Below are 144,179 nucleotides of genomic sequence, written 5' to 3'. Positions count from 1 at the left end.
GTCACTTTTCCGCTCTCGTGTCCTGTAACAAGTAAGTAAATTAAATAGTTAAATGATATTTGAAGGGGTGGGTTTTCCGTCCACTCCTTTGTCACTGGCGGGGGGGGGGGGGGGCGGGGGTGGATTAGATCGTCTCTTATTATGGCTGTGTTGCCTTAGTCATGTTGTGTTCCTTCTCTCAATCCTCCCTCGCTTGTTTCCCTGTGGTGGCTAGATCTGCAACTTAGCATAATAATAGTATATGCAACTTAGCATAATAATAGTATATGCGACGTAGCATAATAATAGTATATGCGACTTAGCATAATAATAGTATATGCGACGTAGCATAATAATAGTATAGCCTGGAGAGGCGGAAACGTCTCTCAATTTATAGCGCTGTCTAACGTCACAGACGATTACGCCAGTGCACTGCAGTCCACCTCGTGGTCTCTCGAAACGACGGTGCTGGGCGGGCTGCGGAGCTTGCAGGCGGCGGAGGACATACACAACAATAACGCTAAGAGACATGCAATTTTAAAACAATCTTGTTACTGGATGTACTGTGTTTACTTCGATATTCGAATACAATGTAGAATACCGTAGCAAAGCACGGGTACATTTGCTAGTTTTTGATAAATACGAAGGCTTCCCTTTTCCTTCATTAGCGTGTTTTGAAATGTGCTCCTTCAGAAAAGGGTCAAACTGTGAAATTAGTTCAAGTATTCCTAAGTAATTCCCATTATTATACACTCCAAAAATCTCATTTTCTCCACGAAATGCTAGTCCTCACAGGCACAAAAATTTATGACTGCCACAATTCGTCTCAACACCTCGCCTCAGTACTGGGACTCTAAAGTTATCTGTTTAATAACCGACTATCAACTCGTGAGGAAATTTTCTTCCTATACAGCCAAGAATTAATTGCATTTCTCTGTTCTGTACTGTTTTCATGGCTACTGACAGCTACGTCTACTTTTTCCAGTTACAAAAACCATGTGAGGAAAATGTAGAGTTCATATTGTAATTTGAAAGTAATTTGCAATGGTAATAAAACACTTTTCCAGCAGATGGCGAATATAAAAGCCAAATCCTTTCAACAGAGTCTCCATTTCTGAGTTTACGCATAAACAAACTGTCTGACTGTACCGGGAGGTACACCTCTACGCCACACATTTAAATCTTGCGCCTAAAAGAACTCCTCTTCTGGAGAAATCGTGAACTTGAAACTAGACCTACTTCAACCTTTACTCAGAAGATGTTACTACAGAAATCTAATGAAATTTTGTTATTTTGAAGTTTCATGTACTATATGAAATTCTACGTGTTTTGTTTACCATTTATCAAGAAGTTTTGGACTTTCTTCAACATATGTCACTGCTAATAAACTATGATCATGCACCCTGGTGCGAAGTGGAAGAACCTTTTTTGAAGAAGTTTTGTATTCATAAGTTATATTTTTTACTAAATTATGTTCATTTTTGGGTTGGTAACATTGATCTTTTCTATTCGCCTGTTTTGAATTTAGCCAATCATGAATTTCTGTAATTAATTTTCCGCCTCTCACAGGCTTCTTCCTCGATTCTGAGTGTCACTTTTGATGTTAACCAATAAAGTGAGAGGTTGTGGCTGGTTTATTCATGAAAGGTCTCGAACGTTCCCCGAGGGTTTATAAACTGCGGATTTTCACGTCTCTTGGCCATTTAATAGTCATCTAACTTAGTGTCTGTGTGTCAGGCGGGAGGTGCCTCTTTCATCAAGCAGCAGTTCTTCAGCAAGGTAATGGCCAATTAACATCTTTATTTCTTGCTAGCTCCGCAGTTTAACCCGAGGGAGAGGTCCAAAACCTTAACTATGTAACCTACCTTTCTGTAAATATAACTTCTGCCGGCTTAGGTGATAACTTCATAAAACTTTAACTGTAAATCGGGGATAGAGAGTGATGTAGAGGAAGGGGGGGGGGCAAGATGGGGACGCTAAGGAAAAAGTAGTTCAGGTGCGTTATATATGTTGATAATATATTCATAAATAGTTGCATTTTGTTGCGTCACTATTTGTTTCTCATAGTGCACTAAAATAGTTTTTGAAAAGTTAAACACAAAAACTCCACACGCAAAAAATCGTGCATACTACCAATGCCCCGTCTTGCCCCAGGTTTCTTTGTCTCCATGGTGCCGCCACTGGCCTGGAAACTTGCATTTTTCAGTAAAAATTATACTAAAATTTGGATCTATTCCCATAACCTTGAATTGCTAATATCAACGTAAAGTATTACACCATAATAAACCATTATAAGGCTCGTAGATGGCATAATGAGCTAGAATATAATTTAAATTCATTTTTATGGTAAAAATGTATGGATTTTTAAATGACCGATTTTTTCGTGTGACCTCCTGAGAGGCCGTGTGCAGGTCTTTAAAGTCGACTCCCGAGGGTGACCTGCACGTCGGAATGAGAGATGGAATGGATGAAGATGAATGAAACTGGGCAAGGGTGTCGAAGGAAGTGGCTGTGGACTGTCAGAAGGTACCGTCCCAGCATTTGACTGGTGTTGAAAATGGGAAAACATGGAAAACCATTTCAAGGACGGCCGACGGTGAGAACCCACGCGTCTACCGAGTCAGCAGAGAGCTTGGCCCCATGACCTATCGCTGCGCTTTAGCCAGCGTAGCCACTGCTGTCGGTAATGACTGACTGAGAAATCCACTACCCTTTGCACTCAGTATTTGGCCCCTTGGCCTATAACAGGGGGCATAATTTATAAAAATGAAATATGACTAGAAATTATATAAGTACCTATAGGGGAAATACTATTTATCCTAAAGAGCAAAATTAGGACTGGGGCAAGACGGGGACGTCCCCATCTTGCCCCAAATGTTATACTGAGACTAACGGAATAAAAATATCTTCATTTATTTATGAATTACCTCCACAAGCTCAATATATATAGATTAAGGTACAGTCTAATGAATATTGTTCAAGAACAAATGTATTGCAATTCCAGCTTACCTCATCAAAGTCCAAAGGATACATACCGTATGTATAAGATCACAGGGGTGAGAAACAGTAAAAAGGCCACTACAAGCATCCAGACAGCTCACACTGACTAGAAGTCGTACAAACTGTGTAACCTTCATCTGCCCTTCAAGCTATTTCCATTTTCAGGCCAGTGGCAGCACCATGGAGACAAGGAAACCCCCACCCCGTCTTGCCCCGTGTCCCCATCTTGCCCCCCTTCCCCTACCCTCTCGAGCTCCCCTTCATCTTGGTTTGAGGTGACTACGTTTATTGCTGTTTCTCATCCTGTAGTGTGGTAAATTACTTTCTTATACGAGTCACCTGCATAGTTTGGGAATAGCCCTGTTTCATCGGCTTAGTGCCTTAGGTTTTATGAATTCATATTTAGGAGTGCAAGTACACGCCTCCATTTAATTTCTGTTTTGGGCCATTTACTTAACCTGTTCTTTTCCACTAAGGCCCAATAGGTTGGGTATTAGATACCCCTGTTTCAAATTTGTAAATTGTGCCTTGGTGGCAAGTGATTGTAATTTTCTGATCTCGCCTTTAATAGGTTTGGAAAACGGAGAGCACGTTAGCTCTTTTTCAAGTGTTGTAAAAGTGCCTCCAGGAGGCTTGATATCGTAAATTACGGAGCTAGTGCTCCATTGTATTAGGGGATTTCTGCTCTTGTAAAATTGTGCTCTTTCGTAAATTTGAATAGAGGGGCTGGAAGCCCTGATTACTAAACAGCCACTAAATTTTGGATTTCTTCTTTGTCTAAACTTTGTCATGGTACCTGATATGCCATTGTTATCTCACTAAGTGAGAAGTTGTTAACTTGTTGATTTTTTGAAAATATAACCTTCCATTTCAGTTTAAAATCTTTCTTGACATTGTAATTAGACCCATTCACCCCGGCACCTTCTTTCATCTCTGCGTTCCACGGGTAACACCGTAACACTGAGAAATAACGATTTTGTGATTTTCTGCACTTGTTTCGATTCAAGGTACTTTCCCGTAACTGAACGGTTTTGGGAGTATTGAGGCCCAAGCTGAATACATCGCTCTCTAAACTCGTCCATCATGCACTCAGACCAATAACCATGATCAGCAGAAGGAAGATTTGAAGCAGGGCTGCAATTAGCAGTGGCAGAGCTGCAACCAGTCTCTATGACACACACAGCCTCATTCTTGAGTACTAAATCTGAATCTAAAACATAAGAACACAAGTAAAATTTCACTTGTGTATTCGTGTATTTAGCCAGCCCCGTGGTGTACGGGTAACGTGTTTGCCTCTCACCTGGAGGCCCCGGGCTCCAGTCCCGTCCAGGTCAGCGATTTTCAGCTGTACCTGAGGGCCGGTAAGTGGCCCACTCAGGCTGCGAGACTACAATCGAGGAGTCATCTGACGGTGAGATGGCAACCCCGGGCAAGAAAACGAAGAATACGACCGAGATTATGAGTTGTGCTGACCACACAACACCTCGGAATCTGCAGGTCCTAGACGTTGGGCAGCGGTCACTTGGTAAGGCAAGGTCCTCCGCAGCTGTAGACCATTGGGGTTTTTAAATTCGTGCATTTGTTAAATAATTTATTACTAAGTAAGTAAACGCGTGACCACACCGTGTCGGGTCTCGGTTTAATTCTGAGTGTCCTGAACAAGTTAATGGGACCCCATACAAAGACCCCCCCCCATCAGGCAGCGCCGGGGAAGGTACGTGGGTCTTCGTGGGTGGCAGTCATTATTGCTACCACTACACCAACGAAATCGGCAATTTATTATTTACGACTCCGAGTATTCCATACAATGTGACTGAAGTTTAAAATACACATTAAGATTCCCTTTCAATGTTCCTAAAACCATCTTCCTAATGCTCATGCTTTCCAATTCCGTAAATACCTAATCTCTCTAAAACAGCAGACTTAGATTTTACACTATTCGCTTACCTGTAGAGGATTCCAATTCATCAGTAACAGTCTCTTCATTCATCGATGCACTTGTAGACTCTCTGTCAAAAAATGTTAAAATTTTCGGCAACTTTTCAATTTCTTTCAAATGTTGTTCTTTTAATTTACTTTTTTTGACACCACTAGGATATTTCTATTCATTTTACAAGAACATTACATTTATAACTTACGAATGGATGAATGGTTCAATCAATCAATCAATCAATCAATCAATCAATCAATCAATCAATCAATCAATCAATCAATCAATCAATCAATCAATCAATCAATCAATCAATCAATCAATCAATCAATCAATCAATCAATCAATCAATCAATCAATCAATCAATCAATCAATCAATCAAATCAAATCACTACTGATCTGCATTTAGGGCAGTCGCTCAGGTGGCAGATTCCCTATCTTTTGTTTCCCTAGCATTTTTTAAAATGATCACAAAGAAATTGGAAAATTATTGAACATCTCCCTTGGTAAGTTATTCCAATCCCTAACTCCCCTTCCTATAAACGAATATTTGACCCAATTTGTCCTCTTGAATTCCAACTTTATCCTCATATTGTGATCTTTCCTACTTCTAAGACACCATTCAAACTTATTCGTCTATTGATGTCCTCCCACGCCGTCTCTCCACTGACAGCTCGGAACATACCACTTAATCGAGCAGCTCGTCTCCTTTCTCCCAAGTCTTCCCAGCCCAAACCTTGCAACATTTTTGTAACGCTACGGTACTCTTTTGTCGGAAATCACCCAGAACAAATCGAGGTGCTCTTCTTTGGATTTTTCCAGTTCTCGAATCAAGTAATCCTGGAACCATACTCTAGTTGGGGTCTAACCAGTGACTTATACGCCCTCTCCTTTACATCCTTACTACAACCCCTAAATACCCTCATAACCATGTGCAGAGATCTGTACCCTTTATTAACAATCATATTTATGTGAGTATCCTAATGAAGGTGTTTTCTTACGTTAACACCTAGGTACTTACAATGATCCCCAAAAGGAACTTTCACCCCATCAATGCAGTGATTAAAACTGAGAGGACTTTTCCTATTTGTGAAACTCACAACCTGACTTTTAACCCCGTTAATCATCATACCATTGCCCACCATCCATCTCACAACACCATCGAGGTCACCCCGCAGCCTCTCACAATCTTGTAATTTATTACTCTGTACAGAATAACATCATCTGCAAACAGCCTTATCTCTGATTCTACTTCTTTACACGTATCATTGATATATAAGAAAACATAAAGGTCCAATAATACTGCCTTGAGGAATTTCCCTCTTAATTATTACAGGGTCAGGTAAAGCTTCACCTACTCTAATTCTCTGAGATCTATTTTCTAGAAATATAGCAATGCATTCAGCCACTCTTTTGTCTAGTCAAATTGCACTCATTTTTGCCAGTAGTCTTCCATGATCTACCCTATCAAATGCCTTAGATAGTTCAATTGCAATGCAGTCCACTTGGCCTCCTGAATCCAGGATATCTTGCTGAAATCCTACAAGCTGAGCTTCAGTGGAATAACCTTTCCTAAACCCAAACTACCTTCTGTCAAACCAGTCATTAATATCGCAAACATGTCTAATATAATGAGAAAGAATGCTTTCCCAAAACTTACATGCAATGCATGTCAAACTGACAGGCCTGTAATTTTCAGCTTTATGTCTATCACCCTTTCCTTTATACATGGGGGCTACTATAGCAACTCTCCATTCATTTGGTATAGCTCCTTCAACCAAACAATAATCAAACAAGTATTTCAGATATGGTTCTATATCCCAACCCATTACCTTTAGTATTTCCCCAGAAATCTTATCAATTCCAGCTGTTTTTCTAGTTTTCAACTTTTGTATCTTACTGTAAATGTCATTGTTATCATAGGTAAATTTTAATACTTCATTAGTATTACTCACCTCCTCTATCTGGACATTATCCTTGTAACCAACAATCTTTACATACTGCTGACTGAATACTTCTGCCTTTTGAAGATACTCGCATACACACTCCCCTTGTTTATTAATGATTCCTGGAATGTCCTTCTTTGAACCTGTTTCTGCATTAAAGTACCTAGGGTAACCTGCCCAGTAATGGACACCCAGCCAGTAATGGACACAAGCTGGCAAAAAAGGCCTACAAAATCAATATTATCACTACTTTTGGTTTGAAGTGTACAGTAGTATGTTGCCATTCATGTTACAAGTGAAATGTTGGTATTAGATAAAGTAAGTTGGTGCACCTGCAACAGGAAGGAGAATAAATATGGCTGACAGCTTATAGGAGCATGTGTTTCTTGTCTTCCAGGTTAAGGTGAGTAGTTACTCAAATCCAATCACATCCATTTAGATTTTTGTTTGATTATATTTTGGAACATGGCATCCACATGAAAATAGTATAAATGTTCATGTTTTCATTTAATAATTTCAAAGTGTTGACTTTGAATCACGTTCATGGGGGTGTCCATTATTGGTAGGTTAATTTAGCGAAAAATCCAGTAATGGACACAGGAGTGTCCATCTCTGGAAGACCAATCCCAGTAGTGGACATCCTTCTTAAACTCTTTCATTTCCTAATTACTGTTCGATTTCCATAGTTTTACTTCAGAGCAGAAATGGACAAGCGTCATCCTCGAAGGGTTTTCTTCAACTACACAGAGGATAACCTGAAAAGTGCCATTGAATCAGTGAGAAATGGCATGTCAAAAAGGAGGCCAGCCGGACATTCGAAATTCGAAGGTATGTGTTCGAAAATAAATATGTAAATATCAATACCTAACAACTGAACAGTTAAATTACATACTAAAGTAGTTATTTTTGTTCACTCCAGGTCCACTTTAATAAGAAAATTATCAGGAGAAAGCCAAGAGAAAAGGAAAATGGGTCCAGATCTAGATCTTGGTGTAGAGCAGGAGTCGAGGATAAAGAAATGGATGCTCGACCTAGCTAAACAAGGGTTTCCCTTAACGCGGCACATGGTGTTTATGACGGTGAAAAAATTTCTGGACGACAAGGAAAAAGAACTCTCTAATCGTCCTTCAAAACAATTGTTCAAGGATAACATTCCTGGTGAGTAGTGGTGGCAATTGTTCTTGTCCTGGCATACTGAGGTAAAGAAAAAAACTGCCGAAGCCTTAACATGCTCACGAGCTCAGGTCACTGAGGCAGGAATAAGAAGTTGGTTCAATGAACTTGCCATCTACTTAAAAGAAGAAGGATATTTCCATATTTTGGAAGATCCCACTCGTATTTTTAACGCGGATGAGACGGGCTTTCTTCTTTGCCCGAAGAATGGAAAGGTTATTGGACTAAAGGGGAAGAATGATTTTTACTGTGTGGAACAAAACAACAGCAAGGAACAGTTGACAGTAATGACTGCATTTTCAGCTGCCGGTTGGATTATACCGCCTATGGTATTATATCCATATGTGCGGATCCCCTGCGCCATCGCCCGAAATCATCCTCCGGCTTGGGGAATCGGTGCTACTTCATCGGATTGGATGACAGGAGAGATATTTTTTTAGTACATCAGGAATCACATCGTCCCCTCTCTAAAGAAGGAAGGTGTCGCTTTCCCCATTCTTCTGTTCATTGATGGACACCGCTCGCATCTAACTTTACACACTAGAGAACTGTGTCGAAGCCTGGGAGTAATTCTCGTGTGTCTCCACCCTTACAGCACTCACATTCTACAACCTGCTGATGTGAGTGTGTTCAAGCCTCTTAAGACAGGTTGATCGAATGTTGTGAACGTGTGGAAGTATGAACATTTCCCTCAAGAAGTCACCAGACAGACCTTTGCTCAAATTCTGTCCACTGTTTTCCAAAATACTACAAAAGAGAGCATTATTAATGGCTTTAGAAAATGTGGACTTTACCCATTCGACGCAAATGCAGTAGACTACACGAAATGCATTGAAATTAGATGTCGTGGACATAATGAGGAGAAGCAACTGGAGAAAGAACTATCAGGTGTTTCATTTTTGAGGGAATTCGAGAAGAACATTAACGATGAACTACTGAGTACCTTTAATGAGTGCTTTCCAAATGATTGGCAAGGAAAGGAAGAAGCATTGTTGCTGTATAACCTCTGGAGATCAAAAAAAGAGAACAACAACCAAATGATGGTGCATCTGAAGGCAAGGGGTTCTCTGAGCTTAATAAACACAGGGCAGCCTCCGCTTCTTCCAACAGTGACTGTAGTGTTGAAGCTAGTGATCAAACTGCAATGAGTGATCCAGAAGTGCTGGAAAAGTTCAAAGACTACAAAACTCCATCTCCTTTCAAAAAGTGCTTCTTCTACACCAAACGTGAGGAAAAAATAGTTAGAAGGAAGCTAAGCCTAAGCCTACCTTCTGTTGTTACATCAGATTCTTTCGTGAGTTACCTTGAGAAGAAAGAACGAGAGAAAGTAAAAAAAGAAAGAGAAAACTGAGGAGAAAGCAGGACAGAGAGAATAAGAAGGCAGAAAAAGCTAAGGTCAAGAAGAGGAAGATCATTGAAGAGAGTGATGAAAATACAAATTTTTCGGTGCATGACGAATCTGATGCTTCCGAGCTTACGATTAGTTAGGATGAGGTAGTATCTTCTCAACCTTTCGATGGAGTGGTAGAAAAAGGTAATTTCATTGTTGCAGAATTTGTGTATAATGAGAAGACTAAACGAGAAACGAAGAAAGTCTTCATCGGAGAGATGGAGGAAGTATGTGGAGGATTAGTAACTGCAAAATTTTTGAGAAAATCCACCAAGGTTGATAATGTTTACATATTTACTGATGTTGAAGATGTTCAATGTGTAAATATAAGCCAAATTTTGAAAACTGTGCAACCATAAAAAATTGTTAGGGGACGACATTACTTCAGAGGTAGTGAGTGCCAGTGAAACATTCTTTGTAGTGTTAAGGTGATATTTTTCTTGTGCTTGAGGGTCAATAAAAGTTTGTTTTTCTAATTTTTAACATCAGAGGTATTTATTGTTCATAATGTTGATTTTTCCTTCAGTTCCAACCAGTGTCCAAAACTGGGTGTCCACTACTGGTCTTCAAGGTGTCCACTATTAGCATTTCTGTATTTATTTTACAGATATGTAACCTCAGTAAAACATTAAATATAGAGGAGGAAAAGGATTAGCTGAACTGATGAGAGAAGCCAGTAGGTATCACAGTAAAGTATCAAATTATCTCTGATAATGATTGGGGAGTAGCAAAAAATTATTAAAGTTAAAATTTCCTTAAGGGTGTCCATTACTGGGCAGGTTACCCTATACATACCCTTCCATTTTTCACTAAAATTTTTAAGACCACCAATTATGCTTTGCCATCATGTTATCCTTAGCTGCCTTCTTTGCTAGATTCAATTTCCTAGTAAGTTCCTTCAATTTCTCCTTACTTCCATAACCATTTCTAACTCTTTCGTTCCAACCTGCACCTCCTTCTTAGTCTCTTTATTTCTCTATTATAATAAGGTGGGTCTTTACCATTCCTTACCACCCTTAAAAGTACAAACCTGCTTTTGCATTCCTCAACAATTTCTTTAAACCCATCCCAGAGTCTGTTTACATTTTTATTTACCGTTTTCCACCGATCATAGTTACTTCTCTGTTATAATATAGTGGATCTTTACCATTCCTTATCACCTTCAAAGGTACAAACCTATTTTCACAATCCTCAACAATTGCTTTAAACCCATCCCAGAGTCTGTTTACATTTTTGTACCGGTTGGTACACCTCTACGCCACACTTTTGAATTTTCCGCCTTAAAGTACTCCCCTACAGCAGAAACTCTGAACTTTAAAAACTGAATTATCTCAACAGGTTCTCCGAAGATGTCACTGTGTTAATTTCGAACTGCTTTTGTTTACTAATTATCAAGAAGTGTGGACATTCTCTAATAGATGTCTCTACTGTAAAACTGGGATCATGCACCCTGGTGCGAAGTGAATGAACTTTCTTGAAGAAATCTTGTATTCAGAAGTTTTGTCTTTACTAAATTTTGTTCTTTCATTTGTGGGTTGGCAATATTAATCTTTCTTTCCGCCAGTTTTGAACTTAGCCAATCAGTAATTTCTGCAATTAATTTCCAACCAATCCTAGGTTTCTTGTTCTATTTTGATGTGTAACTTTTAGCCAGCCAATAAAGCTGAGTGGGTGTGTCTTAATTATTCATGGAAGGTCTCGAATCTTCCCTGAGTGTTTAAAAACTGCTGATTTTCACGGCTCGTCGCCACTTCAACAACATCTAGCTTAGTGTATGGAAGTATAGCAGGGGGCAGGTAGCGCCTCTTCCTTCGGGCAGCAGTTATTCAACAAAGGTAATGGCCGTTTAACATCTTTATTTCTTGCTAGCTCAGCAGTTTAACCCTCGGGGAAGGTCCGAAACCTTTTCAATGTAACCTACCTGTCTAAAAATGTAACTTAGTGCCGGCGAATGTAAAATTTTCTTATTACTTTAACTGTAAATCGAGGATAGAGAGTGCTTTACCCTCTCAAGCTCCCCTCCATTTTTGATTTAGGGTGACTACGTTTTCATAACCGATTTTCTACTCTTAATGTATTAAAATTTTCTTATACGAGTAACCTCCCTAGTGTGGGAATAGCCCCTGTTTAATCGGCCTAGTGCCCCTTAGGTTTTAACAAGTGTTCATGTAGGAGTGCAAGTACACGCCTCCATTCTGCTTTGTATTTTGGGCCATTTACTTATCCTATTCTTTTTCAACGAAGGCCCAGTAGGTTGGGTACAAGATACCCCTGTTTCTTTGTAGATGTGCCTTGAGGGCAGTTGATAGTAATGTTGGTTGTTGCCTTTGATAGGCTCAGAATATTGAGAGCGGGTTAGCTCTTTTATTTGTAGTAAAAGTGCCTCAGAGAGGCTGGAGATGTGAAGGTGGGAGCAAGTGCTCCATGTTATTAGGGGTTTTCTGCCCTTTGGTAAATATGTGTTTAGGTGCTGGGAGCTCAGCAAGTGTAAAGTGAAGGCTTGAAGCCTAAGTTCTGTTATACCACCAAATTTTGTCGTTCCTAGACTTGAATTTTGTTACTGGTACCTTTTTACTTGTTGTTATTGGTTAAAGATGGAAATTCTATATCAAATCTGTTAAGTTTGGCTGTTTTGAAAATATAACCTTTAATGAAATTTTAATTCATTTCTCGGTTTTGTAGTTAGACCCATTCCAGCCCGCACCATCTTTCACCTCTGCTGTTCCACGGGTAACCCTGTAACAATTTTTATTTACCATTTTCCAGCGATCATAGTTACTTTTTAAAAACTCCCTCATGTCTGTTTTATCAGCCATATGGTACTGCCTAATAGTCCTAATTTTAATACCGTCCTTTCTTTCACATTTAATTTTAACTATGACAAAAACAGCTTCATGATCACTAATACCATCTATTACTTCAGTTTCACTATAGAGCTCACCTGGTTTTATCAGCACCACATCCAAAATATTCTTCCCTCTAGTTGGTTCATTCACTTTCTGAATCAGATGCCCTTCCCATATTAACTTATTTGCCATTTGTTGTTCATGCTTCCTGTCGTTCGCATTACCTTCCCAATTGACATTTGGTAAATTGAGATCACCTGCTACTATCACATTCCTTTCCATATAATTTCCAATATAGCTGATTATCTTATCGAATAATTCTGAATCAACGTCAGCGCTACCCTTTCCCGGTCTGTACACTCCAAAGACATCATGTTGCCTATTATCTTTAGAGATGAGCCTTATACCCAGAATTTCATGTTTTTCATCCTTAACTTCTTCGTAGCTTACAAATTCTTCTTTCACCAGATTGAATACTCCCACTTCTACCATTCCTATCCTACCTCTACGATATACACTCCAGTTCCATGAGAATATTTCTGCATCCATTATATCATTTCTCAGCCAACATTCAACTCCTATTACAATATCTGGTAAGTATATATCTATTAAAGTACTTAATTAGATCCCTTTGTTTACAATGCCTCTGCAGTTGAGCACTAACATTTTTATGTCCTACCTACTTGTTTTCCAGTTCCCTGTTCCCTTATAACTGCCCCCTAGGCCACCCCGTTTCCCTGAATGTACCTCCCTATTACCCTTCCAAACAAATTTCCTAGCTTATACGTACCACTGCGGTTTAAGTGAAGGCCATCTGAGCACAGATCCCTATCACCTACCCACCCATTAGGATCTAGAAATTTCACTCCCAGTTTCCCACATACCAACTCCATAGTCTCATTTAAATCCCCAATAACCCTGCAGTCAGTATCCCTCCTACACAGTATTCTGCTGATAACAATCTCTGCTTTCTTAAACTTCAACCTTGCTGCATTTACCAGATCCCACACATCGCCAACTATGTTGCTACTTATACCTGCTTGCCTTATATTGTTAGCACCAACGTGAAACACTACCACCTTCTCCTTTCCTTCTTCCTTCTCTTCTACTTTCCTCAACATCTGCCTCAACCTTATTCCTGGATAACACTTTACCCTGGTTCCATTTCCTCCATACACTTCCCCCACATGTCTAACGATGGAATCCCCCATGACCAGAGCCTCGACCCTACCCACCTCATTTGATCCCATCACCTCCTCGTCAGCCCTCTCTTTCCTGATAGCTGCAGAAGCTACTTCCTCCTCCCTTTGCTCCTTCCCACAACCCTGTTCCACCTGTCTTTTCCTATCCTCTACTCTACATTTCCCTTTCCTACCTTTTCCCTTCCTCCTACTTCCACACATCTCAGCAACAGTTCCCTGTTCCTCGTCTTTGCTCGGTTGTTCTACCTGCAGTGACTCGTACCGATTTCTCACAGACACCTGTCCTGAATTGTGGTCCTGAACAGAGCCCTTAACCTGCAATCTCCTTCCCCTTAAAACATTAGACCACCTGTCGTCTACAATTCCGCCATTTCCTTTCCATCCCTCCTTTACACCTACTGTATCCTGTACATTATTTGAGGGAGTCCTACTTTCCTTCCTGTCCTCTGAGAGAATCCTAATTATCTCCCTCAAACTCTCCAACTCCTCCCTCATTCTCCTTAATGCCTGGCCACACCCACAGTTGCTACACTTGCACTCCTTAGCCATTATTTATGGAATAATGGGAAGAAAAGGAAATATAAAATAACTTATTCTGTGCAAAATAAAAATGAAAGGAAATAAATATTGACTAGGATAGTTCACAAAGATCACACAACAACAAGGTAATTAATATAAGCTACTACGACACTACAGTACTACTTAGTTGCATGGATTTTTTTCTACAACACCCTAACAGAATGAAAATTGCTGTTAATTACTGAAAACCGAAAGTAATACACAAGAATTAGGTCTACACGATTATAAACTGCAGTTAAGTCTACCCTAATTACTACAACAGAATATTAGTAAAAGACTTAATACAGATACCACATATACTATAGATATTATACTACACAAATATTTCACAGTAATAGAATAAACACACTAATTTATAAGATACCTACTATAATACACTACAATGATTTTAAACTACGTTCAGATGTATCCTAATTATAATACAACAGGTTATTACTAAGCACAACTGAAATGGAAATTACAATTAAAGTTTGAAATTTGCAAGACTACTCAAAATAATAGAATAAGCACTCTAATTTCTAATATCACTACAACAGTTTTTAAACTACATTCAGACGTAACATATAATCCATACTCGAAGAGCTTGAATGTATTCAAGCAGACACTGATTTATTTTTTAAAACAACTAAGCACACCACTGAAAGAAATTTTTAATTCTACTTCATTGCTCCAGTCTACTACAAGTTTTGTTTATATGCAATCATATTTTAATAAAGAGGAGTATCAACAAGAATAGCATAAAGAAGAGAAGCGGGATGAGGAAGAGGAGAAGCAGGATAGGGATGAAGAAGAGGATGAGGAAGAAGAACATAACAATACTTCACCGTCTAAGCGTGTTAAGTTTTTAACTACAGATGTTATTGCTGAAACACCTACTACATCAACACAAGATCTACTTCCATTGTCTGAGGTTTTGATCACACCAGAGTATCGTAATCAATTTAAGAATTTTATTCGAAATACCCATTGTTCCCTCTTTGCTCCTTACATAGAAAAACTCTTTACAGGACAAACTGACACTAACTAGGGTACGGTATTCGCTATGAGGACGATTGTTTCTGGATAGGTAATGCAAATGTTAAGATTAATCGCAACAGACTCATCGTAAAAATGTGTTACCTATAAATCTACTAAAGGGCTCTTAGAACTTCTTTTCTCATGAATACATGATAAGGATATAATTCTACAAGATGATCTTAAAAAAGATAAAGAAATACTTTTTCCTACTGACGCAACATGACATAATTACAAGAGGACAGAAGTTGTAAATGCAAATAAGAGTCAGAAGTATCGAGAGCTTATTTCTAAGCTGTTTCTGTCACATCAACCGACTGCATGTGGTCTTAATATTATCTACAAGCCTTTGTTGCCGTATGTAGATGTAAGATACTGGAATGACCCTAACTTACTCGTTTAACGATTACAACTTCTGAGAGCTTCGCAAAATGCTGGTCACACAGGTCGCGAATCAGAAATTCTAGAAATAGAGAGAGAATTACAACTTGCGGGTATTATTTAGTAATGGTTCATCAAGATAAAACCTCACCTGTAAAGATAAGCATCACACACGAGTTACATAAACCAGCACATCGCATACGCGTTATTACACGCGGGAAAGATGGTCTCTGGCAAGCAGACTTAGTAGATACGATTTCATATGCCTCTAACAATAAGGGGTATAAGTATCTACTTACTGTCATCGATGTGTACTCTTAAGTTCGCTTTTGCACAACCTGTGCGTTCTAAGACAGTAGCTCAAGTCAAAGACGCATTTAAACATATTGTTGAACAATCAAAACGTTGCCCAAGGCTTCTTAAAACCGATCGAGGTGAAGAGTTTTACAACAAGGATTTTTCTTCTTACCTCTTGGCAGTAGTATAATAAGCGGGTTCGGCCGCCTCCTCCTCCTCCTGCCGCCTCCTCCGCCTCCTCCTCCGCCGCCGCCGCCGCCGCCCGCGGGAAATTTGAATTTTGGCGGGAAATTTGAATTTTGGCGCGAGATTTGAATTTGTAAACAAAGCCACGTGCTTTTTGACAGCTGTCATCGACAACAACGCAACGCTAACCTCACTGCTGCCATCTTGACGGGCCTAAACCTCACTAGTGCCAACTTAACCTAACTAGCATGAGGTAAACAAAGCCACGTGTTTTTTGACAGCCACGTGCTTTTTGACAGACAACAACGCATCGCTAACCTCAGTACTGCCATCTTGACGGGCCTAACCTTAGTGGTACCAACTTAACCTCACTAGCATGAGGTAAACAAAGCCACGTGCTTTTTGACAGCCACGTGCTTTTCGACAGATTTGTAAACAAAGCCACGTGCTTTTTGACAGACAACAACGCATCGCAAACCTCAGTACTGCCATCTTGACGGGCCTAAACCTCAGTAGTGCCAACTTAACCTAACTAGCGCGAGGTAAACAAAGCCACGTGCTTTTTGACAGCCACGTGCTTTTTGACAGATTTGTAAACAAAGCCACGTGCTTTTTGACAGCTATCATCGACAACAACGCATCGCTAACCTCAGTACTGCCATCTTGACGGGCCTAAACCTTAGTGGTACCAACTTAACCTCACTAGCATGAGGTAAACAAAGCCACGTGCTTTTTGACAGCCACGTGCTTTTTTGACAGCTGTCATCCGCCATCTTTAAACCACAAAGCACTGTGCTGCCCTCTATATCGCAGTAGCCGCAAAATTCGTCACCTGTCATCAGCAGTGCTGCCATCTTGACTGGTCTAAACCTTAGTGCTACCAACTTAACCTAACTAGCGCGAGGTAAACAAAGCCACGTGCAGATGTCATCTGCTATCTTTAATCCAGAGAGCATCGTGCAGCCCTCTTTAGCTACTTACCTTTGAAATGTGGTACGTCACAGCTGTCATCCGCCATCTTGCATCGCAAACCTCAGTGCTGCACTCTATGTAGTGGCGGCAAATTCTACATGCTCTTGTTTGGAAACAAAGCCACGTGCAGCTGTCATCCGCCATCTTTAATCCATAGAGCACCGTGCTGCCCTCTTTAGCTATTTACCTTTGAAATGTGGTACGTCACAGCTGTCATCCGCCATCTTGCATCGCAAACCTCAGTGCTGCACTCTATGTAGTGGCGGTAAATTCCACGTGCTCTTGTTTGGAAACAAAGCCACGTGCAGCTGTCATCCGCCATCTTTAATCCAGAGAGCACCGTGCTGCCCTCTTTAGCTACTTACCTTTGAAATGTGGTACGTCACAGCTGTCATCCGCCATCTTGCATCGCAAACCTCAGTGCTGCCCGGTGGCGGCAAATTCCACGTGCTCTTGTTTGGAAACAAACCTATGCGCTTTTTTGTCAGCTATCATCCGCCATCTTTAATCTAGAGAGCACCGTGCTGCCCTCTATGTGGTGGTGGTAAATTCTACACGCTTTACAAACCCATGTGCTTTTCTGACAGCTGTCAACCGCCAGAGAGCACCGTGCTGCCCTCTTTATGCCGGTGGCAAATTCTACATGCTTTTTGACAGCTGTCACCCGCAAGAGAGCACCGTGCTGCCATCTTTAGCTAGATACCTGTGGTAGCGGTAAATTCCACGTGCTCTTGTTTAGTAAACAAAGCTACATGCTTTTTTGACAGCTGTCGTCCGCTATCTTTAATCAATAGAGCACTGTGCTGCGGGTAATTTCATCAGCTGTCATCCGCCATCTTTAATCTACACAACACCATGCTGCTCTCTGTAGTAGCGGGCAATTTGAAAAGTTCTGTTAGCTATCATCCGCCATCTTTAATCAAGAGAGCACCGTGCTGCCATCTATGTGGTGGCGGCAAATTCCACGTGCTCTTGTTTAGTAAACAAAGCCACGTGCAGCTGTCATCCGCCATCTTTGAGCACCGTGCTGCGGGCAATTTCGTCAGCTGTCATCCGCCATCTTTAATCTACAGAACACCGTGCCGCCCTCTGTAGTAGCGGGCAATTTGAAAAGTTCTGTTAGCTATCATCCGCCATCTTCGAGCACCGTGCTGCCCTCTATGTGGTGGCGGCAAATTCCACGTGCTTTACAAACTCACGTGCTTTTTTGACAGCTACCATCCGCCCTGCTCTCTGTAGTAGCGGGTAATTTGAAATGTTCTGTTAGCTGTCATCCGCCATCTTTGAGCACCGTGCTGCCCGGTGGCGGTAAATTCCACGTGCTTTACAAACTCACGCGCAGCTGTCATCCGCCATCTTACATCGCAAACCTCAGTGCTACACTCTTTAGTTGAAAAATGGTGGCGGATAATTTAAAAAAGAAAAATTCTACAGCGGCCATCTCTCGACGCTAATTGCACAAGATGGTGGCTATACATGACTCCTTAAAGGTGCTTATGCGAGATGATCGCTATACATAGACGCCCTTGGGATGCTTGCGCAAGATGGCGGTTATACATGGCTCCTTATGAGGGATGCTTGCGCGAGATGGTGGTTGCTCTTATGAGGCGGCTTAAGGATCCTTGGCTAGAGCCTCCCTAAGGATGCTTGCGCAAGATGGCGCATGCAAGATGGTGGCTATACATAGCTCCTTATGAGACAGCCAGTACAACATGTGATCAGAACATTGATTGATGTGTTCAGAACACAAAATAAGTAGAATCGAACACTGTACTCGATACAACATGTGATTAAAACATTGTTTGGTGTGTTCAGAACACTAATCGAACGCTGTACAACATGTTAGGGGATACCTTTGTTTAGATTGAAACATAACAAGACTAGAATTGAACACTGCACATTGATTGATGTGTTCAGAACACAAAATAAGTAGAATCGAACACTGTACTCGATACAACATGTGATTAAAACATTGTTTGGTGTGTTCAGAACACTAATCGAACGCTGTACAACATGTTAGGGGATACCTTTGTTTAGATTGAAACATAACAAGACTAGAATTGAACACTACACTCGATGTCGTTACATGTGTTCAGAACAATGAGAGATGTGTTCAGATCACTAAACAAGTAGAATCGAACGCTGTACAACATGTTAGGGGATACCTTTGTTTAGATTGAAACATAACAAGACTAGAATCGAACACTGCACTCGATGTCGTTACATGTGATCCGATACAACATGTTAGGGGATACCTTTGTCCTAAGAACCGAACACTGTACAACATGTTAGGGGATACCTTTGTTTAGATTGAAACTAACAAGACTAGAATCGAACACTGCACTCGATGTCGTTACATGTGATCCGATACAACATGTTAGGGGATACCTTTGTTTAGATTGAAACATAGCAAGCCTAGAATCGAACATTGTTTGATGTTTTCAGTACAACTTCAATGATTAACACACACACTGTGCACATATCGCATAGCTATCTCGCCTAGTATGAAAATCAAAAAACACACTGTGCACATATCGCATAGCTAACACTTCAAATGATTTGCTTAGTACGAAAAAAAATCTATACCGCGTAGCTAACTCGTTCATCACACTGCTCAGACGCTTAGTAATTGTGAATACACTCATACGAAAATCAAGAAAGCACACTGCGTAGCCAACTCGCTCGGCTCACTCGCTTAGTAATTACAACACTGATACACACACGGATAAGAATGTTCCGAGATACTTACATGTTTTTTAAGGGGGGTGAAAGATCATAAATTATATGTACACATGTTGTCTCCTCCAAGTTGTAAGATGAAATAGACGCAGTACTGCGAGTTTCCGCTCTAGCTGGCGAACGGAAGTAGCATGATATCTCAGCAAAAAATAAAAATACGCGTGAGCTTGCAAGTCAGACACAATGATGGATACCGCGATTCAAATCCTGGTAACTTATGCCGTCGGGAAGGGCATCTAGCTAGATCATGTAATGACGATCGCGCAGGCCCCTCGCCTAGCATTTACAGCTTCTAGTTCGAACCCGCTATCTTCCGAAGTAGTGTGAATGATTGAAGAGTGTTGAGGGTGATTCATTCGTCGGATGGAGGCGTTAAGCTGGCTTCTTCGGTAGGAGTAGGCTATGTCGGGACATCTAGTTATCGATTTAAAAATCCTAGTCAGGAGGGGTAACCGGTCGTATAAAACTATGGTGTGAGGCGGGGTGTGCAAAAGCTAGCATTAAGTAAGGGCTGTTGATAGGAGGCGTTAAACCTTGTGCAGGCTCCTTCATCAGGAGAAGCCTACATGCCGGTACCGTGCAGGTTCTTTCAATAGGAGTAGGCACTGCGTGTGTTTTAACCTCTCCGTACAATCATGATATTTTACGTTAGGAACTTACATAGGCTAAATGCTACACATTCCGTGGCAGAGCCGGGAATCGAACTCGGACCTCCGAGGGTAGCAGCTAATCACACTAACTACTACACCACAGAGGAGGACTATTTCAGAATATTTTACAACCTTAATTGGTACTGTGTTTTAAGAGCTTACATGCTACTCAGCTAAGAAGACGTTCGCGAGTTACAAGTCGCTTATCAGTGTCCTCGCTCAAGGTTGAGCCGGAAGATACGTGTACAATTTCAGCTAACACATGCATTCCACACAACTCGCTCAGAATGACTGTGCCGATACTTCGAGGACTGTAGAACAAACCCATAGCCTACAGTTTAGTTTAGCGTGCATGCCTCTCACCCAGTAGTCTCGGGTTCGATTCTCTTGGGAATAAAAATGTGTTTAAATCGCATGAATGTGTTGAGTTGTCCTTCCTGATGCAAAACTAGCAGTATCTAACCTCTCACACTATAGTTTTCAACCGGTTGCCCTTCCTGACAACTCGGATTAAGAATCTGTTTTGTTTCAAGACTAGTTATCCTTCCTGACGCAAAACTGGTAGTATCTAAGCTCTTACATCATACGCTATTGTTTTCAACCGGTTACCCTTCCTGACGTCAAAGAACTCGGATTAAGAATCTGTCAAGAATCGGGGGTTTTACAGCTAGATGCTCTTCTTAGATTTTAAATCGCTGTATCACTACTGCCGGTTGCCCTTCCTGACTAAGATTTTAAAACACAAGAATTTGTTTTAAGACTCAAGTCTTGTTATGTTTCTTTCGTAATCTGCAAGTCTAAACAAGCATATCGCTGCACACTCTTGCCTTCGCGATGCGTGTTCGATAATTGTTTCCAACCGGTTGCCCTTCCTGACGTCAAAGAACTCGGATTAAGAATCTGTCGAGAATCGGGGGTTTTACAGCTAGATGCTCTTCTTAGATTTTAAATCACGAACTATTGTTTTACTGCCGGATGCCCTTCCTGACTAAGATTTTAAATCGCAAGAATTTTGTTTTAAGACTCAAGTCTTGTTATGTTTCTTTCGTAATCTGCAAGTCTAAACATGCATATCGCTGCACACTCCTGCCTTCGCGATGCGTGTTCGATAATTGTTTCCAACCGGTTGCCCTTCCTGACGTCAAAGAACTCGGATTAAGAATCTGTCGAGAATCGGGGGTTTTACAGCTAGATTTTAAATCACGAACTATTGTTTTACTGCCGGATGCCCTTCCTGACTAAGATTTTAAATCGCAAGAATTTTGTTTTAAGACTCAAGTCTTGTTATGTTTCTTTCGTAATCTGCAAGTCTAAACATGCATACCGCTGCACACTCCTGCCTTCGCGATGCGTGTTCGATAATTGTTTCCAACCGGTTGCCCTTCCTGACGTCAAAGAACTCGGATTAAGAATCTGTCGAGAATCGGGGGGTTTTACAACTAGATGCTCTTCTTAGATTTTAAATCACGAACTATTGTTTTACTGCTGGATGCCCTTCCTGACTAAGATTTTAAATCGCAAGAATTTGTTTTAAGACTCAAGTCTTGTTATGTTTCTTTCGTAATCTGCAAGTCTAAACAAGCATATCGCTGCACACTCTTGCCTTCACGATGCGTGTTCGATAATTGTTTTCAACTAGTTGCCCTTCCTGGCGTCAAAGAACTCGGATTAAGAATCTGTCGAGAATCGGGGGGGGATATACAGCTAGAAGCACTTCTTAGATTTTAAATCACGAACTATTGTTTTACTGCTGGATGCCCTTCCTGACTAAGATTTTAAATCGCAAGAATTTGTTTTAAGACTCAAGTCTTGTTATGTTTCTTTCGTAATCTGCAAGTCTAAACAAGCATATCGCTGCACACTCTTGCCTTCGCGATGCGTGTTCGATAATTGTTTTCAACCGGTTGCCCTTCCTGACGTCAAAGAACTCGGATTAAGAATCTGTCGAGAATCGGGGGTTTTACTGCTAGATTTTAAATCACGAACTATTGTTTTACTGCCGGATGCCCTTCCTGACTAAGATTTTAAATCGCAAGAATTTTGTTTTAATACTCAAGTCTTGTTATGTTTCTTTCGTAATCTGCAAGTCTAAACAAGCATATCGCTGCACACTCTTGCCTTCGCGATGCGTGTTCGATAATTGTTTTCAACCGGTTGCCCTTCCTGACGTCAAAGAACTCGGATTAAGAATCTGTCGAGAATCGGGGGTTTTACAGCTAGATTTTAAATCGCAGTATCACGAACTATTGTTTTACTGCTGGATGCCCTTCCTGACTAAGATTTTAAATCGCAAGAATTTTGTTTTAAGACTCAAGTCTTGTTATGTTTCTTTCGTAATCTGCAAGTCTAAACAAGCATATCGCTGCACACTCTTGCCTTCGCGATGCGTGTTCGATAATTGTTTTCAACCGGTTGCCCTTCCTGACGTCAAAGAACTCGGATTAAGAATCTGTCGAGAATCGGGGGTTTTACAGCTAGATTTTAAATCGCAGTATCACGAACTATTGTTTTACTACCGGATGCCCTTCCTGACTAAGATTTTAAATCGCAAGAATTTGTTTTAAGACTCAAGTCTTGTTATGTTTCTTTCGTAATCTGCAAGTCTAAACAAGCATATCGCTGCACACTCTTGCCTTCGCGATGCGTGTTCGATAATTGTTTTCAACTAGTTGCCCTTCCTGGCGTCAAAGAACTCGGATTAAGAATCTGTCGAGAATCGGGGGATATACAGCTAGATTTTAAATCGCAGTATCACGAACTATTGTTTTACTACCGGATGCCCTTCCTGACTAAGATTTTAAATCGCAAGAATTTGTTTTAAGACTCAAGTCTTGTTATGTTTCTTTCGTAATCTGCAGGTCTAAACAAGCATATCGCTGCACACTCTTGCCTTCGCGATGCGTGTTCGATAATTGTTTTCGACCGGTTGCCCTTCCTGACGTCAAAGAACTCGGATTAAGAATCTATCGAGAATCGGGGGATATACAGCTAGATTTTAAATCGCAGTATCACGAACTATTGTTTTACTGCTGGATGCCCTTCCTGACTAAGATTTTAAATCGCAAGAATTTGTTTTAAGACTCAAGTCTTGTTATGTTTCTTTCGTAATCTGCAAGTCTAAGCAAGCATATCGCTGTACACTCTTGCCTTCACGATGCGTATTCGATAATTGTTTTCAACCGGTTGCCCTTCCTGACGTCAAAGAACTCGGATTAAGAATCTGTTGAGAATCGGGGGTTTTACTGCTAGATTTTAAATCGCAGTATCACGAACTATTGTTTTACTACCGGATGCCCTTCCTGACTAAGATTTTAAATCGCAAGAATTTGTTTTAAGACTCAAGTCTTGTTATGTTTCTTTCATAATCTGCAGGTCTAAACAAGCATATCGCTGCACACTCTTGCCTTCGCGATGCGTGTTCGATAATTGTTTTCAACCGGTTGCCCTTCCTGACGTCAAAGAACTGGGATTAAGAATCTGTCGAGAATCGGGGATTTACAGCTAGATGCTCGCCGGATACCCTTCCCGACGGCATAAGTTACCAGGATTTGAATCGCGGTATCCATCATTGTGTCTGACTTGCAAGCTCACGCGTATTTTTATTTTTTGCTGAGATATCATGCTACTTCCGTTCGCCAGCTAGAGCGGAAACTCGCAGTACTGCGTCTATTTCATCTTACAACTTGGAGGAGACAACATGTGTACATATAATTTATGATCTTTCACCCCCCTTAAAAAACATGTAAGTATCTCGGAACATTCTTATCCGTGTGTGTATCAGTGTTGTAATTACTAAGCGAGTGAGCCGAGCGAGTTGGCTACGCAGTGTGCTTTCTTGATTTTCGTATGAGTGTATTCACAATTACTAAGCGTCTGAGCAGTGTGATGAACGAGTTAGCTACGCGGTATAGATTTTTTTTTCGTACCAAGCAAATCATTTGAAGTGTTAGCTATGCGATATGTGCACAGTGTGTTTTTTGATTTTCATACTAGGCGAGATAGCTATGCGATATGTGCACAGTGTGTGTGTTAATCATTGAAGTTGTACTGAAAACATCAAACAATGTTCGATTCTAGGCTTGCTATGTTTCAATCTAAACAAAGGTATCCCCTAACATGTTGTATCGGATCACATGTAACGACATCGAGTGCAGTGTTCGATTCTAGTCTTGTTAGTTTCAATCTAAACAAAGGTATCCCCTAACATGTTGTACAGTGTTCGGTTCTTAGGACAAAGGTATCCCCTAACATGTTGTATCGGATCACATGTAACGACATCGAGTGCAGTGTTCGATTCTAGTCTTGTTATGTTTCAATCTAAACAAAGGTATCCCCTAACATGTTGTACAGCGTTCGATTCTACTTGTTTAGTGATCTGAACACATCAATCATTGTTCTGAACACATGTAACGACATCGAGTGTAGTGTTCAATTCTAGTCTTGTTATGTTTCAATCTAAACAAAGGTATCCCCTAACATGTTGTACAGCGTTCGATTAGTGTTCTGAACACACCAAACAATGTTTTAATCACATGTTGTATCGAGTACAGTGTTCGATTCTACTTATTTTGTGTTCTGAACACATCAATCAATGTGCAGTGTTCAATTCTAGTCTTGTTATGTTTCAATCTAAACAAAGGTATCCCCTAACATGTTGTACAGCGTTCGATTAGTGTTCTGAACACACCAAACAATGTTTTAATCACATGTTGTATCGAGTACAGTGTTCGATTCTACTTATTTTGTGTTCTGAACACATCAATCAATGTTCTGATCACATGTTGTACTGGCTGTCTCATAAGGAGCTATGTATAGCCACCATCTTGCATGCGCCATCTTGCGCAAGCATCCTTAGGGAGGCTCTAGCCAAGGATCCTTAAGCCGCCTCATAAGAGCAACCACCATCTCGCGCAAGCATCCCTCATAAGGAGCCATGTATAACCGCCATCTTGCGCAAGCATCCCAAGGGCGTCTATGTATAGCGATCATCTCGCATAAGCACCTTTAAGGAGTCATGTATAGCCACCATCTTGTGCAATTAGCGTCGAGAGATGGCCGCTGTAGAATTTTTCTTTTTTAAATTATCCGCCACCATTTTTCAACTAAAGAGTGTAGCACTGAGGTTTGCGATGTAAGATGGCGGATGACAGCTGCGCGTGAGTTTGTAAAGCACGTGGAATTTACCGCCACCGGGCAGCACGGTGCTCAAAGATGGCGGATGACAGCTAACAGAACATTTCAAATTACCCGCTACTACAGAGAGCAGGGCGGATGGTAGCTGTCAAAAAAGCACGTGAGTTTGTAAAGCACGTGGAATTTGCCGCCACCACATAGAGGGCAGCACGGTGCTCGAAGATGGCGGATGATAGCTAACAGAACTTTTCAAATTGCCCGCTACTACAGAGGGCGGCACGGTGTTCTGTAGATTAAAGATGGCGGATGACAGCTGACGAAATTGCCCGCAGCACGGTGCTCAAAGATGGCGGATGACAGCTGCACGTGGCTTTGTTTACTAAACAAGAGCACGTGGAATTTGCCGCCACCACATAGATGGCAGCACGGTGCTCTCTTGATTAAAGATGGCGGATGATAGCTAACAGAACTTTTCAAATTGCCCGCTACTACAGAGAGCAGCATGGTGTTGTGTAGATTAAAGATGGCGGATGATAGCTGATGAAATTACCCGCAGCACAGTGCTCTATTGATTAAAGATAGCGGACGACAGCTGTCAAAAAAGCATGTAGCTTTGTTTACTAAACAAGAGCACGTGGAATTTACCGCTACCACAGGTATCTAGCTAAAGATGGCAGCACGGTGCTCTCTTGCGGGTGACAGCTGTCAAAAAGCATGTAGAATTTGCCACCGGCATAAAGAGGGCAGCACGGTGCTCTCTGGCGGTTGACAGCTGTCAGAAAAGCACATGGGTTTGTAAAGCGTGTAGAATTTACCACCACCACATAGAGGAGTAGTATAATATACGGGTTCGGCCGCCACCGCCACCTCCGGCTCTCGGGAGAGGCCTCCTCCTCAGCCAGTGGCCTCCTCCTCCTCAGCCAGTGGCCTCCCAGTGGCCACCTCCTCCTCCTCCTCAGCCAGTGGCCTCCCAGTGGCCTCCTCCACCTCAGCCAGAGGCCTCTTCCAGTGCTGCCAACTTAACCTAACTAGCGCGAGATAAACAAAGCCACGTGCTTTTTGACAGACAACAACGCACCGCTAACCTCAGTACTGCCATCTTGACGGGCCTAAACCTCAGTAGTGCCAACTTAACCTAACTAGCTCGAGATAAACAAAGCCACGTGCTTTTTGACAACCACGTGCTTTTTGACAGATTTGTAAACAAAGCCACGTGCTTTTTGACAGACAACAACGCATCGCAAACCTCAGTACTGCCATCATGACGGGCCTAAACCTCAGTAGTGCCAACTTAACCTAACTAGCATGAGGTAAACAAAGCCACGTGTTTTTTGACAGCCACATGCTTTTTGACAGATTTGTAAACAAAGCCACGTGCTTTTTGACAGACAACAACGCATCGCTAACCTCAGTACTGCCATCTTGACGGGAATAAACCTCGGTGGTACCAACTTAACCTAACTAGCGAGAGGTAAACAAAGCCACGTGCTTTTTGACAGCTACATGCTTTTTGACAGCTGCCATCCGCCATCTTTGAGCACCGTGCTGCCCTCTTTCGTCACCTGTCATCGGCAGTGCTGCCATCTTGACGGGTCTAAACCTTAGTGCTACCAACTTAACCTAACTAGCGCGAGGTAAACAAAGCCACGTGCAGCTGTCATCCGCCATCTTTAATCCATAGAGCACAGTGCTGCCCTCTTTAGCTACTTACCTTTGAGGCGGATAATTTGAAAAATGCTTTTTGACAGCAGCCATCTTGCATCGCAAACCTCAGTGCTGCCCTCTTTAGCTAGATACCTGTGGTAGCAGACAATTCCACGTGACAGCAGCCATCTTTAATCAAGAGAGCACCGTGCTGCCCTCTATGTGGTGGCGGCAATTTGAAAAATTCTATGTGCTCTCGTTGGGAAACAAAGCCACGTGCTTTTTTTGACAGCTGTCATCCGCTATCTTTAATCAATAGAGCACTGTGCTGCTATCATGCGGGCAATTTCGTTAGCTGTCATCCGCCATCTTTAATCCAGAGAGAACAGTGCTGCCCTCTATGTGGTGGCGGCAAATTGAAAAATTCCACGTGCTCTTGTTTGGAAACAAATTCACGTGCTATTTTCTGACAGCTGTCATCCGCCATCTTTGAGAACAGTGCTGCCCTCTATGTGGTGACGGCGAATTCCACGTAGAAACAAAGCCATGTGCAGCTGTCATCCACCATCTTTAATCACCGTGCTGCCCCGGTGACGGCAAATTCCACGTAGAAACAAAGCCATGTGCTTTTTTGACAGCTGTCATCCGCCATCTTTAATCACCGTGCTGCCCCGGTGACGGCAAATTCTAAATGCTTTACAAACCCATGTGCTTTTCTGACAGAGCTGTCATCCACCATCTTTAATCACCGTGCTGCCCCCGGTGACGGCAAATTCCACGTGCTCTTGTTTGGAAACAAAGCTTTTAATCCAGAGAGAACAGTGCTACCCCGGTGGCGGCAAATTCTATGTGCTTTACAAACCTATGTGCTTTTTTGACAAAAAAAAAATTCTGCTCTCGAGATACTTACCGAACTATACTTACGAAACTGCTCATCACCTTCTTTCTTCTTCTATGAGTAATAAACAAAAACTCTATCTTGCAAATAAGGAGCGGGAGGAAGGTGATACCTAACCTAAAATAAAAGAATATGCTAATTCTACATTATTTATTTACATCTTGTATGTACACGTTTTATCTCGAATCATTTTACCCTAGCGTACTTCTCGATGCAATTCTTGAATGTACAAGTTTAAACTTGCCGTACTACACTCTCAGCGTACCTCTTTGTGATGTAAGACAGCGTAACGTGAGTACACACACCTCTAGCATAATGTTTATGTAAAGTAGTACTTATCAATACTACTATGCCCCCAGGCTAGCGTGTTGGTAGAATTTGGGATGACAAACCGTTTACAATCATCGCTATTAAGGGCTACTTTACTAATTAAATGAGTGTACAACTGGTGCTTCTTGCTTCTAATGACAGACATTTGCTTATGCAAAACAGGTGGATTACTTTTAATGCAATTGTTATAGTTTTCAAAACTTAGCTGATTCTGAACGACATTCTTTTTAACCCCCTTCAATCTCTTTATTTGTAATTCATTTAAGAGTTTTATGCAATATGACTTAGATTTAGTACCTACAAATGAATCGATAATATTCCCAGCACATTCATCTTTCATTTTACCTAGAACCTTTTTGTTCACTAGCGGTAGATGATATTGATTATCTGCAGGATAGTTACTTGTATCAAACCTACCCAAGTCAGGCTTTATATCATTGTAATAGTCATCAGTTTTGATTTGATAAATAAACGAATCGGTATCTGTGTAGAGCAATTGCGCATTATGCGCGTACTTCTTCATCATATAATCGTAATGGAATTCATACATGAGTGTTTTAGCCAATTCAAGTACTGTGAAGCCGACGTAGGTAGGTTTGTCATACTTAACCTTGACACGATTCATCTGTATAATAACTAAATTCTCGTGTATGATGGTGCAGCTGTGGAAATTTGGTTTACTTATTAAATAGTTAGCACCATACCTTTTCTTAATATTATCCCAGTTTGTAATCAATTTTACATCAACGCGTTTGTCAACATTCTCCATAGTCTTACCAAACACACTGTTATTCATGAGCTTGTAGAAATCTTTTTCAAACTCGTTAACCGCATTCGTTCTTAAATTATTGTTCAGATCGATATATGGCTTTAGCCACGGTGACTGATTAAATTCTAGTACGCGATGAATTTTGGATAACTTCAAACCATGCTGCAAACACTGTTTTAAATTTCGGTAATGAATGATATACTTAGATTTATCGCATAAATTAGCAATGAGCATTTTCGTCGTTGATGCAGTGTACGGGGACTTCATATTTTCAGGGCAGAACGGTAGGTCATTATGAGAAGTGTGTAACTCTTTCGGATACTGTAAGTCAACTTCGAGGAAATAACCTTTATCAGCTTCATCACCTAGGGCGTGTAGCTGTAAAGCATCAATTTCGCACTGCGTCAGCCAGCGGAAACCACTCACCGGTAGATGCTGACTCATCGCCCACCCATACTGATTATTAGCATCCAGATAAACGATATACTGAGATTCCTGACTGGAATCGAAACTCGGCATGTACTTATTATTAGCACTCGAATACCGGCCGCTGCACTGACTCAGACCGCCTCGAATGGATGCTTTTATAAAGTGCACCATATCGATATCCGTTAGCAGCTCCAAATTCACACGCGTGTATTTTAACATCGCGTCCCAACTTAACCCAGGTGCAGTAAAATACTGACATGGGTCAAGGCTGTAGGTGTTCATGCAAACACAGCGAAAATTTTCAAAAACATCAGCTAACAAAAGTACATCTGTCTTTAAATATAAATCGGAGTATTCACCCAGCGTTTGAATGTGGAACTGCTCCCAGATATGTTGTGCATGTAAATAGTCATCATCACTAATATCTGCTGAATTCAGCGAGCTGTAAAAGGATTGTTTCGATGGTAAGGCACGTTCTTCGAGGCGGTCTAAGCAGTCGAGATATTCGTAACAAAAAACACCCTTACGCCGAAGTAAATTAAACTGCGCTTCTTCAGGGAAAACGCGTCGAATTTCTGTAAATTGTTCAGGCTGTAAATGACTAGAAAGTTTATCGAGGCTACTCGCCATAAAGCGAAACGAGTCAAGGAATCTCAGTTTTATAGAATGCTCAGCATCTACTTTTACAGACTTTGCAAACGCAATGTACCGCTCTTTATTCTGAGGGATTATATCTACTTTTTCATCTGAAGCTCCAAATTGTGAAATGATGAAATGAGAGTCGTAACCGGATAAGTTATGAAAAATTACAGGGATAAATTTAGGAACTCTATACTTAAGATTACAGCTATAATGAGCGGCACATCTGTAGAAACCAGTTAAATGATCATGATAAAAAACTTTAGGGTTATTTTCGGAAAATTCCCCATCACAAATGCTACACTTTGTAGCACGTTCATGATCATTTAACTGAATGTCGGTGAGTGGCTTCATAGGAATATTACTATTCAGAATACGACCGAGACGAACTGCATCACTTTCAAGTCTTTCTAAAAATACTTTAGCAGCATCATGTCCTCGATACAGCTCTAACTTGTTAAGCGTACTATCGTAACTACACTTGATGTAATACGCAAAGCTATACGGGACATGCATGTGCGTAGTATTAGTGAAAGAGTTGTCAGGATTAGGTGAGCATGTGTTGCATGGCGTGAGGATGGTTTCAAAGTCTGCATAAATCACGAACGGTACCCACATCTGCTTGTGAAAATTTGTAAATTTTAAAACATTATTGCCTGTAGTAGGTATCTCTGTACGTACATGATTGCAGTCATTCTTGGAATGCTTCGTTAACTGATCTTCATTTCTGAAATACTGCAAGCATCCATCACATAGCCACTTTTTACACTTATCTTTTGACAACTGACTGCTAACAAGTCTACTCAGATTTTTAATCCAGCAAAAGTGGCTATTCTCACTGTTTTCAATATAGAGTAAATTAACGTGAGTACTCTTCTTATGACATGTATAATACAGAGGACCTACTACAGACTTTTTCTCTACACCATACACATTGATACTAATGTTATTTAGTTCCTCAAAGCGCTTAATATCCTTTATCTGCACAGGAAATTCTATACTATCGAAATTTAGCTGCGTTGAATAGTGTGGATAGGATGATGTTCTATACGCTACATTCGATTTAGCAGGATTTAAAGCCGACATCACCGCCCATGCAAAACATGCTTCGTCATTGTTTTGGATGTTTACAACAGCTTCTTTTCGCTGAATCCATGTCGGCAGCTCGATGTGCGAAGATCCACGCATAGGATTGTACTTATTGATGTTAACTTCTAGATACATTATTTCAACTAAAGCCCACCCTGATTCCTTTTCCTGAAATTCCTCGCTCTTAGTTGAAATAATGTTAGAGACATCCCTAAGTACATCACCAAAATTAGTCGACTGACTTATGACAAAATTCTTCGTATTAAATGATTTAATGTCCGTTATTTCGGATTCATCCGTGCTTTTAATGTACAAGGCGAAAAGTTCAAAATTAACTTTAAATAAACTATGATTGGACAAAGATTTAGCAAGAAGCTGTTGTACATCCGGTTGAACGCAATTTAAAAAGTTTGAAGTGCTCTGAAACTTTTGACTGGTGCGAATTCGGTAACTAGCAATCCTACTTTTAAATGCTGTATTAATTTCCTCGATGTTTGCGTTACTACCACTTCTACACGCATTATTTTTATGCGCATTACTCCGTAAGTGCCCCTGAAAATGCGAAGATGGTACATCAGTGTTACAGTGCTCGCAGTGAATAGTTTGAAGTTCATTTTTCCTAGGTTTTTTACTACTAGTACTTTCTACAGCTACATCAGTAGCTGCACGCTTTTTCCCTACTACTACCTGAGGGCAAGTAGATATTTGATGTACCTCTGCTAAGTGAGCCTGGTATTGCTCTACATTAGCGAAGTACAGCCCGCAAACATCACATAAAGCAGATGTTATGCTAGGGTGTTTTGCTTTTATATGACGTGCGAGGTTATCCTGTCTTGCGAACGTTGCCTTACACTGTTCGCAGGGGAACATAGTAGGGTTATAGTCGCAAGCAGATAGCTGATGATGTTTTGTTTTTACATGGCGTGCAAGGCTGTCACGTCTTGTGAACATTGCCTTACACAGCTCGCATGGGAACATAGTGTCTTCTCTTTCTTCGAATAAAGTGTTTTGGTGAACAGCGTATGCAACAAGTTCTGAAAAGAGAACAACCAATAGAGATTAGCCTAAAGTTGTGATGTTCAACCTATAGAGGTTGGACATGGCTGTGAGTTAGGCCTATAGCATGAGGATTGAAGAGAACGACTAAAGTTACGATGTTCGGAAGAAACCAAGTTTAAGCCTGTTGAGGACGGACATAGCTATGTACGCACCTCGTCTATAGTACGTAGGTTGAAGAGTAGTATAATATACGGGTTCGGCCGCCACCGCCACCTCCGGCTCTCGGGAGAGGCCTCCTCCTCAGCCAGTGGCCTCCTCCTCCTCCTCAGCCAGTGGCCTCCCAGTGGCCACCTCCTCCTCCTCCTCAGCCAGTGGCCTCCCAGTGGCCACCTCCTCCTCCTCCTCAGCCAGTGGCCTCCCAGTGGCCTCCTCCACCTCAGCCAGAGGCCTCTTCCAGTGCTGCCAACTTAACCTAACTAGCGCGAGATAAACAAAGCCACGTGCTTTTTGACAGACAACAACGCACCGCAAACCTCAGTACTGCCATCTTGACGGGCCTAAACCTCAGTAGTGCCAACTTAACCTCACAAGCGCGAGGTAAACAAAGCCACGTGCTTTTTGACAGATTTGTAAACAAAGCCACGTGCTTTTTGACAGACAACAACGCATCGCAAACCTCAGTACTGCCATCTTGACGGGCCTAAACCTCAGTAGTGCCAACTTAACCTAACTAGCATGAGGTAAACAAAGCCACGTGTTTTTTGACAGCCACGTGCTTTTTGACAGATTTGTAAACAAAGCCACGTGCTTTTTGACAGACAACAACGCATCGCTAACCTCAGTACTGCCATCTTGACGGACCTAAACCTTAGTGGTACCAACTTAACCTAACTAGCGAGAGGTAAACAAAGCCACGTGCTTTTTGACAGCCACATGCTTTTTGACAGCTGCCATCCGCCATCTTTGAGCACCGTGCTGCCCTCTTTCGTCACCTGTCATCGGCAGTGCTGCCATCTTGACGGGTCTAAACCTTAGTGCTACCAACTTAACCTAACTAGCGCGAGGTAAACAAATCCACGTGCTTTTTGACAGCCACGTGCTTTTTTGACAGCTGTCATCCGCCATCTTTAATCCATAGAGCACAGTGCTGCCCTCTTTAGCTACTTACCTTTGAAATGTGGTGGCGGATAACAGCAGCCTATTGTCTTATTATTCATATGAGTGATGTTACTTACCATCCGCTAACGAATATTGTTACGAGACTATAAATAAGAATAGATCTTTATCATTTTCATTAGTGTGTGCTTCGACATCGTACGCTATGGAACAAAACTGTAAATGTGCATGCTGTTTGCATGCTCATACGCAACATCTTATTTATGTTTCACGAGTGAGTGAGGCTATTAAGATGTTCTATAAACGTAGATCATCGATGCCGAAACATCTTATTCAATACTTACCACCAGGATTTTTATATACGTACGCTGCCTCTTACGTACATAATTTTTGGGACATCCTTCCTCTACACAGTAAGATGTCAATCGAAGTAGCTTTATGCAGAACTTGTGAGCGACATTACAAGCATCGAGGAGAAAATGGTGATGATGATTGGGATGGACCAAATCCGAGGATTGAACACTGTACACAGTGTATGAATGAACTTTCTCTAGTACTTCATGATGATGATGATGATTCCGAAAAGGAATAACAGCAAGGTAAGAAGTACATGATCTTCTCTGTAAAGCATAACATACTTAGTATAATATATTTCTAAATGCTTTGTTTAATTTGAATGTTGCAGGAGGCATTTCGGAAGCATACGTTGTTAAGAAGCACACCAACCTTGTCAGCAGCAAAAACGAACACTGTTGTAGTACATTTGTAAATAAATATTTGATCGCATTCAAAAAATGTTGTACTTATTGCATTGCTTTACACCGACTTACTCTTAAGAAAAACGATCAGGTCTAAACATGCACAATGACGTCATCACAACAGCACTTGCTTACTCTAGCTTTCCCGATGCATGTTTAAACTCGTTCGAATTTACCGCTACCACATTCCTTTACATCGACTTACTCTTAAGAAAACGGACAAGTCTAAACATGTATGATGATGTCATCACAACAGCACGTGCTTACTCTAGCTTACCCGATTAAACTTGTTCGAATTAACCGCCATCACATAGAGTGCAGCAGCGAGGTAAGCGATGTAAGATGGTGGTAGCTAAAGATGGCAGCACGGTGCTCTGTTGATTAAAGATGGCTGCTTGTCAAAAAGATTTTTTCAAGTTATCCGCCACCACATAGAGTGCAGCACTGAGGTTTGCGATGCAATATGGCGGGTGACAGCTTGTCAAAGGTAAGTAGCTAAAGAGGGCAGCACTAAGGTTAGCAATGCAAGATGGTGGATGACAGCTGTGACGTAAAATATTACCCGCAAGATAGCACCACGATGCCCTTTTCATTAAAGATGGCAGCTAGAATTTTTCAAATTAACCGCCTCAAAGGTAAGTAGCTAAAGAGGGCAGCACTGTTCTCTCTGGATTAAAGATGGCAGCTTGTCGAAAAGAATTTTTCAAATTAACCACCTCAAAGGTAAGTAGCTAAAGAGGGCAGCACTGTTCTCTCTGGATTAAAGATGGCTGCTTGTCGAAAAGAATTTTTTCAAATTATCCGCCACCACAAAGAGGGCAGCACGGTGCTCTCTTGATTAAAGATGGTGGATGACAGCTGAAGAGCGAGTAGAATTTGTTTCCAAATAAGAGCACGTAGAATTTGCCGCCACCACATAGAGTGCAGCACTGTTCTCTCTAGATTAAAGATGGTGGATGACAGAAAAGCGCATAGGTTTGTAAAGCACGTAGAATTTGCCGCCACCGCATAGAGTGCAGCACTGTTCTCTCTAGATTAAAGATGGTGGATGACAGAAAAGCGCATAGGTTTGTAAAGCACGTGGAATTTGCCGCCACCACATAGAGTGCAGCACTGTTCTCTCTAGATTAAGGATGGCGGATGACAGCTGTCAGAAAAGCACATAGGTTTGTAAAGCACATGGAATTTACCGTCACCACATAGAGTGCAGCACTGTTCTCTCTGGATTAAAGATGGCGGATGACAGCTGTCAAAAAAGCAAGTGAGTATGTTTTCAAACAAGAGCACGTGGAATTTTTCAATTTGCCGCCACCACATAGAGGGCAGCACTGTTCTCTCTGGATTAAAGATGGCGGATGACAGCTGTCAAAAAAGCACGTGAGTATGTTTTCAAACAAGAGCACGTGGAATTTTTCAATTTGCCGCCACCACATAGAGGGCAGCACTGTTCTCTCTGGATTAAAGATGGCGGATGACAGCTAACGAAATTGCCCGCATGATAGCAGCACAGTGCTCTATTGATTAAAGATGGCGGATGACAGCTGTCAGAAAAAGCACGTAGCTTTGTTCCCCAACAAGAGCACATAGAATTTTTCAAATTGCCGCCACCACATTTCAAAGGTATCTAGCTAAAGAGTACAGCACTGTGCTCTGTTGATTAAAGATGGTGGATGGTAGCTGTCAAAAAAGCACGTGAGTTTGTTTCCAAACAAGAGCACGTGGAATTTGCCGCCACCACATAGAGGGCAGCACGGTGCTCAAAGATGGCTGCTGTCACGTGGAATTGTCTGCTACCACAGGTATCTAGCTAAAGAGGGCAGCACTGAGGTTTGCGATGCAATATGGCTGCTGTCAAAAAGCATTTTTCAAATTATCCGCCACCACATTTCAAAGGTAAGTAGCTAAAGAGGGCAGCACTGTGCTCAAAGATGGCGGATGACGGCTGCACGTGGCTTTGTTTACCTCGCGCTAGTTAGGTTAAGTTGGTAGCACTAAGGTTTAGACCCGTCAAGATGGCAGCACTGCCGATGACAGGTGACGAAAGAGGGCAGCACGGTGCTCAAAGATGGCGGATGGCAGCTGTCAAAAAGCATGTGGCTGTCAAAAAGCACGTGGCTTTGTTTACCTCTCGCTAGTTAGGTTAAGTTGGTACCACTAAGGTTTAGGTCCGTCAAGATGGCAGTACTGAGGTTAGCGATGCGTTGTTGTCTGTCAAAAAGCACGTGGCTTTGTTTACAAATCTGTCAAAAAGCACGTGGCTGTCAAAAAACACGTGGCTTTGTTTACCTCATGCTAGTTAGGTTAAGTTGGCACTACTGAGGTTTAGGCCCGTCAAGATGGCAGTACTGAGGTTTGCGATGCGTTGTTGTCTGTCAAAAAGCACGTGGCTTTGTTTACAAATCTGTCAAAAAGCACGTGGCTGTCAAAAAACACGTGGCTTTGTTTACCTCGCGCTTGTGAGGTTAAGTTGGCACTACTGAGGTTTAGGCCCGTCAAGATGGCAGTACTGAGGTTTGCGGTGCGTTGTTGTCTGTCAAAAAGCACGTGGCTTTGTTTATCTCGCGCTAGTTAGGTTAAGTTGGCAGCACTGGAAGAGGCCTCTGGCTGAGGTGGAGGAGGCCACTGGGAGGCCACTGGCTGAGGAGGAGGAGGAGGTGGCCACTGGGAGGCCACTGGCTGAGGAGGAGGAGGAGGTGGCCACTGGGAGGCCACTGGCTGAGGAGGAGGAGGAGGCCACTGGCTGAGGAGGAGGCCTCTCCCGAGAGCCGGAGGTGGCGGTGGCGGCCGAACCCGTATATTATACTACTTAGAGGGCAGCACGGTGCTCTCTAGATTAAAGATGGCGGATGATAGCTGACAAAAAAGCGCATAGGTTTGTTTCCAAACAAGAGCACGTGGAATTTGCCGCCACCGGGCAGCACTGAGGTTTGCGATGCAAGATGGCGGATGACAGCTGTGACGTACCACATTTCAAAGGTAAGTAGCTAAAGAGGGCAGCACGGTGCTCTCTGGATTAAAGATGGCGGATGACAGCTGCACGTGGCTTTGTTTCCAAACAAGAGCACGTGGAATTTACCGCCACTACATAGAGTGCAGCACTGAGGTTTGCGATGCAAGATGGCGGATGACAGCTGTGACGTACCACATTTCAAAGGTAAGTAGCTAAAGAGGGCAGCACGGTGCTCTATGGATTAAAGATGGCGGATGACAGCTGCACGTGGCTTTGTTTCCAAACAAGAGCATGTAGAATTTGCCGCCACTACATAGAGTGCAGCACTGAGGTTTGCGATGCAAGATGGCGGATGACAGCTGTGACGTACCACATTTCAAAGGTAAGTAGCTAAAGAGGGCTGCACGATGCTCTCTGGATTAAAGATAGCAGATGACATCTGCACGTGGCTTTGTTTACCTCGCGCTAGTTAGGTTAAGTTGGTAGCACTAAGGTTTAGACCAGTCAAGATGGCAGCACTGCTGATGACAGGTGACGAATTTTGCGGCTACTGCGATATAGAGGGCAGCACAGTGCTTTGTGGTTTAAAGATGGCGGATGAAGCTGTCAAAAAAGCACGTGGCTGTCAAAAAACACGTGGCTTTGTTTACCTCATGCTAGTGAGGTTAAGTTGGTACCACTAAGGTTTAGGCCCGTCAAGATGGCAGTACTGAGGTTAGCGATGCGTTGTTGTCGATGATAGCTGTCAAAAAGCACGTGGCTTTGTTTACAAATCTGTCAAAAAGCACGTGGCTGTCAAAAAGCACGTGGCTTTGTTTACCTCGCGCTAGTTAGGTTAAGTTGGCACTACTGAGGTTTAGGCCCGTCAAGATGGCAGTACTGAGGTTTGCGATGCGTTGTTGTCTGTCAAAAAGCACGTGGCTTTGTTTACAAATCTGTCGAAAAGCACGTGGCTGTCAAAAAGCACGTGGCTTTGTTTACCTCATGCTAGTGAGGTTAAGTTGGTACCACTAAGGTTAGGCCCGTCAAGATGGCAGTACTGAGGTTAGCGATGCGTTGTTGTCTGTCAAAAAGCACGTGGCTGTCAAAAAACACGTGGCTTTGTTTACCTCATGCTAGTTAGGTTAAGTTGGCACTAGTGAGGTTTAGGCCCGTCAAGATGGCAGCAGTGAGGTTAGCGTTGCGTTGTTGTCGATGACAGCTGTCAAAAAGCACGTGGCTTTGTTTACAAATTCAAATCTCGCGCCAAAATTCAAATTTCCCGCCAAAATTCAAATTTCCCGCGGGCGGCGGCGGCGGAGGAGGAGGCGGAGGAGGCGGCGGGAGGAGGGGGAGGCGGCCGAACCCGCTTATTATACTACTCTTGGCATTCATCACTACTCTACGTACAGCCATCTCAAGGCAAGTTTTGTAGAACTCTTTAATCGTACACTCAAAACAATGATGCAGCATCTTTTAACCTTAAGATCTGCAGCAAGAGTGCTCAAGAACATCACACTGCTTATGATCTCTACAAAAATTATCTTCATGGAAAAGTGCTGCATGAACTTCGACAGTTATTCTTTAATGTGTTTTTGTGTGTTGATAATTATATACTTCTTGCCATGTTTTTTCTAACGGCTGATGATGACATAGATATGTGTTGAAACCGGTCCCAAACCAAATTAAACATGTTTGACATTAATTTGTGCAACAGTTTATCACTGTATTGAACAGGTGGAACATCTCTCTTTTTAGCATCAGGATTACTATCCATCAGAAACCACATGTCCATTTCATGCATCCTTCCAGATGAAAATTCAGCACTGTTAAATTTCAGAATGAGGCTGTTGCCTCTCAATGCCAGAATTCAATTTTAAACCTCTTGCACACAACCTAGTCAACAATAACGACATTGATTGTGAATGGATCACACTACAAAGAATCATCAAGCAATCAGCAGAATGTGCTATTGGCTTTGAAAAAAAGGAAAAGACAAGACTGGTTTGATGATAATAATGAAGCCATAATCAACATTATCAATGCCAAGCGGGATACCGTTTTATCCTCCGTACAAGGTCCATCTTCTCAGTTGAAGAGATCACGTTTTCAAGAGTTGAAGCAGAAATATTAGACCAAAATTAGGGAAATAAAGAACAACTGGTGGCAACAAAAAGCCAAAGAACTACAAAACTTGTCAGATACCAGGGACCTGCAAAATTTCTATGCTGGACTAAACCAGGTTTATGGACCTGTCCGCGCTTCATCAGGAAATTTGAAAGCTGCCGACACCACCACCATTCTCACAGACAATCAAGACATTCTGAGACGCTGGAAAGAGCACTTCAATTTACTTTTAAACCACAGTTCCACTGCTGCTGAAAATTTTCTTCAGCATGTCCCACAACATCCTATGCAACCTTGGATGCCAATGCCGCCAACCATTCACGAATATAACAAAGCTCTTCTCAGCCTCAAACCTAGAAAGGCTCCTGGACCAAACAATATTCCTCTAGAACTCATTCCTATAGGAGGCCTACCTCTCAAAACGAGGCTCTTCTCTCTGATCCTAAGGATATGGGAAACCAAATACGTACCTGCCAACATGAAGAACTCTATCAGTCACCATCTTCAAAAAAGTATTTGTGGTAACTACCGTGGCATATCCCTGCTGCCTACAGTAGGTAAAATATTCGCCAGGATCCTGTTGAGCCGACTTCAAACTCTATCTCAAAAGTTACTCCCCGAATCGAAGTGCGGGTTTCGCACATCCAGAAGTACCACTGACATGATCATCTGCACAAGACAGTTGCAGGAAAAATGCACAGAACGACAGAAACCCTTGTTCTTGGTGTTTTATGACCAGGAAAAGGCCTTCGATACTGTGCCTAGAGATGCTATGTAGATGGTGTTAAGGCAGTTTTGGCTGCCCCGAACATTTTGTTGGACTCGTCCGGGCTCTTCATGATGATATGGCTGGTTAGGTTCTCTATCAAAACGTGTCAGAAGAATTTCTTATTACTAATGGACGAAAGCAAGATTGTATGCTTGCACCTACACTGTTTGCCTTGTAGCTGACAGCTATGCTTTATGAAACATTTGGCAACAATGCAGGTGTAGAAATTAGTTACAGACTGATGGAGTGATTTTTAATGTCAAGACTCCGCTCTAAAAGACTTACCCATCTCACCAGGTTACTGAACTGTAATATGCAGATGGCAATGCTACTCCAGCTCATTCTCCAGAGGACTTGCAATTGTCAGTCGGTTGCTATAAGGCTGCTTATGAGCATTTTGGCCTGTGTATCAACATTCAGAAAACTAAGGTCTTAGCACAATCTGCTCCAGGAACTAGTTTGCCAGACATCAACATTACTGTCTCAGATACATCTCTGGAAAAAGTAGATTTCTTTCCCTACCTTGGGAGTATTCTCTCGTCTTGTTGTACCTCGGAGATGGATGTAGAAAATAGAATACGAGCTGCTCATTGTGCTTTTGGACGTCTATCTTGCAAAGTCTTTTCTAATAAAGACCTAAATATATCCACAAACTGATGGTGTACCAAGCTTTCGCTGTCTCCACTTTATTGTATGGATGTGAAACATGGACTGTATACCACTGTGACATCAAGAAATTGTCCGTCTCCATGGCTAAATGGTTAGCGTGCTGTCCTTTGGTCAGGGGGTCCCGGGTTCGATTCCCGGCAGGGTCGGGAATTTTAACCTTAATTGGTTAATTTTGGCAGCACGGGGGCTGGGTTTATGTGTTGTCTTCATCATCATTTCATCCTCATCACGACATGCAAGTCGCCTACGGACGTCAAATCACAAGACCTGCATCTGGTGAGCCAAACTTGTCCTCGGACACTCCCGGCACTAAAATCCATATGCCATTTCATCAATAAATTGGAACGTTTTCACCAGCAGAAACTTAGAATCATTATGAATATCAAATGGGAGAATTATGTCCCCAATGTTGTACTTGAAAGGGCACAGATAAACAATATAGAAGCTTCCATCATAGGTCACCAGCTTAGATGGATTGGTCATGTCCCTGATAGATACTATACAGTGAACTCAGTTCTGGCAGGAGGCTACGTGGTGCATCTCTGAAACGCTACCAGGATCAGCTCTAAAATCCTTGAAGAGCACAAACATTGACCCCAGTAATTGGCACACACTTGCTGAAGATCGCCCTCGCTGGCGCGCGCAATCACATCCACTCCTGTATTGCAGTTTGAAACTGAGCGTCGAAGACTGCAAACAGAGGCGTGTCTAACAAGGGGGCATTCCCTACTCGTCACCACCGATTTAGCTCAAATTTATAGAACATTCAGGGCTTGGCTAGATATGAAAGTACCCGAAGTGGGTACTCCAGATGGCCAAGCGTATAGAAAATAAAAATGTTGACGCAGCTCTCGCACTGTATAAGCCACTTACGTTAGTGCGCACACCAAGCAGTAGTTGGCGTAGTGGTAAGAGCTCGGACTAGTAATTAGATGATGGTGGGTTCGATTCGCCGTGTGGAGTCAAGTAAATAATAAAGTTTAATTATTCCACCTATTCAATACATAAAAAGAGATGTTAATAAAGAATTAAATACATACATAGTGTTCCCTTTTAAAGGCACCCAATGCGGTGGTCTTCTTTCTTGATATGTGCGCCGGCTGCTCCTGCAAATAATGACATTTAAAAAATACCTACCGCCTCATGTAGACTCTTCTCCTCAGGAGTGGTGCGTTCTTGGATCCCTCGGGTTGATGGGCCACACGTCGATTGGGGGGTGAAGAAATGAAAGATGGGGTAAACTAAACTATTAAATGACGGTACCCAAAGACTGAATTAAAATTGAAATAAATAAAATGGTTTATTTAACAAAATTTGCAAAGTGTAAAAATGAAAGTAAAATGGTGCAAAATAAAATAATGTGAAATGAAATTAAAATTTAAAACAATTAAAAGATCTGCATTACAATAAGTTAATTATCTGCCTTAATAAATTTCGACTGAAGGTCGATTAAATTTAAATATTCTGGATTACATCGAACCACTGTCTCCATGACGATGACGTGACTACATTCAAACACTGGTCAGAAATACAGCCTCATTTGAATAAATGATTTACAATACCTTGGAAAATGTCCTCTCAAAATAAATTTGAGTAATGAATTAGTTAATTTGTTAATTCATCAAATTGACATTGACTTTCAGGTGTCTATCAAATATTTAACTCATATTCAAATTCAGTTGGGAAACACCCAACTCTAAAATAATAATAGAATACACTAACCATGTGTAACAATAAAAAAAGAAGAAAGAAAAAAACAATCATGAACATGGCACTTTATCCGTTATATAACCTTTGCCACATACTTAAACTACTCGTGGCTGAAAACAAGAAAATTTATAGAATCAACAACCTGAGTGCTACCATCACTCATTTAATTAGTTAAACCTTACTTACTTACTTAACTGTGATAGTCTGGACGCTTAGAATACTTAAATTAATTAGGCCAAGTGCCTCAAGTTCACATCTCAAATGAAAGCGATCCCTTTACATCGTTAACTTTACCTAGTTTGCCGCTGCCTGCATTTTCATTGCGAATGCATATTTGTGTGGTACCAACTCTAGATGGAGGCAGATCCCATCTTATTTATGTAACTCATCTGCGGCACTTGTGATACAACTGCTTATTAAAGATCGCTTCATTTGCCTAACTGAAATGTAGTGGGTTTCTAAGGCTTGGTGATTACTGACTGTCTTCTGGTATGAGCGTATCACTACTATGGTTTTGACTATGAACTAATCGATGATCTATTACCCTAACACATGAAATCTTATTTACATGAATGAACATGTTAATGGAGAAACACTGCTCCCAAGAAATAAAATAACCTGACTACACCTATTTTATTTACATAAATTAAATACAAACACTATTCACTTATCATCAGATTCTAACATAATACGGTGACAAAATATATACAAAGAAAGGATATTATAACAAAAATCCATATCCCAAAAATCGCTGCCTAATAAAATTTAAAAAATAAAAATGCGCAATATTGAAGTATAAAATATTACCCTGCTTCAGGTAGCAAAATTATGTGAATTTGGTGGCAATCTTCTAACGTCAGACGAAAAATGTCTGGACATGACCCTATTCAATCTTTACTGACAATAATTATTGATATTACATGTCATCAATGATTATACATGACTGTCGAAACACACATTGATCGGTCGCTCTGTTCACAATTCACCTCGGACTCTAACTTGTATATTTCCGAGCATCTATTTTCCCCTGGAAACTATTTGAAACAATACAGGCTTTTCGCCTACAACCACCACACATGTCGTCGCATATTTAACACTCTTCGTTAAATTATTCATCTCTCAATTCTATTAATTCATCAATATTCTCGACGTAGTAACTCATAATACGGCCTCGCTCGTATCAGGCGGGCGAAATAACTGTGTCGTTCACACATCCATTTTTACGACATTATTCATGACATGGTCCAAATATCACATTTTCCATTTTTCAACGCAGATCATCAGGGATATTACTATTACTTTGCTCGTTACTTTGATCATATACCGTTTCACATATTATGAAATATCAGAGCTATCTTATCAATGGCTTCCCGTCACTAATTATTTAACTAAAATAACGAGATTGCCTCTCAAAAACACGGCTATAGAAATGTGTAACCACGTTTACATAAAGAAATTACATTTTGCGTATCAACCAGATCGTCGCTAAGTACAAAGTATGAGAGCTAACGGAAACGGTCATCTGAATAATGATTACATAACATGAAATGATAAAGTAAATGCGCTAATAGCAAGAGTAAACATTTAAACTAACATGGCAGCATCTACAAAATCAAAGTGTCAACAAAATAACACTCATTACCACAGTTATAATTATTATTAATATCATCACTTTAAAATCTGCACTACACTGTATGTTAATTTCTTAGTAAAAATAGGATTCTCATATGTCAAAATGACATACTTCAAAATGATCCAGAAATAATATGAAAAACATTTACTTAAGGAAACTACGCAAATAACACTCGCTAACATTTATTATTATTATTATTATTATTATGATCCTAATTTTTATAATTATTATTATTGTGACACTGTGGCATTTATATTCCGAATCGTTAAATATAATTGTCGTAGTCTCACGTTTAACTCAAAATGAAAATGATATCAAACTATAATTAATACCATCCAACACGTGAATTATTTACAATCCTATCTAAAATTCTAAACTACATTTTTGATCATCGATTGTTCATAGCCCTACATATTTACATTCTGCTTATTTACCTTATTTGTGCTGGAGGCAGGTCAGATCACCCTCCGGACTCCGTCATGATGAATTTAGTACTCCATCTTCAAGCTGAGGTGCTTATCCAAGAGGTCACACGCACAAACTTGATGCATTTTTACGATAGCGTTGCACACGTCCATATTTATATTAGCACTCGCATTTTAACACTCCTATGAAGATTATTGTTATGTTCTGAACACTCTACTAAATATACGTATCCAGTACTTAACATTATTTTATTAGGAAATGCATTTGTCACAGCATTGCGTAACTATTCACTACAAAGAATGTTCCAATGAGAAGAACAGCTGTTCTCTCCAGAGAGTATACATCTCTGTGTTGTTAGGCTGTTGTTACTAGCGCACTCACTGTATTATTATTTTTAAATACACTATAGTCTCCCCCACTTAGAAATGTGTTATAGACTGAATTTTAAATAAACACTTTGAAGCTGTGAACTTATCAGGTAAGGAATATAGACTAATTAAAAAAAGGGAAAACCAGATAATCTATTGAATTTTGAAAAAGGTACTTCACTTCTCACAGAACAGTTGAGCTGTGTTGGTTCACAAAACAAAATCACGGAACCGCACAGGCAGTCGAGTATGTCTTGATGATCTACGGACACGTACATTTGTTGGAACATCGGGATTCTGTCGTGGTGTCACTGCCGTATCTGGGGTTGATGGATTTTCTACTGGAACAGCTGGATCTTGGCGTGGTGATACTGTTAAATCAGAATTAAGCGAGACATGGCATTCTGGAGCTCTAGGTACGTCGTATGACTGGGCTGGTTCAAATGTAACTGATTTAGGTTGAATCAGTGTCCCACGCATTTGGTCAATATGGCGTTTCAGTGTCCTTCCTGATTCGTCCAAAATAACTAGGTAGTGTCGCTGACCATACTTCTTTCCAACCTTACCAAATTTCCAAGTGTACTTGTTATTGCAAAAGAAGCGCACCTGGACTCTCAACATTATTTTATTAGGAAATGCATTTGTCACAGCATTGCGTAACTATTCACTACAAAGAATGTTCCAATGAGAAGAACAGCTGTTCTCTCCAGAGAGTATACATCTCTGTGTTGTTAGGCTGTTGTTACTAGCGCACTCACTGTATTATTATTTTTAAATACACTATAATTATTCAATGACACTGCATTGAGCACCTGACGTGAAGTTGAAAGTCTGGACTCCGCTACCTGCCTAGCCTCCTACTGTCGTCTCTCTCACCCCTCTCAGTTTGTTTGTGTAAAGGATTATTGGTTATTCACCTTCACTGACCATAACACTGGACTCAAGGTCTTAGTGCCGCAGCATTCCACTAGCGAAAACAAAGTTCTTCTCCCTGTAACTGGCTTGACTAATTCTGCTCCCAAATATCTCACTTGCAATAATAGTTCTATGAGAGTGTGGAAAAATTAAATGTAATGTTCCCAATGATATGTGGAGAATTTTTATAATAATCGTCCTCCAAAATATGACTTTTCCACGAAATATACAAGCTATATGTGAACTAGGGAAAATATTATGTAGCTACGTGTTACGAAGACCTTCATTGTTCATTCCGGTCCTAGCACGTTATAAGTTCATTCAAGGCAAGCGTTGAGAATGTAACTACCATTGTCATTTGTCAATGTAATTGCCTGATTATCTCTGCATAAACTAAAGTTGAATAAAAGTTTGTCAAAGTATTCATTTCGGCTAAGATATTACTCACACAAATAAATAAGTTACTCACTCTGATGCCAACAACTGTACAAGACTGAGAATTCTTACAAGACTGAAAATTCTTACGAGACTGAAGATTCTTACAAGACTGCGAATTCTCACAAGACTGAGATTTCTTACGAGACTGAGATTCACCAAACTGGTGTTGTCGGTTTTGTAAACTGTCCTCCCCCACTTCAAAAATAGTTCTGTGGAAGGGATGTGGCGTAATAATCCTGCACTTGGGACCGATTTATCATACGTCCGTAGGTTAGAATTTTAGGAAATGTGTTCTAAATATTCCTAATTTTGGTCCGATTTACATGTTACATTGCGTTATGAGAAACGATCACAGGTTAATTTATACGACGGTGCGCGTCACTGGCTCTATTTTCTGCAAGAGTATGGCGCCTTCCCGCCATGACTGTTCATTTCCTGGGCGATACCACTCTTCCATGTAAAATTGAAAATTTCTTATTTAACCACTGATTAACCACACATTTGCACTGATAAATCCTCAAATACTGTTTGGAAGTCAGGACACAATCTTTCACAGCTACTTCGGGCACCAAATCACGAAATACTAGCTGTAGATTCCCGCTATGACAAGACATTAAAATTTGCAAATTTGTGATTGGCTGAGACGTTCGCGCTCTTAGTAGCTTGGATTCTTCCATTTTCTGCCAAGGGATGACGGGCATTATTCGTTTCTCACTCGCACTTCTAGGCAGGGAAAATTCCGATGTGCGGATTCACGTGGGAACTGGATAGAAAGTTTCCACTTCTCGTCGGCATCATAAACATAATTGGACGTACCACTCAGGCTAGCTACTTCCTGTTCGTGCCTTAAGACGTATTCTGTGTATATATTTTCAGTCTGAACGGCGCCTGAATGTTGCTTTGTGAGACTGCAAGCTTATCCCAGCCTACTGCAGTATTCCCATATGCGAATTATTAAACATTTAATTTATGCATCTATTATGCACATTCGCTTATGGGTGCAATACATTACCATTATAGACTGTTATGCCTTTCAGCGTTCAGTCTCCAAGCCACTGTGAATTTACTAAACGTCACCACAATCCTCGATTTGCAACTAGTGTTGTGGCCTCATTTAGTTCTATACCTCTATACCTATAAATCTGTAAATAAAACTATAGGGACATGTTTCGCCCTTTAATTAAGGGCATCTTCAGCCTAATATCAATCTGAAAGTTAATTAATCAGGTACCTGATTGTAATTAAAATACATATGAATATGATGTTGGAAATGTGTTTCAAATGGTGAGCAAAATGGTTGACAATAGTTTTGATATTCTTAAAATGAAACCTTAATAAAGTCTAATATACAAATAGTCATAAATTTATGGATGTCCTTGTTTAAAAATTGGTAACAAATTGTATACTAGTAGTTTTTTAAGAATGTAAATTTTGTAAAGAGACGTTTCTGTTGCTCACTTCAAGTGAAGTTTGAAATAAATTGTTACGTTGAAACAAGTAAAGCGGGGCCTTTTGATGGTTGAGGGTGTTAGAGAATATTTATCGGGTATTAAACAGTTCAAACGTCAGCATAAAAATTGTTAGACTGTTGAAACTCTCATGTGAAGAGATGAAACTGCAGTCTTCTAGAAGCACGAGTGAAGAAGAGTGCTTGATGGTAAGTAGCTGTGTTAAATATGAAGTCTCTTTATTAATGCTGAAATTGGTTGACTTAAAGAAGAGTTGGAGAGAAAAACGTTGTGTGGAGTAACATGTTACGTTACGCGTGGTTGTTTCTAAACTTTGTGATGAGAGAGAATGCTTTATGAATGTCAATCAAGTATGTTTTGCTATGGAGACGTTGAAACAACGATGTGGTTGTAAAAATGCAGCGTTTATAACTTGTGCTAGATGCAGAAATAATGATTGTTTCCCCTGTTTCTACAATAAATATCATCCCTACACATGTAAATTATCGAGACTATCAAAGAAAGAATCAGAAAATTAGAATTGGCCTACAAACTAACCCAGAGTATGTACAACAAACGGGCAATATCCTATATGGCCAAAATCAGACACTATCATTCAGTAATCAAACCAGAAAGATTGTATGCCTCAGAGTGTCTTATTTTGAATAAAAAAGGGGAGCTACAAGAACTGGAAAAGAAAGAAAGGAAGATCCTAAGGAAGATTCTGGGACCCCAGAAAACTACTGATGGAACCTGGAAAAAAAAAAAAGGAAAAACAAGGATCTTTATAAACATACGGAAAAGATCTCAGACACAATGAGGAAGCGAAGGTTGAACTCCTACGGACATCTAGTAAGAATGGATGAAAGCAGACTGACCAAAAAGATCTTTAAGTACATTGTAGGATTGAAGGCCACCACTAAGTGGGTAGAAGGGGTCAAAAGAGATGCAGAAGAAGTTGGAATTACACTAGAGGTGATCAATAAAAGGAAAGAGTTTAGAAACATAATCAACAAAATAAAATTTTTTGAGGACAAACCACCTAAAAAGAAACCCAACCGGATAATCTCTGAGAAGGAGAGAAAAATACGAAGCGAGAGAATGAAAAGGTTCTGCGAAGAGAAGAAAGTACAACAAGCCTTAAGTTCTATGCGGTCCACAGTTGGACAAATTCGGAAGAAGAAGAAAGTTTTTGATTTTCATGTACAGAGTATTTTCGTACGTTTCTTTTTTGCTAGTGGCTTTACGTTGCACTGACACAAACAGGTCTTTTGGCGACGATGGGATAGGAAAGGCCTAGGGGTTTTTTGAAGGAAGCGGCCATGGCCTTAATTAAGGCACAGCCCTAGCATTTGCCTGGTGTGAAAATGGGAAACCACGGAAAACCATCTTCAGGGCTGCCGACAGTGGGATTCGAACCCACTATCTCTCCGATGCAAGCTCACAGCCGCGCGCCTCTCACTGCATTTTCGTACGTGCTTTAATTACAATCCCTTGTTGAAAAGTCTGACAATGAAATCCCATTTTTTTAAACCTTTTCTATGCCTTTTGTGTATAAATAAATAAAGTGAATTATTCACCTCTCTGCTTGGTTGGAAAATGAATAATTTAAAATTTGAGAAAAAAAAGAATAGTCTGCACACGGGGAGTCAAACCCATGACCATCGAATTACTAGTCCAAGCTCTTACCGCTACGCCAACTACTGCTCAGTGTGCAAACTAACGTAAGTGGCTTATACGGTGCTAGAGCCACGTCAACATTTTTATTTTCTATACGCTTGGCCATCTGGAGTTCCCACTTCGGGTACTTTCATTTCTAGCCAAGCCCTGCATGTTCTATAAATTTGAGAGAAATTGGTGGCGACATGTAGGGAACGCCCCCTTGTTAGAAGAAAACTCAGACAAACTCAACCATGTCCACCCCCTTTCTCTCAGGTGTGCCAAATGTGATCGCATGTTCTATGCAAGGAATTGGCCTGATGAGTCATCAACATCATTTACACAAAACGGACTGTACATGAATTGCAAGTGAAAAACATACACACTGATACGAGTAGTGGCCGACGACGATGATGGGCGACATCAGATATACAGTCATTGTCTTGGTGTACGACTATTCTTCCACCATTCCTTGCGGTTGTCTTATAGCTTTTCACTAAGAAGTTTATCCCTTAACTATTGACGTACATTTTCAGTGACATCAACATGGACGTGAGGTCACTGAGACCGCATGAAAATTAATTTGACTGCGGAAGGGACGGTTAATGAGACAAATTGCTAGCTGCTTTTATTTGAGTAATTACACTTTATTGAACCCAAAACCACAAAAATATTTTCCATTTGTTAATTTGTATAACCCTCATACCTTCAGATTGCAGTCGCAGCAATTTTCGTTATTCAGAATACACTGTTCCATTTAAACACACATATATCCTTTACACTATCAACAAAATTGACCCTAACTTGGGTAATAAAGATGTTTGATAACCACTGCACTGAAAATTAACGACACATTAGACTGATCTCTTGTTGGGGTGGAAATTGCAAGCACTGAACTTGGTCCTCAATGTTACTCTCACTCAACACTTTCGAAGCAGATCTTCCTTGTACACTCCAAGCATACTGGTTTTTCACATCTGTAGCACTTGTAATATGTTTTTCTCTTCTTTGCTGGTGGGCGCAGACGACAAGTTATCCGTTTTTCAAGCTTCTCCTCGGAAATGTTTATACGCTCCGCAGGGATGCTCAAAATTCAAGAGATAGCGCCTCGAATATCTCTTGGGATTCTGGGATTTGATAATCTTCTTATCATGTGTGGCCTAGTGAGTTGAGCAGCAAGTTCTTTCAGAAAATGTTGCCTGGTCATTTGGGGGCTCTCGCGATAGGACTGATGCAAGATATTCGCATTCACAGCTGCAATATCGACGATACGGAAGAAGACTGCCATCGGCCACCTTCTTGTTCTTCTACCTGTGCAGTAGTTGGCTGACATTTGATCCAAAGTATCTACTCCAGACTTCGTAGAATTATAAAAACCGGGCGAGTTGGCCGTGCGCGTAGAGGCGCGCGGCTGTGAGCTTGCATCCGGGAGATAGTAGGTTCGAATCCCACTATCGGCAGCCCTGAAGATGGTTTTCCGTGGTTTCCCATTTTCACACCAGGCAAATGCTGGGGCTGTACCTTAATTAAGGCCACGGCCGCTTCCTTCCAACTCCTAGGCCTTTCCTATCCCATCGTCGCCATAAGACCTATCTGTGTCGGTGCGACGTAAAGCCCTTAGCAAAAAAGAATTATAAAACTGAATCATCTCTTCCTTCACCGTGTCCGCATCAGTTGCTTTCCCATGGTGCATAGAGGATACTAACAAAACAGCTTTGTTTCTTTTCGGAACGTGTGAGAGAAGAGTTATGTCTTTCGTGAAGCCATACACAGAGGAACCGACCTTTCTCTGCTTGGAAGGCAAGAAGTTAGTTGGAATTTCCTTCTTGTTCTTTCTTACTGTCCCAACATGAGTCCCCTTTTCCTCAGCTCCTGAATAAGCTCCACTGAGGTGAACCAATTGTCAGCTGTTATATTTCTATTTGCACCCTGTATTGGTTCCGATAAACGAAGAACTGCCTGAGTTGGCTTTGAAAATTTTCTGTCTTCCCTTGAAAGACCTATTCCATCAGTGTCCTTCCCTGCATAAATATATGCATCGTACAAATAACTACTTTTCGAATCGGTTAGGCACATCAATTTCACTCCATATTTCTCAGGCTTGTTCGGAATATACATTCTGAACTTACACCGACCTCTGAAACCAATTAGCATCTCATCTACTGTTGCATTTGTGCCAATGGAGTAACACCTTTGAGAGTTCTGAATCAACATATTCAGAAGCTCAGATATGGGTGCAATAGGATCTGTCTCTCTCCGCTGCGTTCTGTCTTCAGGATTGTCAAAACGCAGGCTGCACAGGAGAATGGAAAACCTTGTACCTGACATCAAAACACGAAATATTTCACGCCCCGTACCGTCAGCTGCGAAGACTGAAGCGATGTCCTCTTTGTTAGATTTGAAAACCGCCGAATAAATAAGAAGGCCTAGAAAAGCTTTCATTTCAACTGCGTCAACATTTTGTAATTCTGGTCGGGTAGACTTTCGGTAATTACTTCTCATTGCACTGAGTTTCACATTTGTCCATCGCACTAGTAAGTTCACCATTCCTTCACTAAATATTAGTGTACATGCCGTAACAGGATCCACACTGTTTCCAACTCGAGCTGAAGGGCGCAAACCGGGAAGGTGAATCACGTTATTGTGACGAGGTGTACGCACATTCTGTGGAGGTTCCGCAGACGACCATTTGTACCTATTTCTACCATAAAAACACTTAGAACGTGAATCATCAGGCAATAGCGCGGAACTTTCATCTTCTTCTCCCTCTCTTTCAGTCACAGTACCGGTATTGTGATCACTCTCTATTTCACTATGACCATCGTCCACATCACTCATGTCTTCTTCAAACCACTCGGTAATTGTTCCTTCGTAATTTGCATCACATGTTCGGACACTCGCCGAAGTACCTGCACGCTGACCAATTGCTACACACAGCACTATCAACTGAAGACTGCTTCAAACCATGGACGTGCGGTCACCCAGGCCGCTACGAAACTCATCAGCTTCTTATCGCAGCTGCACGGTTATTTATGACAGATAAGATAAATACAGTGGAGAGGTCATCTTAAAATAGAAAGGTACTGCAAGCAAATATACTGGCAGGGCGATAAGCGAGGCGTGGTACGTGTTTATTTTTCCACCGCGGTCATGTTGACCGCACGTCCATAGTTAAGGGTTAAGGCTGTTATCCATGCTTTTGTGTTGCAACCCTTCCCTTCTGTTTCACTTAGGCCTAAGATCTTTACGTGCCTGTGGTCCATCATGTCAGCGATATCATTGAGCTTACTCATCAGGGTTAAAATATTCAATGTGTCAATTCTTAAATTGGTTTCCTTACGTAGTTTTAAAGGGTGTCTTCTAGTACACTTTGGAGGAACACCATGCCCTACAGAGCCATCATTAATTCAAAAGGTATCAGAAATATTGGTCACATTCTCTCTTTTACTATTCTTTCTGAGGCTCGATTTTGGGTGGAAAGCAATCAGTTTCATTTTCCTCTTCTGCTTACTTGCTAGGCTTATCACAGTCAAGGGATTCTGTTGGGGTGAACTCCCCTAGCCTTTAGTAGTCCCCTCCTTCATCTAAAAAGCAGCAGGTTAATTTATTGTACTCGTATCAATCCCCGAGTATTGGGCTGCCTCTTTTATCATCTCCACTGTACCAAAGTCCATCTTCTCCACAGCAGATGCCGTTGAAGTCTTCACTTGTTACACACCAGGTCAATGTGATCCAGGACTCATGTGGGCAGGGTTGCCACAGGCTGAAGTAAAAGCTGCCTCAAAGAGGGTCTCTACCTGCTACAAATACAGTTTCTGTATTGATTTATATTCTGTCAATTCCAGCAACAATTAACGCATAATGCATAGGATACATTTTTGAAGCTTCCTTGTAAGCTCTTACCTGCAAAGTCACTCAAGGTTTTACTCGGTTTCTCCACATTTTGTATTACGAATAATTTTCCAAAAGACAGAGGCTAGAAACAGGTTTTGATGTGAGGTATAGTATCAATGGGAGGAAATGTTCGATATATTGAGATAATGATGGAAGTCCTTGTGATTTTTTTAAATGTTGACATGCATTTTGTCAGTTCCACACAGGTCCAGGTTAATAGAGAACAATTATAGTAATAATACAATCATATTTTGATTTGACACCACATAGGCTTCATGATCTATGATGATTTCCCAATTTCAGTAGAAAAGGACTTTTATTTTATTGTTTAGTTTTTCACTTTATATATGTAGCTGAAAATGGTCACACAGTGACCGAAACTGCTACCGGTACTACTTCTTACGAGATAGGACAAGATTTTGGTACAGTGTTGATTAGGTGGATTAATAAAAAGTCCTTTTCTACCACTTAGGCTGCAAAGTATCAATTCTGACATTCTGATGGCAGGAAAATTGGGACTTTGCTGTATTATCTATGAATCTTTAATTTATTTCATTAGATAAGCTCTAAATGTGTCAACAGAGATCTTTTAGGCTGACATCGTATGACACAAAGAGCTGAAACAACTTTTCCCATTCAAGTCAATTCAAATTTGCTGCCATAAGAACCAGACAAATTTCTTTTACCAGAGGACTGAAGATTTTGGAAGTGCTGGAAGACTGATTGGGTAAGCATAAATTCCTATGATGGAGGATAAGAAAGTGTGATATCTCTTCCACAATCTTCCACCAAACATAATAGTTAAGGTTATATGGTATCACACAACTAACTACAGAGAAAAATTGAGGTACATTTTTTAATAAAGTTTCATGCATGATCCCCAGAGAGGAAATAAAAAGAAAAATGGAGAGAGTTAGAATATCATAATCAATTTAACAATAACATTACAACAATGTTGCCACATTGCTTTTTATTCATAATTACCATATCTTTCAACAATAATATACCTAGTTTACCAACCAATTCGGTAGGAGAATTTAAAACAGCTACTTTATTCAGTTAATAATGCTGTATTTGTACATACTTTTTACACTGAAAGAGATAAATGGACCTCTTTATTCTTTGATTTACAAACACTTTTCTTACCAACTGTCATATAACTAATAAACACGCTTGCTTGTCAGTCCTGCACAAATATTGTTAAAAATAGTCCTCATATTTCAAAAAAGTCAGCTACATCATTTTACTTTAAACTGAGAGGAATGTTGATTTGACTGTTAATCTCAATATCACCCTTAAAACCATTGTGTGGTATTTGTTCCAGATACTTGATATATGACGTTGGTAAACCTGACTCTTGAGCTCCTCGAAGGATCACTTCTAAATAAATCTGTGATGGGCGCCTTTCATCAGGCAAAACTTCATTATCCTTCAAAGCTGGAGGAGTTTTGTGCAGCTGATAGGAACGGCACTTCAAGCTTTCCCCATCAGGTGTCTGTACAACCACTTCTAGAGGAAAGTAAACTTCTTCGTGAACACCTTCTTGTCTAGAAGAGAAGAAAATCATTTATATAGTATTTTAACATGTGACATTATCATACTCAATCTCAACTTGCTGTAAGGGAACTTGCATGAGGAATTCGGAATTCAAAAAGGTTTCCTGTAAGTCAAACTCCTCATCTATGCTATGGGAGATGGGTAACGGCATGACGTAAGAGACTGCCTATAGTAGTGAAGTACATCTATGACTAAAATGACCAGAAACCACTACGGCAGTTGTAAAGGCCATGACAGCTAACAGGGCTCTGGTGAAATAGCAATGAAAATGGCTTTGAAGGCAGATGAAATTCATGTCCAATGGATCAGGGAATGGAAGCACCAATGCTGACTGCCTTGTGGTTAGGGTTACACCCAAAATCTAAGGGTGAGCACCCTGAAATAAAAGTTCCTGTAAGTCCAGACGCTGTATAAAAGCATGTCTCCACCCATGGAACTGGTTTACTGTACAACTAATAACCCACATGAGTAAGACTGAAATGAAAAACCACGGCCTGTTTCCAGTCATTCGACCGGGTCAGGAATGGAATGAATGAGCCCCCATCTAGCGGCGAGGATAGGAAATGTGCCGGCTGCCGAAGCCTGTCGCACTCCTCTGGAGCAATGATTAATGAATGACAGATGAAATGAAAGGATATTGGAGAGTGTTGCTGGAATTAAATATGACAGAAAACCGGAGTACCCGGAGAAAAACCTGTCCCGCCTCCGCTTTGTCCCGCACAAATCTCACAAGGAGTGACCAGGATTTGAACCACAGAACCCAGCGGTGAGAGGCTGATGCGCTGCTGCCTGAGCCACGGAGGCTCCAGTAGACTGAAATATTTAGAGAAAATACAGAAGACTGGCAGATTTCAAGATGGTCACCCAACCTGAACAGGACTATGAGAATTACAGGGAACAGACGAAAAAGATCAGGGTCCACCAGTTGCTAAAGTGTGGTAAGCTACACGCCTGGACAGCGATAAGGAAAGGATGGCATGTAGCAAGTGTTTCATTTATTGGCAACGTGACTTAGCGACAAAGCAAAAATTGACGAATTCCAGGGGAATTAAATGGAGCAAATTTTGTAATTGCGGAGCTACAAAAGAAGTTACAGGAAGGGTATATGACAAATGTAGGCATTCATTCATCTGTGGAGAATATTAAATTAGTAAACTCTGTGGTGATAGGCAACTCTATCATACGGCATATAGGACAGGAAAATAAGTCAGTGAAAGCGATGTGCCTGTCGGGAATTTGAGCGGAACAGTTGAACAGGAAAAATGCATTCATGGAAGAAGACCGGCAGGTTGAACGAAAGGGTTTCAGTGGGTGGCTGAAAGTTCTGGATCACTCTTTGCAGACGGCAAGAGTTGGATTAACGACAGGGGCTTCAGCAGTGATGGACTTCACCTGAACCAGTGAGGAGTGGTGAGACTAGGTGAATTCTTTTCAAGGGTTACCGAGTCCTTTTTCACCCAACTGGATGATGGCGCAGAACGGGCAGTTGAATGACGATCCACAGCGGGAGCAGATTCGATGCAGCTACAGCGACAACGGGAGTACCAACAGGATATTGTGAGAGGCAGTGATACCCAATCAGGTAAGTTTCTTAGATTGTTGCAGGTAAACTGCAGAAGTATTGGTAATAAAATAGCAAAATTCGAAAATTTAGTTGATGCGAGTGACCCTGATTATAATTGTGGGAGCGGAAATTTGGTTATCGGATAATATATATATAATTCAGAAATATTCAGGTCAAAATTTTTAATGTTTAAGCAGGATAGACGGTCGAAAGGAGGGGGAAATTTCATTTGTGTTAGGTCAGAGCTAAGCAGTACATTAAAATGGGTTCTCGATGACTGCAAAATAATTGGGGTGGAGGTAAATAACACTGTCCTGCAATGGTTTCATTACCGCCATCCTGTATTGCTTTTTAGGATGACTTCTGCATCCTGAATCAGGATCCGATGTTAATTTTTCCCCATCACATCACATTTTCTCAAAAATCCTATATTACGTTTATTTCATCACATCCACTAATGCACTTCTTATGTTGTTAGGAAGTGTGTTGCTTTAGTTTACATTTCCATATTATTTTATTAATTCGACATCCTCCAGCCATCTCGTAGTCCTGTATTATCATGCTCAGAGTGTAGAGCTGGCAACTATGTACAACATAGCGGCAGCGCGTGGTTTTGGCTGAGTGGAGTTATTCTCTCATTGTGCTTCGTCCGTGACAGTCTGAGCTGTGTTTCGCTTGCTAGTGAAAAGAGATTTTTGTCTTCATATGCGTTCTATATGTGAGTGACGTAATGTGTTAATATTTTTATTGAACTTACATCTATCAACATGCCACTACGTGGCTGCAAGAACAATCCAGATACATTCTGCTATGTATGTGGAAGTTTCGTGCCGATGAGACAGTGGCGCAATATAACCAAGTCGTGAGAAAGGCCTACTATGCCTACTTTGGCTTGAAACTTGGAGACCAAGACAAGCCATGGGCACCACATAAGGCTTGTAGAACCTGTATAGAGCAGTTACAGCAATGGATGAACGGTAAGCGAACTGCGTTGCCATTTGGTATTCCAATAGTGTGGCGAGAACCCCCAGACCACAGTACTCACTGCTACTTCTGTTCTGTGAATGTGAAGGGATTTAACAGCAGCAACAAAGGTAACATTGTGTATCCAAGCAATATTCGATCTGCAATTTTACCCGTTCCTCGTGGCTCTGATACACCAATACTACAGTGTCCAGAACATTTACAGGATTGCCCCTCTTCTGAAACTGACGCAGAAATGGCAGGCACTACCTCTCACTGTGATTTCTTCCCTGAATGTGTTGAAAAAGAACTAAGACGGTTCAAGCAAAGAGCATTAAATGACTTCGTTTGAGATCTTGGCCTTACAAAGGAATCTGCCGAGTTACTCGGGTCTAGACTTTGTGAAAGAAACATGTTGGCAACAGGGACGACGTACTATTGGTACATACATCGCGAACAAGAATTTACACCCTTCTTTTCTGAAGAGGGAGCCTTGGTTTACTGCAACAACATTTCAGAGGTTATCTTAAAACTAGGAGCACCACAGTATGACCCTACTGACTGGAGACTTTTCATCGATGCCTCCAAGTGTAGTTTGAAGTGCGTCCTTCTTCACAATGAAAACAAACTTGCATCCATTCCCTTTGCTCATTCAGTTATTATGCGAGAAACATATGGAAATACTGTTGTGTAAACTGAAGTACCAGGAACACAAGTGGCAAGTGTGTGGTGATTTCAAAGTAATAGGTATTCTATTAGGTTTACAAGGAGGTTACACAAAGCACCCCTGCTTTCTGTGTGAGTGGGACAGTTGAGCAAGGTTACATCAATGGACTAAAAAAGAATGGCCACGTAGACAATGAATCGTAGGGTCGAAAAACATAAAAGAAGAAACTCTTGTTCCCAAGAGCAAAATACTGTTACCTCGGCTTCATATCAAACTAGGGCTTATGAAGCAATTCGTTAAGGCCCTAAACAATGAAAGTGAATGCTTTCAGCACCTGTGTCATCGATTCCCAGGCATAAGTAATTCCAAAATCAAGGAGGGTATTTTCACAAGTCCAGATATCAGAAAACTTCTTTCTGATGCTAATTTTGAAGACGTTATGTGCGCTGCGGAGCGATCGGCATGGACAGCATTCCGGAATGTGGTCAAAAACTTTCTTGGAAACACAAAGGATTCACACTACAAACAAATGGTGAAAAGATTGCTTGTTTCTTTCCAAGATTTAGGCTGCAAAATGAGCTTGAAAGTGCACATGTTACATTCACATCTGGACTATTTCCCTGAAAACCTAGGATTGCTGAGTGAAGAGCAAGAAGAAAGATTCCATCAGGATCTACAGGAAATGGAATGCAGACATCAAGGGAAACAGAACTAAAACATGCTGGCAGATTATTGCTGGTTACTAAAGAGAGAAGGTCCAACTACAGTAAAACCTGGTTAATTAGAAGTCGTTGGGACTCAAAAATCGGACTTCGAATTACGTGATTTCGAATTAACCGCCAATTCGCAATTCAGAAGTACCAACCCACGCCGCGTTACAAAATATTCTAAGGCCCGTTACAGCAAGCATTTAACCTTGATTCACAGTTTATACCTTTCAAATGCCATAAAAAAACAACTATTTCCAAAATGTATCCAAGATTTACAGTATTCAAATAATACACTCGGATATCTCACTGGTAAACATAACCTCACGCAACGGAAAAAAAAAAAAAAAGCACGATTCAAAGACGAGGAGAAATCTATGCTCGCTCCCATGTGCAAGTGCTTTATTAATTGGATTACTATACTATATGCATTTTAGATGCCTTGTATTTACACAGAAAGTACCCGATGCCCTTAAAATCGAACTTTCCTATGACTCTATCCTTGTACGATTTCCCGCCATGGCACTTCTCTCGTACTTCAGAAATGTAAACACTTGCCGCGTCACGAAGTATTCTAAGAACCATTAATACATGCAATCACCTCGATTCACAGTTTAAACCTTTCAAATGCTATGGAAAAAACTATTTCCGAAATGTATCCAACAAGATGCATTTACAATGTTCAAATAATGCACTTGGATAAATCACTGACAAACATAACCTCACGCAACGAAAGAAAAAAAATCGCAAAATTCAAAGACGAGGATAAATTATGCCGGTTCCCCTGTGCAAATGCATTATTTTTTGGATTTCTTTACTGTTTGCATTTTTATTATAGATGCTTTGTACTGGCATGGAAAGTGCCGGACGCTCTTAAAACATCGTGTCTTATCGAAGTTTCCTATGACAAGGGAATAAAGTATCTCGCTTCCATGTGCATGGCAACGCACTACTATGACCCCCATCCCTCACACTGTATGATTTCCAGGCTGGCAATTTCTCCTTTAAAACCATAAGACCGTTTGGGCTCGCATTAAAATAAAGCAATGCAGTTTCACCGGCATGTCAATATTGTTCGGTGCCTACGAATTTATTATATTTGCCACGTTTTATCATCAACTGTCGGCATCGCCAGTGTTCGCGGATTCTGTTTTCCCGCACACTGCATGTTGCGTGATATTACGGCGTTCCTTAAAAGGTTGAACAAACAAGAATTCCGATTTCATTCAACTTAGCAATCATGAAGCGCACTGTAGACCCACCGAAGTGAGTGTAAGTGCGGAAAGCTACCCCTCCACGTTCCGGAACGCGTTCTATTATGACGCGGAGCGGATAAATTTCGAGTTGAAATTACTCTGTAACATACTATTGTTTTAAATGTAAAGGCAGTTTTGAATTAAAAGTCTGAATTTCGGTAATGGGGCCGACATTGTACTTCGAATTACGAATTATCCGTATTTCAAATTAAACAATTGAAATAACATGCAAAACTGTATCTCATGTTTCCGGGAACGAGAGCTTCTTCGAATTAGGCGGGATTTTGAATTAACCGATTTCGAATTATCGAGGTTCTACTGTACTTCTCACACACGAAAAGCAAGGCGAAGACATTTCTTTAAGGTAGGACATTATAAAATTGAAACCGTAGACTTACCATTCTCAGTACGTTATGAGGCCTAATGTGTGGTAAATTGGTCATTTGGCTGTGTTTTCTACAGATCTGTTAACACAATACACTACATATCTTTATATTATGTTCATAAGTATACCAGTGAAAGATAGGAGTGTTCAGATGGGTGAAAATAATAAGAAAGAAGTCTTCTTTCCATGTGATAATAGTAATCCTGCATGTACGTGTGCTGCATATTTATCAAATTTTCATTTTGAATTTGCACAAAAACCTGATGTGATAAGGGAAAACTGACTTCAGTTCCGGAATCAGCATACCTGAAATATAAAAGATCACTATGTAAACTTCATGCGATGATCGGAAAGTTTGAATTCACAGGTCAATAACTCAATAAACAAGCTATAGTCATTACTGGAGCTTATCCAATTCTTTACACATATCATTTATATATATACAGGGTGAAGCGTAATTCGCATACTCGGCCGTCGCAGCGCGACTCCTCACATGCCAGCAATAAAAAAATGTCTCTTACAAAATTTCGTCTTGCGAGTATATCTGGTAGAAAACGGACGTTAAAGAGTAGTAATCTGGCAACACTGTAACCATATGTCGGATAACTACCGCTGTCAGCACGCCCACATCGTGCTGTACAGTTGGTGCAGTGGGTAGCGTTTTTGGTTGGCATGCAGGAAGTCGATGGTTCGATCCTGGGTTGAGGCGCATTTTTTATTTGCTAATTTCCATCTGACATTACCTACTGTAATACAGTAAGACACCGTTTCTGAGGTCACATGTATCCTACATTTACAACATAACAATCATCATCATCTGTTTACCCTCCAGGTTCGGTTTTTCCCTCGGACTCAGCGAGGGATCCCACCTCTACCGCCTCAAGGGCAGTGTCCTGGAGCTTCAGACTCTTGGTCGAGGGATACAACTGGGGAGAATGACCAGTACCTCGCCCAGGCGGCCTCACCTGCTAAGCTGAACAGGGGCCTTGTGGAGGGATGGGAAGATTGGAAGGGATAGGCAAGGAGGAGGGAAGGAAGCGGCCGTGGCCTTAAGTTAGGTACCATCCCAGCATTCGCCTGGAGGAGAATTGGTAAACCACGGAAAACCACTTCGAGAATGGCTGAGGTGGGAATCGAACCCACCTCTACTCAGTTGACCTCACGAGGCTCAGTGGACCCCGTTCCAGCCCTCGTACCACTTTTCAAATTTCGTGGCAGAGCCGGGAATCGAACCCGGACCTCCGGGGGTGGCAGCTAATCACGCTAACCACTACACCACAGAGGCGGACACAACATAACAATAATAATAATAATACATTGAGATACGTACTAAACAGCATGCGGTTACCAGATGCAACACGCAATGTTGAAAGGCAGAATTATTGGGATCATGGTGATAACACATACAAATTGTAACCGAGTTTGGACATTATTCGCAGAGCACGTTGCTAGGCCTACTGGTAACGTAAGGCCCTAACGAATTGTAATGGACCTGATCGAGGCAAGAATAATAGTTGGTACTAATCTATGGGACCATTGGAGAATGGTACAAAGAAAACAGGTTTCACATCTAGTAGATGAAGTGGTGCGAATAAATTCACACCCACGACGTGGAAAGGGCGCCTTTCAAAGCTGACCAATGAAAACGATTGTTCGTCCATTTCTAGGATCGTAGTATGTAAGTGCGAATGGTTTCTAGAGGACCCGCTGCAATCGCTGTTAACGATTAAGATGCCAGATACCATACCACCTGGACTACATTTACGAAATAAAAAACATACGCCTCAACCCAGGATCGACCACTCGAACTCCTGCATGCTAACCCAAAACTCTATCCATTGCACCAACTGTACAATACGGCAATGACCTTCTGACAAGAGGTAGTTACCCTACATATGGTTACAGTGTTGCCAAATTGCTAATCTTCAACGTCGTTTTTCTGCCGGATATACTCGCAAGATGAAATTTTGAAAGAGACATATTTTTTATTGCTGGCATGTGAGGAGTCGCGCTGCGACGCCCGAGTGCGCGAATTACGCTTCACCCTGTGTATATATATATATATATATGAAAACATAAAGGTCCAATAATATTGCCTTGAGGAATTTCCCTCTTAATTATTAAAAGGACAGATAAAGCTTCGCCTACTCAGCCACCCATGCAGTCACTCTTTCTTCTAGTCCAATTGCACTCATTTTTGCCAGTAGTCTCCCATATCTACACTACCAAAGGCCTTAGATAGGTCAATCGTGATACAGTCCATTTGACCTCCTGAATCCAGGATATCTGCTATATCCTGCTGGAATCCTACAAGTTGAGCTTCAGTTGAATAACCTTTCCTAAAAACGAACTGCCTTCTATCAAACCAGTTATTAATTTCACAAACATGTCTAATATAATCAGAAAGAATGCTTTCCCAAAGTCTACATACAATGCATGTCAAACTGACTGGCCTGTCATTTTCAGCTTTATGTCTATCACCATTTCCTTTATACACAGGGGTCACTATAGCAACTCTCCATTCATTTGGTATATCTCCTTCATGCAAACAATAATCAAATAAGTAGTTCAGATATGGTACTATATTCCAACCCAAAGTCTTCAGTATATCCCCCAAAACCCTATCAATTCCAGCTGCTTTTCTAGTTTTCAACTTCTGTATCTTACTGTAAATGTCATTGTTATCATAAGTCAATTTTAATACTTCTTTAGTAATCACCTCCTCTACATGGACATTATCCTTGTAACCAACAATCTTTACATACTGCTGACTGAATACTTCTGCCTTTTGAAGATGCTCACAAACACACTCCCCGTGTTCATTAGTGATTCCTGGAATATCCTTGGAACCTGTTTCTGTCTTAAAGTACCTATACATACTCTTCCATTTTTTCACTAAAATTTGTACGACCACCGATTATGCTTGCCATCATGTTATCATGTGGATCAATGGTAAAGTGTCGGCCTCCGCATCCCAAGAGAGCGGGTTCAAACCTGGCAGAGGTAGATGGATTTTTGAAGGGCGGAAAAAAGTCCATTCGACACTCCATGTCGTACGATGTCGGCATGTAAAGATCTCTGGTGAGACATTTGGTGTTTACCTGACAAATTCATTAAATCTCAGCCACAGACGCCCAAGAGAGTTTCGGTTTACTCGGTCTGCCATCTAGAAGGCCTAGAGTGTAATGGAATGTCGAAATTGACGAGCAGATAGCCAGATGGCGTCAAATTGAAAAGTCTGCACACAGTAGCTGAGGCCAAACCATTATTATTATTTTCCAACCTGCACCTTCTTCTCAGTCTCTTTATTTCTCTGTTGTAATATAGTGGATCTTTACCATTCCTTACCACCTTTAAAGGTACAAACCTATTTTCACATTCCTCAACAACTGCTTTAAACCCATCCCAGAGTCCGTTAACATTTTTATTCACCATTTTCCACCTATCATAGTTACTGTTTTAAACTCCCTCATGCCAGTTTTATCAGCCATATGGTACTGCCTAATAGTCCTAATTTTATTACTTTCCTTTCTTTCACATTTATTTTTAACTACTACAAAAACAGCTTCTTGATTACTAATACCATCTATTACTTTGGTTTCTCTATAGAGCTCATCTGGTTTTACCAGCACCACATCCAGAATATTCTTCCCTCTAGTTGGTTCCATCACTTTCTGAATCAGCTGCTCTTTCCATATTAACTTATTTGCCATTTGTTGGTCATGCTTCCTGTCATTCGCATTACCTTCCCAATTGACATTTGGTAAATTGAGATCACCTGCTACTATCACGTTCCTTTCCATATCGTTTCCCACATAACTGATTATCTTATCAAATAATTCTGAATCAGCATCAGCGCTACCCTTTCCCAGTCTGTACACTCCAAAGACATCAAGATGAGAGCCTTACACCTAGAATTTCATGTCTGTCATCTTTAACTTTTTCGTAGCTTACAAATTCTTCTTTCACCAGAATAAATACTCCCACTCCTACCATTCCTATACTATCTCTACGATACATACTCCAGTTCCGTGAGAAAATACCTGCATCCATTATATCCAGCTGCTTTTCTAGTTTTCAACTTCTGTATCTTACTGTAAATGTCATTGTTATCATAGGTCAATTTTAATACTTCTTTAGTAATCACCTTAAATTACTTAATTCTATTCCTTTCTTTACAATACAGTAGAACCTCGATGTATCATTCCCGGAACTGTCGGCGACGATGGAATAGGAAAGGCCTAGGAATTGGAAGGAAGCGGCCGTGGCCTTAATTAAAGTACAGCTCCGGGATTTGCCTGGTGTGAAAATGAGAAACCACGGAAAACCATCTCGAACCCACTATCTCCCGATTACTGGATACTGGCCGCACTTAAGCCCGAGAAGAAAAAGGGCTTACGTCCAATGTATTAAAGTAGGACATAAGTCCTTTTGCTTCTCAGGTATGGAATTATCTTCCTTCCTATTCCTGATTATGCTATCAGACTGCATCTGCTATTCTGTTCTGCAGAAAGACTGCAAATATGCACTTGCCTGTCAAGATCCTCCAAGTTGGAGTCGTCAATCTCCCAGATTGCACCCCATGTATGTTTGCCCTCCTCTGGGACAATAGTTGCTGCACACCCCTTCCACCGATGAGACCAATGATTGAAGTCAAGGCGGTAACCCTATATGAGAAAATGTAGATGCAAAATTTGTTGTTAGAGCAATCCAGCAGCCTTACAATAACTGGCAAGAAGCATCGTGGAATGGACCTAGCAGAATATAATTAGCTTACATAGACTACAATATGATATGGGAAACATAACAAAACCCTGACAGTGTAGCAAGTTGTTTAATATTTTATTAAATTGTAGGTTTTCAGCAATTGTGAGATGGGAAATGGCTAGGTTGGGAAGCTAACACCCAATTTCTGGAGAGAAAAATGGCAAGCCAAGGAAAAATATTTTCAGGGCTGCTGACAGTTAAGGTTTGAGCCCACCATCACCCAAATTCAAGCTCACAGCCACATGATCCACAGCACATAGCCAACTTGTTACCAGGATTCAGCTAATAGGTTGTACGAAGATGAAATTCAAGTGAATTTAATCAAAGAAGTATGGCTTTTAGTGCCGGGAGTGTCCGAGGACATGTTCGGCTCACCAGGTGCAGGTCTTTTGATTTGACGCCCCTGGGAGATCTGCGCGTCGTGATGAGGATGAAATGATGATAAAGACAGCCCCTGTGCGAGCAAAATTAACCGATGATGGTTAAAATTCCTGACCCTGGTGGGAATCGAACCCGGGACCCCTGTGACCAAAGGCCAGCACACTAACCATTTAGCCATGGAGCTGGATGATGGTTGAATGTACTGTATGTTACACAATATTGAAGTTAATAATTATTCAGTAAAATTACTTTCAGTTGTTGTTAAACATGCCACTATTATCCACTTCACACATAATATACTTTTCTGTTAAGAACCATCCGTTGCATTAGTCTTTGATTGTGGAATGATGACTGACACTGCAAGGAGCTGAAGGTCACACAGAAGAAAAACTAGTCTTCTATACAAAGTAAAGTGGTAAGTTTGCTATAGACACGGTCTACTTTAACATAAAATAAGGTTAAATAAATACAAGTAACATTTACAGTTCCTTTCACTATGTCGCAGTCTACGAGTAGAGAACCTGTTTCTTACCCCGAGTCTTTACGTTTGATTCCTGACTAGGTCAGGAAGGTTACGAGGGCTGATTTACGATCTGCTCAACCTACGTGAGAACAATTGAGGAGTTATCTGACAGTGAAAGAAGGACCCAGTCAAAAGCCAAGAATTATGACCAAGAGAATTTGTCGCACTAACACTGCATCATTTCATAACCTGCAGGCATTTGGACTGAGCAGTGGTTGCTTAGTAAGGCCAAGGCCCATCAGGGTTCTAGCACAATGGGGTTTGGTCTAACACTATGTCAATAAGGAAGCTTTGTAGACTCAACGGAGGATTTAACTTATTCACAAATTGAACATTCAAGCGGCTGTCTCCTTAGCTGATAGATTAGCGTAGTTGCCTTCGGTTTAGATGAGGTGGTGGTGGTGGTGATTACTGTTTTAAGAGGAAGTACAACTAGGCAACCATTCTCTATATAACACTAAACAGAGAGAAAAATGAAAGGGATCCAACACTTCGAAAAATGAATGTATCAGTCAAAGAAAGACAAGGGCCACGAAGGGCATGAAAATGCAAGACTCTCTAGGTCCCGAATGCTCTAATACCACTGGGGTCGGAAAAGAACAAGAGTTGACATGGGTAGGTCAGAGAGGATAGATGAAAGTGAGGAGCCTAGCACAAGTAAGTGGAAGCAATGCCAGATCAGCAGAGAGCCCTGTGGACACTAACTCACGCTGCCAACTGAAGAGCCCCAGGGGCCCCTTTTAGTCATCTTTTGTGACAGGCAGGAGATACTGTGGATTTTATTCTACCGCCCTCCACCCACAGAGGGATTCGGTTCAGAGGGTCCTGGGTTTGATTCACCGCAGGGAGTGTGTGTTTGTGTGTATCTTAATACATATTACTTCATATACAGTATACACAAAACATCATACTACCAACCACCACAGACACGCAATAGTGAATACATCCCTCCGTATGGGGTCGGCATCGCGAAATCCAACCATAAAACTCAGCCAAACCCACTTGTACTACTGACCCCAAATAATTGGAAAAAGGGCAGAAAGAAGAAGAAATCTACAAGTGACTGCCCCAGTAGAATCTCTATATCTTATTAAAAGGGTACATCATTCTTCTTCTGCTTTTGAATAGGCCTTCTTAGGATCATGCTTGTTCAATCAAAGGGCTTTGCCCACAACTTTTTCAAGGATTAGTTGAATAGGAGTAGGAAAAGTCCGGCAACTTCTCTGATCCTTGTTTTGATCACGAAGGTTTCCAAGATCATTATTTATTAAATGATAAGAAGACATTTTTGCTACCATATGTATGTACGTTCTTAGTCCTGTTTCCTCATACGGCGTTGGAGATGAGGTGAAATGAAATTAATATGGCATGTCTTTACAGCAGGATGCCCTTCCTGTCACCAATCGCAGTCAAGGAGCTAATGATGAAATAAATGATGGTGAATGAAATTAGGTGAGGAGGGGGAGGAGGAGGAGTAAGGAACTGACTGTGACCTATGAACAGAAAGCCATTCTCAGGACAGCCGACCATGGGGTTTGAAGCCACTCTCTCCTGAATGCACAGCCTGGCTTCATAGCTGTAGCATGTTAACAAGTGCTGCCACTCTGCTCGATATTTTTGTTACCATATGAATAGCAGGTATATAAATATTTCTCAAACTACAAGTACCATAGTGAAGCCCTTCCTTAAAAAAAGTTTAATAATAGGCAAATGTTATTTGCTTTATGTCCAACCAGCTACTTTTATGGTTTTCGGAGACACCAAGGTGCCAGAATTTAATCCCACACGAGTTCTTTCACATGCCAGTAAATCTACCGACATGAGGCTGACGTATTTAAGCACCTTCAAATACAACCGGACTGAACCACGATCAAACCTGCCAAGTTGGGGTCAGAAGGCCAGTGCCTCGACCATCTGAGCCCCGCCTTTAACAAAATTAAAAAAGCCTAGGAACTGTATTTAATCAAGGTGACATAGTTCACTGCAGCATGGAGAATTACTAGCATTAACAGAAGTTTAGGTACTTAGTGAATATCCTGAACATGAGTTATGCTACAAAGATTAAAGGATTTAATTTAACTGCCTCCTAATTAATGTGTTGCTATTATGATAAAGCACACCATTCAAGTCTTTGTGTCTGCAGAACTCTACATTTTTAACTATTTAAAAATAAGTCTCATCAGGATTGATCCACAGCAATATGAAATAATGGGAATTGTCTAACAAGGCGGCATTCCCTACTCGTCACCACCGATTTTGCTCAAATATATAGAACATGCAGGGCTTGGCTAGATATGAAAGTACCCAAAGTGGGAACTACAGATGGCCAAGCGTATAGAAAATAAAAATGTTGACACGGTTCTCGCACAGTATAAGCCACTTACGTTGGTGCGCACGCGAACAGTAGTTGGCGTAGCGGTAAGAGCTCGGACTAGTAATTCGATGGTCGTGGGTTTGACCTACGTTATAAAAATTGTGCAAACAACAAATAATAGAAAGTACGGAACATTGTACCACTGATAATAATTGATAATCTTCTTTATAAATGTAAACTGTAGCTTAGAAGGTCAATATAAAGTTTAAATTTACCGCTATAAAGTTGTACTCGGTTTAACCGAGTAATTACGTCACAGTACTTGCTCCGAACCGAACCGCTCCGTCCCCACCACTAATCCTGAGTTCAATTCCTTGTTGAGTTGGGGATTTAACCTTAACTTGTTAATTCTGATGGCTCGGCAACTGGGTAGAATTCAACATAGGTAGGGCCCCCTCCTCACAGACGTGCATGTCGCCTATATGGTGACAACTTAAAAGATCTTCACCAGGCTTCTCTAAGGCCACACACCATTAATTATGATGCCAAGATCATTCGGAGTTTCCTGCAAGAGCACCACGTGCAACAGAAGTTCAGACTTGAATCTGATTGAACAAGCCTAAGACCAACTGGAGCAACACATCTGAGTGTGAAATCCACCACCCCCAACAATGCAAGATCTTCCAGGCTGTAAGGTAAAAGCTGAAGTGCCCACACGGTGGTGTGCAAAGGTATTCAATCTCTCACACTAACGCACACACCAGTGCACTCCGCGAGTCTTGATAAGGAGTATGAAAATATATGATAGCAACATGTGAATGTAGACCTATAGTTCAGAAGTAAATAATATCATAATGTTATTGTTTTTACATCCCACAAACTATCTTTTTTTAAATTCCACAAACTATTTTTATAGTTTTCCCAGATGATTAAATTCCAGAAATTTTGTACCATAGTTCTTTCATGTGTCAGTAAATCTATTGTCATGGGGTTGGAATATTTGAGCATCATCAAATACCACTGGACTAGCCAGGAGTGAATCCACCAACACTGACTCGGAAAGCCAGTACTCTTCTGTCAAGAGTCGCTAAGCCCTGCATGAAAGAAATAATTTTCAAGAAACAAGAGTTTGTTATTCTGTAGTGTATACAATGTAATGTGTGCACAAATTGTGTTTTTTTAAAAAACACGTTTATTCTTCTGTTGAATCTTGATATTTTCAGGGACTACCTCAACATTTTTATCTTCACAGTATGAAGAATCTCTAGGTATTTCTTTGTCACTGGCCAATACAACTATCCATATAATGCTGACGTCAAAGGTTAATTTGAAATTCTTCATCACTCTCTGATCCAAAGTTCAGAACAAGTGAGGAGCATTAGCTGTGTTGGCTACCAGCAGAAAAATCGTCAACTATGGGTCTAATAATAATGCTACTTGCTTTACGTCCCACTAACTACTTTTACGGTTTTCGGAGATGCCAAGGTGCTGGAATTTTGTCCCGCAGGAGTTCTTTTACGTGCTAATAAATCTACCAACACGAGGCTGACATATTTGAGCACCTTCAAATATCACCGGACTGAGCCAGGATCAAACCTGCCAAGTTGGGGTCAGAAGGCCAGTGCCTCAACCGTCTGAGCCACTCAGCCCGGCAACAACTATGGGTCTTGGACAGCAGTAAATAATGCAACTCCCAAAGGGCATCAACAGCTTTGAAGGTGACTTTTTTTTTTCCTTTTCTTTTTACAATTTGAAGTACAGTACACTCGCTGGCAAAAAAAACTAAACACTACGTATTTCAGACAAAATTTAATGTTAGTCCAATTGAAACATGGTAAAAATCAAGTATTATGACATTACAACAATACGGCAATATATCATAAGTTAATTAGCCCACCTGAGAAGTTTCAGCACAATAATTGATTAAAATTGTTGATCGTGACAATCACAACAGTCCACCAACACAAATTTGGAAGTGTTGAAACCTGGAGCTCTGCAGTTTCGTAAGCAGTCCAATTGTCCACGTTTTCAACATATTTCCATTGCCTCAGTAATGGGTATTACCACCTCTAGCCGCAGTTACAGCTGTGATTCGATCAGGCGTGCTCAGGATGCAATCTCAAATGTTCTCGAGGTATGAGCTCCCATTCCGGCTGGAGCGCAGTCCGAAGTTGAGCCAGTGTGTCAGGGGAACGACTCGTAGCACGTTTCCAAGCATATCCCAGACATGCTCTATCAGGTTTAGGTCGGGACTACAAGCAAGCCACACCATGCGCTCAAATCCGACTTCATCCAGGTACTCACGAACACAAACGGCAACGTGTGAACGAGCATTGTCATGCATCAGGATAAAGCTCTCACCGATGACAGGTGCAAAGGGCAGTAAAATCTCCTCAATGTATTGGTGGGCTGTCAAGACTTCCATTCTCAACTAACCCAAGCTCCTCATGTGCATCAGTGGTAATCCCAGCCCAGACTATCACAGAGCCTCCACTGAACGGTGTCCTTACGGAGAAAGTACAGGGTGAATGTTTCCCAGACCTACTCCATGCTCTCTCCCTCCCAACCGGTGCCCTCAAACAGAATCTGGATTCATCTGTCAACAGCACTGAACTCCACTGCTCCACAGTCCAGTTTTAACGCGCGTTGGCAAACTGCATCCGAGAGGTGCGGTGTTCATGTGCAAGCAGGGGTCCTGTGGCAGGCCTCTTAAACTCTTAAATCAATCCTCATTCTTACTGTTCTTTCGCTGATGTTTGTGCCCCGTACTTGCTGCAAACACTTTCTGGCCTCCATAACTGATGTGTGTCAATCACAAAGAACTTGCATTACAAGAAAGCGATCATCACACTCGGTAGTGCTTCTCCTATAACCAGAACCAGGCCTCCTGTGCAGATATTGTCCTCTCTGTACATGTGACAACAACACGTACCTCTAACATCCGCTACTAGCATTTTCAGGTGAAAGAGCCATTATGACCTGACTTGGAAGTGAGACTAACTTTTGTAGACAAGCAGTAATCTCCAACAAAATGAGCAGCATGAGAATTCATAGCAATAAACCTTAAGGCACCTGTTTGTGGTTATTCTTGTCAAAAGGCAGGAAACGGCAGTACCGGTACTGGTGTTGTGATCGTAACGATCAGTAATGTTTATCAATTATAGCACTAAAACTTCTCAAATGGGCTAATTACAGTAACTTACGATACATTGCCATATTGTTGTAATGTCATAACATTTAATTTATACAAGGTTTCAAATGGACTAACATTAAATTTTGTCTGAAATACATAGGTTTTTTTTTTTTTTTTTTGCTGGCGAGTGTATTTCAGATTGATCTTATAAGGTATATAAGTTATAAGGCTAAGTTTGATTAATATTGTTCAATGTGGCACTTAAGTAACCTATTATGTTGCAAGTGTAATTAACATCAGCAGTGGGTGGGTGGGTCGGGAAGGGGGATGAATCTGAAGATGCAGACCGAGTTTAGTTCCTGAATTTTATAGGTTTTTAAAATTTTGTTTTATGTCACACCGACACAGATAGGCTATGTCTTATGGCGACGATGGAAGGGGAAAGGCCTAGGAAGTGGAAGGAAGCGGTCGTGCCCTTACTTTTATAGGTTTATTGCTAGAGAAAAAAAGGGGGGAAAAATGAGGTTAACCTAACTTTTCAATGTTTTTCCTGTCCAGTTTTATAGGCCTACTTGGAGATATCAGAAAAATGCTGGCTTGTAAAGATAGAACTAAGTAATCTGATATCATTACCTCGAGCTTCCCTATTGTTCTTCGTACTGCAGAAGGATTATTTATATGGATTCGTTGAGCAAGTAAATTACTCCCATATGCAAAGTACAAGAATTTGCTGGCCATGACTGGAGGACGCCAGTTATTTCCACTTCCCTAGAACATAAAATACAACCATTAACACCTACGTACTGTACATGAAAAACAATGAATTCCGTAACAGCAAGGCAAACGTGTTTATAAGCGATCGATATGACGATACACAGTAATAAATGCACTAGTACGTAAAAACATCAACAGTGGATACCTGTGGTACCAAAGAGAATGACGATACGTAGATGGGAAATAATGCAAAGGACACTTGCAAACCACAAGCGATGAGTGATAACAGTAATTATATGTGTAATGACAACCTAAGCATAACCATTATTTTTAATGACAGCTTCACTTCACCCAACTCCGAACTGTAATACACGACACTGTTCAGTAGCAATGAGCTGATGAAGACGATCAGATGTTTTGTTGCTTGCTGTGGAACATTTCAGCCTCATTATCACTTCAAAAGGACACATTATGTAACTCTAATTCGAAATTTCCACTTGTAGAAAATTCAGTCGATAAGTTCAAAATACAGAAACACTCATGGGCGACACAGAACACCAATATACAGAGTACAAGTGAGAAGCCAGGAAAACGTGTTCTTTGTACTGTTGACTTCCTTGAACTTGGTTATGTGCTCATTGGAAATGGGGAAGTCTGGGAGTGTGTAAAGCAAAATGGTGTGATTGTTTGTGGTTTATAAATGTCTGGAGAATTGAACCTTTAACATTTAATTTGGTGACCCCGACGTGATAAGTATAACTGTACGTGCCACAATGGAGAATTTGTGTGAGAAACGGAAACCTGTGGGGATATCATTCACGAAAACCTCCCGACTTTTACTAGATGAGCTAAATGAAGACGTGTAATAACGGAGATTTTAGGTTAATGTCCGTAAAATTGGTACAGTTATTTCAAGAACTTTCGATGTTAGATGAGCAAATACTCGACTTGGTTTTGCAGGAGGAAGGGAGTGATAAAAAATATGAAGATGAGTATACCAATATACCAATACTGAAGAATATAGGGATAAAATGGACACTGAGATTCAGAATAGAAGCACACACCTAGAGGGGTATTAATCCAGCCCGGGGGCCACTACATTTGTAATGTTATAAGTGAGTGGAAATTAATGCAATCTTACTTGGAGAACGTCTGAGAGGCGAGATGAGTTGATTAAATTTAGCGGTGACATAAAGGACTGGCTTTCCTTTTGGAGTCAGTTCTGCAGAATTCATGAAGATGAAGACATAGCAGCAGAAGACAAATTCCAGTACCTGATCCAGACGACAGTTCCAGGAATAAGAGCACGAGAAAAAACGACAGCTATCCACCGACTGCAGAAAACTATCAGAAGGCAGTAGACGGACTGACTGAAAGATTTAGTAAGAAGGAGTTGCTGACAGAGTTCTATATCAGAGAGCTCCTAGGTTTGGTCATAAAAAATGCCACCAGTGTGAAAGATAAGGGACATACTTTACAACTGTACGATAAGCTTGAGTGTTACTTAAGAGCGCTGGAATCCATTGATGTGACTTTTGACAAGCATGCGGCAATTTTGTCTCCACTTGTAGAATCAAGCATTCCAGAGGAGCGTTTGAAAATCTGGGTGAGGAGTAGTTCAAGTGTGACTCAGGCAAGTGATTACAGTGAAAAGTTGAAGATGATGTTAGAATTTCTAAAGGCTGAGGTGGAAGAAGAGGAGAGGATAATGTTAGCTAAAACTGGGTTTAAATTGACTCATAGTTCAGTTAAAACCTCAAATGAAAGGAAAACAGAGGATGAAAATGTACCTACTGCATATAATCTGTTGACTGGTAAAAAACAGAATGCACGATCAAATGTTTGTGTATTTTGTGAAAAATTTCCTGAGAGTAAGGAGTGTTTTAAAGCGCAAAGGATGTCTCTTAGGGAAAAGACAGAAATGTTAAAATCTAAACGGGCTTGTTTCAGATGTTTAAAACCCGTACACAGGTCTGTAAGGTGTAAATTCTCACTAAAATGTTTGATCTGTGGGAAAAAACATTATCCGATAATGTGATCTGATCTGCCTAGAAATAACGAGAAACCAACATTGTCAGAAGAGAATAGGAGGGAAAATACGAGTGTCGTTGGAGCAAACCACTCTTGTTCTCCAGATGTCCTGCTGCAGACTCTACCGATAAGGGTAGTCAACGTGTAGTAAGGGCGGTAATGGATACTGGATCTCAGGGTTCCTATATTCTAAAGAAGACTGCTCTGGAAACGGCTTGTTCTTGTGTTGGATATGAGAATCTGATACAAGTTCTGTTTGGGGGAATCTCGTCGCAAAGACAAGTACAAAAGAGATATCGAGTATCACTTCAGAGTATGACAGGAAATTATTAATGTGAGATTGAAGCCTTAGATCAAGTTTCTATACGTGGTTCAATTTCTCGCATTAATCAAAGCGTTTGCCTGCAAGAATTAAAAGAGAAAGGCATTGTAGTCTCTGACACTGGAGCTGGTCATACTACTATTGAAATTTTAATTGGAGCTGATTATGCAGGAAGCTTGTTCACGGGAAATATGGTAGGACTACAATGTGGCTTAGTGGCACAAGAAACTCGTCTTGGCTGGATGATAATGGGATCAACAAGAAATACAGGGCATGGTAACACGGCTAACCTGGTAACATCCTTACTAACTCATAGTGAAGATCTGGCGAGACTCTGGAGGTTAGATGTGCTCGGGATTACAGATCCAGCAGACAGAAAAAACAGAGAGGAGGTGGAGTTAGCAGTTCTGAATCATTTCAAGAGAACAGTCGCAGTTAAGAAAGATGGTAGATATGAAGTCTGCCTATCCTGGTGTGAAAGAAGAGAGGATCTTGAAAATAAGAGAATGGTGGAAGAGAAAAGACTTGCATTGATGACTTCAAAACTTGTCTCCGAGAACAGATACGAAGAATATCATTCAGTACTACAAGACTGGCTACAAGAAAATATCATTGAAGAAGTTGATGATAATAATAATAATAATTTCGTGTGGCTATTTCTAGCCGAGTGCAGCCCTTGTAAGGCAGACCCTCTGATGAGGGTGGGCGGCGTCTGCCGTGTATAGGCCCCAACATGCTGGAACTTCTACCATCCATCCTGCTGCGATTTCGAGAAAGGGAAATAGGAGTAGTATCAGATATAAAGCAGGCCTTTCTGCAAATCTCTGTGAACGAAGTGGACCGTCATTGTCTGAATTTCCTTTGGTGGGATGATTACGCTACTAGGAAGATTGCGATTTTTCGCCACTGTCGCGTTGTATTTGGTGTAAATTGCAGCCTGTCCATTCTAGGAGCCGTTATAGAGCATCATCTTGATAACTGTCCTGCTGGGTACCATGAAACTGCAGAAAAACTCAAGCATTCATTTTATGTGGACAACTGTGTTGCTTCAGTCAGTTCTGAAGAATAATTAAACTGTTTTATTTAGGAGGCTTCTCTTTTGACGGCCATGGCGAAGTTTGAGTTAAGAGGTTGGGCGAGTACTGCACTAAATGAAAGCGATGCGATTCAAGAAACCATACTGGTACTCAGATTACTATGGAACAGAATAACTGATAGCCTGTCTTGTGTAGGGAAAGTACAAAATATAGAGTCACCTGTAACAAGAAAAAAGGTTCTCGGAAGATCTGCAAAGAAACTTCGAAATGTGGTTGGAAGAATTGCATTGTTTGGCTGATGTTGAAATTCCTAGACGATTTACTTCGAGCAGCGATCGAACATCGTACACTTTACATGTCTCCTGTGATACTAGTGCTTCAGCCTATGCTGCTGCTGTATTTTTAAGAAGTGAAAGTAATTGTGGGACGACAGTGCAGTTGTTACTAGCGAAGTCACGAGTTGTGCCGGTGAAGAAAGTAACTATGCCTAGACTAGAATTGTTATCTTGCTGCATTGGTGTGCGACTGCTAGTCACTATAAAGGACAGTTTAGGTCTCATGGAGATTCCTCAATATTGTTGGACTGATTCGACTATTGTATTGAGTTGGATTAGGAGGGATGGAAGATGGGGAACCTTCGTAGAGAACAGAATAAAGGAGATACTAAACTTCACACAAAGAGATGAGTGGAACCACGTTCCTGGAAAACAAAACGCTGCTGACTTGCCGTCACGAGGATGCTCGGCTAAAGAAATATTAGAATCTGCCTGGTGGGAGGGACCAGAATGTCTAAGGCTACATGAGGAGGAATGGCCCAGTAATATGGCTGTGGACAAAGAGTCGTCTTGTCAGGAAGAGGAGAAAGGGGTAGTGATGACAATTGGTAGTTCTACCTCATGGTTTCTGGAGTACTTTTCGAAGTATACCAAGATAGTGAGGATGGTGGCATGGATATTCAGATTTGTGAAGAATAGTGCAAAACAAACAAATGAAAGATATGAAGGAAAGCTGACAGTGCAAGAAATAGAAAGCGCTGAAAAGAAGCTTATACAACTGGTACAAGAGGAAACGTTCACGAAAGAAAGGGTTTCTAGTTTGAAATCTCTATGTGTCTTCAAGGATGCAGGAGGAATTCTGCGGGTGAAGACGAAAATTGTGGAAAGGAAGGACGATGATAACTTCAAATGCCCCGTTGTCTTGCCAAACAAGCATGAGCTTTTGATTCAGGAGGAACATGAAAGACTGCTTCATAGTGGAACTCATATACTACTAGCTCCCCTGCGACAGAGATACTGGATCCTGAAAGGTCGAAGAACTGTTAGAAATGTGATTACATCGTGCAAGAAATGCAGACGACATGAAGGCAAATGTATGGTTCCAGAGGTACATTGCCCTCTCCCAGGAGATAGAGTGAAGGACGCATCGGTGTTTGAAGTTGTGGGAACAGACGTTGCAAGTCCACTAATCTTCAAGGGAGGACAGAAGTCGTGGATTGTACTATTCACTTGTGCCGTGTATAGGGCAGTTCACCCAGAACTAATAACCACTCTGTCAACAAATTGGTTTATTATGAATCTTCGTAGGTTCATTGCCCGAAGAGGAAGGCCAAAGATAATTTACAACGACAACGGAAGCAACTTTGTTAGGAGTAATAACCTGCTCAGATCCATTGACTGGAGAAAGATAGAAGATAGAAGAAGATGCCTCGTTGCTACGAACTGAGGTTTCGCTGTTACGGAGTAGGCCTACATGTCTACACCATCGCAGGCTTAATTCACGTATTTTCTCTGTGATTGGGGCAACCTTAAACTTCTTTCGCACAGCAACGTTCCTGATATGGTCTACTCGAGTTAAGCCATTGGACCACCGCAGCATCTTCATTTTTATTGCGTGAAGTGCCTGTTCATGCTTCGATGGTGTAGGCCAGCATTCAGCTCAATCAAGGGCCACCGGTCTAATCACTGTGCGGTAGACTGTAGATTTTAGATGCAGTGGAATATTCTTATCGCACAGGACTCCAGTAACTTGACGCCATTTCATGCATGCGGCACTGACTCTTGTCTTGACTTCGGGAATCGTACTGCAGTCTGAGGTGATACATGACCCTAGGTATTTGAACTGGGTCACTTTATTAAGTTGAATCCCACACAAAGTGATCGTCCCATCAGTTTGGTCACCGCATTCGAGGTACTCCGTCTTCTTTAGATTTCATTTGATCCCAAATTCTTCAAGATGCATCTTTTAATCTTCTACTTGCTGTTCGAGGCTCTCCCGTGTCTCATTAGCTAGCATGACATCGTCCACGGATGCCTCGTCTAGAGGTAATTTATATGAAGAGTAATGGGGAGAATGCTGATCCTTGACGGACATCAACATTGATTTTGAAGGTACCGGACATTCCTAATCCACGGTAAAGTTAGGCTAGGTGACGCTGTTGGAAGTAAGAAAATTGAAACCTTTGCCACAGAAGCCTCTGGATTGTTGCTATTACAATTTTTAAGAATGAAACTGAACATGTGCGTTGACAGACTTGGAATTAGTAAATACTGTAATTAACGAGTAAGCCGATGTATGGAAAACATCCGCGAAAAATAATAATAATAATAATAATAATAATAATAATAATAATAATAATAATAATAATAATAATAATAATAATAATAATAATAATAATAATAATAATAATAATAATAATAATTTTTGGTCCACCTCTCTGATACATTGTTTAGTGTGATTTGCTCACAACCCCGGAGGCCCGAGTTCGATTCCAGGTTCTGCAACGAAATTTGAAAAGTGGTGCGAGGACTGGAACGGGGTTCACTCAGCCTCGGGAAATCAACTAATTAGAGGCGGGTTCGATTCGCACCTCAGCCATCCCCGAAATGGTTTTCTGTGGTTTCCTCCTCCTTCAGGCAAATGCCGGGATGGTACCTAATTTGAGGTCACGGCCGCTTTCTTCCCTCTTCCTTGCCTAACCTTTCCAATCTTCCCGTTCCTCAACCTGAAGGCCCCGCCCCTGTTCAGCGTAGCAGGTGAGGCCGCCTGGGCGAGGTACTGGTCCTACTTGTCAGTTGTATCCCCGATCCAATGTCTCACGCTCTAGGATACTGCCCTTGAGGCGGTAGAGCTGAGGTCCCTCGCTGAGTCCGGGAGAAAAAACAACCCTGGAGGATAAACAGAAAATGAAACGAATTATTATTACTTTAATGTATATTAGAACCTTGACCACTCTCTGATAGGCTGTGTGGAGATGTGTTACATGATGCAGAGGACGTGGTGATGAAATTGGAGACAAGCGCGTCGAATGTGTAATTGTGAAATTACTTCTACCTACAGTACCTAGCACTTCCCTGTGTAGGTTCTGCTTACATATTGCTTAACTCTCTCTGTCCTCAGCTGTTATATATACTATGAAGAATACAACGCCACAACAACAAAGGATTGCTCTTGTTGTATGGCCAACAGCCCCATTACTCTAACGGGCTCTCGACAATGTTGTAAGAGAGACAACATATTATGGTAGATGCTAAACGGGAGATGAAAAATCAGGTTGTAAGTTTCACCAAAATGAGAAGTCCTCACGCTTTAAATTACCGTGTTGTTGGGATGAAAAGTACCTCATGGGGATCACTGTAACCACTGCTTAATTTCGGCCGGAACGACGTTCTGGCATCTCCCGTGGATTTTTTTTTTTTTTTGCATAGTGTTTTTAAGGGATTTGCTTAATAAACATTTACTGGAGCATAGTCCACACGCTGTAGTATGAACTCTTTCTATAACTTGAGCTCAGCGTATATTTTAGAAATATACTCATTAATAATAAATATACAAAAATGTAGCTTTTTAGTGGTTAAATACTGTAGTAAAAGTTTTAAAAATACCATGGATATTATTTTATTCCATTAGTTACATTTAGTAGCTTATTTATTTATTGACAGTTTTCATAAAACTTGTGTCTTCTTTTTCACTCAATATTACAAAAGTTAGTCTACAACACAATATGACTGAAGAATATTACATATCACCCGTTGCTGATATTGCATTTTGTGGTTTTAGTGTTTTGATTATAAAATATTATGTTTTAAAACCTGAATTTCAGAAAAGTATTTAGTAACTTAAAAATGATTTCTCATTGTAAGTTTTTCCACAAGTTTTCAAATATCGACCCGGTCTAGAAAGCCAAGAATAACGGCCGAGAGGATTCGTCGTGCTGACCACACGACAACTCGTAATCTGCAGGCCTTCGGGCTGAGCAGCGCTCGCTCGCTATGCCAACGCCCTTCAAGGGCTGTAGTGCCATGGGGTTGGGTTTCAAATATCGAAAATTGTGACTTTTATAGGTTGGGGTATTATTATTATTATTATTATTATTATTATTATTATTATTATTATTATTATTATTATTATTATTATTATTATTATTATTATTATTTACCAGACCCTCTAGAAAATTATTGAGACGTAAAGACGTATAATTACTAACTGATAGAGCCAGTGGTAAATATGTCTCAATAATGAAACCAGTTACAACTTACAGAACTGTTTTAAATAGGTTATCACCCAGTGAGTTAAGCTAATAAAACACAATATATTCTAATGTTTTGCTATAGCTGTGCTGTGCAGTTTTCTTGCCCTTCTGATTTTACATCTTCTTCAAATAAACAGAAACATATTGAGACATATAAATATTTACAACTAATTTAATACAATTATCTTCCTGTTTTAATTGATACAAAGCCTTTCTAAGCAACCCGTTACACGGATGTTCATATTTAATTTTGTCATTTCACGAGTGAGTTTGAAACCTCACCTTTTAACTCCCTCTGGTTTAAGAGCTTGAGTTTTGTGAAACATAACACGTTAGCGTTTTATATACTGTATATAGATTTTTGTATTTAAACTCTGGACCGCAGTCTCCCAACATGTCGCCATGAGCACCTCAACACACAAAATATATACATAAATACACTCACAAACTACCGCTGGAAGACTCCATATTTACAAAAACAACAACAACAAAACAGTGGGAAACCAAAAGCGAGGACCAAGCTACCATTTGTAGTTCGTCCGTTGAAAGTTCATTATAAAGCATGTATATGGATGAATACACTTCACTGTCTCTGTGAATCAACACAACTTGCATATTCTCATAATTGGCACTTATTATATCACACACATACTGTACCTTTATAATACTATGTTCACTGACTCTAACTCTTGGTTTATTTAAAGATACATTCACTTGAGCAACACACGTTTGCTGTTCCAGAACATAAATTATGGAAAGTCTGAAATACAGCACTCCATAGCTCTAACCAGCGTATAATACCAAGCCGCCACAAGCGATACAATACCAAGTGCCTAGGCACTCCACAGTTTTAGGTTATTATCAGACTTCAAAAACATGTTAAGACCACGTTCCACAATAGTTACATCCCATCTCCTCTGCTGTTTGAAGTCAAGTCCAGTCCAGTACCAGAAGTTGTCCGTTCTCGCTGTTTGATCACATGCCTATATAGACCTGAGCTTTCTCCTTCCCTCACATGATACGTCGAGATTGATCCTGGCCATCCAATCACGAGTGGATCCTCTTGTCAAGACCACACCCTAAACCTCTTCCGTGTCACAAGACCATAACAAGGCCACCTCATCGGACTTTGGGATGTCCGCATGACCATAACAACATCAACGGACTCTGGGGTGTTCCATATGGCTCATACGAACTTTCCAAGTTGAAAATAACACTGCTTTCCCACCACAAAACAAATTGCTCATATCACATATGGAGGCATTCCAGTTTTAAATATTAAGAACAAAATATACAACCCAAATACGGACAATAATGACAATGATAATATTAGGAATAATGACAATAATGTCTCCTGCTTCTGAATACAGTGCAAAGGTGTGATATATGTATTATCACAACCTATTTATAACGAATGCTACGGAGAAGCACGCGTCCACTAGTAAGTCTATATTTCCATGTTGAAAATTTGTTCTCTGTATATGTTATGGACAGCTGTTACCTGTGGCGTCGCTCGCGTGGATTTGGTAATTTGATCAAAGTAATCGTTCCTCGGTATTGGACTAAGACATTATCTGAAAAACCTTATACAAAAACTCACCGAAAAGTTGAGCTTCATTTAAGCCAGAACCTCTTTGTAAATCACGTTTTTGGTATTGCCTTTTAGGGTTAAGATGACCAGGCTACCGGCAGAGCTAACTTTGGAATATGCAACATGGAACTCTACATGTGAGAAACAGTCCTCCCTCAAGTCGGAAAAAAGTACGTGCTTCTTTATTTTTAAAGGAGATTCCAAGTACCTTTTTCACATCTGTAACATCTTCAGTTTTTGAGATATAAGTATCCCCATAAAAATAATTCATCTCCTTTATCGGTCCTTTCCCCACCCTTCACCTAAGTGGATTGTCCGAAAACAAAAAATGCGTGTTCGTTTTAAAAAGAGATTCAAAATACCAATTCTTACGTCTGTGACGATTTTTTTAGAAGTAACTATTCTCATAAAAAGGACGCAACCACTTTTTCATTTATTTCTAACCCCTTAAGCGGATTTTCCAAAAACAAAAAATTACTTGTTTCTTTATATTGAAAGGAGATTCCAAATACCAATTTTCACGTCATTAAACTGTTATATTTTTTTAGATATAGATATAATTTTAAAAATTCATCCCCTTAGTGACGGAATATCCAAAAATCCTCCCTTAATGAGCGCCTGCACTTTTATATAAATGTTTATCCAAAATTTCATTTCTTTATGTCCAATAGTTTTGGGTCAGCGTTGATGAGTCAGTCAGTCAGGACATGTTATTATGTATATATTACCTACTGTACAGAGGCTATATGTTTTATATTTATGTACTTTTATTATCATTATTTAATTTTGTGGTAATTCACAAAATTGTCAAAATAGATACAACCGAAGCTGCAGATTCTCCCTAGATAAATTCTAAAGCTCTCGTTGCGCTGCTACGGATAAAGTGCTCGTGTCTTTAGGTCGTGCTTGTGTTCTCGGCTTTCGTGTAAGGATCATAAATCCATCACCACTAATCTGCATTTAGGGCAGTCAACCAGGTGGAATATTCCCTATCCGTTGTTTCACTGGTCTTTTCTTACATAACTGCAAAGAAATAGGAAATTTGTCGAACTCAGACTAACCTTTTAGTTGATGTTCAAACCTATGTCATTTACATCCACTTCATGAACACTGTCTAGTACAAATTGTCCTGAACTAGCATCAGCAGACTCTGACCGTCTTGCTTGTGCTGCAGAATCTTCTGAATCAGTGGAGACTTCTTTGTTCGCTGCTTCCCTGTTCACTATTTTTTAAAGGTATGACCTTATGGTTTCCACTTTATTGCGTGTCTTACTTTCATTCATCTTATGAAGAATTACCAGAAGCAACTACACAAAATAAGGCGGTCATCAGTGCTTCATGAGATTTCTTCTTCCCTCCATAAAATATTTGTAACATTTCTCTTTCCTGTAATGCTATTCTTACCTCCTGAATGGCAGTGTCAAGGGTACGCTAGCATGTCTAATTTTGTTACAGAGAGCGTGTCTCCATTTCCAGAATTCTTTATACATTGACTGACCGTCGTTAAAGATCACAGAAGGAAGTTCTTCACGGAGTCTCCTTTTCATATTTTTGTCTGCTTTCTTTTTTTATTTTTACAAATATTGAAATTTAGACGTCAATAATTAATTACTGAAACTATTTTGCCAAGCTCACAGAACCAGTCCCTTCTGTGGGTGGGGGTAGTAGAATAACACCCACGGTATCCCCTGCCTGTCGTAAGAGGCGACTAAAAGGGGCCCCAGGGGCTCTTTCATTTTCATGCCCTTCGTGGCCCTTGTCTTCCTTTGGCCGATATCTTCATTTTTCGAAGTGTCGGACCCCTTCCATTTTTCACTCTGATTAGTGTTATATAGAGGATGGTTGCCTAGTTGTACTTCCTCTTAAAACAATAATCACCACCACCATCTTAACTTGGGAACGTGGGTTGGCGACCACGGGTCCGCTAGCTGAGTCCTTGCATTGGTTCCACTTTCTTGTGCCAGGATCCTCACTTTCATCTCTCCTACCCGACCTCCCTTGGCGAACTCTTGTTCTTTTCCGACTCCGACGGTATTAGAGCACTCGAGGCCTAGGGAGTCTTTCACTTCCACGCCTTCGTGGTCCTTGTCTCTCTTTGGCCGATGTCTTTATTTTTCGAAGTGTTGGATCCCTTCCACTTTTTCCTTCTGATTAGTGTTAAAAAAGAGGATGGTTGCCTAGTTGTACTTACTCTTAAAACAATAATTACCACTCACAGAATCGGAGTTGAGAAGTCATTGAGTAAATGTTACCAAATTATTTGCAAGGAATGTCTTTTAAGTATTTCCTACTTGTAATCAGGCCTTTGCTGGCGAGACCTAGTGTTTAGACTGCACTATGCCTTCTGGTATGGGCTAGAACAAATTTGTTAGTTTACCTGGCGAGTTGGTCGTACGGTTAGAGGCGCGCGGCCATGAGCTTGCATCCGGGAGATAGTGGGTTCGAATCCCACTGTCGGCAGCCCTGAAGATGGTTTTCCGTGGTTTCCCATTTTAACACCAAGCAAATGATGGGGCTGTCCCGTAATTAAGGCCACGGCCGCTTCCTTCCAACTTGCCGTATGGCATCGTCGCCATAAGACCTATCTGTGTCGGTGTGACATAAAGCCACTAGCAAAAAAAAAAAAAAAATGTTAGTTTCATTTCTCTCAGTCTCATTTCGGTGTTTCTCCTGTTGACCTGGTTGATTGGGGCGCACAGTAAATAAAGTAGAACACTTTTTTTGGCTTTGACAGTATGAAAGTGATGCGATTCCTTATGCAAACAGTCCTTGTTATGAATGGTGTGACAATATTGCACACAGGGTCGGCTGGTACGAATATTTCAGTGGGCTTGGCGACTCCTGGCCCATTGAGGAAAGCAACGGGAAACCACCTCACTCTTAATTTACCTTGTACGCCTTTTCAGTGATGCCTAGGCCATCCTTCGGGCTGACTACACAATATACAAACTTGTAATCGTTACTTTGTACAAAATCTAACTTTTTCTCGTAATTAACTTGCAATAAAATTGTAATCGATATATTTTACAATAGTAATCGATGTTCTTCGAATTGAAGCAGAAACGGGAAAATATGCATTTTTCAGTTCTACTAAAACAGAACCAGTAGCTTTACCAGTCGTAGATGAGGTATTTTCTTAACTCTCCAGTAGGCTACTTCGTAAGTCATCAAACAATGTCCATCCGGGCTGAGGATGTTCTTAAAATTAAACACAGAAATTCCTTCAAGTGCCCCTTTTTAGCAAATGAAAAGATGTACTTTCTCCCAAAGGGTCAAGAGAATTTTAAGTACCAATTATTTTGTAAAGTAAGTGACAAATTATTGGAGATGCTAAAAGTCAGTAAGCAAAATAGAAATTATGGAAAAAATATACTCAGTGGCCAAAAGTCATGAGAAGACACTAAATGTGATAGTAATAATGAGTTGCTCCTCCGAGAGCCACAAAACGGCAGCTGTACGGCGAAGCATCGACTCTACAAGGTGTTGGAATCGTTCTGGAGGGATCTGGACCCACGTATCTTGCACTGCTACTCACAATTGGTCTTGTGTAGGTGGTGTGGGGTTCGTGTAGCGTACACCAGCATCGACAGCAGTGGCGTATACTGGTCTGAAGGTTTGGGCTACCACTCAGCCTAGTAATACACAAAATATTAAATTACATTTTTTTTAAATTTTATCTTCGTAGGTGGATCAAAAGGTTAGTTGCACTAACGCGCCGCAGCAGCGCGCTGTGTGTCGCAAACTGGGCAACGCGGAGAAAGGGACAGACACAGCCCACACGTCTGTTAGGCAGGTCGCTGTGGTGTCTCGTCTAGTAATGTGTGAATAGCGGCCTAATGCAATGGCGCGTCAACTGGACGTTCACTCCAAATATGAGATGCGTGCGACAATCCGATTCCTATGGGCCAAAAGGAAGAATTGCACGGACATTCATCGTGAAATTAGTGGTGTGTATGGGGAGCGGGCCATTTCCTGGCAAGGTATCGTAAAGTGGTGTCAGCAATTCGAAGCCGGACGCACGGATATCACGGACAACCATCGCGAAGGCAGGCCTGCAACGTCCAGGACCCGTGCAAAGGTGAACAGTGTGAATGCGATCATTAGACAGAACCGGCGCATTAAACTGAGAGAAATCGCGACGCAGCTGAACATGTCGTATGGCAGTGTGTTCGCCATTGTTCACGAGGACCTTGGATATCGTAAGCTGTGTCAAAGATGGGTCCCACACGTCTTCTCACCGATGAGCACAAGGGACAACGTTTCCAATCCTCCCTGGCATTTTTGCAACGCTATGCCGCACACGGCAACGGGTTTCTGCGGCGAATCGTCACAGGCGATGAAACGTGGGTCCACCACTTCACCCCCGAAACGAAGCGAACATCAATGGAATGGGTGCACCCCTCATCACCACCACGAAAGAAGGCCAAGGTTCAACCTTCAGCCGGTAAGGTTATGGCGACAGTGTTCTTTGACATGGAGGGTTTGCTGCACGTGGAATCCATGCCGAAAGGAACGATGATCAACGCGGCGTCGTATTGTCAAACGCTGCACCGGTTGCGTAAAGGGATTAAAGAGAAGCGCCGGGGAAAATTGAGCGGCGGTGTGATTTTGTTGCACGATAACGCAACACCTCACAAGGCCCGCCAAACGAGAGAACTGCTGCAGCGTTTCAAGTGGGAGGTCTGTCAACATCCACCCTACAGTCCCGACCTAGCGTCATGTGACTTTCATCTGTTCGGTAAGCTCAAAACGGAGCTCGGTGGTCGACGTTTCCAGACCGATGAGGAGGTGAAGGCCGCTGTCTCTGAGTGGTTGCAGAACGCTGGAGGAAATTTCTATGCATCCGGCATCGACAAGTTGGTTGTGCGTTCGCAGAAATGTTTGGAGTCTTTTGGAAACTATGTTGAAAAGTGACGTTACAGTGTATGTCGTTATAGTCGTGTTGCTGTTGTATAGGTGGTGTAATAAATGGCCATAACTGCGAAGTGCAAGTTATTTTCTGATCTGCCCTTGTATTTATATGTAGAGTCGAGGTTTTGGATGAAAATTCCTTGATGATGTCGTCATTGAAGTTGTAGTCGGGCCACTTGCGAAGTTTATGAAGAGAGGACTTTTCAGCTGACATTAATACCAAACCGCACGAATGTTCTTGTTTCCTGCGTTGAACGGCAGTATGGCTTTATTCTCTTCAACGCAGAAAACGTTCTTTCACAGATGCTGAAGTTGCTGGTATTGCCACTGTTACGGGGTACCGTGGTTTACAGCGGTGAAAGAAGGTGCGAGCATGAATGGGTGGATATACGAAAATTGAAAGATTGATTTAAAACTTTAAAATTGGCAGTGTTATTTCTTTCCCTTTTTTCTTTTCTCTCCTCAGATGTTACCTTTTAACAAAACAATTCGCTAAGCGAATAACAAAATCTCAGGTACAACAATGATCTCGAGACGTAATATTATGAATTCATACAACAATTAAACAACATTAACAATACGATATTGAAGCTCCTACCCTGCCAATGTGACAAGAGCGACCACTGCTCCATTCAATAATATCTCTTACAAGAGCAACTTTGCTCCACAACGTTATCTAGGAGACAACTCTCCGAACATTATCACATTACAGCCTTCTAAAGGCACCATTCAAGCTTTACATTAATAGAAAGAGCGTCTTTGCTCTATAAATTTACACTTAGGAACCTATTTCCAGAAATGTCCAGGCCTATCAAAGACACAACCTACATTTAACAAAATCAAACAGTATTCATTGTCTTAAAAATGCTCAACAATCTGATTCCTATAACATGGAGTTAAACAGGGGTAACAAGTACCCATTCTACAGGGCTTTTGGAAAAAGCGAATGGTTAAATAACTGGTCCAAAAACCAAAATGGTAAGGAGGCGAACTCCTGCTGTCCTAGAAATTTACAATCGAATGCATAAAACCCTACTTGGGCTTACGGCCTGACGTTACAGAGGCTAAGCCTATACTACTGAGGTGACTAGATGGGAAAACATATTTAGATTGCTAAAATTACAAGATAGAAAAAGTTACAAAGTCATAGCCACCTCAAAATCAAGTTGAGAAGGAATACAAGAGGGTACCTCACTCTCTATTCCCTGATTTCGGATAAGTTCTTTTGGCTAGTTTGAAATTACATTATTTTAGAGTTTGAAATGTACGTTTTTAGAAAATGAAGTTACATTACTTAAGATTTGAAACCTTCCCCTCGAGCTAGTTTTCAAAGTCTATCACATGGTAATACTGAATCTGCCATTACCTTAAGCTGGTAGACCTCACGAAGATGGACGAGGCGCCCCCGCCTCGTTTATAAACACACTCTAGACTGGACCGATCACTGAGACAACCTGGTCCAAAATAGTGCCAGCATTTATACCCGAAGGGAAAATTCCAGAAAACTCTGGGCTAAGGCCAGACACACCCCCAGTTCCTTTTTAAAAATTATATTTGTTCGTGTCGTCGACCTCTGCAAATCTTTTGCCACTACTTTCACCATATGATAGGAACCTGCGTGTAAGTGTAATTGCGGAAGTGTAGAGTGTTGAATGTGAGGAAACGAACGTTAAGGATGACACAAACACCCAGTCCCCAGGTCAGGGATATTAATCATTATAATTAAAAGCCCCTGGCTTGGCCGGGAATCGAACCCGGGGCCGCCGGGTGACAGGCGGACGTGTTGCCCCCCACACTGCGGGGCCGGACCCCCCAATTCTTATTGGATAATCAAATAAATACCACAACATTTTGATTGGTAGAAAAATAAATGTACAACATTTTTCATTGGCCAACATATTAAGTTGGCGGGAAGAGACAGAAGTGTTGATAACAATACATTCCAGTTTAGACAAACTTTACATACAAAATTACTTTAGAATTTGAATAGTTCATCTTCACACCAGAGGGCACAACATAAGTTTCTAGTAGCGACATCTGTTGAGAAATGTTCAAACTTCGTGTATTAGTTGTTGCAAACTTCATATATCAGATGGCATTCTCCACGGCGCTTAATTTAAATGTACGGGGCGGGTTACTTCCGGTACAGTCAAAATAAATGTTGCCAATTTTAGTACTTCAGGAATCACTTGGTTTAGTCTGTTTTCTTATAGTGCGGGAAGAATTTGATGGACTGCTTTTGCGAGAAATCGAATACGCAGTAAAATTTTATGATTCTTTTTACAAAAGCATTATGTTGGTCAGTCTGCAGAGCATGTTATTTATCTAGTTGTAAATCTATTCTTGTATTACCAAAGTTTGCAAAGTTCATGCTATTGGTATTGTGAGCCTTCGATTTATCGTATTTTTGAACTGCCATGCGAAAAGAGTTCATATTTTCACGACTATCTTCACAACATGGCTTGCAATACAGTTTAGAGAGCTTAGAACTACCAGACAGTAAATTCCATCTATTATAATGTACTCTGATGATATGAAATGGCGTGTATACTCACGCTGTTTTCTTTTACATCGGCATACTATTGTAGTTCAGGCGTAGGCCTTGTCATATAATTTGAGCTTTGTCGCTGTATGGATGACGGCTGAAAGGAACTTTTAACAATCTCTCTATTATACAGTCATTGACATTTAAAGCCCCTATCATCTTCTCACAAAACCAAAGATGGCTCAGTTAGAACAAGACATTAAATTATACAACTCATCAACATACAGACACTTAAACAAATCTCAAATCGAAATCACTACAACTTCTAAAACATATTCAGATCTGTGTGCGCGATAATGCATAGGTTATTTATTGTAGGCTGTTTGTTGTTAACTAGGTAAGGAACCGGCTCGCTTTCAGTGCCAAACCTGCACCAAATGAGTGTAGGTGAGGAGTGAGGAGGAGAGGGGCGTAAGGCTGCCGCTCTCCGGTCGCGGTTTCTACAGCGTTGTCGCGTTCACTATCCACTAACCATAATTTCTTTCGATAAAGAAGAATGCGCATGAATGTCACGATTGTTTAAATGCTCTGTTGAAACCGTAATAAAAGTGTTATTTATTTTGAATGTAACTTCCTTGGGCTACCGCTGGTAGCCCCGGTAGCCCATAGAATACGCCGCTGATCAGCAGCATCCCATAAATTATAGACTGGATTAAGATCAGGGGATTTGCAGAGCCAAGCCATGGTCTGACTTCATTGGAGTGCTCCTCCAACCATCTGCGTGCCATCACAGAACGGTGCTATGGCGCATTGTCCTGTTGAAACATGACATCTCCATGAGGGTTCTCTAGGGCCAGAAAAGGATGCAGATGGTCTGAAAGAATGTCCACATACCGCGCACCTGTCAGCGCTCCCTGCAGACGGAAAATGAGGCCTAATTGCGTCCATGAGAACGCTGTCCAGACCAGAACTGAGCCGTCTCCCGCCTGGAAACAACCATGTTGACAGGCAGGATCCATAGCTTCATGGGGCATGCGCCCCATTCTCACGCGCCCATCAGCTCGATACAGCTGGAACCGCGATTCATCGGACCATACCACATGCCGCCACTGTTCCATGGTCCTCTGCCGACGTTCGCGGGCCCATGCACGTCGTTGAACTCTGTGTCGAGGGGGAGGAGTTGGTCTTCGGCTGGTGAAGCATATGCGGTGCAGTTGCCTCCTTATAGTCCTGGCTGAAATGGGTTCCTGACTCCCAACATTCAACTGGGCGGTGATTTGATTCACAGTTGCCCGTCGAGCGCCCAGTATGGTTCTGCGGAGGCGACGTGATGTCCGTTGGTTAAACACCTGTGGTCTTCCCATGCGGCGGTTTACGCGGGTGGTAACATTCTCTCTCCGATATTGAAGATCCATCCTCGACACTGTTGACCTCGGAAACCCGCAATGCTATGACCCACGTGGCGTGCGCTGATGACCGTCCCACGTTGAAAGTCGGTTAACCCGCGACGTGTTGCCAATCTTCAAGACACTGGCAGACTGCTCAGCTAAGCCGCAGCTAGCCGCAATGTCGGACTGTAGTAAAATCACGCTGTAATAATACACACAAGCAAATCTATTACATGTACATATGCCGTACGTCAATAAGAATAAACAAAGGCTATGTCTGCAGTCCGTACCAAAGTCGTGACAAGGTTAGGTTAGGTTAGGTTAGGTTAGGTTAGGTTGATAACGAAATTTCATTCCATTTCAACTGAACTGATCTTTATGGAGGAGGTAACGTGGCTTTCCTTTTCGGCGGAGTTCTTGCAGATTTTTCTTGCTTCTTCTACATCCTAGTTGAATTCTATACGTTCGAAATGGACAAAATAAGACCATATTAATAAAATTAGGCATATGCGTTCGTAGTTTAACACCAACTACGTTATTAAATGCATTTTCGAACATGGCATAATTCTACTTACCTAGTATTATCCAAACATATTTACAGTCCTACAGAGAAAGAAAATATGCTTTATTTATTCCCGCACATGGTAACACTAGTGATTTTCACAATACGGCAGTGGCAGTACGTATAATCTCGCAAGTCACGAGAAAGTCATGACTACATACAGCAGTGCCAACCTGCAAGAATAAGAGTGACTGTAAGACGTCGTATCTGCAAGTAGGGTCCCTAAACTGTTTGGTTAGTGACACTGAATCAAACCCATCAGTTAGAGAATAACTATAAATCACAGTAGCTTCAGTATTAAAAGGGGAGAAAGAGTAAAGTTGTACCCTTAGCGTATGTGCTTACATGCCAGGAAATTACAATTGTTGTCTTAATGAAAAGCTGGTGACGATATCAGTGAGTATTAAGCCTGTCTTCCTTATTCGACCTCCTTCTGTCAGCTCCATCTCTTTTCAGACCCCGACGGTATTAGGTTTGCGAGGCCTAGACTGTTCTCTTTCCATTCTTTTACCGATACCTTCATTCTTCGGAAACCCAGACTTCTTCTATTATTCCTCTAATTGGTATTAAAAGAGGATGGCTGCCCAGTTATACTTCGTACCACCACCTCTTAACACAACAATCACCACAATTTTCTTCCTGAACGTCCTCCCGTGTTAACTCCTATTCTCCGCTGCTTCCTCTGGATTGCCCATGCTCTCTTTTCTTTCGCTTTTGAGTCAGGGACTACGTTTCCCTATAAGATTAATAATAACAGCTTTGATTCCGGCGTCTTTCTTATGTACCATATTTCTGATCTTGTCCTTCCTGATTCTTTGACTCATTATTCTGATGAATCTCATTAGTGTTACTTTCGTTCTGCTATAATCATTGTTTAATATATTCATGTCTTCAAACTATACGAAAATCGGTGCCTGTGATTTGTACTTAAATACTGGGGTATTTCAGAGTGTTTCGAATTTTATTGTAAATGTTGGATGCTCTCTGTGATCTATTGTTTCTTGCTTGACAGTATCATCCCCCATGGGTACCGCCAGAAGGGGGCGAAGGCATGGCCTCCTAAATATATATAGGCTACACTAGGCGGTTTGCGAGCGTCGTAGTTTCTACTTATACATGTCCCGCATGCACACATGATGAATGGGATGTCTACTAACTGATTTTCACTGGGGCACTACTACCAGCAGGCAGGTTACGTCAGGCAGAGATAACAGCCGGACGGTCGCTCGTTCTATGTTCCTCAGCGCCACCCGTCTAATACAACCCCTTCGATTAGTAAACCTCGTTTACGACCGCATAGTACTAGGCTGGTGTATGTACTAGTATACAGCAGCATTACATTTGCTGTCTGCATTTCGGCAATGGCTAGTGTGTTTAGCAACGACGAATACACAGTCATAATTTTAATCTGTGGATAATCTGTTGAGAATACAGCCAAAGCTCCAAACAGATGTCTGCCTTCTACACACGTATTTCGCCGAACGGTATTAGTTTTAGTTTCATACAAACAACTCTTTTATAGAGTGGAATGTCCACACGTGTATACATCAATAAGTTATCACATTTTCTTTTCTGCACCGTTGGCGTATTTACAAATGCACCCTGTAATAGAACGTGTGCAGTAAAATGACTGCTATTTGCTTCACAACATCCACAATACAGCACGTTGTAGCGCTTCTTCGAAAACAAGTGATTAGGCATCCCATGCATCACTAGTGCATGCGGGACAGTTGTAAGTAGAAAGTACGGCACTCGCGAGCCGCCTGATATATTGCAATTTGCTTTCCGGCGCACCGATACAGATAGGTTTTACGGCGACGATAGGATGAGAAAGGGCTATGAGTGGAAAGAGAGCGCCTTGGCCTTAATCACGGTGTGAAAATGGGAAACCACGGAAAACCACTTTCAGAGTTACGACAGTGGGGTTCGAACCCACTATCTGCCGAATGCAAGCTCACAGCTGCGTGCCTCTAACCTCACGGCCAACTCGCTCGGTAAAATAATTTCCTTATTGGGGCCTTATTGTATAATTAAGGATTTTCTTCTTCTATAGTTTTTACCACACCTGAAAGGTTTCTGGTCCGAACTGTGTAGCACATGTGTATTTGGTCCTGTTTTACGACCGAATGCCCTTCCTGACACCTGCCTGTCGTAAGAGGCGACTGAAAGAGGACACAGGTGCTTTCATCTTGGAAGCGTGGGTTGGCTTCCACTTACTAGTGCCAGGCTCCTAACTCCCATCTCTCTTACGTGACCTCTCTTGGTAAATACTTGTTCTCTTCCGACCCAGACGGTATTAGGTTTATGAGGTCTAGGGAGTCTTTCATTTTCGCGCCCTTCTTGACCACTCCTTTCTTTTGCCGAAGACTTCATCGTTGGAAGATACGATCCTTTTCTATTTTCCCACCAAAACAATAATCACCACCACCACCATCTATGTGGAGAAATGTAATTACTATTGCGTTTTTCTTTGGTGGTTGGTAGTGTGGTTTGTTTGAATATGAAGAGAAGAGTGTTGCTATAAATGCCTAGTCCCTGAGGCGGTGACCAGGGGTGGTGCGTGGTTGTTGCAGTGTTGCACAACTCCCAATAATTTTACACTTCAATAGTAATCTTTTCTTCTAATTTTTTAGTTTAATAAACCTAAAATACATTCTAAAATATGTTAAAAACAACCATCTTTGGTCGTTCGATGTACTAATGTTTTGGAAAAATGCTGCTGGCTTCGAATCATACTCAGAGGGTTTACTTTCCTACGGCAACTCCCAAGCGGACAGCGCGGCGCAATGTGGTTTCATCAGGGATGAGCTTGAGCCTGTACGTAACATCATGAAGCACGCTCGCCAGTATCGGTCCTTGGGTATTGCACGAGGCCAGCAAGCCCCCTATCGAGAAACGAATCCGTATGCTCTCGTTAGATTGCACAAATAAGTAGTATGACTTCATTCCTGCTTTCTCTCCTCTCGCAACGGTAATTTCTTGTCCACGCTTCTAGGGTACGCCATACCGGATCACCCACAACATAACATTTTGCATCAATGAAAAACAGGAGGTCAAATGTTCAATTCAAGTGAGGTAAGAATAGCTGTAGTTATACTGTTTTCTGTTTTGATTGCGGGATATATTTCAGTTTTAATAGGAATGTAATTCATTACTTAACGGTAATAGAGCTTCTTGTTATTTCTGTAAGCTTCTCATATAAACAAACTAGCAGTTGTACCCGTGCTTCGCTACGGTATTCCAGATTGTATACGGATATCAAAGTAAATTACTGTACATGAAGTTAATAATAATTTTTAAATTGCAGGTAAATTGGCGTTATCCGAGAAAAAGCATAGGGAGGTACGCAGACGATGTTTCCAATGTAAAGTGCGAGTTGTGGGGTTGTGATGATAACGACAGGTGCACGTCTCTACCACAATTCATTATGTTTTAGAAACGTTGAATGAGGTGAAATTTGTGTAAGATTTTCACTCAGTGCATTACTTTTCAGATACTTATGCGACAGCTTCAAACACAGAATTTGGCTCACATATGGCTACTGGGTGGGCCAATATTCGTGTAGAAATTGATGATCCCATCTTTCCTATAAGTGAATCAAACCATCAATTGTACGTGTACAAAGTGAAACAATTAGGTAAAACCATAAATAGAGAAAAATTTAATGTATAAGGGATAGAGATACGACAAAAGGTCATAGGACCGAAGTTGTAGATCACCCCAAATTGAACGGAGATTGTGCCATCAGTTTTGTGATACGACTTACCGTTTAGCCACGAAATACATCGAAAGGAAGGACTGCACCGTCATTAAAAGTGCCTCCATATTTCGATATTTTTCGGGGGTAAAAAGTAAAATTTTTAAACATCTCTTAAATTACATGCTAAAAGCTATAAATTTGCATAATTTCAATTTTCTAACTTGTCTGGGAGATTGTGCTGCGATCTTGATATGGGGGAGTGGGTTAAAAATCAGGACTTTAAGGAAACGTTTAAGCCCATAAAATCTGTAGGTTCTGGATAAATATTACCGACTGTGTTCTTATGCAGGTTTGAAACTCCCAGCATGTACCCCTCAGAGAATTATGAAAATTTGAGATTTTTCTAGGGATCCTGAAGTCATCGCGTTGTCTGGTAGCAAGTTTTAAATTTCTAAGATGCCTAGAATGGTCTCACTAATTTACGTCTGTTTTCATTTTTATGCCTTAATTTATATATATATATATATAGTACAGTATATATAGATCCCGCCAAACAGACTTCCATTTTTTAGTGTGGATAATATTTTACCTGCTTCCCTAGTGGTTCTAGGGGCGTCTTACTCCCACAGTACGTTTTCCAGGTAGTAAGTCATACTTGAGCCGGCCCCGTGGTGTAGGGGTAGCGTGCCTGCCTCTTGCCCGGAGGCCCCGGGTTCGATTCCCGGCCAGGTCAGGGATTTTTCCCTAGACCTGAGGGCTGGTTCGAGGTCCACTCAGCCTACGTGATTAGAATTGAGGAGCTATCTGACGGTGAGATGGCGGCCCCGGTCTAGAAAGCCAAGAATAACGGCCGAGAGGATTCGTCGTGCTGACCACACGACACCTCTTAATCTGCAGGCCTTCGGCTGAGTAGCGGTCGCTTGGTAAGCCAAGGCACTTCAAGGGCTGTAGTGCGATGGGGTTTGGTTTTTTAAGTCATACTTGAAAGTCATACTGGAACATACACACGTCCATTATCTCGGTCATTTGTGACCATTTATTTTTTCACCCTTGCTCACCCCCTATGCCAAAGGGGGCTGAAGTTAGACTTTAAACATCCAGAATGTTACTATTCATCTCAGCGACCCGGAAAACTATGGATTCGGCAGTATATTAGATTACTATTATATCTCACTCCCCCTTCCCCCACCCTTAAGGGGGCTAAACTTTGAGTTTTAAAAGATCGGAATGTTACTATTCATCTCAGCGACCCCGAAAAGTATGGATTCGACACTACTTTCGATGATTTGTATATCTCAGTCCCCTTACCCCCCCCTCCCGCCCCTAAGGGTTCCTGGGGTGTTTTACCGCCATGTGGTTTGTCTCCTGATACTAAAAATTCGGAGTACCGGGCGAGTTGGCCGTGCGCGTAGAGGCGCGCGGCTGTGAGCTTGCATCCGGGAGATAGTAGGTTCGAATCCCACTATCGGCAGCCCTGAAGATGGTTTTCCGTGGTTTCCCATTTTCATACCAGGCAAATGCTGGGGCTGTACCTTAATTAAGGCCACGGCCGCTTCCTTCCAACTCCTAGGCCTTTCCTATCCCATCGTCGCCATAAGACCTATCTGTGTCGGTGCGACGTAAAGCCCATAACAAAAAAAAAATCGGAGTATCACTATTCACCTCAGCGACTATGTATTCGACACTATTATTTCTATATATCACTCTCCTATCGCCCCCCACAACGAAGGGGGCTGAACTTGGACTTTAAAAAATTCCGGAGTGTCACTGTTCATCTCAGCGACCCCGAAAAGTATGGATTCGACACTATTTTTGATTATTTTTATATCTCAGCCCCCTCGCCCCTCCTGCCCCTAAAGGTTCCTGGGCTGTCTTACCCCCACGGGGTTTGTCTCCTGATACTAAAAATCCGGAGTGTACAATTCACCTCGGCGACCCCGAAAACTATGTATTCGACACTATTTTCGTTTAATTTTATATATCACTCCCCCTCCATCCCATCCCAAAGGGGGTTCAACTTCAACTTTAAAAAATATCCGGAGTGTCACTATTCATCTCAGCGATCCCAAAAAGTATGGATTCGACAGTATTTTCGTTAATTTGTTTATCTGACCCCTCTCGCCCCCCGCCCCTAAGGGTTTCTGGGCTTTCTTACCCCCACGTTGTTTGTCTCCTGATACTAAAAATCCAGAGTATACAATTCACTTCGGCGACTCCCGAAAACTATGTATTCGACATTATTTTCGTTTAATTTTATATATCACTCCTCCCTCGCCCCCCATGCGAAAGGGAGCTGAACTTTGACATTTGAAAAATGGGGAGTGTCACTGTTCATCTCAGCGTCCCCGAAAACTGTGGATTCGGCACTTTTTCGATTATTTTTATACCTTGCCCCCCTGACCCACCACTCCTAAGGGAGCTACGGATGGCTTACCCCCACAGTGCTCGTCTCCAGATAGTAAGTCATAAGTGTACCAAGTTTGGATGAAATTGCTCCAGTGGTTTAGGAGGAGATGTGTCATTTACACACACACATACATGCATACATCCATTTTTATACATAGTAAGAAGAAGATTATGCTTACCTTATTATTACATAGAGAAATTTTATTTTCAACACTGCAGAGATCTAGAATTAAACTGTATATCCGAATAAATTATTCGAATCCGAGGAATGAATATTACTTCGCTCGCGGCATGCCCAATCATGAGAATGGCTTCAATTATATTAGTCATCAGTTTCAGAGTAGTGTTCATTGCAGAGGGCAGGATTCTTATTCTTAAGAAGGATAATTGGTGCCACAATCGTCCACTCTAAGATGTTCGAGGGTTCTCCAGGTGACTCCAAGTCTTTCGAAGCTCTGCTGTGTGCTCGATAGATTTGTAACTGTGTAGAACATCGGGTAATTCTTGTAAAAGTTGCTTGTTGAAAGAAATGAATGACATGATATATGATAGCAAGAATGAAGAGGATGAAACCCGGCGCCGGCACATATGCCACTCCTCTCGACTAGCTCAAGACTTAACGTCCCCATCCGACGGACGAATCATCAACACCGTCATATGCCCTCATACCATATAAGACCAAAAACAGCTTCCTACGTCCTGGACGTAAAATGGCTCCTTGAATATTGTGTTCTCTACCTATCTTATGTACGTTGCCTAGCGACAGCGACTCTTATGCATTTAATCTTGGTGACAGCACGTTGGATTGTCATATCCCAATGCACGTTTTCCGATGGTTTTTCGTTCATAACTCACCAACGAAAGCGAAAATGAAAATTCCGGCTTCGAGGTGCATTCGGACCCCTTTCCATCTACCTATGTTCAAAATTTCAGATCTCTACGTGCTGTAGATTTTGCTGGGCATTGCGCACACACAGACAAACACTTCCTTTTATATATATAGATAGATTACATTGAAAATTTTGGTGCAACACCCAGCTTCAAACAACACCGGCCTCCACTGATGGTGATTATTGGTTTAAGAGGAAGTACAACTGAACAACCATCCTCTACATAATACTAATTAGAGAGATAAAAGGAAGGGATCCAATATTTGGAAAAATTAAGGTATTGGCCAAAGAAAGAAAAGGGAAGCAATGCCAAGACTCAGCTAAAGGACCCCGTGGTTGCCAACCCCCGCTCCCAAGTTGAGAGCCCCTGGGGCCACTTTTAGTCTCCTCTTACGACAGGCAGGGGATACCTCCCTCACCCACAGGAGGCACCCTATCCCTGAGCCAAATGAATTAATTAGACGCGATTAAAATCCCCAACACGACCGGAAATCGAAGACGCGACCCTCTGAACGGAAGGCCTCAACACTGACCATTCAGCCAAGCAGTGGGACGATTATATAATTAAATATATAAATCATTTTTCGTTAGCAATTTATACTTATGTTAAAATCTGTGTGTGGCTGAATAAATGTATTAAGAATAAAACAGCGAAACATTATATAGCCTATTTTTAATGTTTATTTTCGGTTCCTAGTGTGTGTGTGTGCCCCCCTCCCCTCCCCAACACACACTCAAATGTTATCCCTAGAGATTGTACTGCCCGGGTACCGGAGGTGAGAAATGGATTCTATTTCGTTGACAAATACCGGAAATATTTCTTGTAAGAAGTACAGTCATGATCTTGTCAGCACCTTAAATAGAGTTGACTAAGTAGCTGAAGTATTTTGTTCTATAGAATATTCTAAATGAGGCCTGGGAGGTTGGCAGATGAAAACATCTCCTTTCATATTTTGCATTCACCGACATACTTCGAAGTAGTATGACATCAGAGAGAGCTAGAAGCTAACCACTCCTTAAGCAGGCATCGCGCCAATACTGTATGTAGTCATATAGAGCATATCTCGGTACTGTTGTAGTTGCTGATACCAGCAACAGCATCATGTACAGGGGTTTACAGCATAAAAGATCTGTGTCTCGTTCGCGAAGACCTGACCAAGATGGAAACCCAGGAGTTCTAAAGGTGGGTCTTGACTCAATAGCGGCGATATGGGGGGGGGGGGGAGGGAGTCGACGTCACCCCCCCCCCCAATTTGTGGAGAAAACATTGCATTTTTTTTTTACATTTTAGCAGGTTGAAACTAGGAATTATAGGAATTATTTAAAAAAGCAATTTGGACAAGCCTTGTTGTTTTATCAGCTAATTATTTCCTTAAATTTCTGCAATTACTAACAGAATTATTAGCGGGAATACGCACAAAATGTCGTTCGTCGCGGCTAACCGATTTGTATATCGCGACAGCAAGTAGTGGAGACTTTGCTTGTGCTGTGAGGAAGGGTAGCATTCGTCAGTCTGGCAGTCACTTTAGTGTCTGTTACTATATATATATATATATATATATATATATATATATATATATATATATATATATATATATATATATACGTTTTTTGCCAACGTCACGGGCACTGAGATGTGATTCACCCGCTTACCGCGCGCATTCGTCAGTCTGGCAGTCACTTTAGTGTCTGTTACTATCTTTCGTGTTTTTACAAGCTGCTTTTCGTCGTATCTACACAAGTAGATATAGTCAGGGATTCGAGCGCCACCGCCACCTACGGCTCTCCGCAGAGGCTTCCACTGCCACCTCCTGCTCACGCTCTCGGGAGAGGCCTCCACCGCCACCGCAGGCTCTCGGGAGAGGCCTCTTCCTCACGCTGGCTAAGAGCGCGACCCGAAATCACATCCGCCATCTTGGAGGGGCTTAACCTAACTTTTTATGCGTAAGAGAGCTAGCCTAACCTCACGGAAGGGCCTAACCTAAGTTTTACGGCCGGATGCCCTTCCCGACGTCAATTGCAAGATGGCGGCTATACACGACTCCTTATGAGACTCCTTAAGGGTGCTTGAGCAAGAACGCTTGACACGCAAGACAGCAAGCCTAACCTCATAGAAGGACCTAACCTCAATTTTACGGCCGGATGCCCTTCTCAACGCAAATTGCACAAGATGGCGGCTATACATAGCTCCTTATGAGACGCCTTAAGGGTGTTTGCAAAAGATGGCGGCTATACATGGCTCCTTATGAGACGCCTTAAGGGTACTTGCGCAAGATGGCGGCTACAAAATGGCGGCTATACATAGCTTCTTATGGGACTGCTTAAGGGTGCTTGCACAATCGTGCTGCTATCTTTAGCTACATACCTTTGAAGTGTGGTGGTGGCAATTTGAAAAAATCACGTGCTCTTGTTTGGAAACAAATCCACGTGCTTTTTGACAGCTGCCATCCGCCATCTTGCATCGCAAACCTCAGTGCTGCATTCTTTAGCTACTACCTTTGAAATGTGGTGGCGGCAATTTAAAAAATTCCGCGTGCTTTTTGACAGCAGCCATCTTTAATCAACAGAGCATCGTACTGCCATCTTTAGCTACTACATTTGAAATGTGGTGGCGGCAATTTGAAAAATTGTATGTGCTTTTTTTTACAAGCTGCCATCTTTAATCAACAGAGCTCCGTGCTGCTATCTTTAGCTACTACCTTTGAAATGTGGTTGCGGGAAATTTCCGCGTGCTTTTTTTGACAGCTGTCATCCGCCATCTTGCATCGCCAACCTTAGTGCTGCCCTCTTTAGCTACTTACCTTTGATATGTAGTGGCGGCAATTGGAAAAATTCCACGTGCTTTTTGACAGCAACCATCTTTAATCAACAGAGCACCGTGCTGCTATCTTTAGCTACTACCTTTGAAATGCGGGTGGCGGATAATTTGAAAAATTCTACGTGTTTTTTGATAGCTGTCATCCGCCATCTTTAATCAAGAGAACACCGTGCTGCTATCTTTACGGTTACTACCTTAGGCACGTAGTAGCGGGTAATTTGAAAAATTCTAAACAGCTGTCACCCGCCATCTTTAATTAACAAAGCATCGTGCTGCTATCTTTAGCCACATTCATTTAACATGTGGTGACGGCAATTTGAAATTCTATATAAGAATCATTAATCAACTGTATCTGAACCAAAGCACAAAAATAATCGTCAATCAGGTAGAAGAAAAGGCCAGAATTAGGAAAGGAGTTAGACAGGTTTGTTCCCTATCACCGTATTTTTTTAATATGTTCATTGAGGAGGCTATTCAAATCATGAAGGAGAAGACAAAGGGAATAAAGGTCAATGGTGAAAGGATATATTGTATCAGATTTGCAGATAACATCGTATTAATTGCAGACTCAGAAAACGAAATGAATAGAATGCTGAAAGTCCTCTCAGGCGCTCTTAAACTATGGAAATTAAACAAACGGAAAACGAAAGTAATGGTAGTACGGAAAAATATGGAAGAAATTACAACAAATGTAAAAATTGATGACGTCAGAATTGATCAGGCGAAACAATTCTGTTATCTTGGTAGTATGATAGCAGAGGATAATAGATGCTTCCTGGAAGTAAAGAGAAGAATAGCATTGGCAAAACAGACATTTATGAGCAAGAAAAACATTTTAACCAGCACACACATGAATATAGATGTCAGAAAATCCTTTGCAAAATCATTTGTATGGAGTACACTTCAGTATGGAAGTGAGGGTTAGACTCTGGGTAAATTAGAAAGGAATTGACTTGAAGCTGCTGAAATGTGGATATGGCGGAAAATGACCAGAACGAGCTGGACGGAAAGGAAAACCAACCTGGAAGTCTTAAGGGAAGTTAAAGAAGAGAAAATATTTTTAAACGAAATAGAAAACAGCAAATTAAAATTTATTGGAAATGTCATCAGACACAATACTTCCGTCACTACCATACTTGAAGGGAAAAAGCTGGGAAAGAAAGGGAGAGGAAGACCTAGGATGAAGTATTTGGACGACATCAAGAAGAGGTTAGGTTGTGTCAACTACATGGAACTGAAAAGAACAGCCAATGAAAGAAAAGAGTGGTTGCATCGACAAGGCATTAGCCTTTAGAATATTGATTGATTGATTGATTGATTGATTGATTGATTGATTGATTGATTGATTGATTGATTGATTGATTGATTGATTGAATCAAAATCTCAAAAAAATATTATTGTCGCACTTAAGTTCGTCAACTGTCAACCTTTACCTCTCTGTCGAAATTCGCCCAGAGCGCATTAAAAAACCTTACCATTTTGTAGCTTTTCTGTTTCAGTTTTCGTGTACATACCCCCGCTCCCCGACCGCTATATCCCACAAATCCGGGTGATTTTTGTTTTCTGTACATTCCCCTCCCCCACTTCTAATTCCCAGTCGCTGCTACTGTCTAGACTTGTTGCGTATCCAGGGCCGTAAGGAATGCAATACGGGCCTGCCTATCAAAATAAAAATTCGGGTACCCTCAAGTAAAACATAAAAGACTAGCAAGATACCCGTGCTTCGCTACGGTATTATACTGAAATTTATAATTGAATGGATATCGATTATATATAATCCGTCAAAATTCGAGATCTGACTCGTTTTCTGAGAGATTACGGCAAGTTCCCTCCCATTTTTCAATCTTTCTTTCCAGCAATCGATTTCGTACTTCCCGGGCTAGGACCGCGTATTCCACCCGGTCAGTTCGGTCCCTAAATGTTTGCCATCTTTTCCTATAAGCATTTTTAGTATGGATCGAATTCTTGAGGAGATTCGGCGTGGTGTCTTCTTGGGTGCCTTGGCAGTACTGAACCCGCGGCCGGACTGCATTTGTAGTCATTACCCGTCCAGACCCGTTTCCAGCGCGGTCCGCACATTTGACGACGGTCCAGAATATTATTATTATTATTATTATTATTATTATTATTATTATTATTATTATTATTATTATTATTATTATTATTATTATTATTATTATTATTATTATAATAGACGTTCTGGACCCCACAGCAAGATGCAAGACCGCTAATTGGCGGTAAATTCCATCTACTGCCATTGTCATTTTTGACATTGTGACCAGCACCATTGTCGCGCGTAGGCAAGTACGCGGAATTTCTGGCGATACGAATGACATACTTCCGTGCATTATTGACCTTATTATAGAGGTGAACAATTGGACAGTCAATCTCATTCCTATCGTTGATTTATGTTTTTAATTTTAATTTATATGCCAGGAGAATCTACTGTAATCTAAGAACGTTCTCCCAAGGAAAAGATGGCTCTTGAAAACGAACCCAGGAAAGATTAAAAATGATCGGTTTATGATCAGAGTAAGTACATCGAAAATCCACAGCCTGTCATTCGACAGGGTCAGGAATGGAATGAATAAACAGTAAAATCAATTGTTCTAACCTCCTTTTACATCCCACCGTCGTTTGTTTCATTTCCCCCGACCCCCCTCCGCAAAAAAGAAAAGAAGGCGTGTTTCTTTATGTTTAAAAGAGATTCCAAACTCCAATGTTCACGTCTATAACCTTCAGTTTTGAGATATATCCCCATAAAAATAATTCACTTTTTTCACATCTTTCACACTCCCCCCCCCCCTAAGTGACTTTTCCTACAACAAACTCATTTCTTTAATAGTAAAGGATCTTCTAAATACCAATTATCACGACTCTAACTTCTTCAGTTTTTGATTTATGTGTCCTCATGAAAGGAATTCAACTCCTTTTACTCCCGCCCCCCCCCCCCAAGGTTATTCCCCCAAAACGCGTTTTTCTTTGATTTTAAAGGAGATCCAAATACTAATTTTCACGCCTGTAACAAATATAGTTTTTATTAGATGTAAGTATTCTCATACAATTAAGTCAATTCATTTTTCAATAATTTCACCCCCCCCCCCCATTGGATTTTCCGAGAATACGCGTTTCTTTACTTTTTAAAGCAGATTCCAAATATCAAATTTCACGTCTGTAACATCTTCATTTTTGAGATATCAGTAGCCTAATTAAAATAAATCAACACTATCTTCAGTCAATTTTACCCCCCCCCTCCACCCAAGTGGTATTTCCGAAAACTAAAAATACACGTTTCTTTATTTTTAATAAGATAAAAAATACATTTTTCACTTTTGTAACATGTTAACTTTTTTGAGATATACTGTAGAAATTCTCATTTTAAAATTTCACCACTTTTAGTTCCCCTTAAGTGGAGTTTAAAAAACAAATCACCTATGTTTCTTTACATTTACAGGAGATTCCAAATACACACTTTTTACGTCTGCAACATTTTACGTTTCTCAGATATTCTGTAGATATAGTCTCCCAAAAATTCACCCCAATTTGTCACTCCTGTTTAACCGCCATTAATTGGATTTTCCAAAAGCAAAAAAATACGTGTTTCTTTGTTTTTAAAGGAGATCCCATATACAAATTCTCAGTTCTGTAATATCTTCAGTTTCTGAGATATATGTATCCTCATTAAAGGCATTCAACCAATTATTCACCCTTTTAAACCCCTCCTATTGGGATGTACAGAAAACAAAAAAATACGTGTTCCTTCATTTTTAAGAGAGATTCTAAATACCAATTTTTACATCTGTAAACTTTTAAATTTTTAAGATGTAGACACACTTATTTTAAAAATTCACCCCCCTCTTTTCACCCCCATTATTTGGATTTTCCAAAAACGAAAAAATATCTGCTTCTTTAGTTTTAAAGTAGATCCCAAATACCAATTTTCAGGTCTGTAATCTCTCCAGGTTCTGAAATATAAGTAGCCTCATTAAAGGCATTCAACCTTTTTCTCACCCTTTTCCACCCTTCCTATTGGGATTTTCCGAAAACAAAAGAATACAAGTTTCTTTATTTTTAAAGGAGATTCTAAATACCAATTTTTGCATCTATAAACTTTAAAAAGTTTTGAGGTATAGATTCACTCATTTTAAAAATTCGCCCCCTCTTCACCCCCCATTAATTGGATTTTCCGAAACCAAAAAAATACGTGTTTCTTTATTTTTAAGGGAGATCCCAAACACCAGTTTTCAGGTCTGTAATATCTCCAGGTTCTGAAATATAAGTAGCTTCATTAAAGGCATTCAACCTTTTTATCACCCTTTTCCACCCTTCCTATTGGGATTTTCCGAAAACAAAAAAATACATGTTTCTTTATTTTTAAAGGAGATTCTAAATACCATTTTTTTCATCTATAAACTTTAAAAAGTTTTGAGGTATAGATTCACTCATTTTAAAAATTCGCCCCCTTTTCACCCCCCCCCCCATTAATTGGATTTTCCGAAACCAAAAAAATACGCGTTTCTTTATTTTTAAAGGAGATCCCAAGCACCAGTTTTCAGGTCTGTAATATCTCCAAGTTCTGAAATATAAGTAGCTTCATTAAAGGCATTCAACCTTTTTATCACCCTTTTCCACCCTTCCTATTGGGATTTTCCGAAAACAAAAAAATACATGTTTCTTTATTTTTAAAGGAGATTCTAAATACCATTTTTTGCATCTATAAACTTTAAAAAGTTTTGAGGTATAGATTCACTCATTTTAAAAATTCGCCCCCTTTTCACCCCCCCCCCATTAATTGGATTTTCCGAAACCAAAAAAATACGCGTTTCTTTATTTTTAAAGGAGATCCCAAACACCAGTTTTCAGGTCTGTAATATCTCCAAGTTCTGAAATATAAGTAGCTTCATTAAAGGCATTCAACCTTTTTATCACCCTTTTCCACCCTTCCTATTGGGATTTTCCGAAAACAAAAAAATACATGTTTCTTTATTTTTAAAGGAGATTCTAAATACCATTTTTTGCATCTATAAACTTTAAAAAGTTTTGAGGTATAGATTCACTCATTTTAAAAATTCGCCCCCTTTTCACCCCCCCCATTAATTGGATTTTCCGAAACCAAAAAAATACGTGTTTCTTTATTTTTAAAGGAGATCCCAAACACCAGTTTTCAGGTCTGTAATATCTTCAGGTTCTGAAGTATAAGTAGCTACATTAAAGGCATTCAACCTGTTTTTCACCCTTTTCCACCCTTCCTATTGGGATTTTCCGAAAACAAAAAAATATATGTTTCTTTATTTTTAAATGAGATTCTAAATACCAATTTTTACATCTATAAGCTTTAAAAGTTTTGAGATATAGATATACTCATTTTAAAATTTTACCCCCTTTTCAGCCCCACCATAAATTGTACTTTCCAAAAACAAAAAATACGTGTTTGTTTATTTTTCAAGGAGATCTCGAACACCAATTTTCAGGTCTGTAATATCTTCAGTTTCTGAGATATAAGTATTCTCTTTAAAGGCATTCAACCCCTTTTTCACCTCTTTTCACCCCTCCTATTGGGATTTTCCGAAAACAAAGAAATTCGTGCTTCTTTATTTTTAATGAACATTCTAAATACCAATTTTTACATCTGTAAACTTTAAGTTTTGATATATATTTGCACTCATTTCAAAAATTCACCCCCTTTTCACCCTCCCATTAATTGGATTTTCCAAAAACAAAAAAATACGTGCTTCTTTATTTTTAAAAGCGAACAAAAGTTCCAATTTTCAGGTCTGTAATATCTGCGGTTTCTGAGATATAAGTACCGGTATCCTGATTAAAAGGCATTCAACCCCTTTTTCACCCTCTTTCACCCATCCTATTGGGATTTTCTGAAAATAAAAAAAATATACGGGTTTCCTTATTTTTAAAGAAGATTCTAAATACCAATTTTCACATCTGTAAACTTTTGAAGTTTTGAGATATAGATACACTCATTTTAAAATTTCACACCCCCTTTTCATCCCCTTAGCGATGGAATATCCAAAAATCATCTCTTAGCGAGCACCTACATCTTAATATGAATATATCCTTAAAATTTCATTCCTTTATGTCCCGTAGTTTTGGCTCGGCGATGATGAATAAGTCAGTCAGTCAGTCAGTTAGGACAAGTTACTTTATATATATAGATATGAATAACTTAATATAAACTGCCTGACAAAAAAAGTTAAGTACCCAGAAGGAGTGGTTGAAAGTGAATGAAACTATACGTGCTGAAAGACCATGCGCCTTTATTGAACTCATTACAATATGGGATGAAAGCGACTAGGCCGTTGGCAGTTTCAGGTGGAATGTTGGCGCCAGATCAGTAGGGTGTCGCAACCCCTCTGGCCTCAATGCATGCCCTTATGCGGTTCGGAATGGTGTCAAACCTTTCCTCAGTTAAGTTCGTCCACAGTTGTTGCGGCTGTCCCTCCAGATCCTGCAGGTTGGTACTGGGACGGAGTCCCCTTCCAATATCATTCCACACGTGTTCAATGATGGAGAGGTCCGGGGATGTTGCTGGCCACGGGAGGACATCAACATGCTCTAGGCAGTGCATAGACACACGTGCTGTGTGTTGACGTATATTATCTTGTTGTAAATAAGGGGTAGAACATGCGGACGCAAAATGTCTGTGACGTATCGCAGTGCCGTCAAAGTCTGCCGAAGCACCATTGGAGGTGAGTTGAACGCATATCCCCACACCATGATGCCAGGGATTACGCCTTTGTGTATTTCCACAGTATGGACAGAATCTGCCCTCTGCCGTCGACTCCGCCAAAACCGCACACGATGGTCATCGGAGGTTATAGAGAAACGGGTCTCATTTTTGAACATAATGCGACGCCAGTCGTCCTCTGTCCATGCCTCCCGGGCAAGACACCACTCCAAACGCAGGCGTTGGTGTTCTGGTGTCAATGGCAACCGACACATGGGGCGGTAGGACCCCATTCTGGCGGATGTGAGTCATCGAGACACTGTGCGGGAACTCACACAGGATGTTGTTGTAGAGTCTCCTGTACATGTTCGCGGATGGCGAGCGCCGAAGTTATGGGATCCCGTAATGCTTGGCGCACCATACGACGGTCCTTCCTCGGGGTGGTGTTTCTTGGTCGACCCGAACCTGTACAACGTGATTCGGTACCCTTATGTACCGACTGAGTCCGACATCAGTCCGCTGTGACACCTGAATGTCCCACATGCCTGGCAATTGCACGCGTCTGTAGGCATCGTGGGTGCTTCGTACTGTACGTAGTTCTCTCTGCACGTCTTGCTTAACTGTCTGACTCACAGCCGTTGACTGGTAACAACTTATCAACAACAGAACGGTGCCATCACTAATGCACTCTGGTGGGCGTTCTACACATTACGGATCCTTGTCAATTTAATAATTTACTCCCACATCAATGCTATGCATATATACCGAAATGGGATAATATTGGACCACTCCTTCTGGGTGCTTAACTTTTTTTTTTTGTCCGACGGTGTAAATGTAATTACAACAGGTAGAGGTATGCAATATATTGTCAAGTCATATAAACGAAGGGATTGCTGTAAGATCATATAATGTTTAATGATATTTAATAAGTATTATTTCACTGCGTCCGTGGTTTAACGGCTAAGCTGCCGAACTGCCAACCATGCACCACTTAGATGTTCGTACTTAACTTTACTTGGTGTTACTTCTCAGTAACTACAGACTATACTCTGTAACAGATACCGAAGTCTCGATTATAATAATTTATTCGATTACAACACTGAAAAATATACGAACAAAATTAAATCCTGTTCAGATAAAGTCGCGGTATTGCCAGGGACAGCTGTGTTGTGTTTCACTCAACACAACAAACTGCTGCTATATGGAAACAGAAGGCAATTCCTAAACGTACAAATTGTAAAGAAAAGCTAACTATTTCTACTGATGCTACAAAACCGTCCAGATCCTTTCCGTGTAGAATGACATTAGGGTATATACTTGTCATTTTTATTCTTTTAGCGAGGAATCTGCGGGGCCCTTAAAAACCCGGGCCCGCCTGCATTGCAGGCCCTAAAGTTGCGCCCCTGTCCGTATCGTATCTCCTTTGCGTATCAGTGATACGATACGATGCAACGCGAGATTTTCATCCACAGTATCATCCAGGCGTATCCGTATTCGAGAACGCGTAGCAAATCCATGCAAGGAAAAATACGTGATTGTAACAATCCTAATAACTGAATTACATATTACGGTAATGACAATCCACAGCCTGTTTCCAGTCATTCGACCGGGTCTAGCGGCGAGGATTGGAAATGCGTCGGCTGCCGAAGCCTGTCGCACTCCTCTGGGGCAATGATAAATGACTGACAGATGAAATGAAAAGTTAATGGAGAGTGTTGCTGGAATGAAAGATGACAGGGAAAACTGGAGTACCCGGAGAAAAACCTGTCCTGCCTCCGCTTTGTCCAGCACAAATCTCACATGGATTGACTGGGATTTGAACCATAAAATTGTAACGACCTTGTGTCTTTACATTGTCTTTATTGGCAACATTTCCGTACAGTTATCCTTTCAGGTGTAATAATGACCATCTGCATATTTTTAGTTTTGGTTTCTGTCTGTTTGTTTGTTTGTTTGTTTGTTTGTTTGTCTATAACTTGTAAACTACTGGATATATTTCTACCAAACTTCATATTTAGAATCTACCTGTCCTTGGGTAGGTTTTAGAGCCAATATTATTTCTGAATAAATTTACTGGGGGGTTTATCCGAAACCGAAACCACGATTTTGCACTCCCGCAAAATATGCACATCCAAAATTAATGGAAATGTGCCATCCTTAATGGAAATCAATTTCTAAAACTTTTTTCTCATGTGCTTCATTTCGATAGGAGGATTAATAAGGGAGATATCATGATCGGTCGGTTTTGCAGGCTAAGTCCAGCGGACATAACCCAAAAGATGTACGTGGAGCAGATTCCTTATCTTCTATATAAATCAAATTGTAACGATCGTGTGACTGTGCATTGAGTTTTTTGGCGAAATTTCTGCACAGTTATCCGTTTCAGGTGTAATAATCACCATCTGCATATTTTTTAGCTTTGGTGTCTGTTTGTTTGTCTATAACTTGAAAACTACTTTATATATTTCTGCCAAACTTCATATTTAGAATCCACCTGTCCTTGGGTAGGTTTTAGGGCCAATATTGTTTCTAAATCCCTGAAATGACTGGGAGTTTTTACGAAACCGAAACCGTGATTTTGCTCTTCCACAAAATATACACAACCTAATTTAGTGGAAATCTACCTACCTTAATGGACATCAATTTTAAAACATTTTTTTCTGATATGCATCATTTCGATACGAGGATTAACAAGGGAGATATCACTAACGGACCGTTTTTCGGTACAAATCCCACCGGACTTAACTCAAGAGCGGGTGCGTGTAAAGCGTATTTCTTATAACTTGAAAACTACTGGAGACACTTCAACCAAACTTCATATTTAACATCCACCTGTCCAAAGGTACGTTTTTAGGTCCATACCATGTCAAATTCCCGGAATGGACTGGGGGTTTATAGGAAACCGAAATAGCGATTTTACTCTCTCATAATGTATACTAGCTGTAGTACCCGGCGTTGCCCGGATAGTTTCTGAATATTTACCTTTAAGATTTGCATTACCAGTTAGTTCTGTGTGATGTGAATTTTTATAGAATTCTTTTTTGACTTGCAGATTGATATGTTATGATCTATTATGTAGTTTTAAAATTATTTATATGTGTTTGATTTCAAGTTTTAGATTATTTAATTTTCGAGTAAAACTTCGTCCTTATGGAAGCTCGAATCGACTGGGAAGTATTTGATCCTGTCAAAAATTAATAAGTGATAACTATATGTATTTAGCCGTCGCACTATAGATACGATGTACAGGATTTCAACTGTCAATGAGACTGTCCCCCTCCCGCCCTCCACCACTAAGAGATATAAAATCTGGATTGTCACCATTAATCTCAGTGACCCAGAAAACTGTAGATTCGACACTGTTTTCGATTATTTTTATATCTCACTCCCCCTCACCCACACCCCAAAGGGGGCTGAACATGAATTTAAAAAAAATCGGAGTGTCACTAATTATTTCAGCTACCACGGAAACTATGGATTCGATAATATTCTAGATTATTTTTATACCGCCCCCCTCGCCCCCTGCCCATAAGGGTGCTAGGGGTGTCTTACCCTCACGCGGTTTGTCTCCTGATACTAATTGATAAGTGTACCAAGTTTGGTGAAATTGCTCCAGTGGTTTAGGAGATTTGTCATTTACACACCCACACCCACACATCCACGCACACACATACATCAGTTTTTATATATAGTAAGAAGAAGAAGATAATATTTTTATATGCAGTTTTTCGATTCATTTTATATCTCACGCCCTTCGCTCCCCACTTGGACTTGCAAAAAATCCGGAGTAATACTATTCATCTCAGAGACCCTGAAATCTATGGATTCGAAACTGTTTTTAATTATTTCTATATCTCACCCCCCCTTTGCTCCCCACCTAAAAGGGGGTTGGACTTTAAAAAAATGCTAGAGTATTACTTTACAACTCAGCGACCCCGAAAACTATGAATTCGACACTATTCTCGATTATTATTGTAACTACCCCCCCCCCCTGACCCTCTCCCTTAAGGGCGCTAGGGATGGCTTACCCCCAACAGTACTCGTCTCCCGATAGTAAGTAATACGTGTACCAAGTTTGGTTGAAATTGCTCCAGTGGTTTAGGAGGAGATGTGTCATTTACACACACACTTCCATTTCTATATATAGTAAGATTTGTATATTCGTACTTCACCCCCTTTCCATCCCCGCCCAAAGGAGTCCTATGAGTGCATTACATAACAGTATATTTTTTCCAGATATTAAGTCTTATTTGTACCAATTTTGGTTGGCAGCTATGCCCAAACGTACATACATAATCTCACTGCTCTAGAATCCTGGAGCTGACGTTGTCATGGTTACGGCAGTTCATTTCTTTATCCGATTCCTAGAGCAGGGGTGTCGACCCTTATCAACCAAAAACAACTCGGATATTTTGGTCATATTGCCAGAAGGCAGGAGGCAATGGAAATACTTATCATAGAGGGAAAAGTCGAAGGCCGAAGACCTAGAGGACGTGCGCCGTTACGATGGGTGGACCAGATCAAGAACTTAACCAGGATGAGCTTACAGCAAGCAAGTCACCATGCCCAAAGCAGAGACTCCTGGAGGAAGATCACCAAAAGGATTGTCGCGTGATGCCACTACACCCTTACGAAGGGTTGGACTAAGAGAGAGAGAGAGCAGGGGTAGTGTGGTGCCAATATCTCCGTAACGGTTGGTTTTAGGGCCTTAAAACATGGTTTTCGGGCCCGTAGGGCTTACCGAGTTTTGTTCTTTGCGTCAAGAGGATTAAATTGAGCTTTGTCTTGTCCTTATACGACAAAATCGATATTTTGCCTATAATAGTATAAGAGAAAAACGGTTTTCCTATAAAACCCCCGTCTTTTCAAAGATTTTAAAATGATATGCATATCGAAACCTTCCCCGGGGTGAGTACACTCTAAATATGAAGTTTGGTTGAGATCTATCCAGCCGTTTCGACGTGATGGTGGAACAAACAGACAAACAGACACGAACAACTTTATTTATAAGACAAGACCAGCGTTCGTGGATTAAAAAAGAGGTTGCCCGTGGCAAAATGCATCAGAATGTTATCGAGAATTACGTGAAACCTGTGGCGAGAATGCATTATCGTATAAGACGGTTGCACGATGGGTCAAGGCGTCAAGCTCTAATTGCAACTGTGGCATTGCTGTCTTGGAACACCCTCCGTACTCACCAGACATGAGTCCTCGTGACTTCGACCTGTTTCTGAAGTTGAAGGAACCCCTCCCAGGCCGCCGATTTCCTGTCGTGGCATCCGTTCTCCGCGCAGTAAGGCGCACCGTCGCTGTCATCAACAGAGAACGTCTTGCCCTTGCCAAGGGAATATATGTCATTCGCCCCCAGTGTCAATCGCTCCCAGCTTAAAATGTGTGACAATCGCCTCCAGTCCATTAGCTGTTTACAACTGAGTGGGACTATCCCTTTCACTCTAAAAATTGCACTTGCCTGCTAGCCTCACTTCCTCTCATTTTCGCTCCGAGTGTCATAGTGTTCTGGCCATGTTTATTTAGTGCATTCTAGTTGTGCTTGATGTGGAAGTTTCAATGAACAGTCACGGGAAGCCGTGCGCCCACTACCAAGGTTACTCGTACAATGTTAAAAGGACAAAAGAAGATGAAACTATAATTTGGTGCTGTACAAGGAAGAGGTCGACACGTTCCCGAGGATCAATCAAGAGCCAACGTGGTGAAATGCTGTGTTCAAGCGAGCATCAATGTGGACCTCCTGATGAAGCTCGCTTAGAAGTATTAAAAGCTCTCAATCAGGCGAAGGAGAGAGCACGCGAGGAGGACACGCCAGTTTCTAAATTATACTGTGAACAAATGGCTAATCTCTACAACAAGGGCTATGATTTCGTAACCGAAATACCAGCATAGCAAGTTACGAAGAGGACATTATATCGTCACAGAGCCAAACCGCATGGTAATCAACGAGAACCGGAATCGTCTGAAGAAGTCGTCCTGGAAATGGAATTGCTTACCATGACAGATGGGAGTAGTTTTCTTTTGAAAGACGACAACACTGGACAACACTGGAACTTTCAAGAGTTGCAGTAAATAATTTTCGCAAATTTATACCATTCATGTAGACATTGGAAGCTCAAAAAACGAAACAAATATATATCCAGTTGTATTTGCTCTCTACCGAGCTCGATAGCTGCAATCGCTTAAGTGCAGCCAGTATCCAGTATTCGGGAGATAGTGGGTTCGAACCGCACTCTCGGCAGCCCTGAAGATGGTTTTCCGTGGTTTCCCATTTTCACACCAGGAAAATGCTGGGGCTGTACCTTAATTAAGCTGACGGCCGCTTCCTTCCCACTTCTAACTCGTTCCTGTCCCATCGTCGCCATAAGACCTATCTGTGTCGGTGCGACTGAAAACAACTTGTAAAAAAAAATTTGCTCTCTTGCCAAACAAAAGAAAAGAAACATATATTCGGCTTTTTCGCCTTTTATAGAGCCCATACCAGAATGGACTCCAGCGAGAGTGACGGTCGGTTTTGAATCGGCAGCAATTTCGGCCATTAAAGTTGTATTTCCAGCAGTAGAGGCAAAAGGATGCTACTTCCACATGAAAAAGTGCATCTGGAGAAAAGTTCAAGATTTGGGACTCGCTTGTGAGTATATGAAGAACGAAGAAGTGAGAATGTTCATCCGCATGTGTGCTTCTTTAGCGTTTCTTCGACCTGATGATGTTTCCGATAGCTGGTTGGAAACACATTCCGGAGTACCTGACAATGAAAACCTTTCTGCATTTTTGGACAATTTCGTAGAAAGGTGGATGGAGAATGAAGAAGTTTCAGTCGAGATTTGGAGTTGTTACGCCAGGCGTCATCGAACTACCAACTCCGTCGAGGGATGGCAAAGCAAAGTTAACGCCGAACTTGGAAGACCAAATCCTCGAATCAAAGACCTCATCAAATGTTTAAGAAAGAAGCAGAGAGCGCTGGTAAGGGCCCATCTCAATATGGAGGGTAAACGAAGAAAGACCTCTTACATCGTTCTAGATGACGGACTGGAAAGAACAGTTAAAAATATGAAGGAAGTGCTGATATTGTCGCTTGTTTGAAAACGATTTCCCATCTCCAAAAACTTTGAAGAAATCCAGAAGGTTCATCGTTGATTGGCGAGAATAAATATGTAAATAGAGTAAATAGAATCAGGGAGAAATGTAAATACAGTAAATGTCCATGCTTAAAACTGACGGAGCTTAATTTTAGCACAAAGTAACTGACGAAGCCAATAGCTGATTTTAAACACGCCTACATACAAAAGATATTGTGTGTAGCCAGTCCAAATTCTGGATAAAGTGTGATGGGAGTCAGTTAGTCGTCCTAAACACAATTGATGGTCACGCACAGTCAGTGTAACACTTTGCCCGTACGTAGTTGGCCTGCAATCCACTGTTGGATTTAAACCCTCTGGAATACTCTTTAATGAGACCGACCCCTTCTGGGAGAGATTTCCAAGGTGAACAGCTGGACCAGACTGGGAGCGATTGTCACACATTGTACCCTGGGGGCGATTAACAGGACACCTGCCAAGGTCCCCATAAGCTTCCCGACATTTGGCTAAAGGTGGGTGACTGCATTGAAGGAACGTAATGTGATTGTACTTCTTAGTTCATCAAATATTGCATTCTATCAGTATTACCATTACTTTATTTACAACCCTCGCATGTCGATCTCCCATTGTGGTGCATAACATTTCTTACGCCCCTCCCCCTTCCTTCCCTCCTTTCTTTCTTTCCTCTCACTACTCATTATATGGAACAGAAATCCGGCTCCCGAGAACTTCTGTTATTATTATTATTATTATTATTATTATTATTATTATTAATAATAATAATAATAATAATAATAATAATAATAGCCAGTGACCTGTGAAAGCAGTCCGACTGCTTGGTTGAATAATCAGCGCTGGGGCCTTCGGTTCAGAGGGTCCCGGGTTCGATTCCCGGCCGAGTCGGGGATTTTAATCGCATCATTAATTCTTCTGGCTCGGGATCGGAGCATTTTTTCCTTGTCCCACCACTCTCCTCTTCATATTCAAACAAAGAACCACAGTACCAACCACCACAGAAACACGCAATGATGACTACATCCCTCCACGTAGGGCTGGTGTGAGGAAGGACATCCGGCCGTAAAATAGGGCCAAATCCACAGTTCACACCCGCGACCCCAGTGGCATGGAAAAAGCGGTAGAAAAAAGAAGTGACCTGTGACAGTAAATGATGGTAGTTAAAACCTTTAAGGCTAGTGGTTTCTTAGAAAATGTAGCATGCTTTCCTAGCAATTTGACTTTTACTTTCAATTATTGGCCGTAACGCTTGAAAAAGCCTATTGGTTTACTCACATACTCTGGATGTTTTGTCTGGAAGCATCTTTAAAGTTTTACAGGTTTTAAACTATCGTTGGTTTTCCATTTTCACGCCAGACAAATGCTGGGGCTGTATCTTAACTAAGGCCATGGTCACTTCCTTCCAACTCCTAGACCTTCCCTTTCCCATCGTCACTATAAGACCTATCTGCGTCGGTGCGACGTAAAGCCAATATTTAAAAAAATATCGTTGGCTAAAATATCCAGTCAAAACACACACTGTGGCCCTTCCTTATTATTCACAACAATGTTAGTGAAACCTAGTTTTACGAAGATAATAGTCTTAATACTTGGGCACTTTTGGTTCTTTTCGAATAATTAACCTTACTAGTGAGAGCTGAAACTTATGTGGAAGGTGAACATTCAACTAAATTCGTATTTTGTTCTTTATTAGGCATTTTCCTGGGAGACCAAACACTCGACGAATCGCTTTTTATCACTGCGAATCAGTCACTTGTCCATGATTATGGCGATGCATTTATCACTAAAAAATGTTGAGCTACCCCTACACAGAGCGCGCAGAAATCTATCTGTAACTTACAGCACAGTGTACTGTCCACTCATAGTATTTGGACTAACTGACATCGAGTTGCAAGTTGAGAAGAAAGGATATATTCTCGTAGCGTAACGAGTGTGATTCCGTGAAAATATATTAGTTTTGAATAGGAGTGGAATCTGAGAATCTAAGGATAGCAAAACTTGTTCAAAGATGAGACGAAGTTTATACCGTCATATGAATTTCCGATGTTAGACTCCTCCCAAGGGGGCACGTCCACCCAGTTTCCGGACCACTGCTTAGATAATAAGTTTTTAAGTCCAACTAACTGCTTTCACGGTTTTTGGAGACGCCGAGGTGGCGGAATTTTTTCTCGCAGGAGTTCTTTTACGAGTCAGCTACCCACACGATGCTGACGTATTTGAGCACTTTCAAATACTACTGAGCCAGGATCGAATCTGCCAGGTTGGGTTCAGAAGGCCAGGGCTCTACCGTCCGAGCTATTCAGCCCGGCCCATTGCTTAGAGAGAGGGCCTCTACCTGAATCTGGCAATGTTTCTACTTCATTGTGCCAGGCTCCTCACGTTCATCTTTCCTATCCGACCTACCATACTCCAGTTCTCTTTCGACTCTGTCAGTACTAGCTGTTCATTCATGTGTTTTTCACATCTCTAGTTCCTTTTATATGCTACAGTCGTTGCCCTCTCCCCTTCCACCCCACCTCAAATCACCGTAACACATATTCTGAACTGAGAGAGGGCGTCACCGTCTAGAACAGAGGTGCTCAGCTGGGCACCCGTTGAGGCTAGCCCAGTGCGGCCGGGCTGGCGTGACGTACATGAGGACAGCTTACGTCACAGTGAAGCGAGAGAGCGAACACACTTTGTAGGGAGCATTGACGTTAAATTCTGATTACGAAGTTCTCCTCCAGTACTCAGCGAAATACTGATTGGAGTACAGTATTTAAAATAAAGCGCTATAATGGCCTCATGACCTTTTCAAGATATTTCGGATTGATTTATACTGCGCTCGATATAAACAGTATGTTTTATTTTCTTATACTTATTCATTCAATGAAAACTGGCACATTTTTTGTTACAATCTATAAAGGTACAGGGTTTAAGCTTACAAGCTACGGTTTACAATTCCTTGTGCGAGCCTGACAGTATTTCCTTTAAAAAAAACTAAAATTCCTGTTATTCATTACACAAAAAGTAATACAATTACACAATTCAATAAGTTTACTGCTTGATTTTGCACAGTGTTATAGTGTTCTGTGACTTTTCCTGTTCAAGGAATATCTGAAAATTGTTTTTAAAATTTAACGCGTCCAGTGATAATAGCTAGCTTCTAAATGGCGAGGGAATTTTTATATCGAGTGGGAACATAGAAATCTACTATCCAGGATGAAAGTACGACAATGTAAATGTATCCACCAAATAGATGTACGGTATATTTTTAAATAAATAACCTAACTGATGTTATTCTCGTAAGCATGATTGGATTGTTGCAGAGTTTATCAGATAATTTAAACTCAAGCAACCACAAGCCGCAGCTTATTCACCTTAACTCTGCATTATATTAGAAATGCTTCTAAAGCACCTCTCAAAAATTAATAGTGAAAATTGTAATTCCTTACGTGCATTACAAAAGTGTTTGAGATTGTAGGCGTAACTCTTTATTGTATCCAGTCAAAATACATAAATTGCAATGAACATGAATAACATTTCTTACAACGTAAATTGAAAATGACGTGGATTCCTGCCCCATTTCATTATTTTCTGCCTCCATTTCAAAGTCGTGTATCGCCGCAGTGATCGAGAGTCGAGACTGACTGGGAGTACTTCGCCCAACCTTCACGGCATGTGACGTAACCACAACTTGCATAAGCTCATCGCTGCCTGCCCGCACGTTTACAGTGGTGGGCGCCCGCGGGACGAAATGCCCAGCATGAGCACCTCTGGTCTATCAGGACCTCCGTACCTCATCAGCGTACGGAAGTAAAAACATTTTAGTAATTGCACTGACAATGAAATTCCACATCCTGTTTCCAGTCATTCGACCGGGTCAGGAATGGAGTGAATGAAGCCCCCTCTAGCGGCGAGGGTACGAATTGTGCCGGCTGCCGAAGCCTGTCACACTCTTCTGGGGCAAAGATTAATGACTTGATAGATGGACAACAAATATGTAGGTGGATGGTCCGCCTAGTCAATACTAAATATTAATTAAGTTATTTATATTTATTTATATAAGTCTAGTGCATGTTAATAAGAAAGAAAAGAAGAAATTAGCAACATTCACTTATATTAACAAACAATCATATGGCTTGGTTAAACTCTTTAAGAAACACAACATCCACGTATCTTTTAGGACCGATAATAGTAATAATAATAATAATAATAATAATAATAATAATAATAATAATAATAATAATAATAATAATAATAATAAAAAAATTGTGTTCAACTCGAATAGCGTAAACACCAGCAACATTTTCATTAAGTCGGGAGTATATAAATTGTCTTGTCAAGACTGCGAAAAAAGTATATAGGACAGTCGGGAAGGAGTGTGTCGGCACGGTATAAAGAGCATGTGAATGCACGAAGACATTCTAGATACTCTGCTATGTGCGAACACGAAAATAATCATCACTTACTAATATTGAACGGGGCATGGTTCTATTACACCCGCTAAACAAAGGTAAAAGAATGAATACCCTTGAAAAGTTAGAAATTTACATGTTACAAAAATTAACGAGCACATGGCAGAGGATAACCAGTTATTTAAATTGGTGACGCAATACGCGAGAGCAAAAGAGAAGGAAGAAAAGCGCGTAAGAAGGGAAGTATGACGTTAGCACACCGGGGCAGTACTCTCCCTTCCTCCGTCCATTCACCGCGCCTCCCACTGTAACTATGCAATCAGTCGCCGAACAACCTCAGCCTCTTTTATATATCCTTAATAGTTATATGACAGCCTCACGTACTTCTTGAATCATTACATTGGTAAGTTTTAATAATTTTATGCGTTGTATTCTCATTTTGTTTGTTATAATCTTCCGATTACAGTTTCTATTTTACTTCTCCCTCTTACAGATCATTTTAAGCTCACATCACCTGGCTGCATAACACGCCCATTATCGGATGGTTTCGGCATGATAATAAGTTTTTGCACTATTCTTTTATTCTCAACTCCAATTGAATTTTGCAAGAAATTATCGGATCTTCAAGTACACAGTGATCTAACGCCACAACAAGAACATAGTGCTCAATATTTTAATGCATACAGACTCTATTCTATTGTGTTTTATCCTATTCGACTAGATGGAATTTAATTCCATGCATCCACACTTTGATTTTAAAAATGTTAAATTGTTTAGGCAATAGTTTTAGATTTCTTAATGGGGGCCCCCCTTTTTATTAGGTCTTTTTGTGTACAGGAATTTTAATTTTAATTTGACTAGCTGATGAAGGGAATGCATATAGATTCCCGAAACATGTACTAGACTTATGTAAATAAATATAAATAACTGTGATAGTACATATATCACACCCCCGAATTATATGTAGAAGTTAGAGATATTATTGTCAGTATTTGATTTATTATTATTATTATTATTATTATTATTATTATTATTATTATTATTATTATTATTATTATTATTATTATTATTATTATTATTATCATTATCAGTATTTCATTTGTATATTTTGCCGTTTATATTGGTAAGCTGGAAGATACCCACATATGTAGGTATGAGTAACATGTTTTGCATGAGTGGGAAAACATTGCTTTAATAACTCTGGTAATTTGAATGAGTCATATGGCTGCCCCAGTGTCTGTTGTGATGTACTTGTGTCAGGAAATTCCACTACTCATGTATATATCCCAGCCTGATGAGATAAGCTTGTTGTTGTACCAGGGAAAATTTGGTGATTCATGTAAAACTCCCGAGTGTTTGTTTCTCTCTTGGGAGAAAGGAGAAGTTCAGGGCTTGGTCTTGACTAGAGATCACTCATGATTGGCTGGCAAGCACCAATCCAGACGTATCATCTGAGAGGAGGGGGATGTTGATGTCTATAAAGGTTGATGATACGGCGGCAACCAGGAGATTGTAAGAAAACATGGTAAGGGTGATTGTAGAGGTGATTGAATAGGAACGAGAAGGAAGACAACTACAACTACAACTGACGCACTGTACGGGAAGGAAGTGGTGCTGATACACGGTACTGGAGTGACATGGCTGCAATGGACTGGACTTCAAACGTTCGTGGAGCGTAGTCGTGTTATGTTCGTGGAAAGTGGCTGATTGTGGAGAGTGCTTGCGCATTAAGTATTGTAGCACTTGTGGCGGCCTAGCATTATATGTTGGTGAAAGCTATCTCAGACTTTCCATAAATTTATATGTTGAGGATCGACAGACGTGTGTATATATCTTTACAACAAGTGTTAAAATATGTGAACACAGTAGTACAAGGTACGGTATCTGTGTGATGTGATAACTACCGATTATGAGAATCGGTAAATCGAATTGATATCGAGACAGTGAAGGGTGTTTATCTTCATACATGTACATTGTTCATCGGACCATCTACAAATGGTAGCTTAGTTCTCGCTTTCGTTTTCCCACGGTTTTCATTATTGTTGTTGTTGTAAATATGGAGTCTTCCAGCAATATTTTATGTGGGTATTATATGTATAATGTTGTATGTTGATGAGGTGCTCATGTACGGAATTTGTTCAGAATATAGTTAGCTATTTTAGAATCAGTGTTATTGATGAACCTAGGTGCAGTTCCTACCTAATTAGTCGTTTTCAGGAGGTTAGGTAAGGCCTGCAGCAGATGTACCAGTACGCAGCATTATGTACACGCCCTGGGATATACAGTTTATCATGCTCTTATCTAAATTCGAGGGATCCATTCTGGTGAACTCTGGCGCCCATACTACGGACATTTCGGTTAATTATGCTTATTAATTTTATTTATATATTTTTATTTATGATTTTATTTCTCAGTAGTCATCAAATTATTACATAACTTAATTAATATTTAGTATTGACTAGGCGGACCATCCACCTACATATTTGTTGTGATCGAGTCAATACGGATCAAATACCGGCCACTATGGTCAAGATTATTAATAGTTGATAGATGGAATTAAATGATATTGGAGCGTGTTGTTGAAATGAAGGGTGATAAGGGTACAGGGATATGGAAGCAGTGTTGCCAACTTAGCGTATTTTCCGCTAAATTTGGCGGAATTATAAGACTGTCGGCGGAGAAATATATCATTTAGCGGACAGCGGATATTTTGGCGGAATTCAAGATTTATTATAGCGGAATTTAGTGTTTTATCCATTTTACGGTAAAAAAATTGTACTCCAGTCTGTCTCCGAGCTATTCCGTGTTTCTAGCTAGCCACCACATGAGGAAAACATGTTATTTGGATTTGATGTTATGAGATCATGGTATCATAAAAATATAATTCGTGGGGAAAGGTTACTTTCCTCTTAGTTGACGAATGACGACAGATAATGAAACTGTGAGATAGTAGCATTTATATTTATGCTATGAAGGAAGACCGTTTAATGAACTGGCCTGTTCTGTATTTGGCCGTTGAGGTAGGGGATTCACCTAGTTTGCACCCGGCAGGAAAACGCCTTTGCCTACAAGTTTTAGCTCGCCGGCTCGCAGGCAGGGAGTTAATCCCAGTGAAACTTACCTCAGGTGAGTGCAGACACTTGCATTTATTACTATTATTGTTATTATTATTATTATTATTATTATTATTATTATTATTATTATTATTATTATTATTATTATTATTATTATTATTATTATTATTATTATTATTATTATTATTATTATTATTATTATTATTATTATTGCTCGTTTTTATTGTTCATTATTTGAGATCGGATTTCTTGGCGGAATTTTTTTAGTAGTATTTAGCGGATCTTGGAAATATAAGTTGGCAACACTGGAAGTCAAGTAGGGATGACATAAACATGTTACTGTTGAATTGTAGAAGTATTGTAAAGAAATGAATAGAATTAAGTAAGTTAATAGATAAATGTACTTACCAAGTTACCAAATATTGTAATAGGAGTTGAATCGTGGCCGAGAAATGATATAATGGATGCAGAAATTTTCTCACGGAACTAGAGTGTGTATCGTAGAGATAGGATAGGAATGACAGGAGGGGGAGTATTCATTCTGGTGAAAGAAGAATTTTTAAGCTACGAAAAAGTTAAGGATGACAAACATGAAATTCTAGGTGTAAGGTCATCTCTAAAGATAACAGGCAACTTGATGCCTTTGGAGGGTACAGACCGGGAAAGGGTGGCGCTGATTCGGAATTACTTGATAAGATAATCAGCTCTGTGGGAAACGGCATGGAAAGGAACATGATATTAGCGGGTGATCTCAATTTACCAAATGTCAATTGGGAAGGAAATGCGAACGACAGGAAGCATGAGCGACAAATCTATATACCGTATATAAAATACCGTAAGAGCTTTGTCTGTACATTGCTCAGAATTTAAAAAAGGATGGTATTTCTGTACAAGTCGTGTCCACAGTAACAAGGAAATGCACTTTCTAATTTTCCGTAATTTATGTCTGTCTGTATGTATGTATGTATGTAAGTAGTATAATGGGAGAGTTCGGGCGCCTCCTCCTCCTCCCGCCGCCTCCTCCGCCGCCGCCCGCGGGAAATTTGAATTTTGGCGGGAAATTTGAATTTTGGCGCGAGATTTGAATTTGTAAACAAAGCCACGTGCTTTTTGACAGCTGTCATCGACAACAACGCAACGCTAACCTCACTGCTGCCATCTTGACGGACCTAAACCTCACTAGTACCAACCTAACCTAACTAGCGTGAGGTAAACAAACCCACGTGTTTTTTGACAGCCACGTGCTTTTTGACAGACAACAACGCATCGCTAACCTCAGTACTGCCATCTTGACGGGTCTAACCTTAGTGGTACCAACTTAACCTAACTAGCATGAGGTAAACAAAGCCATGTGCTTTTTGACAGCCACGTGCTTTTTGACAGATTTGTAAACAAAGCCACGTGCTTTTTGACAGACAACACATCACTAACCTCAGTACTGCCATCTTGACGGGCCTAAACCTTAGTGGTACCAACTTAACCTAACTAGCATGAGGTAAACAAAGCCACGTGCTTTTTGACAGCTACCATCCGCCATCTTTAAACTACAGAGCGCTGTGCTGCCCTCTTGCGTCACCTGTCATCGGCAGTGCTGCCATCTTGGCGGGCCTAAACCTTAGTGCTACCAACTTAACCTCACTAGCTCGAGATAAACAAATCCACGTGCTTTTTGACAGCCACGTGCTTTTTTTTTGACAGCTGTCATCAGCCATCTTTGAGCACCGTGCCGCCCTCATGCGGGGCAATTTCGTCAGCTGTCATCCGCCATCTTTAATCCAGAGAGAACAGTGCTGCACTCTATGTGGTGGCGGCAATTTGAAAAATTCTATGTGCTCTTGTTGGGAAACAAAGCCACGTGCAGCTGTCATCGGCCATCTTTAATCAATAGAGCGCTGTGCTGCGGGCAATTTCGTCAGCTGTCATCCGCCATCTTTAATCCAGAGAGAACAGTGCTGCACTCTATGTGGTGGCGGCAATTTGAAAAATTCTATGTGCTCTTGTTGGGAAACAAAGCCACGTGCAGCTGTCATTCGCCATCTTTGAGCGCTGTGCTGCGGGCAATTTCGTCGGCTGTTATCCACCATCTTTGAGAACAGTGCTGCACTCTATGTGGTGGCGGTAAATTCCACGTGCTTTACAAACCTATGCGCTTTTCTGACAGCTGTCATCCGCCATCTTTGAGAACAGTGCTGCACTCTATGTGGCGGTAGCAAATTCCACGTGCTCTACAAAGCCACATGCTCTTTTGACAGCTGTCACCCGCCATCTTTGAGCACTATGCTGCGGGCAATTTCGTTAGCCGTCATCCACCATCTTTAATGAACAGAGCACCGTGCTGCCCTCATGCGGGGCAATTTCGTTAGCTGTCATCCGCCATCTTTTAATGAACAGAGCACCATGCTGCTCTCTGTAGTAGCGGGTAATTTGAAAAGTTCTGTTAGCTGTCATCCGCCATCTTTAATCACCGTGCTGCCCCGGTGACGGCAAATTCCACGTGCTCTTGTTTGGAAACAAAGCTTTTAATCCAGAGAGAACAGTGCTGCCCCGGTGGTAGCAAATTCTACGTGCTTTACAAAGCTATGTGCTTTTTTGACAAAAAAAAAAAATTCTGCTCTCGAGATACTTACCGAACTATACTTACGAAACTGCTCATCACCTTCTTTCTTCCATGAGTAATAAACAGAAACTCTATCCTGCAAATAAGGAGCGGGAGGAAGGTGATACCTAACCTAAAATAAAAGAATATGCCAATTCTACATTATTTATTTACATCTTGCATGTACAAGTTTTATCTCGAATCATTTTACCCTAGCGTACTTCTCGATGCAATTCTTGAATGTACAAGTTTAGACTTGCCGTACCAGCGTTCCTCTCCCGAATTGTGATGTAAGACAGCGTAACGTAAGTACACACACACACCTCTAGCATAATGTTTATGTAAAGTAGTACTTATCAATACTACTATGCCCCCAGGCTAGCGTGTTGGTAGAATTTGGGATGACAAACCGTTTACAATCATCGCTATTAAGGGCTACCTTACTAATTAAATGTGTGTACAACTGGTGCTTCTTGCTTCTAATGACAGACATTTGCTTATGCAAAACAGGTGGATTACTTTTAATGCAATTGTTATAGTTTTCAAAACTTAGCTGATTCTGAACGACATTCTTTTTAACCCCCTTCAATCTCTTTATTTGTAATTCATTTAAGAGTTTTAAGCAATATGACTTGGATTTAGTACCTACAAATGAATCGATAATATTCCCAGCACATTCATCTTTCATTTTACCTAGAACCTTTTTGTTCACTAGCGGCAGATGATATTGATTATCTGCAGGATAGTTACTCGTATCAAACCTACCCAAGTCAGGCTTTATATCATTGTAATAGTCATCAGTTTTGATTTGATAAATAAACGAATCGGTATCTGTGTAGAGCAATTGCGCATTATGCGTGTACTTCTTCATCATATAATCGTAATGGAATTCATACATGAGTGTTTCAGCCAATTCAAGTACTGTGAAGCCGACGTAGGTAGGTTTGTCATACTTAACCTTGACACGATTCATCTGTATAATAAATAAATTCTCATGTATGATGGTGCAGCTGTGGAAATTTGGTTTACTTATTAAATAGTTAGCACCATACCTTTTCTTAATATTATCCCAGTTTGTAATCAATTTTACATCAACGCGTTTGTCAACATTCTCCATAGTCTTACCAAACACACTGTTATTCATGAGCTTGTAGAAATCTTTTTCAAACTCGTTAACCGCATTCGTTCTTAAATTATTGTTCAGATCGATATATGGCTTTGGCCACGGTGACTGATTAAATTCTAGTACGCGATGAATTTTGGATAACTTCAAACCATGCTGCAAACACTGTTTTAAATTTCGGTAATGAATGATATACTTAGATTTATCGCATAAATTAGCAATGAGCATTTTCGTCGTTGATGCAATGTACGGGGACTTCATATTTTCAGGGCAGAACGGTAGGTCATTATGAGAAGTGTGTAACGCTTTAGGATACTGTAAGTCAACTTCGAGGAAATAACCTTTATCAGCTTCATCACCTAGGGCGTGTAGCTGTAAAGCATCAATTTCGCACTGCGTCAGCCAGCGGAAACCACTCACCGGTAGATGCTGACTCATCGCCCACCCATACTGATTATTAGCATCGAGGTAAACGATATACCGAGATTCCTGACTGGAATCGAAACTCGGCATGTACTTATTATTAGCACTCGAATACCGGCCGCTGCACTGACTCAGACCGCCTCGAATGGATGCTTTTATAAAGTGCACCATATCGATATCGGACAGCAGTTCCAAATTCACACGCGTGTATTTTAACATCGCGTCCCAACTTAACCCAGGTGCAGTAAAATACTGACATGGGTCAAGGCTGTAGGTGTTCATGCAAACACAGCGAAAATTTTCAAAAACATCAGCTAACAAAAGTACATCTGTCTTTAAATATAAATCAGAGTATTCACCCAGCGTTTGAATGTGGAACTGCTCCCAGATATGTTGCGCATGTAAATAGTCATCATCACTAATATCTGCTGAATTCAGCGAGCTGTAAAAGGATTGTTTCGATGGTAAGGCACGTTCTTCGAGGCGGTCTAAGCAGTCGAGATATTCATAACAAAAAACACCCTTACGCCGAAGTAAATTAAACTGCGCTTCTTCAGGGAAAACGCGTCGAATTTCTGTAAATTGTTCAGGCTGTAAATGACTAGAAAGTTTATCGAGGCTACTCGCCATAAAGCGAAACGAGTCAAGGAATCTCAGTTTTATAGAATGCTCAGCATCTACTTTTACAGACTTTGCAAACGCAATGTACCGCTCTTTATTCTGAGGGATTATATCTACTTTTTCATCCGAAGCTCCAAATTGTGAAATGATGAAATGAGAGTCGTAACCAGATAAGTTATGAAAAATTACAGGGATAAATTTAGGAACTCTATACTTAAGATTACAGCTATAATGAGCGGCACATCTGTAGAAACCAGTTAAATGATCATGATCAAATACTTTAGGGTCATTTTCGGAAAATTCCCCATCACAAATGCTACACTTTGTAGCACGTTCATGATCATTTAACTGAATTTCGGTGAGTGGCTTCATAGGAATATTACTATTCAGAATACGACCGAGACGAACTGCATCACTTTCAAGTCTTTCTAAAAATACTTTAGCAGCATCATGTCCTCGATACAGCTCTAACTTGTTAAGCGTACTATCGTAACTACACTTGATGTAATACGCGAAGCTATACGGGACATGCATGTGCGTAGTATTAGTGAAAGAGTTGTCAGGATTAGGTGAGCATGTGTTGCATGGCGTGAGGATGGCTTCAAAGTCTGCATAAATCACGAACGGTACCCACATCTGCTTGTGAAAATTTGTAAATTTTAAAACATTATTACCTGTAGTAGGTATCTCTGTACGTACATGATTGCAGTCATTCTTGGAGTGCTTCGTTAACTGATCTTCAGTTTTAAAATACTGCAAGCATCCATCACATAGCCACTTTTTACCATTACGTTTTGACAACTGACTGCCAACAAGTCTACTCAGATTTTTAATCCAGCAAAAGTGGCTATTCTCACTGTTTTCAATATAGAGTAAATTAACGTGAGTACTCTTCTTATGACATGTATAATACAGAGGACCTACTACAGACTTTTTCTCTACACCATATACATTAATACTAATGTTATTTAGTTCCTCAAAGTGCTTAATATCCTTTATCTGTACAGGAAATTCTATACTATCGAAATTTAGCTGCGTTGAATAGTGTGGATACGATGATGTTCTATTCGCTACATTCCGTTTCACAGGATTTAAAGCTGACATCACCGCCCATGCAAAACATGCTTCGTCATTGTTTTGGATGTTTACAACAGCTTCTTTTCGCTGAATCCATGTCGGCAGCTCAATGTACGATGAACCTCGCATGGGATTGTACTTATTGATGTTAACTTCTAGATACATTATTTCAACTAAAGCCCACCCTGATTCCTTTTCCTGAAATTCCTCGCTCTTAGTTGAAATAATGTTAGAGACATCCCTAAGTACATCACCAAAATTAGTCGACTGACTTATGATAAAATTCTTCGTATTAAATGATTTAATGTCCGTTATTTCGGATTCATCCGTGCTTTTAATGTACAAGGCGAAAAGTTCAAAATTAACTTTAAATAAACTATGATTGGACAAAGATTTAGCAAGAAGCTGTTGTACATCCGGTTGAACGCAATTTAAAAAGTTTGAAGTGCTCTGAAACTTTTGACTGGTGCGAATTCGGTAACTAGCAATCCTACTTTTAAATGCTGTATTAATTTCCTCGATGTTTGCGTTACTACCACTTTTACACGCATTATTTTTATGCGCATTACTCCGTAAGTGCCCCTGAAAATGCGAAGATGGTACATCAGTGTTACAGTGCTCGCAGTGAATAGTTTGAAGTTCATGATTTTTTCTAGGTTTTTTACTACTAGTACTTTCTACAGCTACATCAGTAGCTGCACGCTTTTTCCCTACTACTACCTGAGGGCAAGTAGATATTTGATGTACCTCTGCTAAGTGGTCCTCATATCGCTCTACGTTAGCGAAATACACACTACAAACTCTACATAAAGCAGATGTTATGCTAGGGTGTTTTGATTTCATATGGCGCATGAAGTTATCACGCCTTGAAAACGTTACATTACATTCCTCGCAGCAGGGGGACATCTGTTCATGATTTTTTCTAGGTTTTTTACTACTAGTACTTTCTACAGCTACATCAGTAGCTGCACGCTTTTTCCCTACTACTACCTGAGGGCGAGTAGATATTTGATGTACCTCTGCTAAGTGATCCTCATATCGCTCTACGTTAGCGAAATACACACTACAAACTTTACATAAAGCAGATGTTATGCTAGGGTGTTTTGATTTCATATGGCGCATGAAGTTATCACGCCTTGCAAACGTTACATTACATTCCTCGCAGCAGGGGAACATCTGAAAAGAGAACGACCGATAGAGATTAGGTGAAAGTTACGGAAGAAACCAAGTTTCAGCGTATAGAGGTTGGACATGGCTGTGAGTTAGGCCTATAGCATGAGGATTGAAGAGAACAACTAAAGTTACGATATTCGGAAGAAACCAAGTTTCAGCCCGTTGAGACTAGACATGGCTATGTATACGTGTTTGAAATTATACCACGTCTATAGTATGAGGATTGAAGAGAACAACTATTTATCAATACTCTAAAGTTACGGAAGAAACCAAGTTTCAGCCCGTTGAGGGTAGACATAGCTATGTACACGTGTTTGAAATTATACCACGTCTATAGCGTGAGGATTAAAGAGAACAACTATTTATCAATACTCTAAAGTTACGGAAGAAACCAAGTTTCAGCCCGTTGAGGGCAGACATAGCTATACCTCGTCTATAGTATGCAAGAACAACTATTTATCAATAGACTAAAGTTACGATGTTCGGAAGAAACCAAGTTTCAGCCCGTTGAGGGTAGACATAGCTATGTACACGTGTTTGAAATTATACCACGTCTATAGCGTGAGGATTAAAGAGAACAACTATTTATCAATACTCTAAAGTTACGATGTTTTAGAAGAAACCAAGTTTCAGCCTGTTGAGGGCAGACATAGCTATGTGTGCGCGTGTTTGAAATTATACCACGTCTATAGCACGAGGATTAAAGAGAACAACTATTTATCAATAGACTAAAGTTATGATGTTTTAGAAGAAACCAAGTATCAACCCGTTGAGGTCAGACATAGCTATGTGTACGTGTTTGAAATTATACCACGTCTATAGCATGATGATTGAAGAGAACAACTATTTATCAATAGACTAAAGTTACGATGTTCGGAAGAAACCAGCTTTCAACCCGTTGAGGTCAGACATAGCTATACCTCGTCTATAGTATGCAAGAACAACTATTTATCAATAGATTAAAGTTACAATGTTTTAGAAGAAACCAATTTTCAGCCTGTTGAGGGCAGACATAGCTATGTGCGCGTGTTTGAAATTATACCACGTCTACAGTATGCGGGTTGAAGAGAACAACTATTTATCAATACTCTAAAGTTACGATGTTTTAGAAGAAACCAAGTTTCAGCCTGTTGAGGGCAGACACAGCTATGTGTGCGCGAGTTTGAAATTATACCACGTCTATAGTATGCGGGTTGAAGAGAACAACTATTTATCAATTGCTTAAAGTTATGATGTTTTAGAAGAAACCAAGTTTCAACCTGTTGAGGGCAGACATAGCTATGTGCGCGTGTTTGAAATTATTCCTCGTCTATAGTATGCAGGTTGAAGAGAACAACTGTTTATGAATAGCTTAAAGTTACAATGTTTTAGAAGAAACCAAGTTTCAACCCGTTGAGGTCAGACATAGCCATGTGTGCCTGTTTGAAATTATACCCCGTCTATAGCGCGAGGATTAAAGAGAACAACTATTTATCAATAGACTAAAGTTATGATGTTTTAGAAGAAACCAAGTTTCAACCCGTTGAGGTCAGACATAGCTATGTGTACGTGTTTGAAATTATACCACGTCTATAGTATGCGGGTTGAAGAGAACAACTATTTATCAATTGCTTAAAGTTATGATGTTTTAGAAGAAACCAAGTTTCAGCCTGTTGAGGGCGGACATAGCTATGTACGTACCTCGCGTGAGGATTAAAGAGAACAACTATTTATCAACAGACTAAAGTTACGATGTTTTAGAAGAAACCAAGTTTCAACGAATAGAGGTCAGACATACCTTAAAATCTTCGCGCTGCAAACTGTTACTCGGATGTATAAAATGCGTGCGTTCAAGCCTGAAACTCGAATGATAATATTCTGGTCGTACCTAAAAAAAAGAAGAAACATATATGAATGTAGTGTAGGGTGCATCATCTAACCTAATTATCTTTACAACTCAAAGTTCGAAAACATACCTTAAAAAAAAGCACGTGCTGCAGGCTGTTACTGGGATGAATAAAAGTGCGTACTTTCGAACGGCACCTAAAAAAAAAAGAACAAACATATATGAATGTAGATGTCCAGCGTAGAAGTTGCTTTGCAAAAAAGTAACTAACAGTTCTACCTTACCTTAAGATAAAGGCTGAAGAATAATATTCACTGCAGACGGGAGATGTGTGTGTACGTAATAAACGCATACAGAGAACTGTGAGCACTTCGCGCAGACTGCAGCGGCTAAATATTCTGCTTGTTACCAAGCGGATGTGGAAAAATCGCTGAGCTGACAACTGCGGTACAGTCGGAACGAATGCAACAAGAGCACCCACCTGCAGGCTGACGTATTCGAACCTCCTGTTGATGCCGAGGTGTCAGAATTTAAGAGTTCGAGCCTTGGAAAGTTAGCGTGTGATCCTCGACTTCTCGAGGGTACATACGCGGTATTCCTTACCTGTAGGTATCGAGCTAAAGCTATATCATGTAATGACGATCGCGCAGGTCCCTCGCCTAGCATTTACGGCTTCTAGTTCGAACCCGCTATCTACCGAAGTAGCGAGAATGATTGAAGAATGTTGAGGGTGATTCATTTGTCGGATGGAGGCGTTAAGCTATGTGCAGGCTTCTTCTAGTCGGGGTACGCGATTCAAATCCTGGCAACTTATGCCGTCGGGAAGGGCATCCGGCTAGATCATGCAATGACGATCGCGCAGGTCCCTCGCCTAACATTTACGGCTTCCAGTTCGAACCCGCTATCTTCCGAAGTAGCGAGAATGATTGAAGAGTGTTTGAGGGTGATTCATTTGTTGGATGGAGGTGTTAAGCTGGCTTCTTCGGTAGGAGTAGGCTATGTCGGGATATCGATTTAAAATCCTAGTCAGGAGGGGCAACCGGTCGTATAAAACTATGGTGTGAGGCGGGGTGTGCAAGAAAGCCAGCATTAAGTAAGGGCTGTTGATGGGGACGTTAAACCTTGTGCAGACTCCTTCGAAAATGATTTTTTGAGTACAAGACTTGACGGTGATTCATTTGTCGGATGGAAGCAATAAGCCTTGTGCAGGCTTCTTCAGCGGGAGTAGGCTATGTGTCGGTACCGGGATATCTAGTTATAAAACCCGCTACAACAAATTTATCGCGTATACTGCGATTTAAAATCCTAGTCAGGAAGGGCAGCCGGTCGTAAAACTATGGTGTGAGGCGGGGTTTGCAAGAAAGCCAGCATTAAGTAAGGGCTGTTGATAGGAGGCGTTAAACCATGTGCAAGCTCCTTCACCAGGAGAAGCCTACATGCCGGTACCGTGCAGGCTCTTTCGATAGGAGTAGGCACTGTGTGTGTTTTAACCTCTCCGTACAATCATGATATTTTACGTTAGGAACTTACATAGGCTAAATGCTACACATTCCGTAGCAGAGCCAGGAATCGAACTCGGACCTCCGAGGGTAGCAGCTAACTACTACACCACAGAGGAGGACTATTTCAGAATATTTTACAACCTTAATTGGTACTGTGTTTTAAGAGCTTGAATGGTACTCAGCTAAGAAGACCTTCGCGAGTTACAAGCCGCTTATCAGCATGTAGTGTCCTCGTTCAAGGTCGAGCCGGAAGATACGTGTACAATTTCAGCTAACACACGCATTCCACACAACTCGCTCAGAATGACTGTGCCGATACTTCGAGGACTGTAGAACAAATCTATAGCCTACAGTATGCATGCCTCTCACCCGGTAGTCTCGGGTTCGATTCTCTTGGGAATAAAAATGTGTTTAAATCGCATGAATTTGTTGAGTTGTCCTTCCTGATGCAAAACTAACAGTATCTAACCTCATACACTATAGTTTTACGACCGGTTGCCCTTCCTGACAACTCGGATTAAAAATCTGTTTTACAACGTCTAACACGGGGAATCGGGGATTTACAGCTAGATGCACTTCTTAGATTTTAAATCACGAACTATTGTTTTACGGCCGGATGCCCTTCCTGACGCAAAACTAAGATTTTTAAATCACAAGAATTTGTTTTAAGACTAGTCGCCCTTCCTGATGCAAAACTGGCAGTATCTAGCCTCTCACGTCATACACTATTGTTTCGACTGGTTGTCCTTCCTGACGTCAAAGAACTCGGATTAAGAATCTGTTTTACAACTTCTAACACGAGAATCGGGGATTTACAGCTTAAAGATGGCGGATGACAGCTGTCAGAAAAGCATATAGATTTGTAAAGCACATAGAATTAACCGCCACCACATAGAGGGCAGCACGGTGATTAAAGATGGCGGATGACAGCTGCACATAGCTTTGTTTCCAAACAAGAGCACGTGGATTTTGCCGTCACCGGGCAGCACGGTGATTAAAGATGGTGGATGACAGCTGCACATGGCTTTGTTTCCAAACAAGAGCACGTGGAATTTGCCGTCACCGGGGCAGCACGGTGATTAAAGATGGCGGATGACAGCTAACAGAACTTTTCAAATTACCCGCTACTACAGAGAGCAGCATGGTGCTCTGTTCATTAAAAGATGGCGGATGACAGCTAACGAAATTGCCCCGCATGAGGGCAGCACGGTGCTCTGTTCATTAAAGATGGTGGATGACGGCTAACGAAATTGCCCGCAGCATAGTGCTCAAAGATGGCGGGTGACAGCTGTCAAAAGAGCATGTGGCTTTGTAGAGCACGTGGAATTTGCTACCGCCACATAGAGTGCAGCACTGTTCTCAAAGATGGCGGATGACAGCTGTCAGAAAAGCGCATAGGTTTGTAAAGCACGTGGAATTTACCGCCACCACATAGAGTGCAGCACTGTTCTCAAAGATGGCGGATAACAGCCGACGAAATTGCCCGCAGCACAGCGCTCAAAGATGGCGAATGACAGCTGCACGTGGCTTTGTTTCCCAACAAGAGCACATAGAATTTTTCAAATTGCCGCCACCACATAGAGTGCAGCACTGTTCTCTCTGGATTAAAGATGGCGGATGACAGCTGACGAAATTGCCCGCAGCACAGCGCTCTATTGATTAAAGATGGCCGATGACAGCTGCACGTGGCTTTGTTTCCCAACAAGAGCACATAGAATTTTTCAAATTGCCGCCACCACATAGAGTGCAGCACTGTTCTCTCTGGATTAAAGATGGCGGATGACAGCTGACGAAATTGCCCCGCATGAGGGCGGCACGGTGCTCAAAGATGGCTGATGACAGCTGTCAAAAAAAGCACGTGGCTGTCAAAAAGCACGTGGATTTGTTTATCTCGAGCTAGTGAGGTTAAGTTGGTAGCACTAAGGTTTAGGCCCGCCAAGATGGCAGCACTGCCGATGACAGGTGACGCAAGAGGGCAGCACAGCGCTCTGTAGTTTAAAGATGGCGGATGGTAGCTGTCAAAAAGCACGTGGCTGTCAAAAAGCACGTGGCTTTGTTTACCTCATGCTAGTTAGGTTAAGTTGGTACCACTAAGGTTTAGGCCCGTCAAGATGGCAGTACTGAGGTTAGCGATGTGTTGTTGTCTGTCAAAAAGCACGTGGCTTTGTTTACAAATCTGTCAAAAAGCACGTGGCTGTCAAAAAGCACATGGCTTTGTTTACCTCATGCTAGTTAGGTTAAGTTGGTACCACTAAGGTTAGACCCGTCAAGATGGCAGTACTGAGGTTAGCGATGCGTTGTTGTCTGTCAAAAAGCACGTGGCTGTCAAAAAACACGTGGGTTTGTTTACCTCACGCTAGTTAGGTTAGGTTGGTACTAGTGAGGTTTAGGTCCGTCAAGATGGCAGCAGTGAGGTTAGCGTTGCGTTGTTGTCGATGACAGCTGTCAAAAAGCACGTGGCTTTGTTTACAAATTCAAATCTCGCGCCAAAATTCAAATTTCCCGCCAAAATTCAAATTTCCCGCGGGCGGCGGCGGAGGAGGCGGCGGGAGGAGGAGGAGGCGCCCGAACTCTCCCATTATACTACTTATGTATGTATGTATGTATGTACACGCATCACGAAAAAACGGCTGAAGAGAATTTAATGAAAATCAGTATGCAAAGTCTGGAAATAAGTCGCTACAATCTAGGCTATAAATAATGTTATTCACGCTGATTGAAATGGTAGTTTAGGGGAGGGCCTAAATTTAATTCTCAAATATTTGTTATTAGTACTCGTATCTGAAGGAAAATAGGTACGCAAAGTCAAGGAATAAGTCGCCATAATCTAGGCTATAAATACTGTTATTCACGCTGATTGAAATGGTATTTTAGGGGAAGGCCTAACATTCAATTCTCAAATATTTATGTTATTAGTTGTCTTGTTGTTCAACAATACATGTAGATAAAATGAAACATCTAATTCTTTGCTCAATTTATACATTCGTTTCAATTGACATTTCACTAAAAGAGTCGTCTTGTACAATAGCACAGTTAAATAATGTAATTTCATGTAACTCACAGCATAGATAAATATGAACTATCTGTACTTGCAACTTCGAAGGATTTGTTTACAATTTTTAAATTTGCTGGCATGACGAATAAGCAATCACTAGCCGCCTCTGTCAATTGGTGTATTAAATGAGGTATTCTGAATGTTGTAATAATAATAATAATAATAATAATAATAATAATAATAATAATAATAATAATAATAATAACCTGCCAGAAAGAAAGGCAATATTATTGAGAATTAAAAAAGGAACTTGGCATATAAACTAACTATGAACACTTACAACCAGAAGATCTCTATCAATGCAAATCTCAGATACTACCAGACAGTGATCGTCCCAGAGGCTTTATATGCAGCTGAATGTTTGAACCTGATAAAAACAGGATTGGTCAAGAAGTTGGAACTTGTGGCGAGGAAGATTCTAAGGAAGATACTGGGACCCCAACGAACAGAGGATGAATCACACAGAAAGAAAGGAAGCCAGGAATTATATCCCAAGATGGAAAAGATTTCAGATACCATCCAGAAGAGGAGAGCTGTGTTCTTCGGACATATCTACAGAATGATCCCGGGAAGACTGACCAATCAGATAATAAGATTTTTTGAAATCAAGAAAATTACGGTGAGCTGGTATCGGGAGGTGATGAAGGACGTGGAAGAAATAGGAATACAAGGAACGGCAATCAGCAACAGAGATGTTTAAAAGTCGAGGATCAAGGCAAAACCAAGTGGTTTGAAGAAAAAGTTAGATCCCGTACCCAAGCGCCATGACAGAAGAAAGGAGGAGATTGCAGAGTGAAAGAACGAAGCAGTACTGGATGAGGATTAAAGCCCAGAAACAAATGAGCTGAATTCGAAATAACGTGGTTCATAGTTGGCCAAAACGAAATAATAATAATAATAATAATAATAATAATAATAATAATAATAATAATAATAATAATAATAATAATAATAATAATAATAATAATAATAATAATAATAATAATATTCGAAGTACTACCTTCAAAAACTTACCTTCGTTTGCGACGAAATATTTCGTGGTTTATAACAAGACCTTCCTCCAAGCTCTTATGTGTTCTAAATGGTTTATTACCACTAAGTTACGTGTACAGGAGAAGGAAAATAAAAGATCATTCCAGACTGAGCATGGACTTTGAAACGCTTCACCTCATTGTGTGTCGCTCCCAGTGTGCTCTGCAATACCGCTTATCGTTATATATTACGCAGTTGTCTGAATCGAGGCAAGTGCATATCAAAATCGTTGAGGTTATATTCTGATGGCGTGGGACACCGAGGTCAACGGCCCTGTATACCTGAACATGTGTGATTGCGGTCTCTGTATTTCCTTCGTGGCGTGGGAAGGGTAGAGTACATCCACGGTATCCCCTGCCAGTCGTAAGCGGAGACCGAAAAGGTGTAACCCCAGTAGTTGTCAACTTGGGAATGTCGGTTGACGACCACGGGGCCCCTAGCTGAGTGTGGCATTCGTTCCACTTTCATCATTCCTTCCGTGGTCCTCCTGTGTGTGTTGTCGGTAGAATACTTCCATGGTACTCTTCGCATGCCGTAAAAGGCGACTAAAAGGCGGGTCAGGGCATTTCATCTTCGGGGCGTTGGTTAGTGACTACGGTCCCTAGCTGAGCCTGGCATTGCTTCCGCTGACTTGTGTCAGCTACTCGCCTTCATCTTTCCTATTCAACCTCTTCTGGGCAACTCTTGTTCTTTTCCGACCCCGCTAGTATTAGGTCGCGAGGCCGAGGTAGTTTATCATTTTCACGCCCTTTGTGTCCCTTCCCTTTCTTTTGCCGATACCTTCATTCTTCGAGGTGTCTGATCTCTACCAGAATTTGCTTTACGTCGCGCCGACACAGATAGTTCTTATGGCTACGATGGGATAGGAAAGGCTTGGGAATGGGAAGGAAGCGGTCGTAGTCTTAATTAAGGTACAGCCCCAGCATTTGCCTGGTGTGAAAGTGGGAAACGACGGAAAACCACCTTCAGGGCTGCCGACAGTGGGGTTTGAACCCGCTATCTCCAGAATGCAAGCTCACAGCTCCACGTCCCTAACCGCACGGCCAACTCGCCCGGTCTCTTCCTTTTTTTTCCCCCTCTGACTGTGTTGATAGAGGTTGGATGCCCAGATGTACTTCCCCTTAAAACAGTAACCACAACCACCGACACTGTCTTATATGACGTCAGGAGGTTGAGTGAACCCCAAAACAGCCCTCAATTCAGGGCTGAAATCCTTAGATAAGGCGAAAATTTAACTTGGGATTCACTTCCACTCAGTCGGACCAAGTGACTCAGAAGGTGGAGCGCAGACTTTCTGACCCCAACTCAGCACATTTGATCCCAGCTCAGTCTCACGGTACCGTCAAAATCGGTTATAATGACCCGGAAGGGACCACCAATAGTCACACAAACCTTGGCTGTTGTTAAAAATGTCATATGTTAGCTTTAGGCTGCACACTTCAAATCAAATCAAATCAAAATCTCTTTATTTGCAAATGAGTACCTCGGTGACAAATGGTACACTAAAATACATTATTGTCAAGCACTAAATTTTAAATTAACAAGAGAAGAAAATTTTTCTAGAATACAATAATATACACTTTAAGCTAACAATTTTTCTATTAAACAAACAGATCATCCTTAATAAATTTATATTGTTTACAAAATTCTACTAATAATATCTACTATACTTACAAACATAGTCAGCTCATATACAGTATGTGGAATTACTTCAAATAATACTCTGCAACTGGTATAAGATTAAAATTTACATTGCATTTATTTACTTATTTTTTAAATACCCATTTTGTAACCTAAGTAGCATAACGACCTGCTGCGTCTTAACCAGAGCCCCCTTTACCACCACTTTTCAAAGTTCCTGAAGGGGCTTCACAGCTACCGTAGCGGTCCCAGGGCCCTCGAAGTCCCCACTGTACTTCACCCCTACTGGCAGTCCCCTACTTTGGCTGTCCAAACTCCATGGATCAGGGGAATAAAAATTTACCCCAATCGCTTCTGCTAAAATTCCTTCTAATTTTATACTTGTGGTCAGTTCTGCCGATATAATTATTTTCTAACTGAAGCTTCTCACGGATTTCTCCCCATGCTTCTTCTGTATAGGCTCTATATAACCCTATAAGTCTAGTTTTCTCCCTTCTATTACTTAAAGTTTCCCACCGAAGTTCCTCTAACATTTCTGATACACTACTGTTTCTCCTGAAATCCCCTGTTACAAATCTTACTGCTTTCCTCTGCACACTATCTATTTCTTTTATTAGGTATTATTAGGTGAGGATCCCAAACACTGTTTGCATATTCCAATAATGGACGAACCATACTTAAGTAACTTGTTTCTTTTATTTCTTTGTTGCATCCTTTAAGTAGCCTCATTATGACATGTAACGATTTGTATGCTTTCCCAACAATGTCATCAACATGACCCTTCCAGTGCAAATTACTTTACCGAGCTCGATAGCTGCAGTCGCTTAAGTGCGGTCAGTATCCAGTATTCGGGAGATAGTAGGTTCGACCCCCACTGTCGGCAGCCCTGAAGATGGTTTTCCGTGGTTTCCCATTTTCACACAAGGCAAATGCTGGGGCTGTACCTTAAGTAAGGCCACGGCCGCTTCCTTCCCACTCCTAGCCCTTCCCTGTCCCATCGTCGCTATAAGACCTAACTGTGTCGGCGCGACGTAAAGCAACTAGCAAATTACTTTCAAGTCCCACACCTAAGTATTTGCACTTGCCATCTTTTGGGATAACTACCTCATCCAAAGTATATTCAAATTCAGTTTTAAAGCTCATGTTTGTAAATGTTGTAACACTTATAAGGCCAATGAACAGAATTAAATTAAAACTTGAAAAAAAAAAACGTACAGGTAACTGAAATAAGTAGTGTTCAGTATTTGTGGAGTGGGACTGAGAAGAATTTCATTGGATTTCGCTTGAAGAGTAGGTCCATTGAAGGGCTCATTATTTGTTCTTTGCTGCTTAAACGATCTAAGTAAAGATTCTTCACTATGTTTGTGCTCAGATAATATGGCTCGCTTGATATTTAAAGGATGTTCTTCGAAAGGAGACTGTATTTTTCTCTCTGTCCTTCTAAATTGTAGAAATCCTTCAGTATGATACAATTTCTTCCCGACGCTGCAATTTGTTTCCCCATTTTCTAATCGCCATATTATGTGTAACTTTTCTTCCATATCCAACACACTCCTTTTCTTTTGCGACACCTTCACAGCGATGTTTGCCTTACTATTTAACAGGCAGACTGATTTGAAATCTACTATATAATAAGGGTTACATTGAAATACGTAAAACACAAGTCAACATTGAACGTTATAGCCGATACATGTCTCCGAAGATGTGTCATTATATACGATATTTCGTAATAAGCGACGTCGTACTAAGCGATTTTTTAAATACAATATATGTATAGGATTTAGATGGGACCATTAGATTTCGCCGTTATATCCAATACGCCGTTAAAAGCGATGTCGCAATAACCAGTTTCGACTGTATTTGAAGGCGTTCAAATACTTCCTCTTAAAACAATAACCATCAGCACTCTTCTTCTCTTGAGAGTTTCTAAGAATTGTGTATTCAATCCAGGTCGTTGAGGTGCGCCGGGAATACTTCGTCAATAGACGATCATTATCGATGACATCATGATCCGTTCCTTGGCCTTGACCCAATCTGAATTATGGACACGTGAATTTAGGTTCGCTTAGCCCCACTACTTCCGCTGAAGCAGCGAACAGCGCAATCAGATCCACCCTACTTCTATAAACAGAACACTAAGCCGCTTATTTACGGAGAAGTTTGATCGATTCCCTGTTCTACCACGAATTTTAGATTAGTTCGAAGACTTGCAACATAACAAGTGACATATATCTGAGAAGAAATGTGGACTCCTACTCTTGGCTATCCTAGATTTGTTTATTTTTCTCTTCTTCCACCTCAGACTTTAATTCCGGGCAGATGCTAGTATGGTATCTAGGGCTGTGATCACATGATGCCACCTGGGAGGCGCCACCCAGATCGCACCATCGACTTTCATTGCTACGTGCTATGCTGAGTAACTCAAACGGTAAAGCACTGGCCTTCTGAGCTGAAGTTGGCGGGTTCAATCCCGGCTCTCCTGTGGGACAAGTTTCCGCCTGCTCTGTGACAACATCCTGTAAGTGTGGGCGGTAGAATACATGTGCGGTATCCGCTGCCTGTCATGAGAGGTGAGTGAAAGGCGACTTGGGAATGTATTCAACATTTTCCCTACGGGGCTGATGACCTTCGATGTTAGGCCCCTTTATACAACAATCATCATCATTGAACATTTCCCTTGATAATGTATTCCAGTCCCGTACGCCTCGTCCTATAAATGAACATTTGCGCCAATTTGTCCTCTTGAAATCCAATTTTATCTTCATACTATCATCTTTCCTACTTGTAAAAGCTCTGCTCAAGCGTATTCTTCTACTGTGATTCCATGCCAACTCTCCGCTGACAGCTCGAAACATACCACATAGTCGAGCATCTATCCCACAAGTTTGCAACATTTTTGTAATACTACTCCTTTGTCGGAAATCAGCCAGAACAAATTGTGCTCCTTTACTTTGAATCTTTTCCAGTTCTCGTATCAAGTAGTCTTGGTGAGGGTCTCATATACTGGAACTATTACGGTCTTACCAGAGGGTTACGTAGACGAAAGGTATCCACGAAATATCACTGTAATATTTGTCCCAAATGAAATACAGTATAATCATTCATTTTACTCAAATAAAGCGTAAAATCTGCGGTAAATTAAGAAATAGTACGAAATATTTTACTTGCAGGGAATAATATGGATACATATTTTACTGCCTTACAACTATGTTTTCTGCTACGTCGCAGCGCTTCCGTATATGTGTTTTGTTTGTCTAACACTTTCGTGTGTGATGTACTGATGTCTGCACACTGAAGTTGTTTGAATTAATTAGGCGTCGTTTTATTCTTGTTGCTCATTCGTTTTGTGCCCTAACTTATTCATAAATGATCTATGTTTTGGTCCAGGGATCATGTTATTTTAATAACAATTCACAGTCACAGCACTCCTATTCGTCGGTGCAAACCCTGGAACTCAAGAAAGAAACAAAAGACGGCACGAGCAGCGGAATACGACATAAAGGAGTCCTGTCTACGGCCCGTAAGTACGTATACATATTTCTCTAGTAACGACGGTATTTCTTAATTTATCGCGGATTTTTCACTTTATTGGTGTAAAAGCAATTATTATGTTCCATTTGGAACCAATATTACAGTGACATTTCGTGGATACCTTTGGTCTACATAACCCCAGAGACTTATACGCCCTTTCCTTCACATCCTTACTGCAACCCCTAAATACTCTTTTGACCATGTAAAGAGATCTGCAACATTTCCTAACAACCTAGTTAATATAAATACCCCAATGAAGATCATTCCTTGTATTGAAACCTAGGTACTTACGATGTCCCCCATTAGGTGCTATCAACACAATATTTATAACTGAGAGGACTTTTCCTCCTGGTGAAACTTACTACTTGACTTTTTATCCCATTTACCATCTTACCAATATCCGCTGTCCATCTCACAACATTATCTAGGTCCCCCTGCAGTCGCTCACAATCCTGCAACTAATTTACTACTCTACACAGTATAACATCATCCGCAAATAGCCGTATCTGTGATTCCTGTTCTTTACATATATCATTTACACACACACATAAAACATACAGGTCCAATAATACTCCCCTACGGGACTCCCTCCCTTAATCATTACAGGATCAGATAACGCTTCACCTACTCTAATTCTATGAGTTCTATTTTCTGGAAATTTACCCACCCATTTAACCGAAATTTTGTCTAGTCCAATAGCACTCTTTTTGTCAGTAATCTCCCATGATCTACGCTATAAAAAGCCTTGGATCGGTCAATAGCAATACAGTCCATTTGACCTCCTCAATCTAAAATGCCTGATAAATCTAGCTGGAATTCTACAAGTTGAGCTTCTCTGGAATAACCTTTCCTAAACCCGAACTGCCTTCTAACAAACCAGTTAGTATTTTCACAAACGTGTCTAATATAATTGGAAAGAATGCCTTCCTAGAGCACAAACAACGCATGTAAAGCTCACTGGTCCATAATTATCCGCTGTATGTTCGGCTCCATGGCTAAATCAGCCAGAATAAATCGTGCTGCTTTGGTTGCAGGGGTTTCGGGTTCGATTCCCGGCATTTCATCCTCATCACGACGCGCAGGTCGCCTACGAGCGTCAAATCAAAAGACCTGCTCCTGTCGAGCCGAACATGTCCTCGGACACTCCCGGCACTAAAAGCCATACGCCATTTAATTTTTTTTAATCCGCTTTATGTTTGCCATTCTTTTACCTTGCACGGGTATTCCTACTCCTCATGCATGATGAACTATTATAATGTTTGCACAATCATGATCATGGTAAAGGAAAGCGATCATCAAAGTGGCCTGATCCGATCACTTGTATCCATTTAGATTGATAATGTGTTTTTCCATATTGATCATTGGTTTAAGATTTGTCATGACAACGGTGACAGAGCTTGCAGAACTCATCTCCCTTGTTTCTTATTCGCTCTCATACACACTACAGCGCTATCTATTACCGATGATAAGAACTGCTTACAGTAGAGCACGACTGATAAGATATCTATGATTATTGAAACAAATGACTTCTACGATGTCACGGCCAATTCCAATTGGATATACTGTACTGCATAGTATTAAATAATTTATTTAATAATAAGGGAGCACTTGTCTCCTCCCAAAATAATACTCTGGTTCTAATGAGGCACCGGTATTTATTCATATCCAAACGGCCTAGTCTCACGCTCCTCTGCGGGGATATACCGGGTGATTAGCCCTGAAAATATTTATAAGACTGAAGTGGAATTGACCCTTGTTAAAGACCTGCCCCTCACAGGAAATGCTGGAAACCGTGATTTCGATGCACCAGTCGGTTGCTATCTCATGTCTGCGCGTGCGCACCTGCCGCATCTCCCGATTGCGTCGCTGTGTCATTAAGTGTGAGCGAGTGAGAGGAGCAGACGTATTTAGTGACCAGTTGAATGGTGCTCACGATAAAACAGCGCGTGCTCGTTGTCGAATGCTAATGCGAAGCACGATTCGTGGAAAACCTGCGCGGAACTGTCTGCGCAAGAGTTTAAGACTGGACGTGTTTTGGCAGAACCTCCAGCAAAGACTGCAATGCAAACGTTATTGGCAAAATGGCGTGAAACCTGCTCTGTAGTGAATAAAACCTGTAACTGTCTGAAGAGATTTCGAACACCAGAAAATATTGCTCGAGTGAAGGAAAACCTAGAACGAAGTCTCGACGCCGTTTATCTGTGCAAGTGGGTATAAAGAGATCGTCGTGTCGAAACATTAATCAAAAAGGACCTTCATCTGTATCCTTACAAATTGACTGTTGTGTATGCGTTAAAGCGTCCGTACGAACCTTCGCATGCTGAGCTCTGCCGGTGGTTTCGGAGTGAAGTGGAGTCAGGATTTTGGATCGTCAGTTTTTAATTTCTTCTGAGGAGGCGAGCATCTTCTGTGTTCATTAACAAGGGTCAATTTCGTGTCAGTTCTATTGTAAATTTTCCGGGACAGTTTTATCTTCCTTTCTTGATCTCTTGTATTCGACCATGTTTCACCTCCACGTAGCATAGCAGGTCTTACCACATTCTTGTACTGGATGGGCACAATAAAACCGGCCCGCAAAATATTGGCAATAGGACTGACGCGGGTCTTTCTCTAGTAGACGGACTATACGCGACCTGCATGTGTGGTAGAG

General features: G+C 41.0%; 1 protein-coding gene across 6 annotated transcripts; it reads right to left on the bottom strand.

The window, feature by feature from the left end:
- Positions 1 to 54,005: 54,005 nt before the first annotated feature.
- LOC136871707 (gamma-glutamylcyclotransferase) lies at positions 54,006 to 136,429 on the bottom strand. 6 transcript variants are annotated; one of them, XM_067145227.2, is made up of 5 exons: positions 136,340 to 136,398; positions 90,874 to 91,033; positions 71,925 to 72,059; positions 64,707 to 64,840; positions 54,006 to 54,621 (listed from the first exon to the last, which is right to left on the bottom strand). In XM_067145227.2, the coding sequence occupies exons 3-5, from the start codon at positions 72,027 to 72,029 to the stop codon at positions 54,318 to 54,320; spliced, it is 543 nt and encodes a 180-aa protein (XP_067001328.1). In that variant the 5' UTR covers positions 72,030 to 72,059; positions 90,874 to 91,033; positions 136,340 to 136,398; the 3' UTR covers positions 54,006 to 54,317. The 6 variants fall into 6 exon arrangements, with proteins under 6 accessions (XP_067001328.1, XP_067001327.1, XP_067001330.1 ...); XM_067145226.2 differs by lacking the exon at positions 90,874 to 91,033 and having other exon boundaries at positions 136,340 to 136,429; XM_067145229.2 differs by lacking the exons at positions 90,874 to 91,033; positions 136,340 to 136,398 and adding an exon at positions 73,280 to 73,399.
- Between the last annotated feature and the right edge of the window lie 7,750 nt (positions 136,430 to 144,179).

The sequence above is a fragment of the Anabrus simplex genome, chromosome 4 (genome assembly GCF_040414725.1).
Source record: "Anabrus simplex isolate iqAnaSimp1 chromosome 4, ASM4041472v1, whole genome shotgun sequence".
NCBI classification, from domain to species: domain Eukaryota; kingdom Metazoa; phylum Arthropoda; class Insecta; order Orthoptera; family Tettigoniidae; genus Anabrus; species Anabrus simplex.
Note: the sequence above shows the minus strand (reverse complement) of the source record. Positions and strands in the feature narration are given on the sequence as shown.

What these genes read in the sequence shown, in the direction of transcription:
- LOC136871707 (XM_067145223.2), bottom strand. Translation starts at nt 73,197, where the DNA reads ATGTCACCGCTAAATTTAATCAACTCATCTCGCCTCTCAGACGTTCTC. An exon ending in GCCTCTCAGACGTTCTCCAA is followed by an intron (nt 72,060 to 73,146) that starts GTAAGATTGCAT and finishes TTTATGTTCTAG; the next exon opens with GGAAGTGGAAATAACTGGCG. An exon ending in AACTTGGAGGATCTTGACAG is followed by an intron (nt 54,622 to 64,706) that starts GCAAGTGCATAT and finishes CTTCTCTTCTAG; the next exon opens with ACAAGAAGGTGTTCACGAAG.